The sequence below is a fragment of the Malus sylvestris genome, chromosome 12, assembly GCF_916048215.2.
Source record: "Malus sylvestris chromosome 12, drMalSylv7.2, whole genome shotgun sequence".
NCBI classification, from domain to species: Eukaryota; Viridiplantae; Streptophyta; class Magnoliopsida; order Rosales; family Rosaceae; genus Malus; species Malus sylvestris.
Genome location: NC_062271.1, coordinates 3,201,562 through 3,344,347, shown reverse-complemented (window position 1 = coordinate 3,344,347; position 142,786 = coordinate 3,201,562). Strand labels below are relative to the sequence as shown.

The following is a 142,786-nucleotide window of genomic DNA, read 5'->3' as shown; positions in this document are numbered from 1 at the left end:
AATATAGTATCAGAAAAAATCCCAGATTTTCAGGTCAAGTCTGGGACAATGCAGGAAGAAAGGGTGAGGGGGAACCAAAAGGAAGGTGCTGCAGGTAACGGGGGTGGAGAGAGAAGCTGGTAGGGTATGGTTAGAAAAAGTAGCAGGGGAGTAAAGTCATCGTTGTTTCTCCTTCCGTGGAAAATGGGAAATTTGATTGGAGGAATCTGATATGTTAATTTAGTATTTGCCAGCACTGTTGAGATTCTGCCTGAAGATTTTTGATAAATAATAATGGAAGGGAAGGAGGGTATCGGATATGGTGGTCGTGATGGAAACTGGGTGGGTGCATGGGTGGGTGGGTGGGTGGGGAAGTAAGTTCGGTGGGTGCGAGTAGACTTTGAACAGATGGATGGGTGACAGCAAAGCCCGGTGTCTTTCATTTGGTACTAGAAAGAGAGAGAGCTCTCTCCAATGGTATCGAACACTATACTCTCCTAATTTTCTAGTTTAACCTTTTTGTTACAGCTAGTTGTTTCATTTTCTGATTAATCCCATGTAGCTAGCTAATTAAGCTCTTCTTTTGGATGTTGTAAACACTCTACTTCTAGAATTTGAATAGTAATGACAAGTTTACAAATTTTTTTCCTTATTGAGATTGAGTAGGACCTAACAAACGTGTTGTGTTTGTCATGTTCGTGTTGGTTTCGTATCATACTCATTATCTTATTATGTTAAGTTGTGTCAAACTCGGTTTGATATGTTAATGGGTTTTTAACAAGTGACCTGATAATGATTTAATTCGTTAACGAGTCGTGTCATGTCGTGTCGGGTTAAGGGTCATGTTAGAAATTATCATGCTTAATGTCTAGACCTGGCAAACTATATCTTATTGGGTTCTTAACAGGTGACCCGATAAAAACCCAACTCGTTAACGGATGACCCTGATAATGAATCGACTCGTTAACAAGTTTACCCGAAGCCATTATTTTGGTGCCATTTCATGTCGGATTAACGGATTGTGCAAGAAATTAACATGTCTAAGATTGAGATCCACTTGTGTAACGTGTTAATCCGAAATGATAGTGTTTTAAAATATTGTATATTCGAGCTTATGTATCGATCCATAAATAGTATTTACACTAGAAAAATGCATGATGACTTAGAAGTTATGGCGACCGCAAGAATTGAATTGTTCTTGTTTTATTGGCAATCAACATATCATTTGGTTTGGTTGATTTGCAATTAGGTACATGGACTCCTTAATTTATTTTGATCATTAAATGGGGGTAAGGCTAGCCGACATTCACCTCTCCCAGACCCTGCGTAAAGCGGGAGCCTTGTGCACTGGGTACGACCTTTATTTGATTACATGACATGTTTCCTTGGGGGTATGAGCTCGAACTCTTTAGAGAGCCTATGCAAGGAAACGCTCCCTTATTTTCATATGGCACTTGTTGGAAAATATTAGTATTTAGGTTTATTTTAGTATTTGAGTTTTGCTTGTTAGTTTAGGATTTGGGCCTAGCTCATCTAAGTTAGGATTTCTTAAGTTTAGTTCTCTATAAATATAGTTTGTAATTTAGTTTAAGAAACAAATGAGTCACGATGTAGCCTCTTGGGGATTTGTAGCCGTTTCGACATTCTTGTTTATTTAATATTATTCTTCTTATTTTGTAGTCTTGTTCATCTCGCACTCTGATATTCAATTTGGTATCGGAAAAGGTTGGATCCTTCGGGATTTAATCTGCTGTTGATGGGTGACAATTTGTTTGTATTAGTTTTGTTTCCATCATCTTCTGCTGTTTGTGTTTCCGTTTTAGATTTGTTAGTTGATATTGATTGTTTGCAAGAAAAAAGTATGAAAAAGGCCTGTACCATCGCACCACTTTGTGCACTCTCACAGCCGCGTCTTCCTAGACGACGTTGGAGACTCCACACTTGCTTTTGTTTGAATTGAAGTCCAGATCAGTTCGTGATTTGACCTTTGATCAACCTGCACCGTTTCTGCATCTGGATTCGTCTCCACAACCCTACGCCCGCGGAATAAAAAAAAGGCTGATGTTATTGGTTTGCACAGAAGGAAAAAATAGGAAAATAGAAAGGATATGCTGCTTGTTCGCACAGAAGGAAAAAAGGAAGGAAGAAGGAAGAAGAAAAAAGGGGAAAAAAGGAAGGAAAAAAAATATGGCTGTTTTGAGGTTTTGTGGCCCACATATTGTTGCTATTGGGCTTGTGTCTCTGGCTTGTTATTGACTCCTACAATGATCTTGTTTTTTTGTTCTGAAGTTGGAATTTGCACTGACATGGAATCTTGCATTTGCATGGGAATCTTGAACTGGCATTGGCATTGGAATCTTGCACTAGCACCGGCATTGGAATATTGCACTGGCATTGGCACTGGAATTTGGAATCTTGCACTTGCACCGATGGAATTTCTTATTGAAATTGGCATCGAAAATTAGCATAACAAGCTTGCATCCACATCGTCTGTTGGCAAACTCATGTCGTGTACCACCATAAGTCTGACGGGAGGTGTTGGAAAATATTAGTATTTAGGTTTATTTTAGTATTTGGGTTTTGCTTGTTAGTTTAGGATTTGGGCCTTGCTCATCCGAGTTAGGGTTTCTTATGTTTAGTTTGCTATAAATATAATTTGTAATTTAGTTTAAGAAATAAGTGAGTCACGATGTAGTCTCTTGGGGATTTGTGGCCGTTTCGGCATTCTTGTTTATTTGATATTATTCTTCTTATTTTGTAGTCTTGTTCGTCTTGCACTCTGATATTCAACTGCACTTGTCATGTAATTAATCATATATCTGATATACACACTCAAGTATTTTCTCTACTTAGATAAGGTGCGTAAAAATACTCACAATATAGTTTTATCAATACTAAACAATATAGTTTTATCAAGTACTAAAGTTATGAGTTAACTAAACAAAGTATTGTCAAGATTTTAGGAAGACAAACTGATTGAGATAATGGTCGGGAAGAGAGGGTTTGATTATCAATATTTTCCACCAACTTACAGTTTCCGGCCTGCAGAACATGGCATGGTAGGGCAAAACAAAAATTCTTAGTCATCACTAGTACATGAGTCATATTTAATTAATTTTTCAAAAATAAAATTCTTGTTTTCTTCAACAAGTAATCTGCACAAATGGCTCATGAATTACTCGGGGAAAAAAGAAAAAAAACAGAAGCCCTTCCTTACCGCCAATGACCCGACAAAGCATGTGTCACACTCGAGAGAACACGGGCAAGACAATAATTCTAGGTCATCCATCATCAGATTTGAATTTTTCAGCAACCTCAACCTCAGTTACATAAATTTTGCACACCATCACCATCACCTGGATAATGGGTCAGGAATCCCAATGCCACTACAATACTGATTGGTACGTTTAAAACCACCATTGCAGATTGCTCAGATGTCAACTCAGACATCCCAATGCCTGCCCTAATATGACAAATTTTGAGTCACCAAACCAAATACGAAAAATAACCCATCAAATCGATTGTTTTTGATCCACTGATTACACGAACACATTGATTTCAGTGCAAAAAGACGGAACTAGGCCATCTAATCTAAATGGCATTTTCAAGAGTAAAAGTTTTGGCACATTGAGAATTCGAATTTTGAAGGTCCAAACGGTCAAGGTTAAAGGATTTTAGATCAAAATAGAGTGCAAAACACGCAAATAATAATAATAATAATTTATTCATTAAGACATTTCGTCGAACATTTGGTGGGTTTGCTATCGTCAATTGAATATCTTTTCTCACCATCCTCAGAGTGTTTGAGACAAATGTATGCATTTCGTTTAGAGTCGTATTCTATAGTTACGATTCTACTATATATGTCTTTTTCATTCCATCGAAAATCAATTCTGGCGGCAACATGCTATGGGGTGGTGGTCCCGTTTATGGGGTCAAATCAATACGTTCTAAGAAGAAATATTTGAATATCAATCTCATCAATATCATCAATTTCATAAGTATAATACCAAATCCGAACATTTGGCGATCTCATATATGTTGATATCAATGGTGACTCATTATTTTGATGAATCATTTCTTCGGACAAAAGAAGATTGTGTAAACACTTACTACTTTATTTAGATCGGAAAAATTGTACGGTTTTTTGAAACCATGTGCTATGGCTCGAATCCATAGTCAATCCTATTTCTGAGAAAATGGGTCATAATAAAAAGTTAAAAGAGTAAAAAGAAGGGATAGGATCATAAAATAATCATGAAAATTAAAGCGTTTACGTGTTGTATCAGAGAACCCAATGAGATTCATGTTGTAGACATGCCAACGCAATCTGCTGAGTTATATTGAGAGAATTTGTCAAATGTTATCGACGTAACCTGTTGAAATATGCTTAAGATGCATTACATGAAACACGTAGTGGGCACAAAAGAACCTGTACTCAGCATTCAAAGAGTCATCGAAAAACCTTTAGATGTATATTTCCCACTCCAACTGGTCATGGGACCACCTTGGTCCCAATGCACATTAGTCCGATGAAAATGTCAAATAAGTAGAGAAAACAATATTTTATACTGTTAAAGGAAGTAAATGAGCTTTTGTTCATGGTTTCTCTCAATTGAATAAAAGAGTTCACTAATATGTTCTAAGAATAATTTTGGGATCCAACTAGAACAATAGTGGCGTTCTTCTGTTTTTCTAATGGAAAATCTTAAGTTTCGTTCACATGAGTAGTAATATTATGTTAAGTTTAATACCTATATAAGCTCATTATGTGATTTAACTCAAATTTTCTATCTCCTAAAGTAGAATATCGTTGTATAAAAAGAAATGGCCTTACACTATAACAATAGTACTAGATAATTGACACTACATTTGCTAGTCCATAATAGGGGCTCGTAGCTACAATAGTTAGAAAAGAGCAATGTTAGGAAGACTAACTATTTAGACTAAATTTTGTAAACCATATAATGTAGTTGTTGATGATTGAATTATTCCCTTGGATTAACATGCTTATTTTCTATTAATGCCATATAACATGGTTTGCATTTGATCTAAAAAGTTGATCTACCAAGTATTACTCGTTAGATAACATCCTTTCTACTAATCGATGGATCGGAGCCTGTCGAGCGACTGGTCAATGCTACTTTAATTCAAATATATATAGTTTGATACTCCATATATATATAGTATCAAAAACACTTCACAACCATGTTCTAAAAGCTAGATATTGAATTCAATGGAAGAGACATATTCCACATTAAATTTTCTTTTAGAAAATTTTGAATGGTTTTCAAACCATTTTAGAAATGAAAACTTAATTAAACCTCTGTAAATAGTGGACAAATTTTGAAATTCGATTGGCTTACTTTCTTACAAAATCACATTTAGAAGTGCTAATACAAATAATTTTCTATTCCCTCCGCAATCCACGTCATTGAATTAAAACCAAAGCGCCAAGAACAAAATTCTGCAACTTTTGTTCTTAGTTTATACTTGAGTGTTCTTGTTATTCTTTGAGTATTGAAGTTTGTATTAGGAGTGAATAACTTTGACAAATTAACGTATTCTTCATCCAAACGTCTAATTCGCAACTCTCTTTTGCACATAAATTGTGAGGATGAATTAAATCTAAAAGACAACGCTATGTGCCTTGAAATAATCTTTTATCCTTCTCGGCTATCACCCGTTAGCTTTAAATATCCAACATTTTTATATAGCATCATGCAAGGGTTTAATTATCTGATATGGATTCTCAATATATCCAATACCAATATGTGATCAGAATTCAAAAGTTTGAGTACGATCTGTTCTTTTAGTCGATAGAGACCCAAATCTTATATTATATGCTACTATTCAGGACTGTCTTTTACTCATGCACGTACAAATCCAACAACCTACCGTTCAGGACACTAGAACGACCACAATCTCAGCTGATCGCAACCCCCATGTTAATCTCTTTCGACAAACCTTAATCTGATTACCTGTTAATGTCAATTAGTACGTGCTGGTCAACAACCTTAATCTAATTACCTGGTAATGCGTCTGATACAAGTTGCAAACTATGTCAGACAAATAGTGGAACCATTTAGGTTAAGAACTTTCATGTGATAATTGTGAGGGCCCATGAAGATGGAGAGTGATAACCCTAAACCATTGACCTTCTCAAACATCTCCCTTCTCCAGGAGGTGGAGGAGATGATGGAAAGAGTCCAACACATGTTGGCGTAGTAGTGGCTCACTACTAAACTCATGATCTCTCTCTCTCTCTGTGCAAGTGGTGGGGAAGCTTTAGGGTCCCCAGAATCCGGATGTATATTGTGTCTAGCTATTATGATTGAAGTTGAACTCCAAGTCAGTGCATGACCAATCGAAGGAATGAAGGGACTCTTCCTGTATATTTACTATTTAGTTTGTCCTTCCAGAGAGCCAGATCGAATATAATCATGCATTTGGTTTGAGATATTTAGATATCACCAAGTACAGTACAGAAACACCATGTGAGTCTTTTTCTTCATAATATTCCCACTGAGCATTTCCTTTATCTTAACATATATGACAACAGGCTTTCAATATCATTGCTTTTGACCCTTGGGGGCATCGAGTCAACCTCACCCTTCACCTATTTCACTTATTTTGTACCAGCCATATGAAAGAGCTTTATTTTGTGACTTCAACCCGTGTGTAATGTGAGTGTGTATGCTTACCGTTCTATTGTAGCAAAGGGTCCACGTAGATCCATGTAATTACGGTGGACCCTTGTATTCTAAAAGCAAAAAATAGAAAAAGAGTTAAACATATGCGGTCGAGCTGCTATATTGTGAATACATGATCCCTGTGATAGTCATTTACCTATCATATTTTTGCTACAGTCAAAAGGAATCCCGGCTAACAAGCTCGTCATCCTTCTATGAATCATCTTCATTGAGGGATCTATCAAATAATCTTATTTGAGGGACACCTTATGAGACCCACTCTTTAACCTTTTTCAGTGAAGTGAGATATTTTTATTTTAACTCATCATTCATAGATTATCCAAGCAAAAATTTAGACAAATCCAAAATCGTTAAGATATCCAATTGTAATGAAGAAAATAGACAAATGTTGTGTTTCAAAGAAACATTAAAACGACAACCATTAATCCAACAATCTTATGGTTTCTTATTTGGCTATTTTTAGTAGAAATGAGATTTGAGGGAAGACTTAGAAGATATATGTCATTGGATTGTTGGAAAACAATGTGGAGTAGGCCATACAAGGGTGATTTTTTTTTGTAGAGATAATATTTGAGGAATGACCTAGTAGATAAACAATTGAATTGTTGAAATGTAATATGGAGTGAGCCCTACAAAAATGTCTCTCAAATAAACTTATTTAAGTGATCCTCAACTAAAGCTCACTATACATATAGTAGATTTGGTATCCAATCGATGCCAACATATATTTAATCATTTTGGGTATAATTCATATTATTATGAGTAACAAATCAATTAAGAGTATTACCTAGTTGTAGGGGTACGAGAAGGAATAAAGACGTGATTGAGTGACTGGGATAAACAACCAACCTTATGTTTATCTCATACATTCATTTTTCAGGTATGCCGTATAACGAAAATCAATGAGACCCACCTATTTATTCATTCTCTAGATTCCTTAAAAATCCATTAATCATGCCCTAAAACAAAACCACTGCCGGTCAGGGATTGTGAATCTTGGAACTGTACTGTTTGATGATCTTCTCCATATTATATGCAGGTCATTTTCAATGCTTTAGCCATAAATCGATTATTCCAGTTCTACTGTGCTTAAAGTAGTATTGATGTCCTTCCATTTTATGTCCGAAACCCAATTAAGTTGTCCGCCATATACAAATATTTTCAAAGAAAAAAACAAGCAACAAATGCCGTTGTGTTTATCTGGTTCAGTCTTATTCAAATTTATATCAGATGGCTTTACTCGAGATTCACTTCAGCAGAGATTATATCAAGGACAATAATGGTATCATATGTGTAAGCAGAACTGGGGCCATATATATGTTGAGGAATCGTCCAGGCTGGATCAGACATTCCTGTTCAAACCAAATAATCTGATCAGATCTAGATATTTAGCACATAAACCTGCATAAGTTACTGCAAACTGTACTGCTGGGAGTACCATATAGCTGTTAGTGTTTAAGTGTTTAGCTGAAATAAATCAATTCATTTTACTTGTTTTAATTAGAGCCATTGGATTACATTCCAAAATGAATGCTCTAGATTGAATGAGAGTTAACAATGTAGAGTGAGAGATGTAGCTATCTCATAGGATAGATGAAATGAATGGCTGTGATGTATACTTTCTGTTATGAGAGAGAAAGTGTGATAATGCTCTGTATAAACTTGCAATCGGTTACATTCCGATAAGTAATGAAGAAGAAATGAAATCAGTTCACTCCTCTCTGTGAATCCTCTCTAAAATTCTCATTTTTCTTCCTGAAATTCATAACCACCACTCTTCTCTGTAATCTAACATGGCCTCAGAGCCAGGTTGCATCATCTGCAACTGGGCGTGAATCTGTGAAGCTCGCAGTGAAGAACTCGAACTGATCGTCGAGCTTCCTCAATGAAGAAAACTCAGAGAAGAAATCGCAATGATCTTGGATCTAGTCTCATATGGTTGGATCGGGTAGTGCTGATCTTCGTGCGCCGGTATTCAATGGTGACAATTTTGACTTTTGGCAGATTCGGATGAAGACAATATTCCGATCGCACGAGCTCTGGGATATTGTCGAGAAGGGTCTTGATACTCCGGCGAAGAAGGATGAAGAACTTACTGTAGCTGAGAACAAGCTATAAGGAGAATATAATCAGAGATGCAAAGGCACTTGGAATCATTCAAAGGGCGGTTTCTGATCAGATCTTTCCGAGAATCGCCATCCAAGAGACTGCAAATGCTGCTTGGAATGTGCTGAAACAAGAATTTGTGGGAGATAAACAGGTACGGGCTGTGAAACTCTAAGGCTTACGCCGTGATTTTGAATATACTAGAATGGGTGAAAATGAAGCTTTCTTTGCATATCTAGTTAGATTATTTGATTTGATTAGTCAAATGAGAAGCTATGGTGAGGATATTAGTAATCAGAGAATTGTTCAAAATTTGTTGATAAGTTTACCTAGGTCCTATGATAGTATTGCTTCTGTGATTGAAAATACTAAGAATCTAGATATTGTTGATGTTCAAGATGTGGTAGCTATTCTCAAGGGATATGAGCAAAGAATTGATAGGCATGATGAAACTCACACTGAGAAAGCATTTGTTAGTCTCAGTATTGCTCCAAAACAAAATAAGTACAATGGGAATCAAGGGTTCAAACCATAGAAGAATTGGAAGTCCAAATGGAAGAAGGGGATAATAAACCTGCAAACCAAACTGGAAAAGTTGCAGGTACTTCTGAAGGAGCTAAAAATCATTGTATACATTGTGATAAACTGCATTTTGATGAATGTTGGTTCAAAGATATGCCAAGGTGTCATAATTGTCATAAGTTGGGGCATATTGCAAGAGATTGCCGAGGCAAGAAGGAGAAGACTAACCAACATGTGAACTTTGTTAATCAAGTCAATGACACTCTTATCATGTTCTATGTCTGCAATAATGTCACTGTGAAGAAAAGTGAAGATATATGGTATGTAGACAGTGGTTGCAGTAACTATATGATTGGAAGGGAGGATTTGCTGGTTGACATTGATAGAACTATAACTGCTAAGGTAGAAATGGGTATTGGGCAACTCATTGAAGTCATAGGGAAAGGAAATTTAGTAATTGATACCAAAATGGGAAGGAGATATATCAAGGAAGTGATGTTAATTCCAGGTTTAAAAGAAAATTTGCTCAGCGTAAGGCAAATGATGGAACACAGTTACTTTCTTGTGTTTGGAGGTACAATTGCAGAAATATATGATGATGGTTCCATGTTAAATCTGATAGCTAGAGTACCAATGAAGGGCAACAAAAGTTTTCCCTTGAGACTTAAACCTGAGATGCAGGTTGCTTTAAAGGCTAGTGTGTATCAGTCTTCTACAATCTGGCATAAGAGATTAGGACATTTGCATTTAGGCAGTTTGAAGCAACTCAAAGAACATGATCTGGTGTTGGGTTTGCCTGATCTTGAAATGACCATTGAGATATGTGAAGGATGTGCTCTTGGGAAGCATTGCAGAGATGCATTTCCAAATGAACCATCATGGAGGGCCTCACTACCTCTTGAACTTATTCACTCTGACATCTGTGGACCTATGCAGACTTCTACACAGGTTGGAAATAGGTATTTTCTTACCTTTATAGATGACTGCACTCGAATGTGTTGGGTTTACTTCTTAAGGAACAAGTCAGAGGTGTTTAGTACATTTAAGAAATTTAAGCTCACAGTTGAATTGCAAAGTGGCTACAAATTGAAGAAGTTGAGAAGTGACAGAGGAGGAGAATATGTATCTGTTGAATTTAGGAAATTTTGTGAAGAAATGGGCATGGAAAGACAACTGACAGTGGCATACACACCTCAACAAAATGGTGTAGCTGAGAGGAAGAATAGAACCATAGTTGAAATGGCAAAGTGTATGATGATTGAAAAGGGTGTTCGATTTGAGCACTGGGCAGAAGCTGTTAATACAGCAGTATATATTTTGAACAAATGTCCCACCAAGTCTCTTGATAAGAAGACTTATTTCGAGGCATATGGTGGGAGAAAACCAGGGATCAAACACTTAAATATTTTTGGTTCTGTGTGTTATGCTTACATTCCAAGACCAATTAGACAGAAGTTAGATGAAACAAGTACTAAATGCATTTTCTTGGGATATGACACATGTGAGAAAGGTTATAGACTCTATGATCCTATCTCAAAGAAAATAATTGTGTCAAGGGATGTAATAGTTGATGAAAATGCTTGCTGGGATTGGAAGTCTCAATCTGAGAAAACCATCAGTGCATCTATACTTGGAAAGAAAATGTGTAAGCAAATTGTGGAAGGAAACTCAAGTGATAAAAGTGATGTAAATGATGAATCCTTAGCATCATCATCTGAAACCAATGAGTAAATTGAAAATGGCTCATGGTTGGTGCAAATGCAGAATAACACAGGTCCTCAAGACTATGATCATACTCCTTTGAAGTTCAAGAGTTTGACAAAAATATATGCAAAGTGCAATATGTGCATTATTGAGCCTAAGAACTTTGAGGAAGCAACAAAAGATGAGTCATGGCAGAAGGCAATGGAAGCAGAAATTGGCATGATAGAGAAAAATTGCACCTGGGAACTTGTTGATAGACCATTTGATAAGCCAGTTGTTGGTGTCAAATGGATCTACAAAACAAAATTGAACCTAGATAGGTCTATACAGAAGAATAAGGCAAGGTTAGTGGCTAAGGGATACTCTCAAAAGCTTGGGGTCGATTTCATTGAGACATTTGCTCCTGTGGCAAGGCTTGACACTATTAGGACTTTATTTGGGCTTGCTGCACATAAAGGATGGAAGCTGTTCCAACTTGATGTAAAGTTTGCATTTCTGAATGGAGTTCTAAATGAGGAAGTATATGTAGACCAACCACTTGGTTTTGTGAATAAAGGCAAGGAGGACAAGGTTTACAAGCTCAATAAGGCTTTGTATGGGTTGAAACAGGTGCCAAAGGCCTGGTACAAGGAGATTGACTCTCACTTTTACAGTTCTGGTTTTCACAAAAGTCCAAGTGAGGCAACTCTCTACATCAAAGCAACTGAGGCAGGAATACTCATTGTTTCTTTGTATGTTGATGACATCATATACACAGGGAGTTCCAGTGCATTAATGGATGAGTTTAAAGCAGAAATGATGGGAAGTATGAAATGTCTGACTTGGGACTATTGCATCATTTCTTGGGACTTGGAGTCATTCAAACCAAGGGTTGTATTTTTCTGCATCAAAAGAAATATGCAAGGACCTTGTTGGAGAAATTTGGATTGAAAGAGTGCAAACCTGTTGCAACTCCACTTGCAACAAATGAAAGATTAAGCAAAGAATATGGAAGTGAAATAGCTGATGAGAGTCTTTACAGGCAGATTGTTGGTATCTTGTTATACTTAACAGCTACAAGACTTGATATCATGTTTGTTGCAAGTCTACTTGCTCGGTTCATGCATAATCCAACCAGGAAACATATAGGAACTGCAAAGAGAGTGCTAAGGTATATCCAAGGTACACTGGACTATGGAATTGCATATGAAAAGGGCAAAGATGCTGTGCTTATTGGATACTATGATAGTGGCTGGGTAGGAAGTGAAGATGATATGAAGAGCACATCCGGATATGCTTTTAGCTTTGGTTCTTGAGCATTCTCTTGGGCCTCAATCAAACAAAGTAGTGTAGCCTTGTCCACTGCAGAGACTGAGTATGTTGGTGCTGTATAAGCAACTGCTCAAGCCATCTGGTTAAGGTTTATCTTATCAAATTTTGGAGAGGAATAAGTGGAGCCTACTCAGATTCTATGTGATAATGCCTCTGCTATTGCAATCTTTAAGAATATAATGGCACATCATAAGACAAGACACATAAACAGAAGGTTCCATTTTATCAGAGATGCACTGCAGAATGGTGAAGTTGATCTAATATATTGCAAAACTGAAGAACAAGTTGCTGATATTTTTACAAAAGCATTGGCAATGGATATATTTGAGTATTTGAGGAAGGCTTTGGGAGTGATTTCAGCTAAACACTTAGAAGGGGGTGTTAGTGTTTAAGTGTTTTAGCTGAAATAAATCAATTCATTTTACTTGTTTTAATTAGAGCCATTGGATTACATTCCAAAATGAATGCTCTAGATTGAATGAGAGTTAACAATGTAGAGTGAGAGCTGTAACTATCTCATAGGATAGATGAAATGAATGGCTGTGATGTATACTTTCTGTTATGAGAGAGAAAGTGTGATAGTGCTCTGTATAAACTTGCAATCGGTTACATTCCGATAAGTAATTAAGAAGAAATGAAATCAGTTCACTCCTTTCTTTGAATCCTCTCTAAAATTCTCATTTTTCTTCCTGAAATTCATAACCACCACTATTCTCTGTAATCTAACAATAGCAATCATACTATAATTTCGTACACGTACATAGATTCTTAGATTAGAGAACATCTCCAAGGACAAAGCAAATGTTTGAGGTAAATTGGTGTCATTTGATTTGAAGATCTATACATTGTACTTTGCCTTCAACATTGCACCGATTAAAAACCTGTCATGGACAAGGGATACTGAGGCAAATAGGTAGCCAAATGCCCTAGACATCGCTTTTCTAGTGAAGTGTTGTCATGTTGTTCATATTGACACTATCGATACTTTGATATTATTAGCAATATGCTCGCGATTGTTGATATGTCAATGAAAGCTTAAAAGTGCAGTTAACTTAACCAAATTAAAAATGAAATCAATATATATTGACAAATTATACATAGAATTACTGGCAAGCTCAATAATGACAACATATATAAATTATATATGCATATAGATTACTCAAATTCAAGGGTATACAAATGAACAGTGACATGACAAATTCTCTTACATTAAGCAACAACAATAAAACCTTATCCTACTAAGTGATTAGTGATATGAATGTGGTTAGTGTTTTTCCATGAGGATATGGATACAAAGATTTATATGTAAGTTCTTGAAGAATTACATTGATTGGTTCAAATAAATCTAGACCACATAACACGTTCTCAACTCCTTTGAGGGTTCACTTTACATATTGAAGCAATTTGTGTTGATGCGGTATACATGTTTAAGTGATTATTTGATCAGTCAGGGATATGAATAAACTATGCCCTTTTATGTTAAATTAAGAAGTTATACTCCAAATTGCTAAATTTACAATTTATGTCAATCATATGAATCTTACTAAGACTCTAGAAGAGCTTGAGAAAACTGCCTCACACTTGAAAATGAAATTTGAGATAAAAGATCTGGGTGTTAACTTCAAAATTTGCAAGTCAAACTGAGACTAATCTAGATGGACACTCACAGATTTTAAACTTAATAAACAAAGATATTTAACCCTTGGTGGGCTTAGGATGTGGACTAAGAATGACAAGGGCACAATGTAAGTGGTTCACCCTACAAAATATGGGCCACGTTCACCATGTTGCACAAATTCGATTGATTGTAAGATTAAAAATAGCGCTCGGCTAGTACATCAATTTCTCTATCCCTAATCATCCAACCTCGATATTGGGTTTTTTTTTACCCCTTTATATAGGCCTTCGGTGAACCCTTGTTCCTTAGGTCATTCCCAATGAGCATTTAATGTGCCACTACGTAAGCTAGCCTACTGACACTTTTTCACCTACCAACCTGACATTCGCCGATGAAGTGATGGTTGTCCAATCGAGTGCACGCCTAGCCAGTCTAAAGTAGCTTATTTCTCTCAGTCAACCTCGATTACTCAACCTAATCTGTCTGAACGCCGCCTCGACCGCTTTGTGTTCCATCCCAAGTCCCTGCTATTGACTTCGAGTCGTCAAATGGTTTAAATGACATTTGAGTAGACCTTTCCCAGAAGACTTGTGCCACAGAGCTGTCAGCCTGCCCATGTGCTCTGTTGGTTGGTATTCAATGCCCAACCTGGTTGGTCAGCATTTACACTTTGGGACATATTCGTTTCTAAGCTTCCTAGACCTTGGGCGTCATTGGTCTTTTGGGCTTCGTAGGGCCTTTTTTTCCAATCCGATACTTCCTCATGGGCTTAAAAGTGCCCAGCATTAACACTTGGAAAAACTCATTTATGTCTTGACCTAAAGTTCAAACATTATTTTGATGGTATTATGGTCCACATATCAAACTACGCCCCAAATGTGTTACCTTTTGAGTACACCTATAATCATCCATATGCTAGATGCATATGAGACCCTTGAAGAGGTTATGGAATCCGAAGTTCTATATCTAAGTTCAACTTTACGCTTTGATGTACCTAGCTCATTGCATTAGACATGACATATCATTCTCTGTTGGTAAAGAAACAACATTGTGCCTACAACCCGCTACTGAATTGGCATTAAAGACGTTTTTTGGCTACTCTGAAGGTACTACGAAGTTGGGCTTATCTATACACACCTTGAGCAGATCCAAGCCCTTGATCCTCAGAATGATGTATGCCTTGTTTATTATGCTGATGTTAGTTACTTATCAAACTCGCACAAGGAACGTTCCCAAATGGTTAAGTCTTTATTGTTAGGGATACCACGTCTTGGAGGTCCAAGATATAGACCTTAATTATGAAATCTTTGAATCATTTCAAGGCTTATTCACCTCACTATGGCACACGTGAGAGACATAGTAGAGTACTCTTGTTGAGTATATTTGAAATACTTGCTATTCTTCATCCTTCGTTGAGCCCCAACTACGATCCATGAAAACAATGCCGCATGTATCGACCAAACGAAGACATGATACATCAACAAAGCCAACATCAAGTGTATTGCGCCTCATCACATCAACAAAGCATCATTGAAGTCAAGCAATCCAATCCCATGACAACCTTGCCGACCTCTTCATGGAGTCACTGCCGAAGTCAACCTTCCAGAAGTTTGTCTTAGGAATTGGTATGCGTAATTATCTGGCCATTTGCAATGTTTGTAGTTCTCATTTGAAAGTTTAGTCAAACTCAGGAAGAGTATCCAGAAGCATACTCACTTGACCTTAATTTACTCTTTTTCCCTACGATTATGAGCATTTTTCCACTGGGTTTTTGCTACCTGATAGCTTTTAATAAGACAAGCTAAGAACAAGTCAGCTGACACTTATTCAAATATAAAAGGGAGTGGAATTAAAGATGAGGAATAAGAGGGAGTAATTGGCATAAAGGCTACCTAAAGAGTTACAATTGTTTTACCATTTCCTCTCACTTATTGTCATCACTAAATGGCTATTAGTGGGTGAGTTAAGGAGAAGAAAATGATGCAGCAAGAATTGGTTTAAAAGCAGCATTGGGGAAGGAAGGAAAGAGGAGGAGGCCTCGGTCGATTTCTTTCGGTTCTATCTTTTCAAACCCATGTCTTTCTTTTGGTTTTATTTGATAATAATGTGTAACTAAATTCTTAGTAGTTAGGGGCTGTTTTGAAGCCCCGAATATGATTGCAAGTTTGTTATGACATTTTGTTTGAATTACTTTTATGAATAGATGAAAATTGATTCACTACTTGTTTCATTGATAAATTCTTTATTTATTTTCTATGGATGCATACTTAGTAAGCATATCTAGGATTCTAATGCTATGAATATGTGTGTGCTTGCCCTTGTCGAATGAGGACCTACATATGTTCTAGAGTAGTACTTGTTAATTGCGATTAACATGTTAACCAATTTCTAGGATAAGTAATACAACGCTTGTACTTACGATGCCTTGTGATGACTCAAACTCTTTTCGTTCTTAATGACTTCTGCTTGTTAAATCTATGAACACGCCATTCTAGATTGCATGCTAGGGACTAAGTTAAGTTGAAAACACCATTCTCTTAACATACCACATAAGAAAGAGTAATAGGTTGAGTTCTAACATTGAGCCAACTTGAGCATCTTCATCCAGAAATAAAGGAATTTGATTGAAACATAACATGTTTGCATGATTATTTGGTGGTGGATAGCAATTCCCCTAACTCGTTTTTCTTAATTTGTGAACTACTTAAAATTTGTTTCTGTCCTGTTTTGTTCGATTTAATTTAAATAGTAACTCAACTCCAAAAATCCTAAATATTTGTGTGAGTGTAGCTCTGTGTGTCTAGTGTTCTCATATAAAATTTCGTAGACTTTAGATAAGCGTAAGGCAGTCTAATAATTATTTTTCGGTGGCTAGTCAGTAGGGACAGCAGCCCAGTTTTTGTAACATTTTAAGTAGTTAGATAAAACAATCTTCTGCGGGAAAGACCCTTATTTTATATGCTACAATTGACAAATCTTAGCTTTAATAAGGAAAATCAATAGGATATTTGTGTGCTACTGTTTGGTATGCTTTTAATCCTATCAGAAATGCAAAGATTTTCCCTTCTTTACCACTATAAAGAAATGCACAATGGGGTGAGAAATCACATCACATAATCTATCCAGTTCTCTCTTTTTTCTCTGCTTTCTGCGCCTCTCTATTTCTCTATAATTCTTCAATCAAATAGGCCTACAACATTTCCATGACAATCACTCTACCCATGAGGAAAATATATATGTCATTTACATTAAGAAGTCAAACTGAGAAGCTGGTGAAGAACTAGGGTAGTTCTATTTCATCAAATAGATTGGTTTTGGTCAATGCAAATTCTTTGAAGCATACACATATCCCATATTTTTTTAAGCATACTTAAATTAAGAACGAAAACTGCATCTTTAAAGGAGATGTCAAAAAATCCACACTCGACAATAACAGTAAAAAAAAATATTAATATTTTCCCACCTACATGCCAATTATTATGTGGCATGATGTGGATTGACAACATAGTGGTTGCTTTCAAATTTAACAGTGAATTCAAATCCATTTTAATTGATTAATAAATGGTTTTTTTTATCCTTTTTTCAAAACCTATTTAATGCAAATTTGAAAAGTAAATAATCTAATAAATAGTAATTTAGTTTGACATATCAGGTGGAGAACAAAACCTTAAAAAAATAATCGAAGTGCTACATAGGCTTTCAAATTTAGATTTTATATTTATAATTTGATATCTCCTTTAAAGATGCTCTGTCCTTCTCCTTAGTTTCCTTTTATTCCCATGAAGTTTTTAGACATCGCTTCCTTTTTAGAATGATGCTTTCATTCTTGATTTTTACGATTGAATTTCGGATGACTCATTTTAGCATTTCGTGGTATTAATTTTATGATGTTTTTGCTTATTTCTTTTTTAACAAAGTTTTTTTTTCTAATTTAAAAGGAAAATTTTTCAAAATGTCATATGAATTTGTACCCATTTTTCAATTTGTCATATAAACTAAAATTTTAAGCAATTTGTCATCCAAAATCATCAATTTGTTATCTCACCTTAACTTCGTTAAGTATTCCATCCAAAATAAGTCATGTGCCTCGCACATGACTTGTGTAAGGGTTATTTTTGTCATTTTAACACCCCACTTCCTTCTATTAAGTTGCATTCGATCTAGGGTGTTCAATTTAACATATCATGAAATCAAATTGTATATGGGCTATGTAATATGAGAAACGAGTTGAGGTTTGGTGGCAGAAACAAAGTTGTAGATGTATATACGCTGCTTGAACATAATGATCTGCATCAATACCCACAAACACAAAATTTAAGGGTTTTACTAAAGAAAAGTAAATAACTTGTAAAAAGATCTTAAATGATAGAAATAACTTTGAACACAAGTCATGTGCGACTTATTTTGGATAGAAAACCTAACGGAGTTAAGCTAAGATGACAAATTGATGATTTCAAAAAGTTGATATGACAAATTGCTTAAAATTTTAGTTTATATGACAAAATAAAAAAGGTGTACAAGTTCATATGACAATATAAAAAATTTCCCAATTTAAAAAGAACTTGCTCTAAGAAAAAAAACAACTTTCTGAGTGCACGTATCTAAATTTAATTGTTTGGCCTTAAGGAAGAAAAGAATCCAGAAAGATATGGTAATCTTGCAAACACGATGAGCACATTAAGGAAAGAAAAGAACGTACCAAGCTTGTTAGGTAAGTACGTACATGTATCTTGGAAATTAAACTGAATCCCAACATCAAAATAAAGTTTTTCACAAAGAAAATGACCACCCTCATTTGTTGAAAAGTAACTCGGCTAGGGTTTAGAAATATGAAGTCTGGGAATAAACTTTGAATATTTCACATAGATCTTTTACAATAGAATACAAGACTTATATAATACAAGGAAGTCTATTCTAAGAAGGAAATAAAGAAGATTTACATTGATTTATACGGATCAATTCTACTCCTAATATAAAGGGGAAACAAGTAAGTATCCGCAACGATATCGTCGCTTAATACTCCCCCTCAAGGTGGAGTGTGAATGTCAAGAACACCCATCTTGCCAAGTAGAGAACGGAATGCTGACTGTCCAAGTGGCTTGGTGAATATATCGGCAAGCTGCTGTCCAGTAGGTACATAGGTTGTCGAAATAACCCCAGAAAGTAGTCGTTCACGAACAACATGACAATCAATCTCTATGTGTTTGGTGCGTTCGTGAAAAACTGGATTGGCAGCTATGTGGAGTGCAGCTTGGTTGTCGCAGTGCAGCTTTGCTGGACCCTTGTGATCAATTTGTAGATCAGTCAATAAGTACTTCATCCACGTAAGCTCACATGTAGCTGAAGCCATGGCACGATACTCCGCTTCAGCTGAGGATCTCGAAACGGTAGATTGTTTCTTGGTTTTCCAAGACACTAGTGCACCTCCAAGAAATATACAATAGCCTGTGACAGATCTTCTCGTAAGTGAACAGCGAGCCCAATCGGCGTCGCAATATCCTTTCAACGTTAAACTCCCATTTGAAGGAAAAATAAGCCCTTGTCCAGGTGATCCCTTCAAGTATCGTAGAAGACGATGCACTGCGTCTAGATGAGGCTTCCTTGGTTGTTGCATAAATTGGCTGAGTATATGGACCGAGTATGAAATCTCTGGCCTAGTGATTGTGAGATAAATAAGTTTCCCAACAAGCCTCCTGTATTGTGAGGCATTATGGAGAAGTTGCCCTTCCGTTGGAGATAATCTCAAGTTTTCTTCCATTGGGAACTTTGCAGGCTTTGCACCAAGTAAGCCGGCTTCATCAATAATGTCAAGCGCATATTTACGTTGTGAGATGGCGATTCCTTGAGAAGATCGAGCCACCTCCACACCAAGGAAATACTTTAAGTGTCCAAGGTCCTTAATGCGAAAATGAGATTGAAGAAATTGCTTGAGGTCATGGATGGCAGCCTCATCGTTGCCTGTGATAATCATGTCGTCAACATAAAGCAAGACGGCTGTAAACGAATTTCCACGCACCTTAGTGAATAGGGAGTAGTCAGCCATTGATTGCTGGTAGCCAGCTTGACCTATGGCAGTGGAAAATTTATGGAACCAGCTGCGAGAGGCTTGCTTAAGGCCATAAAGGGACTTGTTGAGTCGGCATACATTATGCTCCCCCTGCCGATGAAGTCCAGGAGGCAGCTGCATATAAACTTCCTCAGAAAGGTCATCATGAAGGAAGGCATTATGGACATCCATTTGATGTAAGGACCAATGACGAACAGAAGCAACGGCTAACAAACAACGGACGGTGATGAGTTTGGCAACAGGAGCAAAAGTTTCCTTGTAATCAATACCTTCGCGTTGAGTAAAGCCTTTGGCCACAAGACGAGCTTTATAACGCTCGACGGTACCGTCAGAGTTGTACTTGATCTTGTAGACCCATCGGCAACCGATTGCGCGATGACCAGGAGGTAAGGTAGTGAGAGTCCATGTGTTGTTTTGTTCAAGAGCCAGAAGCTCAGAGTCCATGGCAGCACGCCATTGAGGATCACCGTTAGCCTGTGCAAATGTAGTGGGTTCGACAAGAGTCGAAATATCACAAGCAAAAGAGCGATGTGATGGTGAAAGATGAGCATAAGATACATAGTGATTTAAAGGATAGCGAGTACCTGACATGGAGGAGGACGTGGCGCTGGGAGCAAGGGATTGCACATGATATAAATGGTATCCCTGCAGCCTGACAGAGGGCTTAAGGGCGCGGCCAGATTGGTGAGGGGCAGGTGGGGCAGGTGGGGTAGGGAGTGGTGGAGGGACTAAGTGAGGTTCGGTCGGTGTGGGAGGAGAAGGTTCTATGGGAGGAGCAGTTTCCGTTGGTGTGGATAAAAAAGTGTCGGTCGGTGTGGGGGAAGGAGGTGCAGTCGGTGGCGGTGGGGGATTAGGATGAGATAGGGAGTCGGTGGGGATAGGTAGGACAGGTGTATCAGGGTGATGGTCAAGTGGTTGAGTGGAGAAAGGGAACGTGGTTTCATGGAAGATCACGTCACGAGTGGAAAAAATTTTGTGTGTGGTAAGGTCATAAACACGATAACCCTTCTGACCTAATGGGTACCCAACAAAAACACATCTTTTAGCACGTTGATCAAACTTATGGTGAGGATGAAGGTTGGTAGCATAACATAAACAACCGAAAACCCGGAGATGCGAAAAAACGGGAGTTTGACAATGCAAAAGCTCATAAGGTGTTTTATGACTAAGAAGAGGTGTAGGTAAACGATTAATTAAATAACATGCTGTTTGTATGCTTTCCCCCCAAAAGGTTTGTGGTAAATGGGCTTGAAACCGTAGAGCTCGACCAACATTTAGTAGATGACGGTGTTTCCGTTCAACAACCCCGTTTTGTTGTGGTGTGGACGGACAAGAAGTTTGGAATATGATACCCTTGTTATCAAAAAACGAACGTAAAGAGGTAAATTCACCACCATTATCAGCCCTAAGTGCTTTAATCATGCAATTAAATTGTGTTTGGACCCAAGCAATAAAAGAACGTAATAACCCTTGTGTTTCGGATTTAAAACGCATGAGATGTATCCAAGTATAGCGAGAATAATCATCAACAATCGTTAAAAAATACCGAGCCCCCGAATGGGAATTGACTCGATGAGGTCCCCAAATATCACAATGTATCAAATCAAAAGGTGCTTTAGAAGAAATAAAACTGGACGGAAAAGATAACCGAGTTTGTTTAGCAAGAGGACAAATGTCGCATGTATGACTGGAATCAAAAACTATTGATGGAACTTGTTTGGTTAAAGTTTGCAGAGGACCGGTAGAAGGGTGCCCTAATCGTTGGTGCCAGAGGGTGGAGTTGTGGCTAATGTGGTGAGCAAGGCGAAGGTTTTGTTCTGGCGCCAAGTAGTAAAGCCCATTATATCGCTTACCCAGGCCAATCGTCCTCCTCGTATCCATGTCCTGTATCACACAGAAATCAGGGAAGAAAATCACTATGCATCGTAATGCTTCAGTAAGTTTGCTAACAGATAATAAGTAAACTCGAAAGTTGGGCACATGGAGCACTCCATCAAGTTTCATGTGTGGAGTAACTTGTATAGAACCAATCGAGTCTATCAAGGCATGTCCTCCATTCGGTAATTGAACAGAATCCAGCATGGATAATGACTTCTTGTCTAGCAAATGAGGAGAAGGAGATACATGGTCTGTTGCCCCACTATCAATGATCCAATATAAAGTTTTCTCTGACAAGTCAGAAGAAGGTGTGATTGTACCTGTTGCATTTGCAAAATGCTGCGGATTACCATCAACGTTGCTCTTCTTGAGCATTGCCATAAGTTGATTATATTCTTCTGTGGTGAACTTCGGACCGTCACTGGACGTTGCCTTGTGTCGTGAGTCTACACCCTTGGTGGTCTCGGTCTCCACCGTTACTTGGTTTGCCGCAGGTTTTCTTTTGTTTGGTGGCTTGACTGATTTGCCATGATACTTATGGCCAGGCGGGAAACCATACAAGTAAAAGCATCGATCCACGGTGTGGTACTTTTGATCACAATATGAGCATTGAAGGGTGTTTCCTTTCGGTGCAGCAGTGTCCCTGTTACGGGTTATATTCATAGCATGCAGATTTATATTGTTACGATTTAGAGATACCTCTACTTGCTTCTCTTGTTGGAGAACAAGGGAATATGCCCTCCGAATGTCTGGTAGTGGCTGCATCAATAGTATCTGTCCACGTACTGCTGCATAAGAGTCGTTTAAACCCATCAGGAACTGCATCACCCTTTCTTTCTCATCTCGATCATTTATCTTCTTCAATCCCCCACAGGTACAAGTCGGAGTTTCATTGTAGGATGCCAGTTCATCCCACAACGCTTTCAGTTTCGTGTAGTAAACCGAGATCGATTGTTGTTCCTGTCTGTGTTCAACGATCTCTCTCTTGATTTGATAAATGCGTGAGTCGTTTCCTTGTGAGAAACGATCTCGCAGGTCAGCCCAAACATCGGTTGCTGTCGTGTAATAAGAAACACTGCTCGCAATGTCATCGTGAACTGAGTTGAGAATCCAGGCAAGAACCATATCATTGCATCTTTGCCATGATGCAAATTGTTTGTCAGTCTCTGATGGAGGGTCGATGGTGCCATCAACCATGCCAAGTTTATTTTTCGCGCTCAAGCTGATTCGCATAGCACGATTCCAGGTATTGTAGTTGTCTCCTTGAAGTGTTTTGGAGACCAAGATATTCCCAGGTTGATCTGAGGGATGTAGAATAAAAGGGTTCGAGACATCTGTGATTGTCTCCATAGGGTTTTGGGTGTCAGTGGACGCCTTAGGTATTGGTTCGCCCATGGTGGTTTAGGTGATGTTGTGTTTGTTAAGATTTGCGGAAGCTGTGTGGGTATTCAGAGTCACCAGAAACGGTGCTCTGATACCATGTTGAAAAGTAACTCGGCTAGGGTTTAGAAATATGAAGTCTGGGAATAAACTTTGAATATTTCACATAGATCTTTTACAATAGAATACAAGACTTATATAATACAAGGAAGTCTATTCTAAGAAGGAAATAAAGAAGATTTACATTGATTTATACGGATCAATTCTACTCCTAATATAAAGGGGAAACAAGTAAGTATCCGCAACGATATCGTCGCTTAATATCATTCGATCAAAAATAATAAATAAAAATTGACCAGCTCTATTCCCTATTTGTCACTCAATAAATCTGATCAATTAACCATGAATATAAAATTAATTAATACCATAAATATAGGGTGGTTATCCGCATACCTCTTTCTATATATCACACACTTCTTTCAATTTTTTACTATCAAATCGAATAAATTGACAAAATATAGTATGACTCTCTTTCCCCCTCTCTCCTCTAACCCCCAAGATTTGTTCAAAATACGAGTTTTTGTTTCTCCGAATCTCTTCCAATGGATCTCCAACAATCTCATCAGCCTAAGAAGCTCCAAAATTTCCCCTTTCCATTTCTAATCAGAACGGAACTTCGTTACGCAATCTCTTTCTTCCTTCTCCTAGTTTCTTCCTTGTTTATTCTCAGTCTCGTAACCCCATTCGACTCTCAGTTTCTAGCCGATCATTTGGGTTTCTTATCCCAAATCCTACCAAAAAATAATCACAAGTTGCCTCCAGGAACTTGTGATTATTCCTACGGCAGATGGGTCCGCGACGAGACTCATCCACTTCAGTCCTACACCGAGAACTGCCCGTTTCTCGACCCTGGCTTCCGGTGCAGCCAGAGTGGTCGAAAAGATGAAGGTTATCGGAGATGGCGGTGGCAACCGGCTGGCTGTGATGTTTTGAGGTGAGTTTGTAGTGTAGTTTTCAGAAAGCTTGGTTTTGCATGATACTGCACACTGCCATGCATACATTTTAGGTTAAACCCTTGAAACCATATAAACATTAGGAGTAGGATAGTCCTTAGAAATGAACATAAAAATAACTGCACTAGGACATTTTTGTGATTTAAACTTAAAAGTGTAGATTTTTTCCGAGTGCAGTTTTCTATTTCGTGTGGTAGAGCACTTACTCTTGCACTTGTAGCAAAAGTTCGATTTTTGCTCTCTACCCTAAATTAAAGAGGGAAAGATTTTGAGCTACTATAGTGCACTCATTGGTGTTACGAGATGTACAAGAAGAGCTAAGAACTTAGCAAATGATGTCCTAATCTAGTAGTTTAAGAGATTGATTTCAAAGGTTAATTAGTGTACTTAATAGAAATTAGTGATAATTTGATGGACTGAGAAAATCAAGGAACCTAATCAAAGAGATTTTATTCTTCCTCCCCATGATCTCAGATTTAACGCAAGCGACTTCTTGGAAAGAAGCAGAAACGGACGGATAGTGTTTGCCGGCGACTCCATCGGAAGGAACCAGTGGGAATCCATGCTATGCATGCTTGCAGAAGGGGCGTCCAACAAGTCTAGAATCTATGAAGTGAATGGGAACCCCATAACAAAACACAAGGGTTTTCTGTCGATGCGGTTCCAGGACTACAACCTCACAGTTGAATATTACAGGGCACCCTTCCTTGTGGTTGTAGGACACCCACCCAAAAATTCACCAAACCAGGTCAGGACCACAGTTAAGCTCGATCAATTCCATTGGTACTCCAAACACTGGGTTGGAGCAGATGTTCTAGTTTTCAGTGCAGGGCACTGGTGGAACGAAGGCAAAACAGCAAAGATGTACGACACTAGCTAGTTCCTTAAACTCGCTAACATGTTCCTAGTCTAAATATCTGACATGTTATGTTGTTAGATTCTTAATCTTCCACACATCTAAAAAGGGTTGCACCTTATCAATGATCTGGATTAACAATTTAACAACATAACAAGTCAAACCGTTAATTTACTCATTTTTCGTTATCTCTTCACAACTGGCCGTCTTGTGTTTCAGGGGCTGCTACTTTGAGGAAGACGGCAAAGTGAATTTGACAATGGGAGCGATGGAAGCATTCAGGAGGTCTATACAAACCTGGAAATCTTGGGTGCTCAAGAATTTAGACCCTCGAAGGACTCAGGTTTTCTACCGAAGCTTCTCTCCGGTGCATTACAGGCAAGTATCAACAGATTTCTGACTATGAAAACTTCCATTTACATACTTCAAACCAAAAGAATGAAAGGCAATTAGTGTAACTTGGTGACTTTACAACTTGCTGTTCCTTAATAGTTGCTGCCAAACATGGCGTAAAAGTAAGGAATTGATGGTTAATGAATCGATGAGGTTTTAACATGCGAAGTTGCAGGAACGGCACATGGAATGAAGGGGGTGGGTGTGATACCTATTCAGAGCCAGAAACAGACTACAAAAATCTTGCAGTTGACCCGGTGAATAATCTCTACATTTCTGAATCAATCAAACAGTTGGAATACGAAAAGTGGAAGGTCCAGTTCTTAAACATCACGTATCTAACAGAGTTCAGGAAGGATGGTCACCCCTCAAAGTATCGTGAGCCAGGAACTCCAGTTGATGCTCCACAAGACTGCAGCCACTGGTGCTTACCCGGAGTGCCTGACACATGGAATGAACTTATTTACGCTACTCTACTGGCAAAAGGATTCAGAACCAAGTAAAGAAAATGTGGCATACCTCAGATTTGAAAATTTATTTACAGACAACTGTACATAATCAGCATTGGCTTCTATTCAGGCTAGTTCCTCCACATTTTCGTTGGAACTGTCTTCACTGCTTTCCATTTCCTTCAGTTTCTCAACCTGCCTCAAGAGATTCAACCTTTCCGGACCATATGTTGATGGTATCTGTCAAAGAAACATTAGCACGTTCACGTTAACAAAACACAAGTTTGGTTCTCATGAAGAGTGAAGGAAATGAAACTCTTGGAACTAAAAGCCACATACCAGAGCTGGTACATATCTCTGAATAGCAGCCAACATTGCTGCATGTCCAACTGCAGTGACCTGCGAGACACAAGTTATCTCTATGCTAAGTTCCAATAGGGTTTAGAAAAAGTGTTAGGCAAAACAGCTAAATTGTTCAATTTTTATTTCAAGGTACAAATTCATTTTTATTTCTTTTCTTGGCTTGAAGATACTTAAAGCCAATTATGAACCCCCTTCCACCATGTCAAAGGAACGGTATATACGTTATTCACTTGCAATGGCACAACAATGCAACATAAACAGAATATCTGAAGCACGCCTTGTTATATGACCATAAACCCCCTCAAATGATAAACCACATCAGCTGGATGAAGAACTATGATGAGAATCCTATCATTTTATAAGTTTTTTGGCCAGAATAAAAGATACAAGGAAGAATTCTCACTGGAAGAAGCATTAAAACACCGATAGGAACAACTGATGCTAAGTCGGTCAGAGTTCTCTGTAGAACTTTTTTTTCTTTTTCTGTCAGTTCATCTCCAATCAAGACCCTTCTAAGCAACCCCATAGCAGCACCAACGTCAATAGCTAGCAATTGAGTTCCTTGCCACACATCCTGCTCATCAATTTTGAGATGAAACAAGAAAGAAAACTAATGAAAAGGAAATTACAAGCTGCGGAGAAGTCCTCCTATATTAAAAGTAAGAGTCCACATCCTGCTCATAATTAAGTACAAAAAACAATGAAGACGTCCACAGGCCATTAATAGATATCCTATATCCTAATTGGTTTGGTGGCAACTAAAATATGCGGTTAAAGGAGGCGTGGTCCTCATTCTGAATGATTTTTCTAGTCAAAGTATTAAACAATTGGAGCAAAACCAACATTAAAGTTCCTTTTCCCCCCTAATTTTCTTGGCCCAAGTGTAGGTCAACAATGTCTAACGAGTTAACAACGGTCACCATTTGCCTACTTAATCCAGAAAAAATTCATACCGTGCTAGCTTCTTTTAGCTTGTCAATCGATTTTTCAATGACATTCTCTTTCTTCTGAACCTGGAGTAGTTGAGCAGCTCCGACATCATCCTCATAGTTAGGACTATCATCAACAGACTTAAGATCCTGAATAAAAAAATCCATAGCAACATAAAAATTTCTTAAATCAGTAAGAGTTCAAATGACAGTCTCAAGTAGGAATTGTTTACTGGTCAATTTCTTTCCTTTTTGTTTTCTCCTGAATAATATGGTATCAAGTTGCATGCAGTGTGAGATATACCTCCTCATTTTCTGATTGATCAGCACTCATTTGCACCCGTTTTTCAAGTTTTATCAGCTCATTCTGTAAAAGTTCAAAACGCTGAATCTTACTTGATTCTGGCTCTTCAAATTCAATACTTGAAGCACTCTGCTCAATAAGTTCATTATCCTGTATTAAAGGATGCAAACATTAAGCAACTTGGTTTGAGATATTGCACATTTCCAATTTCCAACAACAAAATAGATATATGCTCCTGAATCAAGTGAGGCAATAGCAACAGGGAACAATCTCATAAATGAGAACGCCAAAAAGTCAGTTACAAAGGATTCTCTGCACTCAAAAGCTAAGCACATGCCTTTATGGGTTTTTTTTTTTCATGCCACAGCTATTCTATCTTCCTATTAAGGGACAACAAGATAGACTAGAAAACCACAAGTCAATAATTGAAACCTAACTTCTCAACCGCATTTTTATAAGGACAACAAAAGGAAGGAACACAAAATAATATAACACAGGGCTATTAAGAGAAGCAGCTACGAACCCAAAGTATTTATCATGCTAATGCAAAGAAACACTGCTAGTGGCAAATTCAACCTGAGTGTTCTATTAATGACCTTGCCCTAACCGAAAAAAACATGTCGGAGTAACATTAAGTGTTGTTAATTCTTGGTCAAAACAGATCTAAATTTGAGCCAGCTGCATACACAATCTTATTTTAGATACAAAAGTTCCAGTTAAAAGTTAATACATTTGGATATTAGATAGCGCAATACTATGTAAAAGTCAATGAAATCCTTGTGAAGATGGGCCATACAGATTGATCCCCAATCAACTCATGATTGGGCTTTCCAGTTGGACGGCGCATTAGGGAGCTCCACAAACTGCGAGATTTACTGACAGCTCTAGAAATAAATTTTGAAATGAGATGTGCTTATCAGAATACAACCAAAAAGAAAAAAAAGAGCTAAGTCATATGGAATAATAAAAGCTTCATAATAAATAAGAACTTAAGCTTCATACCTATTGCCCCCATTCTTTCTACTTTTCCTTTTAAAGAACTGTTGCTGCTTGTTAGTAGAAGACTGGGAGCGATTACCTTCCTGGATGACAAGAAAGAAAGTACAACTAATACAAGTCAGAATTCACAAAATCCAATGAGGGTAAAATGTCTCATAAATAAATATACAAGTGAACCTAAGAATGGAGCTTGGCATAAGAGAAATCTACAATTATAATGCATGGTCTGAACAGAGCAACTTATAAGATACAGTAGGTAAATTTGAGAGGAAGCCAAACAACATAATCTAAAAATGCAGGAAAGCCCCATCACAATTGGTGGTTTACATCCTCGAGTTATCTCTCAAATACATTCACCTATAACTATAAGATACTTTGAGGATAATTATTATAGTATATCTTCTATGCCAACATCAAGGAGCCAAGACATCTATCTGTTATAGAAAAACATGAAGAAAAAAAATGTCCAATAATGAACATGTACTTTGACATCTATACGTAGAAAATCTGAATAAATTGAAAAGAAAAAAAAAACGAAAAACCCCTGCAAAGTTCACCAACTATTAAGTAATAAATTGGTTGAATGGTGTGTTGGTGATCAAAACATTACAATCATCATATGAAACTGAAAGGGAAAAAAAAAAAAGAAAAAAAAAACCTGCTGAAGGGAAGCTGCTTTTGCTCGGAAAGATGCCTCCAGAAATTCAGCCTCTTTTTTAAGCTTCCTTATCTTCTCAAGGTCAGAACAAGCAGCTTGTATATGCTCTTTTCCTGAGTTCGAACTTGATACATGTAAATCCTGAAGCAACTTTTCTAGTCTTATCACGGCTTCTTCAACACTCTCCAAGGCCTGACACCAAATGCCAATTCCACAAAACAATCAGAGGCATTCAGCAAGTTCCTATGTGGCCCCAGTACTATCCCAAATATTGCCCAACAAAAGGACTGTTAAATAGCTTTCGTTTGAGGTGCTAAGTATTGAAGGGAAGTCTAGAGCCGATGAGACCATTTATGCATGAGTAACCGAAAAGGGTATATGGAGAAATAGTGGGGTAAAAACTGACAAAAAATTGCATAATTATACTGCACTATGCAATGAACACAACTTAAAGGGAAATAAGCGCACCTTGTCAAAAGTATCCAATTCTTTCCCAGCTGGTGGATGAGTTCTAGGTCTAGTCCTCTCAGCAATGTTATTGCTATAGCTTTTCATATTTTCATTCCTGCATTGCAGTTTAAAAGGGGGGTGTGTGTGTGTTAGAGAGAGAGAGAGAGAGAGAGAGAGATGATATTGCTACATTCATTAACTTACTTTAATATACGGCGTTCTTCCATACACTCCACCAATTTGTTGTGCCTAACCATTGAAGACAGAAAAAAAACCCTTTTTTAAAAAAAAAAATGAAGCCATTTACGGTTCAATCACTATGCACCACATGTTTTGCATACCCTCTAGACAAGAATCTCGCTGCCTTAACATTAGAAGGGTCCTCCAGCCATTTACTGTATTTGATAAAACTCTGCATCCACTGAAAACATACTTCTAAAGCTTGGGGAATTGCTTCATAATTGGGAGGTCCTTCCCGTTTACTTTTACGCCCATGTGATTGTTTTGGGGTGCCTGAAATGCCTGGAAAAAATGGAAGCCAGTCTAGCTCTTCACAGACTACCTGTGGAATTTATGCATCATTAGATATCGTATTTAAACCACAAAAGTGTATCCACAAGATGGTTATGACAACACATGCTAACCTCTACATACAATTGATAAGAACTTATTGATGAAAGCTGAGGATAGTATAAGATGCTGCCCCCAATCAAGAACCTGCACATATTGAAAATACTAAATCCACAAGGACCACAACCAAACCAAGAAAGCAATTACAAACTTATGTATCATCTGTCAAAAAAACCAGGTATACCTAACAAAGCCTCCAATCGGTTCAGCTAACACATCAAATCCATTTGCCGATAGAAAGGACTGTGTGCTTCTACCCAAGGCAATAAAGAATCCAAATATAGCCAGATCCCTCTCCAATACCTACACTAATTCAGTATTAGCCGACAATTACAGCATCATCGTAGTACAGCTTTGCAACCGTATATACATAAAGGCTCACAAGCCCCAATATATATAAGTAATCATCGATTATAAATATCGTAAAGATAAGGCCTTTCTTCTCACTTAAAAAGACTTAAGCAATTTCATTATCCGGTTCCTATATTAATTTTCTATTTCGCCACATCTTTATATTTATTCTCCTATTATTTTGACTGGCCAACCTTCATGTCTCTTAAAGGAGCTCCTGAGTGGAGTATCAAGTATGATCTACATATTCAATGGTTTGACCGTTAAGTCAAATGTTACACGTACTCAACACTAAATTATGAAAGAAATATAGTAGGAACGGCAACTCAAAACTCCACGTTCCTCTGTTACAATCTCAGATTTCCTAATTAGACAGTTCTGTCAGAAAAAGAGTACATACTGATGAGTAATATACTTTTATGCTGGCTCCATTACAGTTGATATAATATTATAAGGATGATAAGCCTGACATTCATGACTTACACTTATGCATTACACCCTCTTAACCTGCAAGTCTGTTAGCTTCAAAAGAGTTTCTATTGTGAACTTCCAATCAATAAGCAGCCTATGGGAAGGGTCACAGGCCTAAACATTGTCCCTGAGGTTACCTCAATACTTTCAGATGTTGTTAGTCTTGACCATATTCGTTCTCTATCTATAGCTCGCTGCAGCTGCCTCTGTACAAGATTCACCCAGAAAACAACTTCTTCTGAACCTTGATCAATTTTTACTCTACATGCTGCAGCTCGAGGACCAAAATGAACAAGGAACTCCCTGTGCAGACCTATATCCTTTATAGAAAGATAAGCCTGGTGTATAGGAACAAAATCAACCAGCATGTCCATGAATCTACCAGTTATATCTGGGATTGTCGAAAAGAAATGAGGGCAAGAAACTTTTGCTTGCCCAAGTTTTGTAATTGCGGCATTGCATGTCAGTGCAAGCATGAGGAGAGATATGTGACTAGCATTGCTAGACCCCAAGTGTGTTCCCTTGCTAGACCTGGAAGCAGATTGAATGCAGCATTAAATCTACATAATCTTCAAATCCATCTAGAAAAATTAAAATACACACTAAACAATAGATGATAACATACACATTGGTTGCAGCAGTATAGCGTGGGTCGCCTTCAAAATAATTAACGAAGGATGTTACCACCAACGGCACTTGCTCAGAGAAAAACCACTCATAAGCTTCAGGTTGCTTGGCTGATAGTTGATCCCGGATTAAGCTCTCAAGGGAAGCAGATTCTCTTAATATACTGCATCAACGAACTAATTAAACATATTGAAAATATTAAACCAAATAAAAGGAAATATTAGGGTTAATAAATCTATAAGCGACCAAAAGTTGAAAGAAAGAAAACATCAGTTACATTTGACTTTTGTATGAATGAAAACACATAACTGAAATTTCAAAGTCCTCAGTCTAGTTTTCCAATACTGACAAACAAATCAGAGCACGAATTTTCCACTTTCACGTTAAAAAATTAGTCCACTTAATTTTCAGTTTAAAAACATAAATTTGTTTCGTGTACACAAGCAGTAAACGCCATAAGAAAGTAAGGTGGTTGAAGCTGATATTTAAAACTCACCTAATTACAATTGTCTGTAAAAGAGATCAAAGTATGCCATTTTTATTGAAGTGAGAAACTGTCAAACGTCCTTAGATCAATACAGAGGAAGAGAAGAGACTCATACTTAGGCCCAAGTTTAAAAAATACATCCTTATTAGCAGCACTGGCAATAAAGGTAATTACAGTTTGAATGGACTAGCTAGAAAACTGATAGGACAAGCTTCTAGTCAGTCAACTCAACTTCCACACATTAACTCATAATTTCTGAAATACAAGTAATGTAATACCTCCTTTGGACAAAAACATTTATGTCTCTGTCTCTACCATCCCCTCGAGCTGCAATCTTGCTCGCTGCTTGCAATAAGGAATACACTGAAGCCTGAGAAATCAACTCCAGATATTGAGAACTATGAATCGATGCAAAATAATTAGCTAAAAAGGTTCACCAGTAATACCCGTCAAATTAGTCCCACAAAAATGACCTTGAAGAAGGTTAAACCAGTTCCATATATAATATAAGGCAAGTAGATTTCATGATATAGACTAAGATAATGGATAAGCTAATAAGACTGGTATACCTTGCAGAAACATGGAATACCAGTCTTACTTATTTACAAATGATTAAACTTCTCCTACTAAATTACTGATTCAACAAGATAAGTGTGAAAGTCATACTATGCGAGACACAATCTGGAAGTGAAGAACAAGTTCAATAACACTATGAGACTGGCATAAACCAAGTAGGAAGGACCATTGAGTTTACTCATGCATAATCTCAATTACAAAAAATTAACAACTGTTTTCCTTTTCCAAGAATAGTAGTAGCATGCAGCGAATCATAAGATGGTCCATGCATGTTGTGGCCTTAACAAAGACATTCTAAAGTTCATGACAACCTGATAAGACAGTGTTTTGAGCCAGGCGTTTCTGTCTATGCTAAGCCATGCAGTTGAAAACCAAGAAGACGTTGACAATGAACCCTGTTCCTTCATGGCTAACTCAAAAACCCTGGCTGCTTCATGTAAATATTGGACAAGTCCATCACTAGAATCTTCACCTTGAAATGATTGATTAAGCTTGACTTTTATCTCCTCAACATCCCTACTGGTGCTAGCTTGGGGACTCCCATTGACCGTAACACCATCATCAGCAGATGCAAGTGGAACCAGGCTATCCGTTCTTCTAGATTTTAGAGAATGTAGACAGTGTTTCCAATTGCCCTCTGCTCGGAGATTAAGACTATAACAATTACTGTGCTCTAACACAGAAAATCTTATAAGGCATCTTCTCTTTGGATAAGCCCAGTTACTTAATAGGTGATCCAAATCAACCACTTTGTTGCAGGAATCATGTATTCTAGCTGGTTTAAGCGAATTCCATGGATTTGAAGAGCTGCAAGTACCAATCACAACAATAAGAAACAAACAAATAAAACATAACGACACGCCAAGGTGCTAGTGCTAACAATTAATAGCAAAACAATACGCACTTCAAGGTTATCAAGCCAGTACATAAACACACAAAAATCCGAAAACCACATAATCAACTCCAATTTTTGAAAAGTATAAGGATAACATGTGAACCAAAGACCTATGGATGCTCCAGTTAGAATATGCGATTATGAGACAGAGGCTCAGGGAATAAGGGGTAGAGGAGGACCTAGACTTGGAAAGAGACTCTAAGAAAAGACATGGAGTACTTGGCACTAACGAAAGACTTGGCGCAAAATCGAGTGCAGAGGTGTTCTAGGATTCATAGAGCCGACCCCACTTACTGCAATAAGGCTTTGTTGTTGTTGTTGTTTATCAGTATAACATACTACAACACAATTTACACATGATGCAGAACGGTTCCAATTCAAAACTCATCTGCTAGAAGGAATACATTCTCACTTTTTGCAAAGACCCAACAAAACCAAATCAAAATTCTTGACTTGTTACATCATCTACTGCTCAGAAGAATTGAGCAACTAACATTAAATTGGATTAAATCAAAACAAACCAACATTCAACGACACATCAAATTCTTATCTTCCTACTGCTCAGAAGCATTGAACAACTCATTAAATTAGATTAAATCAAAATAAACCAACATTCAACGACATGCCAAATGCTTAACTTCCTACTGCTCAGAAGCATTGAACAACTCACATTAAATTAGATTAAATCAAAATAAACCAACATTCAACGACATGACAAATGCTTATCTTCCTGCTGCTCAGAAGCATTGAACAACTCACATTAAATTAGATTAAATCAAAATAAACCAACACTCAACGACATGTCAAATTCTTATCTTCTTCTCTACTTTCAGCGTATCACTACCCAATCATTGATATACCGCAATTCACACAACTAAACATCACAATTCCAGTTCGTAATCGATATCGAAACCTCAGAAACCCTAAAATCCTAGAAATTAAATTTGCCAAAATTAAAATCAGAAGAAAAAAAAAATGCCGCGCAAAGGAAATGTGAAAGAGAAGTGGAACACCTTGGAGATAGAAAACCGTTGTGGTACAATTTAGTGGCCATGTAACAGCTGAGAGATGAAAAATTGGAGGGAAAACTTGTTTGGTTGCCGAGAAAAACACCGGGGCAATGGCGAGAAAGTCAGAGAAAATTATTGGGGGAAGAATGCTTTAGGATTCTCTTCTCAGTTGGGCGGGGGCTGTCTGGGTTGTTTGCGTACACAGAAGAAGAAAAGGTGACGTGGCAAACGGGAATTATCCGCATACGTGGAGACAGGTGCGATCACATAACAGATTGTTGGCTGGCTCTCAGGATCTCTCCAAATCCTTTTTTTGTTGAAAGCACCCTAGTGCAACCATCCTTAGGCCCAATGGGCCTTTACTGGGCCTTCTTTTCTAGATGAATAAATATGGGCTTTCGCGTTGTTGTTTTTTCAACCATTGTCGTTTATGATTTGTAAACTCAAACCGTTTGGTATTCTTTCCAATCTCTACGCATTTTACTGCTCCACCGGAAATACCCTTTGCCTTTATCGTACTCCACCTTGGTAGTTTCCACTGCCTGTCCAAGGATGAGCCTTGGGATTTGACGGCAGACTTACAGACACTTTACGCCCAATCATTTCGAATAACGCTTGCATCCTCTATATTATCATGGTTGTTGGCACTGAGTTAGCCGATATTTATTCCCCAAATACCGTCATTGCTTCTTCTCCACAAAGAAAAGTTCACGACTAGTAGGCCTTCTAACTCTACGCGGCATTGCTCCGTCAAGATTTCGACTATTGCAGAAAATCCCCCACTGTTACCTCTCGTAAGAGTATGGGCTGTGTATTAGGCCCAGTATGGCTTATCATTCTCTCGGACCAGCTACTGATCATTGCATTGGTAACCTCACCAACTAGCTAATCAGATGCGAACCCCTCCTCGGGTGGATTCCTCATTTTGCTCCTCAACCTATGGGGTATTAGCAGCTATCTTCAGCTGTTGTTCCCCACCCAAGGACATGTCTTACGCGTTACTCACCCATCCAATTTTATAAGAAATGTTATAGGTGCCAACTCACATCTTGAGTTTTTAAATGGGAGTTTTAACGAAAAGCCAGCAGTACTGTTCACTTTAATGAAAAACCACATTTTTTCACTAAAAAGTCAATCCTAGTACTATTCATTTTACCCTTTATTTTGTCTTTATCGTTAAAACTCAAAGTTTTCAAGTCATTTTCATAGTTTTCCTTTTTTAAATCCTAACTGATGTGACATTATAGTTGTGTTTTTTAATTAAAGCACTTAGTTGTTGCATTATATCCAATAATTAACCAAAATCGAATATGAGATATTTGACTAATATACACAGCTTCCATGCTTGTCCATCTATATTATCTTAATCCTAACATGGAAGTCTTGCTTACATTATGCTGAGGCTTTCACCTTCCTTGCCAGAATAAACATATCCTTTATTCAAAATTAAAAATTAAAAAATTAAAAAAAAAAAACATGTCTTTATTTTGGTTTTTATTATTCTTCGAGTTTCTTAACTTACATTATCCTGCATGTGAAATTTTGTTTGTCTAGGGAAACAAAAGGAAAATATTTTTATTAAGCTCGAAATACATTAACATTTGCAACAACGATATCAAAGAAGCCAAAACGCGGCTCAAAACTATCTTATAAGAGCATTTCCAAATAAAACGTCAAAATGCCTATTTAAGCACTAACAGTAAAAAAAAAAAAAAGCAGCAATAATATTTTTTCAATTGAAAAGTCAAATCTGATGTGATATGACATAAATTGGCAGCCTTCACCCTTGTTGCCAAATTTGAAAACAGCTTCAAATGTTTTTAGTTGATTATTAAATGCATTTTATTGAATTTTTTTATTTTAAAAAACATTAATATAATAATTTAATTTGACTTATTGGCTAGAGAGCAAAATTTTAAAAGATGTCAAAGTGGCGCATAGGCTTCAAATTGAAATTGGGTAGTGCTATTCACTCCCCTTTTACCTGTAGTACACCATTGTTAATTTTTTACCATTGATCTTATACATTTCATTTAATCTGATGGTTGAAAATTGAGAGAGATGTGTGAGAAGTAAAAATAGATGTATGGATAATGGATAGCACCACCCATTTAAGTTTATGTTTAAATTTTGACATCTTATTTGACATCTTATTTGGATATGTTTTAAGAAACTCTCTCTCTCTCTCTCTCTCTCTCTCTCAGCAGTCACGACATGGGCTACTTTGTTTCCTTGTTCCAAACTTGAAAACAACGGCGAAAAATTGGGAAGCTGTTGTTATTTTATTTAGAACGCATAAAGATAAACACAACACTCCACTCTATCCATTAAGATATAGCTAAAACTCAAATGTCAATCACTTATATAATTCAATATAACTGTGATTCATTTGCATAGCAATGGTCTTCATATCGGCGCATATAAATGCATAATTAATAAGTGAACCTACACAATCCAATCCAATTGTGAATGTATATTGGAACGTCGTTTTTTTCTTCCAAGTGCTGATATTATATATTTTAATTTATTTTATTTTAATTTTGAGTCATTCGGGAGACATGAAATCTGATTTAGTAATTAATTAATCTTGCTATGTTCACTTGTTTTCTATAAGGTTCTTGGTCAGAGGAGCATCTTTCACTGAAGTAAACCCAATCTTTGGAAGACGTTGCCTTTCTCGTCACGATTAATTAGACTTTGTAACTTAATCGCATAAGAGATTAAAATGCTTCTGTGAGTCTTTTCGACTCTCAAAATGGTAGATTATCATGGAAAAGCCAACAGCTGGTCCTCTATAAAATATAAAATAAAATAAAAGAAACTTTGTAAGTTAATCGTCATAACTGCATTCTCACCTTTAAAAATAACTCGAGGTTCTGAGTTCGGTTTTATCTTTCCCAACTATCACTTGTATAAAAAGTAAAAATTAAAATTTTCAAAGAAAAATGTCAAATTCCATGCACCCTAAAGTAGTTTGAAGCATTGGCCTCGATTAGTCAAGGATCATCGACTGTGATGCATGGACACAGTAGTGTTCTCTAGTATCTCGTGTAGTGTCGTATTTCAGTGTTGTGTTATGTGCTTTTGTGATCATACAACACTTTTTCTTATTAATTTGACATATATCTTTATCGTGTTAAGTCGCATTTCCGTATCCGTGACCATGCACCGTAGCTCTTCGGACTTGCGTACGCTTTAGGCTTCAGTCCCAGCCGGCTGATGCTCAAATGCCTTAACGTTGGAATTGTTTACTTCTTGTTTGCTCTAGGGGCTTTTCCTTCTAAATGGCCAAACTCACAGCGTCCAAAAGCCATTCTCTCCTAGTCCCATACACCTACCCTTGAATTTTATCCTCTACTACTTGTCTGAGCAAAGCAATGCCAACATCAAAACCCAACGAACTAACAAATACAAGTAGAAAACCCCCACATAAAATAAGTTGAGTTCTCTCAATCAAAACTCACATCTCAACTAATCTCGAAAAATACTTGGTTTTTTACATATAAAGAGTTGTTCCTTATTGCACATATATTAGTGTTTAACCTTAGTGTGACATGAGTTACGTTTGACTGTATATCATTAACTTAAAAGAATAAAGCTCGTTACATGTAAGAGCTTAGCATATAAAAATGAACTAATAAAATAAGGTAATATTTAAGCACAGTTCTTAAACTATTATAGCCGGTGTCAATTGACATTTGTTGTCTCCTTAATCTTATGTCGCGAGTTGATTAGTAATTAAATTTAACAAATTCAGATCCTATCCAGATCTCATAGTCCAAAGTCGATGGACCGAGAAATCCAAACAATTCAAGGAGAGAGAAAGATCCGGACCTAGTTTGTGTGACATGGGCCAAATGGGCTAATGGTGACCGTAGGATTTAAAATGAGTAAGTCTGAATTTCATGATGGAGAGGAATCACAACCAAGTGCCCATTCAAATTTAACATAATTATTTTGTTCATGACGGAGAGGAATCACAGTCAAGTGATTCATAATAAAAACGGCAAATGTGGTGGGAATAGAGATGGTACCACCAACATATAACAAGGATATGTAAATCTCTATTAATTTGATAAACCACATGGATGGATATATAAATCTGCACAAGTTTATTGACATTCAACCTGCACATGGATGTATCATATATTTACCACCAACCACAGCTGCGCTTATTATTATCAGACACTTAACTGCCCGCTTAATTAATTAATCATATGGGCCATACAAGTTCAATCCCAATTAATTCATGTCAATTTCATTGGAGGCACCTCAATCCCAAGTTGATTTGCCTAAAATAATAAGAGAAATACTAAGAAGACTCTCAAAGTGGTATTTTTCGTTAAATCTCCATCATCTTATATTTTATGTAAAAAATATGAGGTGACAGAGAGTTCCTGAAGTGTCCCACTTTTAGAAGTCTCCTTAGCATTTCTTAAATAATAATACCACTTGATTTATAGAAGCAACGTTCTTTTGAAAAAATGAAAATGAAGCGTCAATGTAAACACAAAATTTTATGCGATGAATAACATAAAAATACATTTATAAGAATAATATTTATATTGATGGATTGAGGTTACAATATCTTTGGTTTATTCTTTTATACGAATATTCCTCTTATTTCGATCTCCAATATTGAGTTTGATCTAAGAGTGACGAGCACTTGATCTTGAACCAGGATATAATTTGGTAAAGCGTTATCGAGGTTTGATCTTGAACAAATTGGGACGACAAGTAGTGTCGCGTGGGGGGTGATCTTCAGCTTTGGTGGTGGATGAATCGACCCATATTTGTTACGCTTGTTGATTCTCCACGAGCTTAATGAAGAATACAATAGTGTTTGTGTGTTTGGTGTTTGTTTTGGCTAGGGAGCTTTATGGTTTCTATTGAGCTTACTTTGTTTCTCCTCCCCCCTATGAATAAGTGCCTAGTATTTATAGGCAAAAAATTGAGCTTAGTTTGGTAGACCAAAATTCGATCCCATAATTTGTAGAATTAGATTTTTTATTTGATTTAATTTGGACTAATTGATTTAATTTAGGAAATAAACCTACACGATACAGTTTGATCGAATTAGGACTAATTTGTCACGTTTTGTACTTGATTTGTCCTGATATAATTTGATCAAATTGGTTGCAAATGTTCACACGTGTCATTCCTGATCGGAAACATATTTCCACAGCCAATATGTCTCTTCATTTATATCAAGAGTTGTTGACTACTGAATAGTCTGGCTTTAGCAGGCACTCGATGTATTAACCAACTAATGCATGACGACCGATAAAATTTGAAAATTAAACAAAAAAATTGGTCTTAAAGTCCACTTTATCAAACAATCTCTAACCCTACACTGCCGTTGAAAATGACTTGTTCCTATACTTTAATGCAGAATGAATGATCAAGTTTGAACGTTATGCTGCCTCAGTTCGACAACTCCCCAAAAGCGTGCTTCTTACCTATTGTCAATTAAGTATAAATATAAAAAGTTACCATCAAAATGGAACGATTACTTATAAAAATAAAGACGTGTTACTGACAATCTAAAAAAAATGTTATTCACTCTTATTTAGTAAAAATACAAAGAAGAAAGCGAACACAAAAAAGTGTGAATTGATCATTTTGAAATGGGAAATTTGGAAAAATAACCAAATTTTAGATCTCATATAGAATTATAACCACTATTTTAATTTTATGATAATTATAACCAAAACTTGATGTAAAAGTATTAATATACCCTTAATACTAGGGTTTCTCATAACAACCACAACACAACCTTTAAACTACCTTAAAATGTTGAGGATTATTGCAGATTGAGGCCACTGAATTAGCTTTCTCTTTAATTAGCAGGACAACCTATGAGAATGTTCTTCAGAATGTATTAATTCCATGGCTAATTATTATTTTTTTAATTAGATACTTCGATTTAGTGTTTCACTGACTAAATTGCATACATTCCGATATATTTTTCCAGTGGATGAAGAAAGAATACAAAATTGCACATGCAAAGTGAATAGTGAAAACAAAAAAGTGATGAAGATTAATTTCTCATTTTAGGATAGTTTAAAGGTTTGTTTTGGTTGTTATGAGAAACCCTAATATTAAGGGTATATTAATACTTTTACATCAAGTTTTGGTTATAATTATCATAAAATTAATATAATGGCTATAATTCTATATGAGGTCTAAATTTGGTTATTTTTCTAAATTTTCCAAATGTCAATACCATCCTTTTCTTTTATTACAAACAAATAAATTAAGTACAATATTTGTGTTCACCCTATGGGTGCATCCCTTTGTTTCCCCGAGTGTGGTTCACATATTTAAACGTGCAAATGTCGCAAGCAAAACCATTTATTCATTTCTTAATCATCTTTTAAAAATAATTTGAGAAAAAAAGTTAGTTAAAATATTGTTTAGTAATCCACATATGTATGGTACAAATGTAGAATTCTTTATGAGAATTTCAATTGTTATAAAACTCGCTTTATTTGATTTACATATATAAATGAATAAACAATTGCTATTTTTTTTAACAATACTACACTAAGGAGTAGAGGAACGGCATAAGCCTCACAATAGACGAACCTTAATAATGTGGTTTAAATTGGTCTTTGGTGATAATCGAACTTAAGACCTCTCACTTACAAGTTATTACTAGATCGTATTATTAAGTGACAATAATCGTTAATTAATTTGGACAAAAAAAAATACAATCGTTAATTAATTAAATTTTTGGAGAGAATTTTAAAATGATGAAGAAAATGATAGGGTGATATCCATAACGGCATAAACTATTCGTAGCTAAAAAAAAAAAAAAAGAGGGTGTATTTATGATAGGGTGAGCCCGCCTGCCTACAATTATCAAATTATTATATTGTATTAAATATAATTGAATATACAAATCAATCAACCTCAGGAATTAAAAATCAATCTTACATGCTCCCCAACCTATCTATCCACTTAAAAGAAGGATTAAATTAGGGAACTGCTATTAAGGCTTTAAAAATTTCATTTTGAAGTGTAGAATGAAACATCTTAAAGAGGTATTGATTATGATTTATGGCATAACCACCACAAGGTGGCCCAATTGTTAGGAACAAATTCTAGACCTATATTACACACGGCACATCATGAACTTAATTTTTGGTGCTGAGAATCATACGATAGTAATCAGGAGAGGATGAAATGTCTTTGTGAATCTTCACGGGCCTAAAAAGATGATTGTTGTGGTGGAGCCATTAGTTGGTTTTTTTTTTTTTTAGAAAAAGAAAAGATTATGATTTATGACATTCATAAAAAAAATTAGAGTATAAAAAAAAGATTAGTGGGGTTCTCGGTGACGTAAGGGATGATTTATCTGATTAAAATAAGCTAAGTATGTGTCATCATCTCTATCTCATTGGCTTGGACCCTCGACCTTTTGAAAGCTACCCTAAACCTTTTCAGTTTGCGTGAGGATTTTCCATCTAAGATTCCACTTGGAACTTGTTAGTAAGCTCAATTCATATTTTTTTGTATTCAGTAAGGTTCCAACTTCCAACCATGAAATATTCACCCTACCATTAGATGCTCCATAGGATTTCAAGTATACTTTTTTCATGTTAGTTGGAACTTGGAAGGAATCTAGTTGGGGAGAAATTTTTTATTGTGCTCTGAACATTAGTGGTACATCATATGTTATTATATAAGTGACAAAGTTAAGATTTTTTGTGTGGAAAGGCCCCTCAAATACGTAAGTACTTTGAGCTCAGAACATGAGATAATGGAGTAATATGCATTAAAAATTGAAAACTAAATTCAACACGAAGAACTAAAAACATTGCACAAACTCAGAAATCTGAATATGAGGTAAAAAGTAAGCGAGAAATTTTTTTTTTTTTAAATATAAGTTAAACCCAAAGAAAATTGACAGAATAATAAGGAGGAGTGAGGATTGCATCTCAATAAGAGGGATGGAGAGAAAAATTAAGTCTCGCCTGGAATAGAAAAAGTTTAAATTGAGAACACGGTTAAATTTTAAGGATATTAGATCGATATGTTACAGTATCAAGAAGAAGAAAGAAAAAACAGAATGGATCAGGGACTATAATTCCGACCGAGCAAGGGGCGTAGAAGCGATTAATTTGGATGAAATACAGCTTTTGCATTTTACAAGTCAGGGCTAAGTGTAGTAGGAGTCAATAAGTCGATCAATTCCGACTGAGCAGTCAAGTCAAACATCAGGCAACCCAGAGAGAAAAGAAAAATGGCATTCTCGTTATTAACTCCGAAAATGAAGGGCAATAACCAACGAGCTCCTCACTTGAAAACTCGTGTCTTCGTTGCGTTCGGTTCCTATATAAACCCCAAAATACAAACCTCTTTTCTTCAGTCCTGAGTGTACCCCCAAACTAATTGGAAAAAGCAGTCGGTCCCCAAATGGCTTGCTCCTCCCACCTACCGCCGTTCGCTGCCGCCGACGAAGCCAGCTCCGCCTCAATCTCCGCCGTCCATCCGGACATAATCCAAACCCACATCCTCACCCGCCTCGACGCCCCCACGCTAGCCTCCGCCGCCTGCACCTCCTCCGAACTCCACGCGCTGGCCTCCCACCAGCTCCTCTGGGCCAACATCTGCTACTCCACATGGCCCTCCATCACAACGCCACGTGTCCGCCAGGTCATCTCCACGTTCCCCGACGGGCCCATCTCCTTCTTCTCCGACTCCTTCCCGCTCCTCGGCAATCTGAACCCCACCACCACAGCCGCAACCTCCTCTGGTCTCGCACCAAAACACCATCAGGACCATCCGTACGAATTAATCTCTGCGGTCGATATCTACCACCGCGGGAAGCTGATCCTGAGCAAGGTCATCGAGACGGAGACCGTGACCGGGTGGTTCCGGTGCTCGCCGTTCCGGATTGACCTGCTGGACCCCAAGGACGTGGTCCCCACCCATATCAAGTACCAGGAGGGGCTGGAAGCCGACACGTGTCGCGAACTCGGGGACGATCTCACGCTGAGCTGGATCCTTATCGACCCTACCGGACGTCGGGCGTTGAACCTCTCCAGTCACGCACCGCTGTCGGTGAAGCGGCACTGGCTGAGCGGTGAGTTGCACGTACAGTTCGCGTCGATTCTGGCCGGGGAGAAGGGGACGGCGTCGGAGCACGTGCTGTGCGGGATATTGGTCACGTGCGGGGGATCGGAGGGAGGGGAGATGCAGGTGAGGGAGGTGAGCTTGCAGGTGGAGGACATGGATGGAATGCATCTGAATGGGAGGGAGGGTTTGGTAATTCTGGATAGGGCGTTGGAGGGCAGAAGGGGAAGAAAGGGGAGGAGGAGGGTGGGGGAAGGAAAGAAGAGGTACGAAGAGTATTTGCAGAGGAAGAAGGAAAGGAAGGAGAGGAAGCTGAGGACTGAAGGGACATTAGATACTTTGTGTGTGGCTTTTGGGGTATTTGGATTTTTCATTTTTTGGTCATATATTTTGTGCAGATGATCATTGTTTTTTCCTCTTTTCAGCTATTTTCTTCCAATAAGTTAGGACAAAAAAATACTTCAAAAGAAAAAAAATAGAGAAACCGAAAAACGGTTTTGTTATATCGAAACGTAAATTAATCTCAAAAGAAACACGTACTGAATTATGTTTTTTTTTTTTTCATCGCAAGAAATAATGTAACTGTTCTAACTTAAACGAGAAACTTGCACGAAACGAAAATATCTTTTTGGTAACCGTCTTTCTTCAAGTATAAACATATTAGGGTCGGTTCAGAAAAAAAGAGTTATTCAACCAATTGTCTCGTAGGTAAAGTATAAAATATCGATGATATCAAAAATATCGGTAGTTCAAAAACACGGGAATTTCGATGAAAATATCGGAATATTATCTATATCGATAAAAATTAAATAAAAACCACGAAAATTGTAAGAAAAACTTAGAAATTTTTATTGAAACTTTGCATGATGTTTATTTAGTCAATTATCTATTAATTTATCATAAAACATTGGAAAGAAATGCATTGTATAATAGATATAACTTATTTAAGTTGATTGTATAGCGAACTGGCAAACATTGTGAGTGTAGAAAATATGTAGTAATTAATGAAAAAAGTTTAAACACACCATAATCATTTATATATAATGAATTAGTACAATATTTTACACTTTATACATTGCATGGTAAGATACATGAGTGACTTAGCAAGGTCTAAAATATCGATGATATCGGAAATATCGGTAGTTCAAAAACAAGGAATTTTCGATGAAAATATCGGAATATTATAGATATTTTAGATCATGCTAGGGTAGGTTAGATGAGAAAAATTAAGATTCAAATCTTATCCCATTCCCCTATATGGCTACATGATAGCCGACGACTCTATGGCTATGTAAATGCCATGCCGATTGCCATGCACATTTTGTCCAAATTAATCCAAATTATACTCTTCCAAAAAAAAAAGTCCAAATTATAACAATAGCTCAATTTTCTTACAAATAACAAAGGACATTTCTTTTTACATCTCATATACTCCTTGTTAATTTTTATTATTTGATCTTATTCAATTCATTTGATCCGACATTCGAAAATTAAAATATATGTATGAAAAGTGAAAAGGATTATGTAGATAGTATCACCTATAAGAAATGAGAAGAAAATAAAATGCGAAGGAAAAATCCGTCATTACACCGATATTTCCATGAAAATATCTGTTTTTAAAACCACCAATATTGACAAACTAATTCACTTCCCTGCAGCCCAAGTACAACTAAATGAGACGGTTCACATTACGATTAACATTTCAAGAACATGCATGCATTCGTGCGAGTGACACAAAACGTCCCATTTATAAGTTTGACATGGATATGCAACTCTACCAAACATGTATGGTTAATTTATGAATGCTTTAATCTTTTTTTTTTTTGAACAAACGATATTATATAAATTAAGGAAGATGAATGACTTAGCCTCATAAATGAGCTAGCAATAATATGATTCAAACTCGCGTTTGGCGAGAATCGAACCTAACACATCTTACTAACAAGTGAAGATGAATATTACTAGACCGTAGTACTAAGTGGCTGCTTTAATCAATTTAAATATCTATCAACACCAATATTTCCCCAAAAAACCGATATTTTTGTTATTAAATGTAGATTGCAGGGGATGAATGCAAGTAGCTGGGTTATGAAGAAAGGCATCTTAATCAAACATAAGAAGGCCAAAAAAAGAGTCATTACTTGTACGTCACCTAATTCAGCCTGCAATTAAGAATTGAGGAAATGGTTGGACTGTAGAAGGCCTTGATTTGCCCTTTTTGTGACTCGACAGAGAATGAATCGCCAACAAAGCCGGTGGGCAGTGAGGCGGTGTTAAACTTAGATTTTGTTTGTTCTTGAGCAAAACAAAAGAAAATAAAACACAACAAATTTTTAGTTAAATTCTCAAATTTTAATCTTAGAAAAAACACTAAACATGAGATAATTTTCAAGAAATAAGCAACAGTAGTTCAAGACATTATCTAAGAGTTAACCAAATTTCAATCGAATCAATTTGGAGTGTAGTGTGTGTGTGTACTAGCCATACCAATGCAATTTCAAGCTTCTTAAAATCATCATATGCAAACAAGTAAACTTCTTACAAGGCATACACTCATTCACTCATATATGTGGGTTAACGTGTTTCACTCAAATGATCTCACAAAGCATGCCATCATATGCTTGCTTGTCCACCTAACTCAGTATCAATATCAAGTAACTTCTTGGATCAAAATGACTTTTATCGGGTAATGGGGTACAAGGATGATAGGCTAATGAAAGAAAGGTTATGGAAAAACAAAGATCTAAGAAACTTGTAGAGAACTCCAACTTTTCCTTTTAGAGAGAAATTGAAAGCAATTAGAACTTAAGCACAACTTTACAATTTTTTTGTTCTTCTTTCCTTCTTGCAGCATATAGCTTTTTTTTTTTTTTTTCTCAAAGATTTTATTTTTATTTTTACGGAACTACTTTCTTTTTCAACTTTTTTTCTTTTACTTTTCACTTCACTATTTTTGCTTCATTAACCAATAACAATGAACAATGTTGAACTCTCTTTCTTTATAAAATTGCTCTACAAAATCCTTAGAAAAGGGTACGAAAATTTTACATGAGGCTAGGTAGGGAATATTTAGGTTTAAGAACAAAAAGACTTATATAAAGGCTCAACGGGGCTAACTAGGGAAAATAATAAAAAGGGTAGGCTAGAAAGGCTCAAACGAAAGAAAAAAAAATGCCTAAATCACTTCCAAGTTTGTTACGTACGTGAATTGGTGGATGTAACGAGAGGTATAAAGTAAGTTCTAGAGATACATGTAAAATGAGATCATACACACAAGAATGATGAGATTGATGCATAATGGTTCAATCATAAAATAGGCTCAAAAGGATTACATCACTAAATTTACATATGAAGCCTTATATCATGCTCTAGTTTCACATCAACAAGGCTATGTGCATTTGTTTTTCCAAGTCATGATCATATACGGTTAAAACAAAAATAATGTAAAGAACCAATGTCAAGCTTAAATTTCTTGAAAGTTATGAGAAAATAAAGACCAAATCTCATAATTGAATTGGAAAGTAGCCAATAAAAACAAGATTCAAAGAAAAAGAAAATGTTTTTGGATTTTTCAGAAATTTATATATTATTTTATGTATTTATTTATTTTATGGGTAAATTACATAGTAACCCCTCAAGTTTGAGGTCTATTACAATCTCATACAACAGCTTTAAAACATTTCACTTTCATATCTCACGTACTATTTTATTTCAAAATAATATATCTGTTAGATTTTCCATCCATTGATCCGTTAAGTGTTGACGTGGTTGCCACATTTGTGCCACGTGGTAAAAATAATAATTTTTTATTACCCTATTGAACAAAAAAAAAAAATTGAAAACCCATAATTTCATCTCGTGCCTCCCTCCCTCCCTACACCTTTCATCTCTCCCTCTCCACGCCACTTCCTCCATCCATGCACCCTTTATCCCTTCCTCGCCATGGACAAAGCATTGCAAATCCCTACAATTCCACGTGCCATGGCTTGATACAAAACTCAGCAAATCCAAATCCAAAAACCCATTTAAAAAAAAAAATTGAAACCCAGAAACCATTCCCCCGACCCTCCTCACACTCTCCTCACTCTCTCTCAAACCCCAAACCCCCCAGATCCAAAACCCACACAACTTCGCCGGGTCACCACCGCTAGTGCCTTCCTCCTCAGCGGTTCAACCCTCCTCCCAACCCTCATCACACTCTCCTCACTCTCTCTCTCAAACCCCAAACCCCCCAGATCCAAAACCCACACAACTTCGCCGGGTCACCACCGCTAGCGCCTTCCTCCTCAGCGGTTCAACCCTCATCCCACTCTCCTCACTCTCTCTCTCTCTCTCTCAAACCCCAAACTCCCCAGATCCAAAATCCACCCAACTCCGCCGGGCCACCATTGCCGGTGCCTTCCTCCTCAGCGGTTCAAACGACTTGATTGGTTGAACCAGATGCTGGAACGGCGGCTTGGGACCTTAAAGATTGGAACTTGCGGGGGCGGGGGCGGGGGTGTCGGTGGCGGGTGGATGGAGGAGGTTGTGAGGAGGGTGAAGGAGGAAGGACAGATGAAGTGGGAGGTGAGCAGTTCGGTGGTGTTGGGATTGGGGGTGGGGATGAAAATGGTGAAGGGAATGATTTTTGGGAGGTAGAATTTATGGGATTGGGTTGCAGGGAAAATGGGAGGCTCGGGTTAGGGGGTTGCAGGGATGGGGTTTTGGGTTTTCAAGGTTTTTTTTTTCAATTGGGTAATAAAAATTATTTTTTTGCCACGTGGCATTAATTTGGCAGCGACGTGGCACAAATGTGGCAGCCACGTCAGCTTTTAAAAGATCAATGGATGAAAAATGTAACGGATGTATTATATTGAAATAAAATAGTACTTGAGGTATGAAAGTGAAATGTTTTAAAGATATTGTATGAGGTTGTAATAAACCTCAAACATGAAGAGTTACTATGTAATTTGCCCTTTATTTTATTTTTCTACAACTAAAATGAAGAAGACTAAAAAAATGAAGAGAATAGTAAAGAAAATAGACAACAAAGGTACATATAGAAAAATTAATCAACAAATGGCACATCCCGGCCCCTGCCCCCACCACATCCCAAACTCGACTCCACCGTAACACGATATTGTCCGCTTTGGGCCTCGACCACGCCCTCACGGTTTTGTTTCTAGGAACTCACACGAGAACTTCCCAGTGGATCACCTATCCTGTGATTGCTCTCGCGCGAACTCGCTTAACTTCGGAGTTGTGATGGAACCCGAAGCTAGTGAGATCCCAAAAGGCCTCGTGCTAAGTAGAGATGAGAATATACATATATCCGGCCAAGGATGTTACAATCCACCCCTGGGCAATGTGGGATGTTACAATCCACCCCCCTTAGGAGTCTGACGTCCTCGTCGACACACATCCGGCCAGGGATTGGCTCTGATACCAAATTGTCACATCTCTGCCCGGGCCCCCACCACATCCTGGGCTCGACTCCGCCGTAGCACGATATTGTCCTCTTTGGGCCCCGACCACGCCCTCACGGTTTTGTTTCTAGGAATTCACATGAGAACTTCCCAGTGGATCACCCATCCTGGGATTGCTCTCGCGTGAACTCGCTTAACTTCGGAGTTCCGATGGAACCCGAAGCCGGTGAGCTCTCAAAAGGCCTCGTGCTAGATAGAGATAGAAATATACATATAAGGCTTAGATGATCCACTTCCTTAGGCGATGTGGGATGTTACAACAAAGCTCTTGGACAAAGAAACTTCCCGGGTTTAAAGGAGACATGCAAGCGAAGATGTAGAAGGCAATCTACCCCCAAACTTGAATTTTGTATTGGCAACAAGGTAAAGTGGCTCCATTTTTCTGCAAAAACAATAAAACAATGGGTAAGCTAACAAGGGACTTAGGAGAATAATTTTTTTTATTGAAAAAAAAAACTAAAAAAAAACACTAAAGCTAAACCAACTAAAAAAAATTTAACAATCCAATTAAGTAAGGAATAGAATCAAATTCAATCCCCTACAACGGCACCAGAAACTTGTTGCGTAAATTAGATAACAAAAATTAACCTTATTAAGTCTCAAATTTTAGTGCTTGCAAGTATACGAATCGAATGATTGTATAGCATATAAGCACGGATATCGTCCCACAGAGATCGAAGTGATTCTAAAAGTCTTACTAACTAAATTGGAACAAATTGTAATTGGGAAGCTTTAACATAAAAGATAGAAGATTTGAATTAAACTAAAAATGAAATATGACTTTAAAATAAAATACATGAAATAATAAAATTATAAATATAAGAAAATAAAACCTAGGGCATCCGAACTCACCGTAATCAATTCTACTTAATTCCCTTAATATGTTATGCCCAAGTAGTTCTCCAATATTGTTGATTGATTTACTCTAAATTATTCAACAGCCATGGCATCTGGTTGCATCAAAAGTTTCCTTACATGTTAACCATCTATGGCATCTAGATGAATTTAAACAAGTAAGAACTCATTAAGCTCCATGGAAATTGTTGGAAAATAACACAAACCCTAATTGTATGGCATCTACAAATAGGTGGTTATGGTATCAATTGCAAGAAGCTAAACCCAAGTTAAGTATGTCATCTAGTCTAACTTGCATCAAACCAACCTAATTTAAACCTAGATGGTGATCAAGCATCTAAATAAAAATCAAGTGCATTACGAATAACAAAAGATATTGAATAAAGATGAAAAAGCAATTAAGTATTCATGATCAGGCTACATTGTAGCCCTAGCAAAGAAAAACTTAAAAGTAGCTCTTCCTCTTGGCCTTCCTTGCCGCAGCCCCTATGTAGAATAGATGATTTTTGGTTTTGTTTTTGTGGCTGACTTTTCACAAGGAGAATGAATCTCCTTAATATAAAAGCCACAGCAAGGGTATTAAAGGCTAATTGAAATCCAATTAAAACCCCACTAAAATCCTATCACTAATGGACTTGAAGTCCTTATTAAAGAAAATGAAAAATAAACGGAAATAATAAAAACTAGAGATTAAGTTCACTCCTAAATTCCATTGAATAGCATTCCCATCTCTATTTGATTCCAAAACTGCTCGGTTTCATCTTCTTGTTGTAATGCACATGTCTTCGCGCAACTAGTTAGCCTCTTGTTCCACTGAAATTACTGTAGACACCTAAAATTTTCATTTTTCACTTCTTTTTCGCGTAACTCCCGTATTGAATGCCTATAAACTAAAACAAAATAAATTAGTGCATTTAGCCCATTCATATAAACAAAATCCAAAGGAAATCTATGATAATAATATATGAAAATATGCATCCATTGGTAAACTCGCGACGGAAGCCATTTACAAATAGCCAACAAAATCCTCTCCTGATCCTCTTTATATGATTCCGAAAATTCGTGAATCGTGTATGTTCATTGTATATTGTGTAATTAGTTTTCGTTAGGTGTTGTTTGTGTTCAATTTTAAATAAAAAATTAAAATAATTTATAACCGCACGATGTACGATAAACGAACATGTTTCACAGAGCCCCGAAATCCGGATAAAAAAAAAAGGAAGGGTGATGTGTTTTGTTTTCTTGAGAGGGTATGGAGCGGAAAGGGATCCTCTTCGGATCCCTTCCACCTAATCCTCCTCATCAAACAATACAGGCCTTTGAAATTTGATCCAACGGCTAAAAATAGGGGCCCACTTTAAAAATTATAATAACTTTAGCCGTTAGATCAAATTTCAAGAGTCCGAATTGTTTGATGAGAAGAATTAGATGAAAGAGATCTGAAGATGATACCTTTATGTATGGAGCCACTTTGCAATAGTTCTTTTCATTTGTCTTATATATTCAACGACACTTCAAATTTATCTATTAATTAGTTAGAATAGTGCAATTTTAAAATTTATGTCCGGATTCCTTTCCGTATGGAGCCACTTTCCAATAGTTCTTTTCATTTGTCTTATATTTTCAATGACACTTCAAATTATTTTTCTATTGATTAGTTAGAATAGTGCAATGTTTAAAATTTCTTTGATACGGTTGATATTTTCTTGAAAATATCCAAAAAATTAGAGAAAGATAGGGGGGTAAAGTCTAAACTTCACTTATATAGGAGAAACTCTTAAATTTAGGTTAAAATTGGCATATATCGTCAATATTTCTTATACATTTTAAATATCAGAGAAACTTTTATATTTCATGTAAACAAATGTTTGATAACCTCTGAAGTTTAATTCTAAATTTCTATTATTTTCATCGAAAGCAACAAATATCGATGTTCGATATATCCATCCATATTTTCACTAATTTGCATGTCAAAATTTCTACCGATACCGATATTTTAAACATTGGAGTAGTTACAATAATATTGTTTTAGAACATTTCCAACACCCTCAGTTGTTGCATGTTTTTTTTTTTTTTTTCCAAAAACGATAGAGATATTTCATTGATCAACCAACAAAAAAAAAAAAAAAACTACACAAATCTAGTCCGAGAAAGAATGAAACCACTAATCAGCTCCATCATCAGATTCATCACAACGAATGATAAACGGGCATCGTCACCACTCCTGGAGAGATCTGCACAAATCACATGCCAAACAAGGTGTATAATAGGAAGGCTGGACCCAAGTGAAAAACAATATGAAATCAAGGGTCTTATCTTCCCTCGGTCCAACGATACTAGTGTTCAGGGTTGAGCTAAGCCGCATAATGAGTCAATACTATTTTCTTATCAAACTCATCGTGTAGTAAAAGTTGAGCCATAGACCTCAAATAGGGGCCAATGGGGGCCAATTTGATCAATACACCCAACATTTAAATCGGTTGTCTCAAAGAAAATGACACTTCAATGTCTGGTTCACTCGGTCTCCACTTTATTAGATGAGGTTTATGAGAGATTTTTCAATGTACCAAGAACATTGAACATTGCCATACCAAAGAACTTCGCGTATATCAGTATATGCGAGAGAACGTCGCATGGAAGGTCTCTCTCCTGGTTTAGGGTAGGGCGCATTAAAACAAAACAAACCAAAAAAGTTTGTGTTGGAGTATATCAGAGGTGCCTCACACAAGTTTGAATACTACTAGTACAACCAAACCACCTAACGAACCAAAATTACTCATCCAAATTAAACATTGGAAATGTAATCAATTGAAGAAAAAAAACTCAACTAAGTGTTACAAACATCAAAGTCCAGGGGGAGATACATACGGATTAACAAACGGGCCAAGTGAGTGCCACCCTTGCAACCCTCCCGAGTAAGTAAATTCCTCATGAACGTTGACCAGCTCGGAGCGGAGAGAAGTTTTAAACGGATGTTACACCTTATGCTGCTGTGCTGCCATTATTCCTGAGGAACAAAGTAGAATAACTATATACACAACTTATTCTACACGATTTTGTACTCGATTGAATTAGCAGAGGATGACCACACTGGTTCCACTAAGTTATCATGTATGGTGCACTTTCAGCAATGCTTGGTATATCATGTCGATGAATTGATCGTCCTAGAGAACAACAATACACCGAGTCAGTCATGAGAACTTTAGATTGAGGATGCTTAAAACATCAGAGGGCAAATGCTCTACTGTCAACAACCAAGAGACAGGTACAGTCCACGGAAAACATAGTAGGATGCATCTATAGTTGATACACCGACTTCTTTTCTTTCTACATATCAATACATAAATAAGCAAGACTAATGCCGCCAACATATGTACACAAATTCATAAAAAATTAAAAAAAAAAAGATTTTTAAGAAGTAGCCGTGCTTTGGACCCAAAAATAGGTTAACTCTGCTCACTGTATGTTGGGTAATTATTTAATGAAATACAGGAGGTAAATCCAAGCATGAAAAAGAGTCAAAACATGAAAATACCTGAACAAGCATTACAAGTGCTTCTCGCACTTTTTCTCTGCTAACAAGAGGCCCGTCACTGGGAGCAGGAGGAGCAGAATTGGGTGTTAAAGATGGTGGGGGCGTTGGTGGTGGAAAGGGTTGAAGCATTGGGGTGCCATAAGGGCGTTGCAGGTTCAGGGGTGGATGAAGTGCAGCAGCAGATGGCACAGATGAAGAGGTAGGTGGTATGACCAAAGGAGGCGAGGAAGCAGGGAGAGGGAAGAAAGAAGAGGGCTTTATAAGATTAGCGACCCGATTGTTGCTGGTGGTTTGGTCAGAGGAGCCATGTAGGGGGGTTGGCGTAGATGGGACTGAATGGGAAGGTGGTGGTATTTGTGGAGTTGGTGCAGGAGGTGAAACAGCACTGGGTGCATAAGAAGGAGCAGGAACAGTTCCAGTAGACTGATAGGGCAGTCTTGAATTTGTGGCATCTGAAGCATTATTTCCAATATTCATTGCTGCCTGCAGTAAAGATGAGAGGACAATATGATTAGCCATCAGTGGAGACAAGCTACAATGAGTAAGGAGATAAGGAGTAAAGACAACACACCAGAAAAGAATGACATGCTAACATCCAGATACATCATTCTCTTGGGGTCTAAGCAAATACATCATTCAAGTTTTTCAGAATGCTCATATCCCAAAAAAATAAAATAAAATAAAATAGTTTCTTTACACCAATTTAGCCGAAACAATATGATTTGTAATAATTAGAGCATCATCACGAACCGTAAATTCTACTTCAGTAAAGACAGTTTCTTAATTTTAAAAGAAATAAGCTTTTATTCATTTCACATGGGCATTCACTATGAAACATCCCTCGATTTCAATGTCGTTCGAGTACTTAAGCTCACACCCAAACTCTTTCTGTAATCAGTATAGCTTCTGAATCAGATTTTCGTTATTCAGGAATCCGACAGACAAAAACAACTGCCTTTGTTATCCCAAAATTTCCTCAACTAACATCTCTGAGGAATAGGATTGAAATAAAGTCCACTCAACTTCAGCACCTCCAAATACATTAGAGAGAGGAAAACGCTTAGGAACCGGGTGCAATTCATTCAAACAACCCAAACAGTGAGTTCTTCAGGTATGCCTATGACTTAAAGAATTTGCACCACAAAAGATTAGAGGGAGGGATTTAAAATGACTGGATGCAATAAATTGAGAGGGATTTGCAAATGACAACTTGAAAGGATTCATTTCTAGATTCAAATCCCTTTATCTAATAGGGGTGTGCTATCCACACACCCCTTGTTAATTTATGTCCGTTGATCTTCTTCATTTCATCTGATCTGACGGCCGAAAATTAGAGGGGTGTGTGAGAAGTAAAAAGGAGTGTGTGGATATCACACCCCTATCTAATATTCTGTAGTTTATACCTAACTAATTTATCCTACATCACTAGGTACTTTCAAATCCCTCATCCATAGGGAACATTTCCTACAGAACAAAGTAAGCAGATCGGAAAACCACCATGCATGAAATCATACCAGGTAGTTTATAAAGGAAGAATCTTCAGGTGCATCAGTGACAGCAGGGGCATTCAATGATGGCTCCAACGGCCCTTCCATGACCAACATGGATGGGACTGCTTCAAGTTCTTCAAACTCACTACAATTTAATAAGCAGAAAGTAAACCAGATGCAACAATGAAGACACAATTTACTCAATAAAAAAACCCAAGATAATGATGTGACTCATGATATGCAGAAAAAAATGGTATTATATATTGATAAAAGAGAAGATGAAATACAGAAATATTAGAAATTACTTGAACTTGAGAAGACGAATCATACCAACGATAGTATCAAACTTAAGAGGCCCTTGCCACCAATTATTTATTTTTTGCAGAAATATATTATATAAGTTATCTAACATTGCAACAATCCATGATGAAGTTAATTTTATGTGGCTAAGATTGAAGAACAAATTCTAAATCTGAATACAGAAAGTAATATAATATAACACAATTGGAGCAACAAAGGAGAAAGGGGGTAAAAACCTTTTGGTTGAAGATATTTTGGACTTGGGAGGAGCCTTTGAGTATGCATTCAGGATCCTGTAAAAAGGAAAGGCATTAGAATACAAATGCGTAAATGTCACATATCTACATCCACATAGCTTAATGTAGACACGAAACTAAGGTATCCAGTAATTCCAAATCACCATTTTACTGCTTTAGATCCCATGCTATGTTCTCTGTTTGCATGCATATCCATATGTATCTTATGCATGCATCTGGGTCACACTGCTATTGATAACTTCAACATTTAACATCATATACTGTCCTTTTGTGTTACACATATATGTATTGCATTTGCATAACTCATAAAATTTTCTAAAGTCAAACTCTTCTAAGTGAAAATCTATTGTGCAACCATATAATCATAAAAAAATCTGTAATGTGATATTACCATCCTGCAAATATGTGCTATGCAATTAAATGTCTATAACTCTTTATTAGAAACTAATAAACAATTTGTGCACAAATGGGAAGCATAAGAATTATAAGAAAAATATTGTACCTAGTAAAGAGATTCGCAACTTCCTCACATTCACGAGCATTATAAAACCAAATGCCATTAACTTCTTGGGCAGCATTTCTATACAATAAATATGGAACTTGAACTTCATACTCAAAATCTCCCAAGAGATTCTCCACTAGGTTATCTGTATTATAAAAGCATAAAATTAAAAATATAAGAAAAACCTAGAGGGACATATGCATTGTTGTATGTAAACATATGTACAACATATATTACCACATAATTAGAGGAGTTCATTTTTATAGATGATCAAATCAGATATTCTAGGAAGACTGTGTACACGACTTCCTAATAAGAATTCTATGCAAAAAAGAATAAAGGTTGTACCCAGTGCACAAGGCTCCCACTTTACGCAGGGTCTGGGAGAGGTGAATGTCGGCTAGCCTTACCCCCATTTATGGAGAGGCTGCTCCCAAGTCTCGAACTCGAGACCTACCGCTCATGGGCGAAGGCACTTGCCATCGCACCAAGTGCGACCTCTTCTATGCAAAAAAGAATGACCTTATACAAAAGTACGACAAAATAACACACTTTTACAATTCCAAGATCCTCTTTTCCTGAGAAAGGAAACAAATTTTACGTTGTGTTCTCAGATCATGTGGGTCACGCAAATTTTATGAGTAATTAGGGAAACAAGTTCCATTTTGATCAACTTTATGACACTTTAGAGTTTAGACTTTAGATTTATCTATTTCTCAACTTTGCACGAACATGAATATTATGTCACTCTGAAAGGATCAAATATTCCAAGCTTCTCATCAATAGATATAAGCAAATCTTGAGAATAATTTGCATATCAGTGGCATGCTTGAATGATAAGTTTAGATGTCTTATTTATTTTTGTGGAAGACCAGTAAATCATTTATGTTTATCTTTGCTTACAAGCTGTCCAAACAATTATTTAAACACTGCAGATAGATGGTAATGTAGATTGATACAAACAGTAGCAAACCATTAAGTCAAAAAACAAGAATTTAATTTAGTGGTAAAACGAGCAGCAATCTATACCATCATACCAAATGGAAACCAATTGCCCTAATCAGCATTAAAAGAGCGTGTCTTTCAGCATAAAATTACATTGACAATAAAGAATTCGTACCTGTATTGCGCCGATTCATAACGATGAACTGGAACCGCGGTTGAGTATTTCTTAACAATACAACAGTAATACGATTAGGCAACCCAACTGTCAGTATAACTAACCCAACAAAAAGTAACAAGTAAAAAAATTTACCTTTTAACAACAAAGAGAGACCCTTCAACATCCTTGCGACTCTGCAAAAACCCAGAACGTAATTAATTAAAAAAGTCAACATTAATTTGGATTAATTATAAAAACTCTTGAATCTTCATATAATTTTCTGGGCAACCAAACAGGGAAGTGGAAAATACGGTTTGGGAAACGAACCCATTGATTGCTCTCGATGTTGAATTCGTAGAAGGTAACGTGGGCAGCCGTAATCAGAATCTCTTCGATGAAGGGGTCGATTCTCTGCAGCACCGTGAGATTGAGCATTTTGGTGCTCTGCTGATCGAGATTCGGCATCAATTTCCCCGTCTGAGACATTTCTGATTGGCTCTGGAGAAACTTAAACCCTAGCTCCGGTGATTTTCCTTTGAATTTTCCCGGGAAAGTTACAGCAGCTAGGAGAGCGGAGGGAGAGGGGAGAGAGAGAGAGAAGAGGTGAGCGTGTGATGGAAGAAGAGCACTGTTTGTTGCACAGGTTTTGCTTTGCTTGCTTAATTCTGTGAATTTACAATTATGGCCTCGCCTCCTCCTTTGGTTGTTTTATGGGCTCTAGGCCCATTTTGTCAAGTTCATGCGGATCATAATCTAGTTTCTCAAAAACAATAAAAAATTAGCTGAAAAAATAATAATTAATCTAGTGTTGTAGAGTGACGAAGAATTTGTCGTGTTTGTGTTGTGTTAGTTTTTGTTCGTTTTAGATGTTCAGTCGATTTTTGCAAGATTTATTCTTGGTATAAATGATATTATTGGAGATGGAAGATTCCAATACGAGATCTCAGATGAAAAGATAAACACTCTTAATTACTTGAGCTATAAACTATTAAACACTCTTAATTATTTGAGTTATAAACTATTATACATTTGGATCTTTATTTTGATTGGGGAAGATAAAGGCTTACTCCCTTGATACCAAAGAAATAGGCTGCCTTGTATAAATCAAAGTTACAAGAAAGAATGAAATAAACGAGAGCAATGGAAATCTGCAACTTTTTTCTTGATAAATTTCTTGTGATTTTATTTTATGTTCACTGGTTGTTTACATTTATGAAACTTTTGATTCTCTATTTACCATTCATTGCTTACAAGTACCACGTGATTGTCTTCCGGTATTAAGCAATGCATCAATCTGATGTTTACTGGTTTCTTCTTGTGAGTTGTGAGTAATTGAGGTTAAGATTATTGCTTTCAACTTGAGATGTTATAGGGTAAAGGGGGGAAGAAGTTGCATAATTTCTTAATTATCGAAGAAATTAACAAACTAAAAATGCCTTTCGATGCACAGAGGAAACAACCATCCATTTATTGGCAACGTAGTCTACTCGATCGAACCTGTGGACTTCTATCTACAAACCTCGTCAACTGTTGTCCATGGAGAGAGAAGGGAGGTGGAGCTGAGGGGGGAGAGGGAAGAGAGGGGGCACGGCCGCACGGGGAGGAGAGGGGTATGTGAGTTTTTAACTCTCGACAACATATTCAAGAAGTCTAAAGTAAGTAAAGAAACCTCTAACATATTCAAGAAGGCTGTATCTTCTTCGGCTGACTGTCGACGGCCATAGACATAAGCATAGTCATCAGCATCACTGCATGAATGCATACAAGTCTGAAGTAAGTAATAACCATTTATTAAATTCTCCATATTACAGTAATACATAATCTAAGTACTTAGTAGTTCATGTTACTTATGGGTACGTATGAGTCAAGTACATATGGTTATCAACTTACCTAATCTATTAATTAAATCAAGTTTTGGTTGAGTTTTATTTTGGTGCTGTCTTAAATCTTGTCATCTAAAAAGGTGAAGAAACTCGGGAATTATTATTGACAGTTCAAAGATGTCACTATGCACACATCCGTGATCAATGGTAAGAAAAACTAAGAGAGAGAGAGAGAGAGACTACGGGCTGGTTTGGTATTGTTGTGCTTTGAAAAAAAGCTGCTGTGAGAATAAGTTGTTGTGAAATAAATCAGCAGAGTGTTTGGTAAACTTTTTTGTAAAAGTGCTTTTGGAAAAAAAAAAAACAGTTTGATAGTGGGTCTTTTCATTAAAAGAGCATTGTAGCTCCATGTGCTTTGAAAAAAAGCCAGTTTTCCAAAGCTGCAAATAGCAGCTTCAACTTTTTCCTTTGATTTCAGCTTATTCTCACAGCAGCTTCCAAAATAAGCTTTTTTTTTTCAGTTTACCAAACACCTAAAACCCTCACAGCTTTTTTTCATGAATGCTTTTTTTTTTAGCACCCCACTCCCAAACCACCCCTACGTCAAACTCAAAAGGCGACTATTTCAGAATCCTAGTAATCCCAAAATTAGAGTAAGAGATGACTGAATAATGTACATAGAGAATAACAATAACTTCAATTACGATATTTCTCCATTGGACAAAGTAAATTACATGAACTAAAACCAAATTCACAAAACAAATAACAAGTACAGTTTGTAGAAAAAAAACACCAAAACAGAATCACAACAACGTTTGCAATTAATTGTTTGAAGAGCTTTAATTATTCTCTTCCATCTTCTTCTTCTTGTCAGTGATGCTTTCGGAGAGCCAAAGCAGAGAGCAGAATCAAGAACATGAAGGTGACGACAGTAACGAAGGAAGCCACCACAGCCCCACTCACGTTCCGGCAGAAATCACCAAACTGGTTGCAGATGGCTAGCCAGTTGGAGCTTGCATTGCCATTGTGGGCTAGGTAGACTATGGATGTTGCAGCCCCAGCAGCAGAAGTGGCTAGAGTCAGTGCCACCTGTCGTGATCATATATACAAGTATTATGCGCGGATTAGGAAAGCCACTTTTGTGAGTTTTCAAAAAAAAAAAATAATAATAATAATAAAACGAAATGGTTACCATATAAGCTTTAAATTAATGAAGTTAGAGAGGGTAGAATTATAATTACAACGTCAAGGATGAGGAGCAAGAGCCTTGGTCCACTTGCATGGGGGCGAACAATGGAGACTATGGCAAAGGGAATTGAGAGCACCAAGTATCCCGCTACAAGTGACATTGCTATCAGGAAAAACCTGCATGCATGGATATTTGTATCAACGTTTCGTACAATATACAAGGGTAGTGTCGTCTTTCTCAGACATTTGGAATTTTTACGTAATTAAATTGTTAATCTGGCTTCATCTCTTCTGATCAATTATTCAAATTGACAGTTTGACAACATAATATGTCAAATTGCCAGTCTTACACTATATACAATAGTTCAGTTATTCGATGATCTAGAGACATTCTAACAATGTAACATACCAAATATTGAAAGGAGGATTGAAACATACTGAAAACTAGGCATGTCATCATAGCTAGCTTCAAACTGGAAGAACTGGGTGAAGAAGGGAAGGTTTTGATCACTGGTTCCCATGGTCGCAGCAGCAGCAAGAGCAGACACTATAGCACCACTCCTCAAAACCAAGTCAATTATGGCCATCCCTCTCTTCATTCCACCTTTTCCTTCCTTTACAGGAACCATCAGAATGGGCCCTTTCCCTTTGGATGTACCACTTCCCTCGTGAGCAACAACATCAATGGTGGTCGAGTCGCCGCTGCTCTTCATTTTCGTACAGAGAGAGAGAGAGAATTAAAGAGGAATGAGGAGGAAAACTAAAGCTTTGTAGCTAGGTGAGTAGAAATTGCTGAAGAGAAGAGATTCAAAAGCTTGTGATGAAAATGGTTAAATATGAGAACCTTTATATAGTGCAGCAAATAAGAAGATAGTTTATTTAAACTTGTCATGGAACAAATTTTAATTGTAAATTAATCGGTTAATGGGAAGCAAGAAGAGTTGCTAATGTTAGACTTTTTCTATAGAGCAAATGACGAGGTTTTATCTGGCAAATGGATCAAGTAGTAACCACTTCAATATTATATGCAAACTACGTACACATAAAGTTCTAAATAATATGGTTTTAATTAAGGAGGACGGATTATAGGAAACTTTGTGGCATTCCATGAAAGATCAAATGGGTGTAATGGAGTGGTTTACTTGGTCGTTTTTATTATATCATAGGGCACTTTAGCTTTTCAAGATATAATGCAGAAGAGAGAAGTTGGATTTTATCAAAGATTATTATAATTCAGGTCAAAGGTTTAATTGCACCAATGGCTAGATTTTTCGATGTGATCGAAACACAGGGTGGTATACCACGTGTCATTATACAATGATAGGATATGTGTGTTAAAAAATTAATAACTTAAATAATAAAGTTTCCTATCACTTACATAAAAACACGTGGTGTATCCCCTTGCACCACCAATGGTCTTTGAATTCTACTTCGAGTGTAATTTTAGTCCTGAACTCCTATATTAATTGCTTTATTAGTTAATTTAATTATGTCTTATACTCAGGGTCGGAACCAAGATCTCACCTGTGGGTGGACCAATATACAAAGCCTGAAAAATGTATGATAAAACGTAAAAGGCCGAAATTAAGTATATATTTAAGCTGATAATTTCTTACGCGATCCGTTAACACGACATATAAACAACACGAAAATATCGGGTTTTGGATCAACATGATAACTAATCGGACCGTTATCAGGTCACACAATAAGAACCCATTAATAACGCGTCATTAACAGGTATACACAAAGATAACACGCGGAAACCCGTTACGACACGATATGAAAAAAATTATTTTGATTATTTTAATTTTTTAAACTACTAAAAAAACTGACTATATGTATTATTGTATTATTATTTTGTACATATTTAAAAAATTAAAGTTTTGTTTATTTATTTTTATAGTATGCTATAAGCAAAGAGTGTAATTAAAAAAAACTATAAAACACATTAAAAATAAAAATATCAAGTAATTTAAAAATACAAAGCACATTAAAAAAATTATAATAATTATTTTACAAGTGCAAAAAATGTGAAAAAATATGCAAAGGCTCATGAATAGTGTTTTTAAGGGAGTTCAAAATAAATAAAATTAATAATCATTAATGTACAAGTTTAATATGAAAGCATATATAAACGTGCAAGGTTCCTCAACCTTGAAACACAACTCTCTTCATTTTGTATATCCTTAACATTTGGTGTTTTGTAGTAATATACTAATATTTTTTCATTAGACTCTTATTTTGGAGTACGTAATACTTGACAAATAAATGTTTTTTTTTTATGTTTTGGAATAATATTTATGTGACAATTTGGTATGCATATATTAATTTAGTATTATCTTTTCTATTATTTTTTTTTTGCCAAATTATGTTTTTCATTTTCATTATTTATTGATTTAAAATTTATTTTCTTTAACAAGTAACGGGTTGAGTCATATTACCTGATAATGTTAATGGGTCGATTTCGGGTTGGATCATATTACCCGTTTACTTTAACGGGTATTATACGATACAACCCGTTAAGATATCGGGTATGTCACAAAAACAACACGAACATAAAAAATACGACACGAATGTCAGGTCTCCCTGTATGAAAATTAGAATTTCATCTCAACCCCTACAAAAAATGTGTACGGAACATCTTTCACAAACTTATATTTTATGCAAAGAAAAAAAAAATTCATATTGTTGGACAAAACACAACGAAATTTTTTTTCTATAAACCATGAAATAAACATATTATGTTGTTAATCTAGGAGTTTGTTAGTTGCTAAACCCTAAACACTAAAGATTAGATTGTGGTTTGTTAGTTGCTAAAGTCTAACCTCAATTCGATCTCATACCAACTTCAAAGTTCGTTGCATAGTATTTTAATGTTGCAAAAGTCCAACCATTTTATTTTGTTTTCTTAGAGCAACTCTAGTGGGGGAGGTTGCTCGGGGGCCAGGCTTTCAAATAGGAGCAAATTGCTAGGGGGATAGGCTCCAGCGTTGGGAAGCTCGAGTGACAGGCGAGGCTCGAGGAGCAGGCCCGGCGTGGATTGCCAGCCTACAGGCTCTCGGGCTGCGTCAGGCGCGTGTCTTCCGACAAAAAAACAACGCTGGGGCCCACAACGCCTGTTTTGAAAAGTTACCGTTGGGGAAGCCACGTGGCTTCCCCATGTCCATTCGATTGCAACGGCCTTATTTTATGGACCGTTGGATTTCCAACGGTAAAAAACATTTAAAAATTGTCATTTAATTTCATCCGTTTGATCTAAGATCAACGGTCCACGTTATTAGGCTTTGTAAATTAAAAAAAAAAGTTAAAAATTCTAAAATGTTACCGTTGTGCCACATGGCACAATTTGGAGTGTTGAAATTCAATTTTTTTTTATAAATCCAATGGCAGAGATTAATTAGGTGAATAATTTTTTTTTTAAAATGTAAAAAATTCTTTAAAATCCGAAAAAACAATTATGAAAAATTATAAAAAAAATTGATTTTACTTTTCTATAAATACCTTCTCATTATCTTCTACCTTACACCACAATTTCATATTTTCTCAATTACTTTCAACCACATTCCTATCTTTCTCTCAAAGTTTGAATCCAATTTTTTTTTCCAACAAAATGACTACTCAAGCAGGTACGAATTGGACGCTTCTTGAAGATGTTGCGTTGTGTACTAGCTGGGTTCAAGTTACTCATGATTCGCTTACGGGTAACGAGATGCAGTTGTGAGAAATGTGGAGTCTTATTCATACCAATTGTCTTGAGAAAATGGGTGGGCTAAGAACTAAAAAATCGATGTCCGGTCGTTGGAAATTACTTAGCCAAGCGTTTAGTACGTGGAGAGACGCCTTGGCACAAGCTAGTGGTAATCTTTGAAGTGGGGAAAATTTAGCGAATCAGGTAACAATATATTATTTATTTGTTTGTATTATTTAATTGTTAGCTACTTTCATTATAATTATTTGTTTGTATTATTTATTTGTTAGCTACTTTCATTATAATTATAATTATTTGTTTGTATTATTTATTTGTTAGCTACTTTCATTATAATTATTTGTTTGTATTATTTATTTGTTACCTATTATCATTATAATTATTTATCCTCCGCATTGTGTAGGAACTTCAAGCACAAGCTTAGTATGGTGCCAAAACCAAAAGCAAAAACAAAACATTCACCCGGTTTGAATGTTGGAATATTGTCAAAGATTGTCTTAAATTCAGAATTGTGTCTGTCGGTCCATAAGTTTTCATGAACAGTACACTCTACACCCGATCATGCCTCGCATGATCATGATGAAGATGATGCAGAAGAAGTGCCTGAAACGCCCCCCGTTGAACAAGCATCGGGGTTGACCCGTTTTCCAATTAGGCCTCAAGGTAAGAAGGCTTAAAAAAGAAAAGGTAATGGTTCCAAGAAAGATTATGCAAAGTATATGGAAGACCTTGCCCACCAAGGTGAATTGACTTTGGCCCGGGAAATGGCAAAATTTGAGGTTGATAAGGCTAGAGAGGATGCAAAAGCTACAGCTTTTAAGAAAAAATTTGAAGCTGATGAGAGAGAAAGAGAACTATTTCAGCAGAAAGGGAACATAGAAGAGAAAAAAGAATGGCTGAACAAGATCGTAACATTATGAAGGAGCCTTTAGAAGGGAAGTTTCCAAACTCTAAATATTTTTGGAAGTCGGAGAAAGCGGACGTGATGCGAATGAGGCGTGCAAGAGAAGTGAGATTAAGAGGAGATGGTCCTAGCACGACAAAAGAAGATCATCCTAGCACGACAAAAGAAGATCTTCCTAGCACGACAAATTGGTTAGGTGATGATTATCCATTCACGAACCCATAATTTTCCAATCAATTCGGGTTGTAATTTCTTATTCGGGTTGTAATTTCTTATTCATTGAATAGAGTACTTTATGTTGTTTCCAATTTATTGAATTTAGTACTTTATTTAAACTAAGAGTATATTTATTTAATTTGGTTATTTATTGAATTTAGTACTTTATGTTGTTTCCAATTTATTTAATTTAGTACTTTATTCAAAACACATTTAAACACTGCAAATAAAATAACATCAACACACCAAAAAAACACACCAAATAAAAACAAACACCAAATAAAATTACATCAAGACACCAAATAAATTACATCAAGACACCAAAAAAACACACCAAATAAAATTACATCAACATACCAAAATTACATTTCAACTCACTAAATGAACTAAAAAAACACACCACATAAAATAAAATAAACACATCAAATAAAAACAACACACTAATGAACTTAAGTATCTTCAGCACTCTTTAATTCCCACTGGTGCTCTATCAAGTCAATTTGGCAGGCATTGTGCATATATGGCCTTTGAAGAGCAGTATATCGTTGAATGACCCTATCATTGTAACATCTATCCCTTTGTAATGGCTCGTGTTGCGCGGGTTCTTCGGTGGCATCATGAGCACAATATATTTGTGTTCTAGAATTGTTCATCGTGTCTGACTCATATTTATCAACGGCATCATAATCGTACTCATCTTCCACAATCATGTTGTGAAGAATGATGCACATCATCATGATGGATCGAAGCGACTCTATATCAAACATTCTGGCAGCACCCCTAACAATAGCCCAGCGAGCTTGGAGTATACCAAAACAACGCTCCACATCTTTCCTGCATCCTTCTTGACAGCTTGCAAAGTATTTTTCCTTTGCACTTCTTGGACGTGGCACTATTTTGACAAACGATTCCCACCTTGGGTAAATGCCGTCTGCTAGGTAGTATGGCCCGTCGTACTTATGTCCGTTGACCCAGTATGTGACTTTTTGTGCCTTTCCTTGTAGGACTTCGTTGAACACTGGGGATTGGGTAAGGACATTGAGATCATTTTGAGCTCCCGAAACCCCGAAAAAGGCGTGCCAAATCCATGTATCAAAAGATGCCACCGCCTCCAAAATGATACTTTTTTATCATTTTCTATCCCCATAAGCGCCTTGCCATACACTTGGACAGTTTTTCCAAGTCCAGTGTATACAATCAATGCTTCCAATCATCCCTGGAAAACCTCGCATCTCGCCCTTCTTCAGAAGCCTTTCCAAGTCCATATGAGTAGGTCTCCGGAGGTACTCTGTGGTGTAGATAGATTCAATTGCCGAGCAAAACCTCATCAGGGACTCAAGAATGGTTATTTTTCCCATCCTCATTATCTCATCCACTTGGTCTGCAGATGCTCTATATGCAAGTATCCTCAAGGCATCAGTAATTTTTTGCTCAGGCAGAAGACCCATAGCACCAAAAGCATCCAGCTTTTGCACAAAGTAAGAATCATGGTTGCAAACAACGCCCATGATTTTGTTGAACAAATGTCGTTCCATTCTAAAACGACGTCGGAAGTACGTATCAGGGAATGCACTTTTACGGACAAAATAATCGTCCAAGAGCTCCTCACCTCGTCGTCGCTTGTTTCTATCAATGTTTACAGCACGGTTGGGCCTGCAGATATGAGCCGCAGCTTGGATGACTCGACAGGAGTGTGAGGCTCCTGCCATTCTTGATTCGTCATCTCTCCGTCTATGCTCGTCATCCTCTTCCATCTCATTTTGGGCCCAATCATCGGCATTGAACATTCCATCTGATTGGTTAAACAATTCTTCCTCTTCTTGATCAATTTCCCACATCATCTTTGTAGAAGAAGAAGACATTGTAAGAAGGAAGCAAAAACTATGAATAATGATAGAGCTCTTGAGAAATTGGTGTGAGATTTCTGAGGATGGATGGTGGATTATATGGAGGATTCAGAAAGGATTAGGTTGTAGATAATGCCACGTGGCATGCTGTCATTCGTTAAAAATCTGGTGGAAATCTAGCCTCAAGATTGTAATCGGATTATAACACGTGGCAAGACGTGATTGGTTAAAAATATTATCGGAAATCCATCACCAATAATTGTCTTTTCAGATAATGACACGTGGCGCAACGACAACGATTAAAAATCTTATCGGAAATCCATCACCAATAATTGTCTTTGCAGATAATGACACATGGCGCAACGAGAACGATTAAAAATCTTATCTGAAATTACAAATAAAATTATTTTGAATTATTTTATAAATAAAAAAATACAAATATTTTATTGCTATGGGCTTTTTAGAAAATGACACGTGACGCAACGAGAACGATTAAAAATCTTATCTGAAATTACAAATAAAATTATTATGTATTATTTTATAAATAAAAATAATAATAATAATATTTTATTACCAATTTCCAAGGCTATTCAGTGCAGGGGTGGAGATGCAAAAGGCAATTGTCACGGAAATTACTGTTTATTAAGGGCAGTTACTATTCATTGGATGGATTAACTAGTGAATAGTCTGGGAGGAGGGCTCCTACACTGAAGTTGCTCTTATGGTCCATTTTTCATGTTGTTTTAATTTTCATTTTGTTTGTTAATGTTCTAGAGTCCTCTTCTGTTGAGGGATCCTCAAATAATATTTATTTGAGCGACATTTTGCGGTCCTTGTTCCGTAATTTTTTTCAACAATTCAAATCGTCTGTATTTTTATACATTATTCATATATCATCATTGAAAAAATAGACAATTCAGAACCATTAATACATTTAGTTTTAGTGAAAAAAAATAAACGAATACAGTTGTTTAAAGAAACCCTAATATGACTATCATTTAATCCAACGGTAAAATGATTTCGGATTTGAATGATTTTGTAGAAAAAAATCTATAAGGGAAGATATGGGGCGGGCCCTACCCATGATCTCTCAAATATTCCTCAGAAATGGGACTGTTACTTTTATATTGTTTTATTTATTTTTTTAAACTCCTAAGTTGAAATTCCTAATTGAACTCTAGATTTATGGAAAAATAGACGGTGTTAGTGAAAATAACTACTGGCGCAATAGATGGTTAATTTGGAGGATTGAAACAACTAATATAGAAGTTCATGGACTAAACTAAAAATTACGATAAAGTTTAGAGACCATTGGTACAATTAAGCCTAAGTAAAAAGATAAATGTTCTTCAAATGCATGAGTGCTCTTTGGCCCATTTTAAAATTACTTTTAAAATAATTAAAAGCGTTTCCGATCATGTTTGGTGACAAAAACTTAAAAGTGATTTAATTTTTTATATGTTTCTTATAGAGGAATAAAAATGCTTCTAAGCCTAAGTTGTTTTTAATAAAACATTTGGAAACGGGCCTTTGTCACTTGAGCTATAAGCTTATGTTTCCCGTAGTATGTTTTAGTTAATTAAGAACTTATGACAAGTTGTCATTATATTTCTAAATCAAATTAACAGTCATAACAAAAAAGGTGGTTAAATGGGTCATGTCAAAATCGAATAATTCATGTATTAGTATTTATAGGTCATGTTACTTATGGGTATGAGTCTAAGTACCGTATCTAATCAACTTTCCTAATCCACTCGTTCATGTTAAGTTCGAGTTTTATTTCATGTTGTGTAAAGATTGTCATCCAAAAAAATGAAAAAACTTTGAAAATTGTTATCGACACTTTTCAAAAAAAGTCATTCTGCATACATGTGTTCCGAGGAGAGGAAGGTTAAGGTAAACTAGAGTAAGAAATTATAATAGCAATAAATTTCATTACGAAATTTTCCATGGGTTACATGAACTATAACCAAATTCGCGCAACAATTAAAGGAGTAGTTTTGCAGAAAACACCAAAACAAAATCACAAACAGCGTTAACAATAACAAATTGGAAGATATCTTTAATTAATCCCTTCCATCTTCTTCTTCTTGTCAGTGATGCTTTCGGAGAGCCAAAGCAGAGAGCAGAATCAAGAACATGAAGGTGACGACAGTAACGAAGGAAGCCACCACAGCCCCACTCACGTTCCGGCAGAAATCACCAAACTGGTTGCAGATGGCTAGCCAGTTGGAGCTTGCATTGCCATTGTGGGCTAGGTAGACTATGGATGTTGCAGCCCCAGCAGCAGAAGTGGCTAGAGTCAGTGCCACCTGTCATGATATATATCACAATTTCAATCAAGTTAATTATAATCAGATTAACAATGTATGACTATTACGAGCTAATCATGAATCATAGAGAGGTTAGGAATGTAATTACAAGGTCAAGGATGAGGAGCAAGAGCCTTGGTCCACTTGCATGGGGGCGAACGATGGAGACGATGGAGAAGGGAAGTGAGAGCACCAAGTAGCCAGCTACAATTGACATTGCTATTAGGAAAAACCTGCATGCATGCATGGATATTAGATCAATGTACCGTACAGTACGCAAGGGTAATGTTGTCCTTTTCAAACATCCAAAATGTTACGTTGTTAAATTATCATTCTGTTACCATCATCTTATTAACGATTCAGATTGACAGTCTGACAACGTAACATGTTAGACTATTAACCAAAAACAAGACATAATAGTTCATTTGTTCGATAATCTAGATTAATGATTTGACAATGTAACATACCAGAATATCATAATATCATAAAACATTTTCTTTTGTGAAATTATCACCAAATGGAAAAAGAAGCGGAAGGAAAATGGGAACATACTGAAAGCTAGGCATGTCATCATAGCTAGCTTCAAATTGGAAGAACTGGGTGAAGAAAGGAAGGTTTTGATCACTGGTTCCCATGGTGGCAGCAGCAGCAAGAGCAGCCACTATAGCACCAATCCTCAATACCAAGTCGATTATGGCCATCCCTCTCTTCATTCCTCCCTTTTCTTCCTTCACATGATGAACTGCCAGAACAGGCCCTTTTCCTTTGGAAGGACTTCTTGCCTCAACATCAATGGTGGTCGAGTCGCCGCCACTCTTCATTTTCACAGAGAGAGAGATAGAGATGATAAAACAGAACACTGAAGCTTTGGAAATGGGAATTGTTGAGGAGAAGAGACTCAAAAGCTTGTGATGAAAATGGTTCACACATGATAAGCTTTATATAGTGCACCAAATAATAAGAGTTTAATTAGTTTATTAATTAAAATTAGTCAATTTCAATTTTCAATTACAATTTTATTTTTTATTTTTTTTTGATAGAAGAGCAGGGGAAGAGATTTTACCTGCCAAATGGATCAAGGTGTAACCACTTCAAGGAATATAATATTATATAAATAATACGTTGTTCAGGAGGAGTGGATAGGAGACTTTATGCACTTTTATCCTTTGATGAATATTATGCAGAAGAAGGAAGTTGGATTTTATTTAAGATTAGTATAATTATAGTCAAAAGGGCAATCAGCTAACTAAGCAAGTTTTATTCTCTTTATTCACTCAACTAAACCACAGCTAGCCCTCCCTAACCCAACAATGTAACGTACGGTTTCTGCAATTGTTCAGTGTAAGACCACATTATTATTTGCATCACTTTAAGGTTGACTTTAATGGCTAGGATAATGGAGAGAAATTTCTGTAAAAGCGATATGTGGATTGGCATGTAGAGTAAGTTACTAAAAAATTGTCACATTGACATGAATAGTGTTGAAATAACTGTATCAAACTTTAATATCTTGGTAATGCAAGTGTCCATGATCTTTCTTCTTTCAATTTTTTCATTCTACATTGAAGGAGATGAAGCGATACGAAGGGAAGTGCCTTCCCTTAACAACTCGGGTGTCACTAGGGAATGAAACAGCCAAATATAATAAGAAATGTGTACAATTCTTTAGTTGGTAAAGATAAATTACGCAAAATTGGATAGAGTGCAGACGAAAAACTTCTATAAACATGGAAATCTGGCAGTAGACCAAGTCAATCACACGCTGCTATATGTTGTAACTAAAAACTAAATTACTCCATTTCAATGGGTTTGACATTTGGCAAAGCTCTTTTTTATGTTAATACATTCAATGTTATCTACACTAAGGAGTGGGGGGAGTGAGCTAAATCTTGAATTCTTCTTTGGCGATAATCGTATCTAAGACCTCTCACTTACAAATGAAGAAGAATATCATTGGACCGTAGTATTAAGTGGCTTGGCAAAGCTCATTTAGGTTAGTTTAGTTGTATACTCCATCCACGCTCAGCAAGTGTCTTGTTCACCCGCCTAGCAGCATCGGCAGTGTCATTGAGTGGTGTATATCTCCAACGCTGGGACATCTACTCAAAAAAAAAGAAGAGGAAGTTCGAAAACCTCATATTAGACAGCTGCTTAGATCCCTTCTTTTCTCATTTACTAAATGAAAAAAGTAAGGAACTGATGTTTGGTGACTTACATCTTCTTTACCGGTGAATGGTCGAACAGCTCCTCGTTCCTGCAGAGAGTTCTGGAAGTCTGCGAATTTCCATGTACAGTGTTCCCCACCAATCACATAAACAGGTTTGCTGAAGCGAACATGACAAACTCTTAGAACACATGAATTGACTACAGGAATTATTTATTACACAGCTATGAACAATTAAGTTGGCCCTCGTCATTCATTATACTCAGAACATACCGGTAATACAAGCCTCCCTCAACATACTGACTGAATCAGCGGTAATGACAAAAGCATCGGTGCAGGCTAGATGGCCCATATGTGGATTGCGACCTAGCAGTATTACATATAACATAACGTTTCACTTTCGAGCATTTATAGGTGCATAATATCCAAAGAATACGATAACTAACTACCTTCACCATCCCAAATGTAGACTTTGGGATTAGTACTGAATTCTTTCCTAAAAACTCTGGACACCTGTTCGGTAGTTCTCCCAGAGAAAGATATTCTCACACTTCCACAGCTCCAAAGAACATTCTGCAGCATAGCTACTAAATGTTTAGCAAGATCTGCATCATATGAACAGTTTCCTATGAAAAGAGTATGGATGCAGGACTATTTGATTATCTCCTCAATGCAAAACATGAAGGGAAAAACAACTTTGAACAATGCAAAAGAAGAGGGGACCAATATGTAATTCCAACAAACAAATTAACTCTGGCATGTAATAGAACACAGTAAAGGATAATGACATAGCAAAACCAGCATCTTATAAGTCTACAATGTCAGGATTTATGATTATCGATTCCTGCATCAACAATAATGAAAATGACAGAAATCCATCGAAAGCATTTCATCATAAAAACGACAATATTAAATCATAACAGTTTTTTAGCTGGAAAAACGTAGTTTAAGGGCCTCCGGTATTAACCACAAGCAAAGTTTGGGAAGTGGTGCCAATTCAGCATGCCAGACAGAAGCAGCACTCATAAGTGCAGCAAAATCAGCCTGATGAAGAGCTCCAACAGTGAGAAGCTGAAACTCATAATAGAGAACCTGTCAACAAAATTATTCTATAAACACATTTGTACACCAGCACAAGTATTAATCCACCCAGATGGCAGATACTCACAACACTTTTGCCCGGTGGTTCACGTGGAGTGATCCACCTCCGAAGAAATCAAGGATTTGCTTCTGTGCATGGGGGGTCAATGGGTAATAATCATGGCGAGGAGCTATCACCAAATCAAACCTATCCACATGCGACCTTGGATGTTGAATCTGGAACAAGTCATCAAAGAGAGACAAATAGAATCAGATGCAACCTTGGACTGTAGTATTGCATGCGTCATTTCATTAGAACCATGTTACAAAGTGAGCTAAACAAAAATTTAAATAGAAGAAAAAAATTGTCATTAACATTAATGGCGCGTTTACTAATCCGTAATCAAATTGAGAGGAATTGGATTGAGGAGGAATTGAAATAAAGTGGAATCAGAATCAGATTCTTGTTGAAGTTGTTTACTAAAACTGTCTGGAATCGAAATAGAATTCTATAAAGCTGTTTACTAATTCATCAGAATCGGAATATAAACCAGTATGATTACTAAAATACCCTTGTCCCAAATCAAATATTTTATTCTATATTTATGTTTAAATGCATTTTAATTAGTTACTTTTATTTATTTAGTCAAAGTAAAGAGTTAAAATGTCCATTATTAATTAATTGTGTATAAATTAAATTATAATCTAATTAAAAGCCGTAAACAAAGCGGCAAAGCCACATCCATCTTCTTATCCCGTAGAAGAAAAAACCCAGAACGGCTCCCAGCCGTCAAGACCACACGAGCATCGACATCGCCAAGGTCGCAATCGTCAAAGCGACGTCGCACAACGATGAGCCATCGCCTCCTGAACGACGGTGTGTGTTGGCGGTGTCAAAGCCTCTGGTTCATCGCCTCCTGAACGACGACAATCCAGAACGACGAAGACGAGATCTCGTATGCGATCTCTTGATGGCAGATTGATAAGAGGGCATACTAGGAATGCAAAATGCATTCCTGATTCCCTCACCCTCCGGGAATTCAATTACCTCATCCATGGAGGGAGTCCAATTCCTCCGTTTTCAGGAATTGAATTCCATTTTTCGTGTAAGTCCCACACACTATTGATTCCTCTCAATTTCAGTAAACAGAAGAGTGATCCATAATCGGAACCGGACTCCTTATTTTCATTCTGATTACGGATTCGTAAACCCGCCATAAGAGTGAACATTTGAAGAAACTATGACATACCCCAAAACATAAAATAAAAAAAGAAAAGATATGTTATTAAGTAGAAGATAGGTTACCGCGTGGCTAGTAAAATTTATGCAATACCCTAATGTACCATTTTATTGAAGAAAAAAGTTAATTGCATTTCTCCAAAGTACATGTATTTCCAGAATAATTTAAATCCAAATAAATAAGAGGCTAATCTTCATGTTCTGATCAGAAGTATAACATGTTGCAAACATAGACATCCAAAGTAAAAGAGGATTTTTCCTTTTGGAAGGAACAAAGAGAAGGGTGATTAGGCAATAATGATACCAGAACATCGCGAAGGGTTCACTAGTCCGTGAAGGAAAATAAAACCAAATGTTGAACTGGTGCAGTGCCTCACTTTGTTTTTTACCAGTCATATTATCATATGCATCTCTTTCTTAAGGGAGATTGAACCTTAACCTGTACAAGAAACATATTTTCTGGAGCTAACTGTTTTATGGCGCTTGAAACAGGAATGGTATTCCCACCAGATGCAACCACCAGCAACGGGCCATCTCTGGACAGACAATAAAGCAGGCATATAAATCTTTTACTAATAAAGAAATTACTGAACAAAACTAAAAATTACCCTACATTTGAAATAATATCATACATGTTGTATGAGCTTGTGAGGATGATGAAGCACAAGCAACGTACCACCTATCCAACTAATAGAACTTGACAAAAAGTTCAAATTTCTAGATTCAATTACGAAAACCCGGAAAAGAAGTAGCCACACACATACTTGTCGAATGTTCGACGAGCCGTTTCAGCAATCTACTTTGCATCAGCTTCCGGAATATCAGATGAGAGGCCTGAGTTAGCACCATTTTCAGAAGAAACAGCCAGCAGTTCAACCATTTTTCCTTCAACTGATCAATGCATGTGGGGCTTACATGAAATCCACTAGTACCCCACCATGCATGACAGAAATTACAGTAGAAATGAAATTGGGAACTGCTATCAGTACCCGAAAAATGTAATCCTGCACTCCTCAAGACACAAATTATTCCTTATAAAAGTTAATAACAACTCTTGCGAAATTTACAGGAAGAATTGATTAGCAGAATTAACATTGCAGGTGCAGCATGAAGGAGAATAATCAAGTACCTATTTTTCCAGCAGAAAGAAGCAAAGGCATCAACTTTTTATGGAGAGGAAGTGGAAGCCGGTGAAGCCACTCGTTAATTCCTCTTTTTGGCCGACTAACACGCTGCATAATCATCATTAATCAACCATTAAATTAAAAACCAACCAAAAAATCCTCAATTAATATGCTCAAAACCAGATTTAAATTAAACAAGAACAGTGTTGGGAACCAGAACAAAAATACCAAGAGCAATACTGCAACTGACTCAAGCAAACTGGGAGAATAACTTGTTTATTGAATAGAAACGTTGGCTATTATATAGCCTTACATAGTTAACGAAACCCTAAAAAACAGCCCACGTTCCACACTAATGGAAAGTGGTAACGTGCATGAGGAAACAGTCTACGTAGAACAAGTCTTCCTACATAATAGGAACTTATTGAAAACAAAACAATCCTAAGTAATAGAGTCCTACAATGAAAAGGACAATCAAACTTATCAATCCCTCCCTTAAACTTACTCTCATCAAAGAGTTAGTTTATACTAACAATCTCACAAACCCCCAGCATATTTCGAAGTCTTTGGAAAACATCAACCTTTAACGGCTTGGTCATTATGTCTGCCACCTGATCCTCGCTCCCATAGTGAATTAAAGCAATCGAACCCTCCTTGGTGAGATTCCTCAAAAAGTGATATCTCACGTCAATATGTTTACTGCGACCATGCATCACCAAATTCTTTGACAGCTTAATGGTTGAACTGTTATCACATCTAATTAGAGTACACGCCTCATTGTTGTACTCAAGCTCCTTCAGCACCCTCTCCATCCATATTGCTTGACATGCACACACTGCAGCTGCTACAAATTCTGCTTCTGTAGTAGACAGTGTAACAATAGGCTGCTTCTTTGAACTCCATGTCACAGCACCCGAACTTAGCAAGAACACATAACCACTGGTGCTCTTCCTATCCTCCACATCTCCTGCATAATCACTATCTGTGAAAGCAAACAGTCCATCATCTCCACCTTTCTTGTACTGAATACCATAATTCACCGTCCCCTTTAAATATCGAAGAGCTCTCTTTGCAGCTTGTAGATAAAGCTCAGTTGGTCTTGCCATAAATCTACTTAAGAGACTGATGACAAACATCATGTCTGGTCTTATGGCAGTGAGATACATTAAGCTTCCCACCAATTGCTTGAAGTATGTCTCATCCACAGTAATTCCATTCTCATCCTTACTGATCTTAAAACCTGGGACAATCGAGTTGCTTACTTCATTACTTTCCAACATTCCAAATCTCTTTAGGACCTCCAGGGCATATTTTTTTTTATATATGAAAATACCATCTGTTCTTTGAAGTACTTCAATGCCAAGAAAAAATCTCATGCTTCCCAAATCAGTCATATCAAATTCTCTCAACATGGACTTTTTGAATTCACACATCATGTCTTTGTCATTACCAGTAAAAATTAAATCATCAACGTAAATACTTACAATGATGATCTTTCTTGCTTCATTCTTCTTTGTGAACAAAGTTTGCTCACTGTCACACTTCTGAAAACCTTCCTTGATAAAGTGCGCCTCGATCCGACTAAACCAAGCTCGTGGAGCTTGTTTTAATCCATACAATGCTTTGTGTAGTTTGTAGACCAAGTGCTCCCTTCCTTCCTTCTCGTAACCCTTTGGTTGCTCAATATAGACCTCTTCACTCAGCTCTCCATGAAGAAATGCTGACTTGACATCTAGCTGGAAAATCCTCCAACCCTTTTGTGCTGCTAAGGCGATAATCATCCTCACCGTGTCCATTCTTGCCACTGGTGCGAAGACCTCTGTGTAGTCTATGCCATGCTTCTGTGAGTAGCCTTTGGCTACTAGACGTGCTTTGTGCTTGTCAATCTTTCCATGTTCGTTGTACTTGGTCTTGTAGACCCATTTGATGCCAATCTTATTTGCTCCAGTCGGCAACTCGCTTAAAGACCATGTTTTATTCTTCTCTATGGCGCTGATCTCACTGTCCATAGCTTGCTTCCATTTCTTTTCTTTCACTGCTTCTTCAAAATAGAGAGGATCTTCGGTTGGCACGATTTGAACCATGTGTACCTCGTCGTCACTTAGCCCTTCTCCAATGACATAATCACTTAAGTGAGAAGGAGGACGTCTAACTCTTCCTTCATAAACCCTCCCTTCATCCTCGCCAAGTTCATTAGAACTTCTCTCTTCACAACCCTGTGTGTCTTCACTGCTCTCACCCACATTTCTTTCTTCTCTAGCCCCACTGCCATTTTCATCTTCATTTTCACTCACCCTTTCTTCTCCCTCAATGTTTTCTTCATTTTCTCCCCATTCTAAATCTAACATGATATGTCCCTCATAACTAACATCCCAATCCCACTGTTTTTCTTCCTAAAAAATAACATCCATGCTCACAACAATTTTCTTGGCTATAGGATCAAACAATCTATATCCTTTGGACTCCTCACTAACTCCCAATAAAATACAAGGAAAACTTTTATCATCTAATTTACCTTGCTTGACATCTGGAACATGGACATGTGCTAGGCTTCCAAAGACACGGAAGTGCTCGACTGAGGGTTTTACTCCACTCCAAGCCTCTTGTGGAGTGATATCCTTCACTGATAATATGGGACATCTATTCAGAACATAGATAGTCCAGTTCACCGCCTCTGGCCAGAACATTTTTGGGAGCTTCTTATCAGACAACATAGAACGAACCATATTCATGACAGTTCGATTTTTCCTTTCAGCCACCCCGTTTTGTTGCGGCGTGTAGGCAGTGGTTAACTGCCTCTTGATTCCATTTTCTTTGCAAAAATTAGTGAATTCAATTGAGGTGAATTCACCCCCTCTATCTGTCCGTAGACACTTGACACTTAGCCCTTTCTCCTTTTCCACCATTCTTTTGAAAAACTAGAAGCAATGCAGTGCCTCACTCTTTGTTGTCAACAAGTACACCCATGTTTTACGACTAAAATCATTAATAAAGCATAAAGTATACCTCCTTCCACTATTTGATATGGGAGAGATGGGCCCACATATGTCTGCATGAATGAGCTCCAAAGGCTGACTTGCTCTCCACGTACTTCTTGTTGGCATGTCATTACGATGTTGTTTACCTTGAATGCAGTCTGTGCATGTGATATTTGAGGTTTGAAGCCGAGGAAGTCCACAAACCATCCTCTTCTGTTGCAACGTTCTCAATCCCTTGTAGCTTAGGTGACCATATCTTTGATGCCAAAGATAAAAAAGATCCTGCGAGCTTGTGTGAAGACACCTTTCTGGTGGAGCACTTGTAGAGACTGGAGTCTGAGCTAGCAGTATAAACATCCTGTTCTTACTCATCTTAGTCTGAATAATCAGACCCTTAGTCGGATGATATATTTTGCATGCTCCTTCTTTAATTAATATAGCCAAGCCCTTTTCTTGAAGTTGTCTTATGCTCAAGAGATTGTTTTTGAGCTCTGTAACATAGTACACCTCATTGACAACATGATTGATTCCATTTAAAAACAGCATGCCCTTGCCAACCACATTCATCCTACTGTTGTTCCCCAATTTAACTGAATGAACAAAGCTTTCATCTAGGTTTGTGAAGATATCCTGATTGCCACACATATGGTTGGAACATCCAGAGTCAAGAAACCAAGCATCAGTCCGTTCATGTACCTCCACATATGACATCAACAACATATCTTCTTCATTCACTTCTGCATAATTAGCCTCCTTATCCCATTTAGGACATTCATACTGGAAGTGCCCAAGATTATGACACTTGTAGCATTCCACCGTATCTTTGTTGAACACCTCTTGGCCTCCTCTTCCACGTCCTCGTCCTCTATAGTTACTTCTTCCACACCCTCGTCCTCTATGATTGCTGAAACCTCCCTCAGTTTTGGCATCAGTTGTTGCCTTCAGAGCTTGCTCCACACCGCTGCTTCTGTGAAATTTTTGCTCATGTACAGTGAGCGAGCTTTGAAGCTCATCAACGGTAATTGCATCCAAGTCCCTAGATTCCTCAATCGAACAAACTATATAATTAAATTTGTCCGTGAGAGATCGCAGGATTTTTTCACAGATCGTGACGTCAGTCATAGGCTCCCCATACACTCTCATCTTGTTTGCTACTGTCATCACTCTAGCAAAATAGTTAGTGATTGTTTCACTAACCTTCATCTCAAGTGTCTCAAAGTCTCTCTGTAGGGCTTGAAGAGTTGAGCGCTTCACTCGTGCATTCCCTTCATATTTCGTCTTCATGGAATCCTAGATCTTCTTGGAGGTGTCCTTTTCCAACATCGTCTTTAGGATGCTCCTATCGATTGCCTGGAAAAGATAGTTTTTTGGTTTAAGATCCTTGAGTTTCACTGCATCAACCTCTTTCTGTCGTGCTTCTGATATAGGTTGCGCCCCCTTTGCTGGTTCTTCATAACCAGTTTCAATCAAACTCCAATACTCCTTGCTGCGAAGGAAAATTTCCATGAGCATGCTCCAATGGTCATAATGACCATCAAAACGTGGAATGGAAGGTTGTACGAAGCTTCCTTCAGAAGTCATTTTTCCTCTCTTTCTCTCTTGTGTTTGAAGTCACTCAAAAGCTGCAGCTTTCCGGTTCTCAGGCCCCAGTAAGGGGCTCAGATACCAGTTTGTTGGGAACCAGAACAAAAATACCAAGAGCAATACTGCAACTGACTCAAGCAAACTGGGAGAATAACTTGTTTATTGAATAGAAACGTTGGCTATTATATAGCCTTACATAGTTAACGAAACCCTAAAAAACAGCCAACGATCCACACTAACGGAAAGTGGTAACGTGCACGAGGAAATAGTCTACATAGAACAAGTCTTCCTACATAATAGGAACTTATTGAAAACAAAACAATCCTAAGTAATAGAGTCCTACAACGAAAAGGACAATCAAACTTATCAAACAGAAACCCAGTACCAATATCAACAGCTTTTTCAAATTTTCATGAAAAGATTGAAACTTTGATTAAAATTAAACAAGAACAGAAACCCAAGGCATAAACCACAAATTCGAAAAGTACGACGCCGTGTATGTAAAAGGGCAAAATGGGCAATTTAATGTAGAAATGTGGCAGAATCTGAACCATTGATGTTTTTGAACGGTGACGGTCAAAAGTTTTGCATAGGAAATATCTGGCAGAGGATCTAATCCGCTTGATTTCCCAATGGGGTTTAGGTCTTTAAACCGTTTTACTAGTTGAAGCCTTCCGCTCTGAGTCCCTGAGAATCTTCGAGTAAGAAAGATGTGGGCAAGCAAAGAAGGAGGGCCGCCGGAGGTCACTCTAGAAACCACCATTGGCAACTTCACCGTCGAGGTAAATTCTCTTTCTTCCCAAACTTTCCCTTCAACTTTCTTTCACTTTCTCAGTAACCAAACAGATAATTCAATCCATAAAGTTTGCATCTTTGACATTAATTTTGTTTTCTAATCGTTGAAAATCGTAGCTTTACTACAAGCACGCGCCGAGGACTTGCAGGAACTTCATCGAGCTCGCTCGCAGGGGGTATTACGACAATGTCAAATTCCACAGAATCATCAAGGTTTCATATTTTCTGCTTTGTATTTTATATAAATATTGTTTATATATATTTATAGATTTTAGTGATGGTTGAATTGGAATTGGTGTAGGATTTCATAGTGCAAGGTGGTGATCCCACTGGGACAGGAAGGGGTGGAGAATCCATTTATGGGTAAAAAAATTTCCCCTTAAAAACCTCCCAATTTTAATTATATTTGAGAAACATAGTGAAGAACCTGTTTTGTATGATGGGTTTCAGGGGAAAGTTTGAGGATGAGATAAAACAAGAGTTGAAGCATACTGGAGCTGGCATCTTATCGATGGCGAATGCTGGTCCAAATACAAATGGAAGCCAGTTCTTTATCACATTGGCACCGTGCCCGTCACTGGACGGTAATATAATTTTTACTCATAATGTTTAGACTGTTTTATGATTTATCAAACTAGTTGGAATCCTTTTTTCTTAATATGTACTATCTATGCAGTATTTGGCCTTTCATTTTACTTAATCTGCATAAAACTGATCCTTAGCAGTAAACGTTTTTGGCGTTCTCATGGGTACATATCTTTGCATACAATGTCATTAGGTGCACATGTAAGTGGGATAAGAAACAAGATTTCAGTTCATTGCTCTGTGACCTATGGAAATGTCTGGAGACTGAAAACAGTTCTTGCCATAATATTATTTCTTTGTGATTTTTCTATGAGCATTTTACGATCTGACATGCACACGCAATCTGGAGATAGTTATGTGTATTGGGCTGTTTTTGTGTACAGGAACCTTTAAGCTATAGATGACCTTGATAATCTATACCATCACTGTTAGGATTCTGTTGGAGCTATAAATTGACCTCTTTATGACAGTATTCCATCCTTTTAGCCTAAATGCTGTTTACTTGGATTTATTTGTTTGTTCCCGTTGAGTTATCTTTAACAAAACTTAATGACCAGTGTGAGAGCAGGGAAGGTTCTCTTTCATCAGTACAATTTCATGCAGTGAAAATTTGCCTTCCACTGATAGTAATTTGCCTGACGTTTCTGCTTTTATTCAGGAAAGCACACAATATTTGGAAGGATCTGCACAGGAATGGAGTTCATCAAAAGACTTGGCAGTGTCCAAACTGATAATACTGATAGGTATGCCTTCTCTCAGTTGTATTTCTTGATATTTGACACAGATAAATGGCCTTCTACTGTTTGCAGTTTTCCTGCAAATGGTTGGTCACACTGCCGGATCCTCTTAAGTTTCTCAGTCTGTTGTGGTTCACTGCACCAAACCGAAAAAATTAAGATTCTGAGTTTGAAACTTCAGAATGTAACTTGGTAACTATTTTGGTCTTGGAGGAGCAAATTATCATGATGACGTCCTAAGATTATCTTCTGATGTGAATTTCAATATTTTTTTTATAAATGTTTCCGGCTCATGTGACATAGTAAGCTAAGCTACAATGTCTCATAAAATCTGCGAGAGGAATCTCTTATGGTATGAGTTAAACTTCTTTTAGAACTGAAGGAAGAAAAAGAGATGTCAAGCAATGATGTCTTATGTTTGAGCAAGTTAAGCCGTTGACTATTTTCTTTTTCGGATACATAAATGTGGACTCAAATTTGTTATACTATGTTTTCAGTCATAGGAGCAAGTGGTAAATCTGGTTGTGATTTTGGATATAGGCAATCATAGGAAGATATGTCCAACAGTTTTAATTGATTGTCTCAATTCTCCAAATAGTTTGGAAATGATGATAAATTATTGAATATTGTCAATTTTTAACAGTACCAATTGTAAGAGTCTGTCGTTTTCACTTAGAAAAATGTTGTGGAGAAGTGGTAAATAAGTGATTAGTTAGAAACTTAACTGTCTTCCCGAATGTGATCTAATATATTAAGAGATTTTAGGTTTAGTTTTGTAAGTGATTATAGCACCTTGTCATACTTAGATTTGTAACTTTTGCAATTAATCGCCTATGATCACCGGCCTGTAAGTTTTATTTCTAATCATTGTGCCTTTGTAATACACTTCTTTAGAAGACTTTAGTTTGCATGATTTGTTCAAAACTCGATCTGACATGATTTTGTTCTTAATACAGGCCGGTGCATGATGTGAAGATACTACGAACATCTGTCAAAGATTAGACATCTTCTTTGTTCGAGAGCTTGATGAAGACGTGCCTTGATCCACCAGAGTGATCAAATTGCAAAGCTTCTGTTAACGATAAAGCGATAGAGCTTCAACAAGTTAATTGGATAAAGCTTCAACAAGTTGGATATTTTGTATCGACGGATAACAATGTTGGCTGGTGGGTGTATTTCAGTCATACAGGGATACTAATGGTGAAAAGGGGGAGTGATTGTTCACTAGACTGAACCTTTATATTTGGCACCTAACACAATTTGATTAATAGTTCTACACTTTTAAGAATTCTCTCCCCCGACTTGTACGAGGCGGGAACGCTCAAATAAACATCGTCTTTACCAACTAGCATTTTTCTCTTCTCAATGTTGAAAGATGTTCCAAAATTTCGTGTCTTCGATTCCCGCACTGATGAAAATGAATCACCTTCTTCCAACCCATGCTCGAAATGTAATTACCAATCCTTACGGCAATTGCATTGATTTGGAGAAGTGATTTTCTCGCTTCCCTTTTCAGCCTTGCAGTCCTTTTTTTCTAGCCTTCGAACGGAATAATAAAATGAGAATCAAGGAACATAAACAAGAGGATGAATGGAGAAGGAGAAAGCAGAAATGCAAGCGTTAACATCCTTCATTTGTGACACACACAGGCAGTGCAGGCCTTTCAGAAGATTATACTAGTATCGGAAGAGCGGGTAAATCTTATTACACGAAGAACAAACATTCCGCGAATCATAGCGTCGAGACACGCTAAACTTTACACACAAAATCCATCTGCAAACAGGTTGATTAAATCGTAGAACTATGAGAGAGAAGGCAGGATTTAACTGTTAACCAAACCAGGAAATGAGTAGGTAATCTGACATACCAACTATGCTGTTTAAAAATCATACAAGCAACACCTACAAAATTAGAAAAAAAAGGCTCTCTTACAATTTACAAACCACAATTATATAGTCGGGAAAAATTGCAGACAGCTAACTAAGATAATAGCTCATAGCATCACCTCTTTCTTTCATGGGTCAAGCATAGAAAGACGTATTTCTTGCGCAGAATAATATCCACTCCGAGTGCTGCCAGCAGTTGTTTCCCAAAAAAATGTGATCCTGGGCAGGTAAACATAGTGCTTCCATCGTTACAACCAGACTCAATTCCACTATAGGCAGATCAAATCACCCAGAACAGCAATATGGCTTTGTACTCCGTACCAACGCCTCAGGTATGTACCCATCAGACTCCATTCTCTTCACAAGTAGAGGGGTTAAGCACAGGCTGTGGAAGAGGACCAAATCCATTAGTCTTAATAGATCCAGGAGGGCCTTCTCTTGGTGTTGTAATACTTGTTGGATCAGAGACTCCAGCAGCTGGATCTTCAGCGATTACTTCCTCTTGTAGCATTTCCATTTGCCGTTGTGATGGCACATCACCTTTGCAGTAACTGTGCCACATGCTCCTGTATGCAGACTCCAGCCCAAAGGTAAACTTTGGTCCATCACAGACAGGCGACCTGGCCATAAGGTCCCGGAGACCCATTCTCAAATTCGAAAGCGCTGTGATGTCAGAGGCCAGCTGCACTGCCAACTGGACATATTCATCCTCACTTTTAGCAATCAGATTTCCCAACCCTGTATTTAGTTCACTTTAATCGGTTAGGTTCTATCAGCGGTAAAACAATGATCAATCATTAACAAGAACACACATGCAGAATGACAGTAAGACGTGCACATCCAGGAAATATTATTGGGAGTCAGCAAGAATAGCGAACAGCGTGCAAATTTTTTTGAACTGAATAGCATGCAAATTGGCATTTCATCGAGCTTTAGTAGGCCTAACGTCATTTGCCTCATATTGCATGCCTGTCAATAGATGCCAACAACTTCCGAGCATGTTGACTGATGTCGATAGCTTTTGAGCGAGCATGCCGATAGATGCCGACAAGTGCCAACAAATGCCAAGAGCTTGTCGACTAATGTCAATAGCTTTTGAGCGAGCATGCCGACATATGCCAACAAGTGCCAACAAATGCGAAGTTAGCCTATTGACAGATGCCCATAGCAACGCATACAAAAGGCACGACGATAGCAGCTACCCTGCCCAAGGCCCATAAAGACAATTCGAAGCGCAGTTGGAGGGCAGCTTTCAAGGTTCAAAGGGCAGCGCCCAGCTCTTCCATAGAGGATTTCTGAGCTTGTGGGGGTCAGCTGACCCACCTTGCCCCAAGGTGGATCCGCCCATGTGCACATCCATCAAAAGTTCAATATTGAAGGAATTTATTTTTAAACTGGTGCGTCTCTTTACCTAGTCAAGTTTGGAGAATGTTTACGAAGTTTGTGCCTGTCACAGTGAGAATTGATCTCAGGTGTCCTAGAGCTTGTGACACATATTCTCTCTTCTTAGCCATATGGGAGATATAAACCAAAATATGCAACCAACAATAAGGCAAATAAAGAAATAGGTCTCTTCAGAGCAACCATGCATGGTACTTGGTACACCAGAAAGACATTGATTAAAAAAGGAGGAAAAGAAACACTTACCAACTTTGCTGAGAATACTAACACCAACGTTGTGTGCATGTACTGAACCAGCCATAGTAACACACGGGACTCCCATGTATAAGGATTCACATGTTGTGGTTGTTCCAGCATATGGAAAAGTATCCAAACTACATATAGAGAAGATAAATTCGGTTAGAACCTCCAAACAAGATCCAACAGTAACAAGTGAAACCCTTCCTAAAATGTGCCGCCAGCAGGTCAGAATCCAGTAAAACTTTATTGCATGCACATCAGAAGTTCTGGAATGGTGCTCTAATTTCTACAAAGCATCGCAAGTTGCTCTATTCACATTATTGTCAGGTCAACTTAATTGTTTTTTGTTCCTTCTTTAACTTATTTTCAGAGTGACTCTAAAAACTAGATTAATTGATCTTTACTAGTCAAGATCAAGTCTCCTGTTTGCCTGAGTAAAAATTACTTCATACGCTCATTTTTGTTTGACTACACAATAATTAAAGAATCCAGAGGAAATGAGCCCACACATGGGAAAATTGCTCCCCTTGACCATCCAAGCGAGATAAATAGACAAGAAATATAAACAAACTTTGACACTAGTAACACTATTGTCCTTCCAAATGTAAGAAAAAATATCTCCAATTTACCTAATGTCCATGAGAGAATAGGCTTGCATATGATCGTAGTTGAGTAAAATTAGAGGCAGAAGATCAACACGTAGAGGTTCCAACCCCAGCTGCTCCAATGTTGAAAGAAATCTCTCTCTCACACTATCACAACTAAAAGGCTTACACTTCACCACAAGGCGAGAATTCGGAATTGCAGAAAGAATTCTTGCCCAAACTTGTAGCACTTTTGGAGTGATCTAATAAGAGGGGAGAAAAGAGTAGTGAGAAAAAAACATTATACAAATGTAATCCTTTTTCCGGTAAGAAACAAGAGTTTTATAATATGATACGTGATAAGATTGCTTATGGCTGCAGCTATATGCTTGATTACCAAGAGAAAAAAAGAAACCTAAATAATACCTTCGCCAGATTATTAAAGCTACCAAAAGTAACAAAGCCATTGGAAAGAGCAGGAGTGGGCATAACAGGCCCTGCTTCAGGGGAAGGTGTGTAACAAAGAAAGCAATCGGGTAATCGAACCAACTCCTCAACATGCCTGACCAAAAAAACAGACGGTTACTAAAAATGTACCAGTACTACCTACTCTCTATCAGATACTCATCCTTGAATCCAGAAGAAAAAGAGTAATTATCATAGGAGTAAATGGTACTAGACTTACTTCTGCTTTGAATCAGGAGGATCGGCCAGAGAATCTGTGATTCTATAATCAATTGCCGGCAAACCAGTTGTGTTTGGGTAGCCAATCCAGGTCACCTGTAAATCCAGCAATAGAAGGTTAGCTACTTAAAGAAAACAATCCCGTAAACTGAGTGAGGCACATGAAAATGAAAGGAACAAATTTAACGGGAGGCGTCATTTTCGGACTGAAAAGGAATATATTAGGCTTCAATATATAAAGCATCTCACAATGCTTTGAAAGTTGCCCAATAAAAAGGAAAACCACAACCGCCTGTTCTAGGATAAAGATTTATCTTGAACTTCCTCAACTTTCAGATTTGCTGAGGCCAAAAGGAAAAAAAAATCTAGATTTGCAACAATTATAAAATACGTTGTATATTATACTGTAAGTCTATAAGATAAAAGTCAACAAAGAAAGATACACAGAAAACAAGAACACGTTTAAAGCCAACTGCCTGAGAACGGATAGAACACCTTTCAACATACCTGAACAGGTGAGGGCCTGCATGCCATTGTTCCCAATTTATTGTTTGCTGTATGGCCAGTAAGTTCCACCAGGATATCAACCTTATCTTCTCTAATAATGCTTGCAACCTTCTTTTCATCAATCCCATATATATCTCTCCAAATCCCACCCTTTTTCAAGACTTTCTCCCGAAACCTAATAGTCTTGGCGTCTGCCTGTGACATTATATAAAAGTCAATTCCGAATTGTGTGTGGGATAAAATATCTCATACAGTATTTGATCTTATAGACAACTAAAAGTTATTAACTTTATAACAGCATGAAATTAAATATATAAAAAAATTAAATGATACTTTCAAGAGAACATGTGACTTACGACCAACTGAGAATTAACTAAGCAATTTTTGACAAATCCTAGGATAGTAGGTCTATTTGGTTAGGGGACAGCCGGACAGGGAAGAAATGAAGACAGGAGATGAGGAAAACAAAAATAAGTATATGGTATGATGACAAGTTCTCATTAAACATATGGTTTTAGAAAATGTGTTATAACGAGAACTGAAAGCACAGAGTATAATTCTGGCAAAAGCTGCAAATGAAAAAGTTAAGACACGGTCTACAGGAAGCTCAACTTTAAACATAAAATGGACAACTAACATGGATGAATGTAAAAATAAAATGAAGAAGATCAATACCTTCACTACTGCAGAATACACAACCACCTTGTACTTTGTGTATTCATGGTGGGCAAGCGGAGCTTCTATGAAATATGAAACAGAATGCGTAAAATAATCAGGAGACACGTATCCAATCACAAGGGGTCGTTCTGGATCTTTTGGATTGTCCCATGAAGTGTACTGTGGATATAACCTCATAAAGCGCCTACCCCAGTCCCTGCATGTAAATAAATTCAACTGAGCATCAACAAATCTACAACTCGCGATTTAAAGGTTAAACACTGCTGTGAAATTGGCAAGAACATAAAAAAGAATATATAAACACCAATAAGAAGACTACAATTGTCCTAACACTAGACAAAACATTTATAAAGTAACTTTATTATAAAGGTAATGTTAATTTTTTTTTTTTTAAAATAGCTATATAACTATGAGACTAGGCTATAGCTTCAAAATGTACCAATGTTTTTATTTATAGTCAATTTCTTTTCTTTTTATATGAAGCTTATTACATTCACTGAATAAGAGAGGAGGGAAAGTAATCATGTAAAGTTAAAGAGGGATTAGTTGAGACCTGTGAGCGACAAAAAGTTTATCATCAAGTCCTTCATTTATGTAGTTCATTGCAAGCAATCGATTCTGCAAAAAAATGGTCAGGCATGTAGAGATTAAAACCAATACTTGCAAAGACCTTCTTCAGTAGGAGACATCAGGAAGCAGCTACAATTAAAAAATAAACACTCATTTAGCTGCTTCCTCAAACTACAACCAAGATATCTTAGAATTTCATTGATGATCACTCTAAAAAGAAAGTTCTTGGAAGAAACCATGGAAGAAGAAATGAAGGTGCAGGAGCTCAGGGGAAAATCAATATACCATAACCTTCAAGGAATTGGCAAGAAAAAGTAACATGTTCAATGAAAATCTTAAGATAAGAACAACTTTCCACACGTGGTACTCATGCAAGTTCTAATAAATTAATAATCATAAAAGATATGTCAAATATCAAGTGATGAACAAGAGCTAAGGTTTCAAATTCACCAACTAGCAGCTCTAACAAATACAAACCCAACTTAGCTACAGGAAATATATTAGCCAAGCTATCAAGTTAAGGCACCACCAGTCGTTATAAAGAAAAAAAAAATCAACATGCTAGATGTTACAGGTATAACCTACAACAGCATGATAAAAAAAAAACTTTGCACTCTTGTGAGTAAATCCCATGAGAGTCTAGAGTATTAATACCTGGCCTGCGTTTCGGGAATCAGGATCTATTTTGAGGCATTCCTCATATGCACCAATAGCGAGAGTAATATTTCCAGCATCTCGGTAGAGTACCCCTGTACTTAAATGATAAAGAAAAATTAATATAGAAAAAAATTCAAATAAAAAATAATTATAGCAAAATGAAACATAATCCACCACAAGGGAACAAGTATAGAAGTTCTAGATGCTGTTTATGAAATATCACTCGCAGTCACAGGACCTTTCCCCATTTCCTTAAATTAGGCGAGTAGGAAACATTGATTTCAATATGGGGCTCTCTCAAAATAGGAATTTGGCATTATCATAAGAATTCTTACTTTAATAGACTGCACCTTTTGAAAGATCTCGTGCTCTTTAACAAAATAAATAAATATAGTATTTATTCGAATTTTATATTAAGATGTACTTGAATTCCATCAATCACTTCAAAACATAAGGTCCAAAGACAACAGTAAGAAAGAAAAAGAGAGCGACCTAAGTTGTTGTATGCTTCTGCATATGTGGGATTTGCAATTATAGCTTTGTCAATCATGTTTGCAGCAGCATCCATTTTACCCTGCCAATAGCAAAAAGGGCAGTCAGCAACTGTTTGATGTATAGACATTCTAGAGTCTGACACATTAAAGGGTTTAAAATTCAACCTGAACAGTGTAGACAACACCAAGATTGTTCAACGATTGTGAGAAGTTTGGTTTGATTGACAAAGCCAACTGCAAATTGATAACAAATGGGATGATGGTAATGTCATTCATTCAGTATTTTAGAAGGGATAAAAGAAAGAATGTTTTTGTACAAGTATCAAAAATTGCCTGATAACACTCTACTGCTTTATCAAGGTTGTCTCGATCTTTGTATATTACTCCCAAATTATTGCATGCTTCTGCACAATGGGGATTGAAGTGGAAAGCAAGTTCATAGAACACAATTGCCTGCATAAACAGAAATTGATTACCCAAACGATGTAGAACTGACTAAACCATAAAGAAAACACATCCAAATAAGAGTTCCCCCTTACAGAAAAACATTTACCATGTCAAATTTAAGCATTTCACCATAAGCAACCCCAAGATTGTACATAGCATCAGCATAATGCCAGTTATAATACAAAGCCTTCTTGTAATAGGATATGCCTTGATCAATGTCTCCTTCCAATTTAACCTAAATAGACATGTTGCTGAATCCAAAATCAGATGTAGAAAATTGGAAATTCATAATGAGAAAATAGAAATATAAAAATTTCAAGAAAATAAGCTAGTGGTGTTATCATCTTCACAAAACAAAAATAGATAGACCGAACAGATGACGAAAGATTCTAGAGAACAAAAACATTTGGGTTCATTGCAGCTAATACTTAGCACATCATGTTTATCTCACACAAAGTAAATCCAACTCAGGTTTGACCACTAATATTTCTTCATGGATGTTACTGATTAAGTTAATTTAGTAAAAAAATAGTCAATTAAAAATGTTTAAGGAATTATATAATGAGATCACCAGAGTCTAGCCACCCTTTTCAGTTGTGGAAATTTAAGCAACCACAAATATGGATAAATGAAATTTATGAGCAACAAATAAAGCATTTCTGCATTTTAAACAGTATTCTCTTTAAATAGAAACACTAAAAAGTTAGGACTATACACTCTGTACAAAATGCTTCAATGATTTTCACCATTTAATATCTCTTTTATCTATGTCAAATACGGATAATTAGTGCTCATCGAGAAAACAATATGCATAGTTAAAAGTTTACAACCTATGTCCATGGTGTGAGCATATCTTGGGATTGGCAAACCTAATTTGTCTTACCGAACGGATTTATCATTGAGGATTGATTAAATTCATTTCAGTGCACATTTCTTTTGGTGTAATCTTAGCACAAAAATGTCAGGGAGCACCTAGTGACATGGAAAGTGCAATGAATTCGACACTGCCTCTAGGACACAAATTCTCTTCGGACCAAAGCACAATAAACAAAATCGTCCACTTCTTCACCAAACCAATCATTAGTCAATAAACCCGACAAAACAATGATGAACAGAGAGTAAAAATTAGGTAGCAAAACCAAAATGTAAGTTTTATAGGAAAACACGTAAGAGTAATGTAGTCGATTACAACAAACCAAAATATCAATAAGGGAAGAATCCAAAATGAAAAAAAATAACGAAATATCACCTTTGTTCCTAAATCTGTCAATGCTATTGCCATATTATTCTTTGCAATCTCAAAGTTTGGCGAAACAGCAAGACACCTGGTAAAGCATAGCAACCAACCAAGAAACGCATCAGCATAGATCATCAAACAGATTTACAGTTATATATATGCAAGCCCCAACTTAGAATGACAAGAGGAACGCAAACAGTAGACTACCTCTCGTAGCAAGCAATAGCAGACTCCAAGTCACCACGATTCTTGTAAATGACACCCATGTTGCAATATGCTTCAGCATACATCGGCCTCTCCAATGCAGCCTTCTCATAGCAAGTAAGGGCCATGTCAAATTGCATCATTTCGGAGTAGACAACACCAAGGTTATAATATGCAGGCTGCATTTCCAGAGTGAGGTAAGAATACAAATTTGTAAGAACAGTAAACAAGAAAAATAAAGGTTAAAAGGGGGAAGGAGAATATTAAATTACAGCATAGTGCGGATCTGTCTTCAAAGCTTCATAATACTTCTGCAGTCCCTCTTGAGTATTTCCGGCAAGCTTTAAGCTTGTTCCAAGATCGGTTAATACAATGGCTAGGCATTCCGCAGCAGGTTTGTAGGATTGATCTGCTTTTAGAGCTTTTTGATAAGACTGTTCCAAGAAAAATTGAATAGTAACTGGTAAAATTTCATAACTTCAATCATAAATAATCAATCATCAAAGCACAAAAAATCAGATCAAGAGAAATACTGTTTCTTTTCTTTTCCATAAAAATAGAAAGTTAAGTAACAGGATCATGCCTCGGCAGCTTCCCTTAGACGACCCTCGTCTTTGTACAAAATTCCACAATGTGTGCGAGCGCACGCATTCTGTGGGTCCAACCTGATGGCTTCTGCGAAACTGTCAAAAGCAAGCCTTCCCATATTCTTCATCTGCAAGCATATTCCTTTTCCAATATGAGCCTCCACGTTTCCGGGATCTTTCTCCAACAGAGTCTCGTAAAGACTTAGAGCATCAGAAAACTTGTTCCTCGAACGAAGAATGTTGGCATAAGAAAGAGCATCTTTCACTTCAAACACCTTCCCTGCCGGAACTCCAACAACTATAGAACCACTGGTACTAGGAGAAGGCTGCGAACCATCCAAGAATCCATTCTCTCCGGCCGGCTCTCCATTTCTCACATTACCAACATCTTTCTCCGTCCATGCCATTTGCGTATCGATAAAAGCTCCCTCTTTTTTGGAACAAAACCAACCTACATACAAATTCGACATAAACATTCGGTTCTAACAGCGAACTTGAAATTCAAAATTTCACATAAGCCAATCAAAAACCCAAGACATTGAAAATTCAGTACAATCCTGACTTGGACAAAGGCTCGAGAAATCGACTCTCAAACTAAGTTAGGTAGCCATGTAGCAGCATTACTATCAAAACAAGTCCCTGCAAAACCTAATTACCTATTCTAAACACCCCCATTAACCACAATTCCAAACCCTAATTGAATTAGGGCGATCACAGTCAGCCACTCCACTGAAACCAACCGATCATTGAGTAAGCAACCAAACCCCAATACACCGGGATCACGTACCGATAAAAAGACATGGTCTTTTAGAACATAAACACGATATTAAACTGAAAAGACGGCATTAAGGAAGAAGTAAAACGAGAGGGAAAAATAAACAAATGGAAAACTGGGAAATTTGAAGCGTACAGTTGGAGCCGGAGGTGCTCCCTGCTGTGCCGAAATAGAGCGGGAAATGGCGAGGGATCAACGGCTGAGATTAGGCCACGGCTATGGCGTCCGCCGGAGCCAACTCAGAGCTCCTTGGTAAATGGCCACTTGTAGCTAGAGAGAGAGAGAGAGAGAGATGAGAGAGAGAAAGAGAGTGGGGTTTTACCGTTTTACGGTAAAAAGTAGAGAAACCCTGCGCCGGCCTCTCGGGCTCTCTTCAGACACAGAGGTCGAATTGACTGTGTCTCAGAAAACCCAGGAGGAGGCGGAGGGAGAGGGGGGAGAGAGAGTGTGTCCCGTTAATCACGACGTTTGTGAGTGTCTTTGTCTTTAACCCTGTTTGTGATCGGTATTTGCATTTATGCCACTGCGCTAAAAGTGAGTCTTGAGACCGCGCAAAACGCAAGGCGACTCGGCGACTCGGCGTGTGAATTACGGGCAGTGTCATTGTTGGCGAGCCCCAAAAAGCCCTAGACGGAATGACATCTTTGCCTTTCTACCATTGTGGCCAATGTGATCTGGCTCTACACGGGATATTTGGTGTTTGACACATTAATTCTGATAAAGTATTTATAAAGAAAAAGGAAACATGAGCGGATAAATAAAACAAAAAAAAGTTACGTTACGAGATATATCTGTTTTAAAAATAAGTAAAATTCATTTAAACAATGTATCAAACAATCGACACTCGCATGTATTAGCAACGTGATTAGTAACGTAATGCACAAATCAGGATCATAATGGTTTTGTTTGAAAAAAAAAATCAAAAAATTCTTCAAAATCTTATTAAGGTAAGATTGGGTGAGCTTGAGTGCTTGACTACTCTAGTCCATTGTGGGCAATGTGCTCCGGGTGTAGGGGTATAATTGCCAATTGGTATTTTCCCCTTTACTCCACCAAATATTATCATAAAGAAAGAAAGAAAGAAATCAATCTAAGTGAATAAAGAAGACAAGCGTTATGTGTGCTTGAAAGAAACGGTAAGTGACGTAGATTGTTAAACATATATTTATCTTTAAATAAACGAAATCAGATGAAATGAAACAGTAACGTATGCATATCATGTTTGTGTACGAGACATTAAATCATTTTAACAGAAGCGTGGTATGCGTGCATACTAGTAACTTGATTCATAATGTGATGTACGAGTAAACGTTGAAGGGAAATTTGGAAAAATAACTAAATTTTAGATCCCATATAGAATTATAGCCACCATATTAATTTTATGATAATTATAACCAAAACTTGATGTAAAAGTACTAATATACCCTTATTATTAGAGTTTCTCACAACAACCAAAACAAACCTTTAAACTATCCTAAAATGAGAAATTAATCTTCATCACTTTTTTGTTTTCACTATTCACTTTGCATATGCAATTTCATATTTTTTCTTCATCCACTGGAAAAATATATTGGAATGTATGCAATTTAGTCAGTGAAACACTAAATCGAAGTATCTAATTACAAAAATAATAATTAGCTATGGAATTAGTACCTTCTGAAGAACATTCTCATAGGTTGTCTTGCTAATTAAAGAGAAAGTTAATTCAGTGGCCTCAATCTGCAATAATCCTCAACATTTTAAGGTAGTTTAAAGGTTGTGTTGTGGTTGTTATGAGAAACCCTAGTATTAAGGGTATATTAATACTTTTACATCAAGTTTTGGTTATAATTATCATTAACTAAAACCCCCAATTGTAAAATTTTCTGATAAAAACCCAATGACTAGGCTCCAACTAAGCAATATCCATAATTAAGTATCACTTGGCAAAATTGGTATTTTTGAATGTCTAAATTACCCCTAATATTATTGACTTTGGGTTTATTACTTATTATCTACATTTATTTTATATTATTTCATTCAATTAAACGTTTTGAAATGTTTATGCAGATTTGGAAAAGAAAATTTTGAGTGTCATGATTTCAATGCATATTAATAACAAAAATTACATGACATTAAAGTTTTGTTTCCTTATATAGTTGTGTTCATATTTATGTAAAAATGAGCATTTTTTTCCTTTTCAAATAATTGTAACAAGTAAATTAGCATTTTTTTACAAATATAAAAATTTTATTTTATTCAAAATTACCAATATATTACATATATAAAATAACAATATAAGTTCCAGGTAAAATAATACATGCAAAATAATTTACCTACGTAATAAATAAATAAATACTATTTGATTCAAAAGTTATTTAAGCTATTTGCATACACATATATATAATAATATCAAAATGTGCCTAACTTATGTAATAATGCATGCAAAATAATTTACCTACAAAATAAATGAATGTTGATTGATTGCAAACAACACATAATAACAACAAATGTGCCTAGTATATGTAATAATACATGCAAAATTATTTACCTACAAAATAAAATAATGTTTTTAGCCAATTGATTCAAAGTTAATTAATTACCCTTATTCTACTTAAAAATATAGGTAATTTATTTCACACAGATATAATAACAACAAAATGTGCCTAACGTATACATGCAAAATAATTTACCTACAATGATTGTCAAACAAATAAAAGAAACGGAACAGATGATGGTAATACAAGTATAAAGTAGATAATTTTGTAATAATAAAGCACTTATTTGCTATAATTATGGTGGTAATTAAATTCATCAACATAATTAGGGTGTTGTGGCACAATTGTATATATTTTGAAAATAATAGGTATTTATTTGTTTACATGGCAATTTATTTCAAATTTGGGTTTTATTTGAATGTTTAAAACGAGATGGGTTTTTGTTAAGAAAATAAGTGTTGCATGAGTTTATATCTAAAGAACCCTAAAATTAAAATAGTGGTTATAATTCTATATGAGATCTAAAATTTGGTTATTTTTCCAAATTTCCCAACGTTGAATGGTATTATTGGTAAACAAAATGAAAGAAACAAATCTTCTAAATGTTTCACATGAAACTATACTGTTCAGTCGCTATGTTTCTCCTGATCAATATCCTTTGCGGTGATAGAATTGATAGCGGAGGAAGTGACCTTTGGTAAAATGGAAATCATGTGATGATGTTATCTACAAATTACATACCTTTCGACTAGACTCAAGCCTAATATATCGATATTGTCATCTCGATGGATTGTGACCACTACAGGTTTAGAAATGTTAAACGTGTGTTGGCGGCTATCACTAGTACAACTCTTCAAAATTTTGTCATTTAATGTAAGCATGTGCCTAATTCGTTGTGTATGTGTTTGATTTCACATTTAAAACTTCGTCAAAATCATTGAATTGTTAGATCGTTATTAGATATTTTACAAACGCTTCGGAATATAAAACATTGAAAATCAGATCAAGGTGGATGATTGCCAATATGTTGTAGGGTCGTGCAATGTCAATGTGTGTCTCAATATCAAACAGTGGTCATCAGCAAGCAAATTCAATCAATCTTAATGTTGAAAGTTGGGTGCTGAGGAAAAGAAAACATGCATGAATGTCCTTCTCGGGACCCACCAGGTTCTCCTCACCATTGTGTTTTCACATCATTGGGCATGTTGTATGGAACCATTTGATTTGAGGAGTAGGAAAATGATATAATAGAGACACACCCCAAAAAGAAGAGAGAGAAGAAAAGGATGCCATTCAACGGGAAGATGAGAGATTAAATAATAAGAGTTGTGTTAGGATTGTTTTTTATCATTTCTCAAAATAGTGGGCAACTCCCAGCCAGTGATGCAAGTGTTGTGAATGCAAATTTTCTTCCTCCTTGATCTTGGACAAAATTGCACCTACAAAACAATTAACACCTTCGGTCAAGACCAAGAGCCTCACGCGCCCACGATGAATTGGGGGGGTTTTGGCCGAAGAACCTCCGATGCCAAAGTTAGAATTTAGAGAGAAAAATATTTGGAGAGTTTTTTGGAGTTTTGCAAGAGTATGGAACTTAGTATTTCAAAGAAAATGGAGTCCTATTTATAGAGCATTGGGGTGTAATGATGATTAATTTGGTGATTAATGGATTAATCCATTAATTAGCCTAATTAATTTAATTTATATGGAAAGTTTTGAAGGTTATGGAATGATTTCCTTGTAGAGGATATGAAGTAAGGATGGATGAGATAAATTTGAACTTGTTACCTATTTTGGGCACTTTTGACTCGGTTGATGGATGATTCTCCACTACTCACGTGTAGGAAACCCGGTGTGTCTCCAGGGTAATTTTGTCCTCTTCACCTAAAAATCCACATGTCGCATCTTGATTATTTTTTGGCTCCATAAATGCCCCCACACTTGCTGGGCTGCTCGTATGAAAGGGCAGCAGGTGTAGAGATCTTCTTGCTGTAGGAAACTTAGGATTGCTTCCTATTTTGATGTAAATTCCCTCTTTAATATGAAATTAGATCATTCTAGGAAAGGGAAATAAATTTCTCCCAAAGCCTATTTAAGTCCACCTTAAGTGGGTTGTTAAATCAACTTTCGAGAGCGATTTATTCTACCCTACAAGAGAGAAAGCTTAGAGGATATTTGTTCCCCCTCCCCTAGCAATCTTCTACACTTGCTTGTGCAAATGACCATTTTTCATTGCTTTCTTCGTCTTCTCCGCGCCGCACCAATGTAAGGAAAACTTAATTCTCCTTGTTTTCTTCTTGGGAGGTGCTACCACAGGGCAGCCGTCAGGGTGCGGCATGTCAGCTGGCAGGGGCCAGGAGTCGGCTTGTTATGGGCCAAGGAGGTGATGTGGCAGGGGCCATTGCTTGTGCTGCTCGGCTTAATTGAAGCCAAGGATTATCTCGGCATTGGACGAGGAAGTGGTGTGGCATGGGCAACAGTTTAGGCTGCCATGTCTGGGCTGCTTGCCAAAAATGAGGAAACTACTTGAGTTTGATTTCTCAGCTGCCATAGATGGAGCAGTCAAGGATAAAGCTGCCACGATTGAAGCTGCTGAAGATAAAGTGTCGGATGAGTGAACTGTTAAGTGCAAAAGTGGCTGCTGCCCATGACCATTTGCTGCCTAGTTGATCTTCAAGCATTCGATCTTTTAAGCTATGTGGCATTCTCACACTGGAGAGCTTACCTAGATGGGTGTCGAGGAATTAGTTTACCATCTTACACTGGAGAGCAATTAGTTTACCTTCTCGCCCTGGAGAGCAATTAGTTTACACTCTCGTGCTAGAGAGCAATTAGTTTATCCTCTCACACTGGAGAGCAAACCCATATAGGTGTCGGGGAATTGGTTTACCCTCTCGCACTAGAGAACAATTAGTTTATCCTCTCGCATTGGATAGCAGACCCAAAAAGGGTTTTGAGTAGTTGTTGTGGACAGCAGTTGAGCCAAGCTTATGAGTAACTTCTTGAATATTCATTGAGAATAAAGAAATAAATCAATTGTGTTGGAAGGTAGAAACTGCATAACAAACTGGATAATCTTTGGCCTGCGAGGCCTTATTCGTCGAGCTGCTTGAGACTTCGAACTTATTTGGAAAAGCCCAAACAGGGTTCATGGGGTGACGAAGACTTCCCCTGCTTATGTAGGCCGTTTCGTTAACCTGTGAAGATACTTATCGCATCGGCCCTCATTTGTCAACTTATTAAGGCACTGCTTTCACTTCAGGCAGCCGTTGGTAATGTGGCCTGGTCCTTGATGGAATGCGCAATACTTTGTATGATCCAGTCTGGTAAGATCGCCTTTCATGGGTGGCGGCAGTTCGAACCAAGGTTCGTTCTTGAGCTTGCGGAGAATTTGACCAATTGGAACTGCAAACTTGGTGAACACTTCAGGCGCTGAGTCTTCTTTGGTCGGGACACGTTCCATGTGCTTCTTTTCCGACTCGTTTGTATTAGACTGCTTGGCCTCGTCCCATAATGCATGCTTTTCTGCCAAAGCATACGAAGCAGCTAGGGTCAGTTATTCTCCCATGATCAGTTTTCCGAATAAAGGATATTCGGTGGGAAGCCCATTTCTGAATGCTGCCATTGCTATGTCCTCGTTGCAGCCAACAATCTTGGCCTTCTCCGCTTTGAACCTCTTAACATAGTCGCGAATTGTCTCCCAAAGGTCTTTTGCGATGCTGAATAGGTGGTCGAATGTCCTTTTGATTGAGCGGTTAGATGAATACTCCTTAATGAAAACAAAGGAAAGTTCGTTGAAACTCCGGATCGATTATGGCGGTAGAGTGTGAAACCAATCTTGCGCTTCGCCTTGTAGAGTTGTGGCAAAAATTTTGTACATAAGCGCGTCGTTGTTCCTGTAAAGGACCATAGTACTGCAGTAGTGCTTGAGATGTCGATCCGGATCTTCGTCTCCCTTGTACGGAGTGAAGTGAGGCATAGTGAACCCGCGAAGTGGATATGTTTGCTCGATCTCATTCATGAATGGTGACACGCTTATGTTGGTCATGTATCGTCAAAGCGTATCATCAGCAAGCTGGTTACATTGTAAATTGCATAATCGTTCAGTTATGAGCCTCTCAACTTTTTCTTGAATTTACCTCTGCTAGGGCAGTGGAATTTTCGGCTACCCCTGGTCGTGACTTATAGGTTTGGGCCACTCTTCCCTATGATCGACTCGTCTATGTCACAGCTGCGATGCATGTGGCATGTTCCTAACAGGCAAATAGGCTGCTCGCAGGCTGTCGGTTGAACTTGAGTCGGATTGAGTGATTGCTTCTCTCCATCTACCGTGCTGTCTATTCCAATGTGAGGTGAAAAATACTTCTTATGAGCCTAGTTGTGAATGAACATTTTGCCTAGAAGGTTGTCCATATTGATAATCGGAGTGTGACTTCAACTGTGATCGTATGCTCGTCTATGGGCTTGATTGGGAATGCACGCTCATTCGCACTCTGAGACAAGAGTATACGCTATCCTAAGGATCCAGGCGGGAGCGTAAACTGCCAGAACGCTCGGATCGTGGCTGGTTGATGAGCTGCTTGTCGGGACACTAGTAGAGAGGTTCTTCTGCCCTTGTCCTGCTTCGAGACACCTCATCCGAGGCACGCTGGATCTCGGTGCGTTGCAAGAGTTGATTCATTAAGGTTGTCTGTTGTACAAGGACGCTCGTCAACTCTATAACTTGTCGAGACAAGTGTTGTTCGCCATTTAGATTGGAAGAGCTTGGAATGAATGTACCTCATTAAGCAGTGGAAGTGTGGTAGGCTCTGAGTGCAAGATTTGAGTTGGGAAATGTCAAATCCGCGAAGAAATGTGGTGAAAATGCCCCCAGCTTGATGGTAGGTCCGGATGGTTGAGATAGTCTTGGACCGACTTGGGCTGCTTGGGAGGCCACGGGGGCAGGCTGGGTCGTAGGAATAGGCTGGGCCGCATGAGTAAGCTGGATCACGAGAGCATGTTGGGCCACGGGAGTAAGCTGCTCGACGGGGGCAGGTTGGGCCGCGGGAATAGGCAGGGCCGCAGGAGCTAGCTGGGCTATGAGAGCAAGCTAGGTCAAAGGAACATGCTGGGTGGCGGAAGCAGGCTGCTCAATGCGCGGTGCATGCGAATGCGAGGCTTGGGCTTGAGCCCATGCAAGCTTGGATGGCATGGCTTGGGCCATGATGGAACGTTGTAGTGGTGGTGCCACTCTGCTTACAACCGCATTTTGCCTCATGGATCTCCGCGATCCCATTTCTTGAGTATTAGAATTTTCACTTATGGAATTTTCTAAATTTCTAGCCATTATATTTTTCTTATAGGTTTTATCAAAGAACCTTTGCAAATAAAAAATTCTAATAATAAGAATGTATGAAAAATATTCAAATTGACTAGAAAATAGAGAAAAACTTTTTTATGCGAGAGTCTTCTACGAGTATGAATTTCAACTCTCAATGAAAGTACCAATTTGTGGATGCAAATTTCTTCCTCTTTGATCTTGGACAAAATTGCACCTACAAAACAATTAACACCTTAGGTCAAGGCCAAGAGCCTCACACGTCCACGATGAATTGGGGGGGCTTTGGCCGAAGAACCTCCGATGCCAAAGTTAGAATTTAGAGAGAAAAGTATTTGGAGAGTTTTTGGGAGTTTTGCAAGAGTATGGAACTTAGTCTTTCAAAGAAAATGGAGTCCTATTTATAGAGCATTGGGGTGTAATGGTGATTAATTAGCCTAATTAATTTAATTTATATGGAAGGTTTTGAAGGTTATGGAATGATTTCCTTGTAGAGGATATGAAGTAGGGATGGATGAGATAAATTTGAACTTGTTACCTATTTTGGGCACTTTTGACTCGATTGATGGATAATTCTCTGCTGCTCGCGTGTAGGAAACCCGGTGTGTCTCGAGGGTAATTTTGTCCTATTCACCTAAAAATCCACGTGTCGCCTCTTGATTTTTTTTTTTTGGCTCCACAAGTGTGATTTGAATTAGTCTTTTTTTTTTTTAACTTTCATCGTTCACTAAATTATGACAACTCTCACCCCTTGTTTATATTTGCCTTTTGATCATCTTCAATTCGTTTGATCTAACGATCAAAATTTGTAAGGTGTGCGTGAATAACATCACCCTAACAAAAAATAGGGCATCATTTTGCAAAAGAACTGTTTAATTCTTTTGATTTGTAAAAAGAATAATGATTTATGCACATTACGAGGCTTCCTTAAAACTAAAAAACTTGAGGTTTCGGGTTCGAAACCTGCTACTGGTGTGTAAGCTAGACTTATGTCAGGGGAGGCTGAAATGTCTCTGTGAGTCTTTCTGGAATTGGTGAATAACCGTGGTTTGCCACCAGTTGTCCCATTTTTAAAGAAATTTTTTTATGCACATTAATTTTTCATTTCCGGCACATTTTCTCTTAGTTTTATTCTTTAATTCTCCTTTAATTTGATTAATCCAATGACTGGAAAAAATGTTATTAATAGCTTTTTTTTTTGGACTAATATTAATAGCTATTTTAGCCCAATACGGAACAAAGAGATTCTTCATGAGTAGCTAACAAAAAATAGTCACTGGCTAATCTAGCACAGAGGGGAGAGTATTTAATATAAAACACAAAAAAATAGCTCTTACTATTATTGATTTTTATAATTCTTTCCTTAAAATTAATAAAATATTCAAAATTTATTAAAATAGTCAATGTTCTTGGAGATACTAAATTAAACTCATTAACCAAAATAATTTTCAAAGTCAATTCACTAGCTAAGTTATAAAATAAAAAATAAAAAAAATGAAAGGGTCACTTAGAAATACTAGTTTGGAAGTGCCGTTAAATGATAAAAGTGTTTTTGAAATTAATCGTTAATAAAAATGAAAGCGAATCTTGGAAAAACATGAAGTATTTCCAGCAAGAAACACATTGTTAAATAAATAGCACTTTCAAACAAACAAGTGGTGTTTCTTCCAAAATGAACATTAAGTGCTTTTAGAACCCAAAAATATTTTCACTAAAAACGCTTTTAGTCATTTTAAAAACAATTATAAATAAGTGTACTTCTCCGTATGTTCCAAGCATTTGAAATTTGTGGATTCATAGAAGAACCAATAGGCTCACATTATGCCATGATGGGTGAAGAGGGGGTCAAAAAGCCCAAACAAAATAGACTACCAAATTGGGTCTGAGAGGCATACAGACTGTTATTTTATGTCGTCATAACCTTGCATCCTATGTTCCTTGGATACTTTGCATGAGCAAAAAGAACTTGTATATAGGATGGTGCCTGTGTCCTTTTGGGGGAACTTACTTGTCTATCTACTTACAATTAACAAATCTTTATTGTCTGAATAAGGAATTGTTCATTCTCTTTATCATGAGCTACATATCATGTAAGCAAAAAATAATTCAATTTGGAGATTGTTTAGTCATCTATACGTGTTAAATCAAATTAACCAATCGATAACAAATAACATCCCATGATGAACCGTCCATTTGTTTTATGCATATGAATGGCTAAAAGATATCCAAATTGAATAATTTTTTGCACATATGATATTCAGATGATGATAAAAAGAATGAACGGTTATAATTATAATGTTCGGATGGTAAAAGTTCATTAATCGTAAGTGGGGTGACAAGTAAGTCCAGGGTGGATACAAGCATTATCCATGTATATATTGTCTAAGACCATCACCAATGGTTGGGATAAATCTCAAAATTAAGCTTTAGACATCCCTAAACCATCTCTAATTGGGCTAAAATAAGCTTTGGATTGAAAATAATTTTTTGGACTAGATTCCCTAAAGAATTAAGCAAGGGTTAATTCCGTATGAACACACCAAACCATCCGTAATGCATGCGCGACTGAAGCCTAGCCTAAGGCCCCAAACAGTTCACCACAAGCCAGATAGAAGCACGGCGGGTCCTATGCGAATAGGCTCGTCGGCCACATGCCAACGGCTCTTTGTGAGCTGGGGTTGGGGGGTTTATCCAACGGTTGAAATAATATGATTGTTGGTTGATCCAATGATCATGTTTTAACTTCTCTTTTTATTTTTACTTATAATCCAAGGTTGTGATCAAATGAAATCAAATTTAACAGCAAAAGTAGATCTGACAGTCCAAAATTAAGTCTAATTGATAAATAATTTTCAAATTTCAACCAAAAACTTTATAAATGTCTACGTATTTGCTCAAACATCTAAAAAAAATCAGTTTACCAACTTAACCACTTTTACAATCTAATAGGTGCTGTAAAGAATTTTGTTTGTAGTGAATTTATCAGATTATTCAATAACGAATGATTACATGAGTATACTATTCATATTACATGAACACACTACTAAGATAAGAAGCATTAGTGGCAATTAAATTTGCCCTTAAAACTTCAATTAGTGGTGGAAAATTAGCTATAAGAACCTCTAGAAGCATGAGGGGCGGATGATATTTTTGCCCCTTCAAATTGCGTCATAAATGCTGATTAGGGATGGAGAAAGGGGATTTTAACGAAAAGTCTGTGGTATTGTTAACTTTAACCAAAAACCACATTTTTACACTAAGAAGTTAATCATGGTGTTATTCACTTTACCCATTATTTGTCTTTATCGTAAAAATCAAAGTTTTCAAGCCATTTTCATTAGTTTTCCTATAGAATAAACCTTACACCGCCCTAAAATTACTCAAGGCATGTCAGCTTGCTGATTGACAATTAATTAAGGGAATTGTTATTGGCATTCCAAAAATCTCATTCTACACTCCAAACTTTCTGTATTTGGAAAGAAAAATACACTTGTGAGGAGTGTAGAATGAAATTTTTGGAGTGCCAATAACACTTCCCTTAATTAATTCTTAATGCGTAATGCTAAGTAGATCAATTTTTTTAAACTAATTTGTTAATTCATATAATGTGTCATCAATAAAAAATAAACATGTTAATACATATTTAAATAATAATTCAATCATCAACAATCACGTCTTATGATCTATAAAATTTAATCTAAATAGTTGGTTTCACTATCATTATCCATTCTTAATTTTGTTCTGCCCTTCCTATAAGTCAAACAATAAGGTTGTTACTTTCGTGCCTTGTTTTCAGTGATAAAACAAATAAGAATGAATATTCGTACCTGCCTGAGCCTCTAAGATGAAACAGAAGCAAGGAAAAAAATATCGGAAATATCGGTAGTCCGAAAACACGGAAATATCGATGGAAATATTGGAATAATATCGATATCGATAAAAATTACATGGAAACCACGGAAATTGTAAAAAAACTTGGAAATTTTTAATGAAACTTTGCATGATGTTTATTTAGTCAATTATCTATTAGTTTATCACAAAAAATTGGAAGGAAATGCATTGCATGATGGATTTAACTGATTTAAGTTGATTATATAGCGAGCTGGCAAACATTATGAGTGTAGAAAATATGTAGTAATTAATGAAAGAAGTTTAAACACACCATAATCATTTATATATAATTAATTAGTACAATATTGGGAGGTTTTATTTAGGATATTAAAAAAAAAAGGAATTGAATAAAATGATGAAGAATAATGTGCCGAATTTGACACTTTAAATTTCTTACACATAAGCATGCGTCTAGGCGTTGAAGTTCCAAATTATAGTATATCAATTAACGATTGAAAATCAATACGTTGAATAAGACTAAACTTTAATTTGGATGCCGATTATGTTTTTTCAAGTTTATTTAGTCAATTATCTATTAGTTTATCACAAAAAATTGGAAGGAAATGCATTGCATGATGGATTTAACTGATTTAAGTTGATTATATAGCGAGCTGGCAAATTTTTCACTCTTTCCCTGAAATTATATATTTTCACTTTTTCCCTGAAATTGAGTCCTTTATCCTAATCTAATCTGGACCCCCAGATTAATTTATATTTTCACTCATTTTCTGAAATTATATAAATTGTGCAAATGAGTCTTTTATCCTAATATAATCTGGACCCTCCATCTTGATTCTCACTCTCTGTCACGCTGCCACGTGGCAGCCCACTAACCCTCACCCTATATCTCTCTCTTTTCCCGAGTCCCTCTCGGACCCCTCACTCTCTCTCAGTTCTCAACTCTATCTCTCTCTCGAACTCTCATTCTCTCACTCCATTTCCCCGATCGCACCCACACCCAGGCACACCCAAATCCATCCACCACGATGCCAGCGCAGCATCTCCACCATCCTCCTGAACTCTCCCTCCTTCTCCTCCTTCTCCTCCGTCTCTGGGAAGCACGGCGACACGCAGAGGAAGCTCGGCTTCCCCGATCGCACCCACACCCAGGCACACCCAAATTCGTCCACCCCGATGCCAGCGCAGCATCTCCATCACCCTCCTGAACTCTCCCTCCCTCTCCTCCGTCTCTGGGAAGCACGGCGACGCGCAGAGGAAGCTCGGCTTCCCCGATCGCACCCACACCCAGGCACACCCAAGTTTTCAGGTGAGATTCCATTGAAATTCAGCACTCTGACCGACTAAACCCTATGTTGATTACCTCTTGCATGCGTGAAATTTGAACCTAATATGTGAAATTGAAGTTAAAAACCGTGTTTTTGCAAGGTTTTTGGGACGAAATCAGCTCGGGAATAGGCACACCATCTCCGACGTTCGGCTCGGAGTCCGATTGCACTGTTCAAAAAAAATATCGCGATATTTTGAAAATATCGCGATATTATTGATATTATCGATAATATCGCAATATTTGGACGAAAACCATTCGGATACCAATTAAAATATCCATTCCCCGAAAAACCGATAATATCGGCGATATTTCGCCGATATTATTTTCGCCGATATTATCGGCATTTTCTTCCATGAATAGAAGGATGAAGAAAGCATGGAGGAAGAAATGGAAGAAAAGAAGTGAGAGAGAAGCTGTGAGAAGTGGTGTTGGCAGTGAGAACGGGAAGGAGAGTTGTTGTCGACTTTGGTGGGTGGTTGCCGGTGTTACATGGGTTGGGATTTTAGTACATTTAAAGACTAGTTTGATATTGTTGTACTTTTTAAAAAACTATTTATGTTGTGTTCTAGGAATAAACAGCGATAAAATAAAGCAGAATTATTTTGTAAATGTGTTTTCAACAAAAAAAACAGTGTTCGGTAAATTTTTATATTAAACTGTAATTGTGTTAAATGACTAAAAAGCGTAATAATATTTAATGTAATATAATGTAATATAATTTTTTATTTTTAACCTTTTTTTATTTATAATCCTTCTAGAATTTCTAGTGTCGATAGGACTCTTATTTTCTTTCCGTCTAACATATCTTTTCCCTCGTTTTCAGTGAAGGAGAGAAAAAGGAGCAACCTGCAGTTTGAAAGGTTGGGAATTCTGGAAGACTGGTTCAGTAAGAAGAAAAGGACAAGGATCGGATTAGTGACCTAAGCTCTTAAAATTTGTACAATACGAAGAAGCAGAGCACTTTAAGAGGACCCAGATGGTCGAAGCTTCGAATTTGGGGGCGGAATTGGATGTATAGAAGACCGTCTGTTGGCAGTTGTGCAATTGCACGATACAAAATTGAATCTGAATCCTAATCTGGTCCCACAGGAAAAGATGATGGTGTTTCTCGGTGTGGTTTTGTTGGCGTGGGAGTTAGAGAGGATGGATGAGAGATGGGAGGAAGGACAGAGGCAGAAACAACGGCGTATGGTATGGAATCAAGGGCCAACAACGGTGATCGTTGAAGCTGGGGATACTGAACGACGTCGCGGCGGGGTCAGCGACGACGTCTTCTCGTTGGTATGATGTGTAAATTATTTGCAGTCATTTTGGCTATTTGAAAATTCATTAAAGACCCCAGCACCTCTTGGAAATTAAGTTTGCGTAGGAGTTATAGAAGCACCAAAAGCCGGTTTTTCAAGCTAGCTTTTGGTACTTTGGTTTTTTGGCTTTTTTCACCTACACGTGAAAAAGCTGATTTTGAAGTTACAAAAAAAAAAAAAAAGGAAGCTTTTTTTGATAACCATTTCTTTTTAAATTTAAGCAAATACCTTCTAATACCAGTTTCTTTTTAAATTTAAGCAATACCAAACTGGTACTAATAGAGGAGATCCCACTATTTCTCCCCTACTGCTCACTATTTTGGTAGTGATATGTGTAACAGAGATAGAAATATCTCACTAACCAACCAGCAGTACCATAACAATATGCCTAACTAACTTCATCTTTGAAAACATAAAACTGCATCTGTTGATTCCGAAAATGGTAAATAATCATCCTGGCAAAGCTTCAAACAAAGAGGTTGGGCTGTTCACTTCATTGATTTTACTTAACTTTACTTAAGATTAAAGATAGGGGCCGGGCGGGCAGTGAAGGCTCGTTTAGTAGACAGCAAGCTACGGCTTTGACGAGCAGCAAGCACCTACTCCTAACAAAATGAAAAGCAGCAAGCGTAGCTTGAAGAAGCGAGCCCCTTTCAGAGAAAGCCATTGCGCGCTAGCCCCCTGTATAGGGTTGGCTTGCCACTCGTTGCCGCCTTAAGAAAAAAAAAAAAACTTTCATACGTTGACTTGTGAGTAGGAAAATCTAACGGCTTAGATTACTTAGCACAATCTCATGGAATAATTATAGGGTGGTGCTATTCACATATATATTTTTATCTCTTACACACTTTTTTCATTTTTAGCCATCAGATTAAATGAATGGAAGAATATCAACGAAAAAAATATTAATAAGAGTGTGTGAGAAATAAAAAAAAAATGTGTGAATACCACCACCTTAATTTTATCACAAAAAACTTCAACACTTGAAGGTGAAACAATTTAATATAGGTCGTCATCTAGTTGATAAGAGAATCGATGTGGAACTTTTCACATTATTATGCACCATAATCGTGAAAAAAATTACTTCATATAGCAAATGCTTTATTTCAGTTTTTTTTTTCTTTACCAACAAATTGTTGTTCATGCGATAATTTTAAACTCATTTTTTTATATATATAAAAAACTGGTGCCAGACTCACTACTCCATGTGTGGACTAAAATGATCATGGAGCATTTGCAAATTGCAATAAACAGTGGAAAAGGATCCTCGTGGAATCCTTTTTCTATGGATATTAAGGATTTTATGATTGTGATTTTTCATCGTATATCTTACGGTCAATTTTCGTTAGGTATTATTTATATTTAATTTTAAATTTTGGAATAATTTATGACCGCATGATATACAATGAACAATTACAAACACGGAATTCTTAAGAAAATGATCCGATGAGGAACCTTTTCTATAAAGGCCGGATCCTTTTTCATAAACATTGGTGTATCTGGCATTCTGTCACCTCAAAACAAATCTAAGCATTAGTCCTTTTCCTTTTTGTGCGTCTAGTACTAAGGATTCCAAAGAAAAAACCGTTAGTGAAACACAAAACACTAGCTTCAAACAACTTGGCTCTCTAAAAGTCTAAGCATATACAAACAATTAGGGCAACCTAAAAGTGTCTTCTTCAAAATTTTTATATGACTTTTGACTGAAGCATATGACTATCGTCGTTCTATGCACCTAACAAAAGTGATTTATTGTATTAATAGGCAATGGGGGTAAAGCAACAATAGTCTTTTATTATTACAAGCTACTAAATTTTAAAGGATCACATATAAGGAGTTATTACTTCTTACATGAAGACGTGATACCATAATTTTACTTTATAAATGTCATAGTTTGAATTGTTCATTCTTTTTTTCATCATCTAATGATAATTTCTAAAAAAAATCTTTTTAATTTGAAGAATGTTTAATCTTACATATATCTCAAACAAATAAACAATTATGGTACCAAATAGTATTTTTATGATTAGCCACAAACTTGTTTGATTTATATGAATGACGAAACGGTCGCCATATTGAATAAAGTTTTCTAGAGGTGATCTTTAGAAGGTGGAAAAGAGAATCTACGGGTTAGAATATATATATATATATATATATAACGAACGTGCTTGAAAGAGTCAGAATTAAGTAGTTGGGGCAGTACACACACACACATATATATTAAACATATGCTATATTAAAAGGTTAATTAGAAAGAGTAAATGAAAACCAACCTTCTATTCTTATGTAGTCGTGCAGACTGACTATTAGCTTTACCTTCACGCTCTCACCTTCCCTTCTTCTGTTTTGTCTACTGCGTGCTATCTATCTATCTCCCCGGACTTAAGGAACTGTTTCCCATATTTGTAAATATATATATAAAAACCCCGTACAGCTCTATCCCCCGTCTAACTTCCTCTCTTATATGTACATATCTTGCTCTGGACATTAAGCAGCTCCCCATAACCGCCACTGAAACTTGTCTCGATCGAGCAATGTAAGTCTCTCTCTCTCTCCCCCCCCCCCCCCCCAATTATGAAGAGGAAGAATTAATTCTCATGCATGGTACGTAAGGGATTTCATTTGGAGTCAAAGAGAGCTTATACGACTCCGCATGTTTTGGTACAATATTGTTGCTAAGTGTTGTAGTTAATGATTAATTAGTTCATCCAAGATTCTAAAATACGCTAGGCGCTAGTCGGGCGGCGGGTTGGGGCCTAGCACCTAGGTGATGGGGTTTAGGCGGACTAGACGAATTTAATTAAATCTATTATATTTCGTGTAAATAAGTGTCTATTTATACTTAAAATATATATAATTTCATCATAAATTACAAAATAAAATGACATATATTATGAGCTATTGGAATATAATGAAAACATGGGAAACAAGCATATAATGTGTGTTCATTTAAGTATTCAACAAGTCTCTTACAATTTATTAAAAAAATAAAATGCAAAATGAAAGTTATCTATTTTTTGTCTGAGTCTCAACATAGGCAAGTGCCTAGGTGGGTCTTAGTGGCCTAGGCGGGTGCCTAGACGCTAGCGCGTCTAGGCGTCATTTCTTAATTTTGAAACACCAAGACATTAATCGAGGAGGTGACCAGCTGCCTAACGCCTAGATGGGGCCTAGGCTGCGCTAAATGAAGATTTTTAGAACAGTGAGTTCATCCAGTAAGTACATTAAGCTACCAAGAAAAGAAAGGTTAGTTGAAGCCAGCAAATTAGCTTAATATATATTTTAGGATTTAGAAATTTTTATACTCAACTTGTTGATTAGGTAGAGAGAATATGTTGATTTACGCTTAACCTTCCATTTTTGTTTTAGGGAGAGAAGCCCACCCTCTGGTTATACTAGACATAAGACTTAGCAACAGTTTATTTTTTTGCTAGTTCATGTCTACCAATATGTATGTGTGTTTATTTTTTTATGACTAGTTCATGTATCTACAAGTAATACTAGTTATTCAACAAAAATTCAGACTCACTCATGAGCGAGCATATATATATAGTTAGTTGTAATCGAAGTCCATACGCCCCCCGCATCATGTCAAATTTTATTAAGTAGTATTAACTCTTTGGTTATAGAAAAAAAAAATTTAGTAAGATTTATCTTAGGGAAAAATTAGATTAAATATTAAGTTTGACGCCTATCAAAATAAAAGTTTTGATACCTTTTTGACTAAATATTAGTTGATTTATGTTTGGATTTATTACCAAGCAAATGCCCATTTGTTTAGAATATACCACCAATCATGCTTTTATGCGGAACCAAGTTGTTCAAGTAAAATAATTTTATACCAAATTATCTTATTTTTCCACCATAATCTTATTTTTTCACCCGTTTTCTATTGAAAATTTTAATACTAAATTTAACATTATATAAAATAACTTCAAAAGCACTGTTAAAATGTAATATTTTTATATATTCTTTGTAGTCAAAGGAAAAATGTTAAACAACTTAAAATGAGAAACGAATCGAACCTCCCCTTTTGTCTCTTTATCCCTCAATCCTTTCTAACTCTTCCGTCCACCTCACCCACTCCAAATTCTATCTCTTCTTTTTTCCCTACTTTTTTTCAACCCTTAATTCTGAATTTAAATTCGGGAATAAATATGAGTATGAATCTTAAATTCAGCTCTAGTAGGGGGAGAAAGAAGGAGACAGAGAGGAAAAGAGAAAGGAGAAGAAAAACAAAGGAAGGTAACTTTTTCAGCGACAAAGAGAAAAGGAGATGCATCCGTCATAGGTGGTGCCTGGTTGTGGTTGCTTTCAGTTGGGTTGGGCAGGAATGTTGCTATTCCATTTTCCTAAAAATTTGAAGATTCAATCATTCTTTATATTTATTTTAGTTAGAACTTAAAGTTATTAAGGATATTTTAGGAATATAAGTGGGTGGGGAAGAGAGTGTTTGATTTTTTTTAACTTTTTATGTGGGTGAAAATATAAAATGCGTACATAAATAAGACTATGGGGTGAACATAATAACACTTTAATAGAAAGTAGTATTAAATCTAAAAGCATTGAGAATATTAATTTAGTCTACTTCTACTATACTAGGTTAAAGTTGGATCATTTAGAAGTAAAACTAGACATGGGCAAATTGGCAGCTTTCTTGGCTTTGTCAAGCAAGAGCGTGACAATAATCCAAAACTTTAAAATGCATTGAGGGCTTCAAATAAATTACAAAGTTGTTCAATATTCGACTTTAATTGACCCTCTAAAATTTAGATTTACTTCCCATGCAGCTATAGAGAAATAAAAAAACAAATTTCAATTCCAAGCATGCAAAGACCAGCAGAGAAAAAAGCAGGCGTCCACACCTACATAAGCCAATGGCCAATCTACTCCTTAGCATGGTCAGTCCGCCATGACAAGCCTTCACGCCTAGCCATAGGCAGCTTCATTGAGGACTACGGCAACAAGGTTGAATTAGTCCAGTTCAACCAAGACACATCCGATTTCGCCACCGATAACCGCCTCACTTTCGACCACCCTTACGCACCAACCAACCTCATGTTCTTCCCATCCGAGGACACCACGAATCCTGATCTAATCGCCACGTCCGGCGACTACTTAAGGTTGTGGGAGATCCATGATGATAGGATTGAGCTCAAGTCTTTGCTGAATAGCAACAGGAGTAGTGAGTTTAATTCGGCTATAACGTCTTTTGATTGGGTAGAGTGTGACACTAGGCGTGTGGCTACGTCTAGTGTGGACACTACCTGCACAATTTGGGACATTGAGAGGGAAGCTGTGGATAGTCAACTGGTGGCTCATGATAAAGAAGTGTATGACATTTCTTGGGGTGGCTTCAATGTGTTTGCTTCAGCTTCTGGTGATGGCACTATCAGGGTGTTTGATTTGAGAAACAAAGAGAGGTATGGGTTAATTCACTTTTTATTTTTTATTTTTTTTTAATGCAACTTCTTATTAGAGCTGCAATTGACACTTCAAAAGCGTACAATCATCCATAATTACTAGCTAGCCATCATACAATCCTCTAGCATTTGGTAACATACTTGTGCTTCATGTGTCTTGTGACCTAAGGCATATTTTCTTAATTTATATTTGCATTAAACTTAGTTGTATTAATTATTTTTTAAAGATTAATATAGATCACAAATTTTTCAACAGGTCTACCATAGTTTATGAAAACCCTACTCAAGACAGATCTTTGTTGAGGGTAGAATGGAACAAGCATGACCCAAGATTCATTGCCACAGTTGGAATGGACAGCAACAAAGTGGTAATAGTGGACATCAGATTTCCCACATCACCTCTAATGGAGCTCAAAAAACATGGTGCCAGTGTGAATGCAATTTCATGGTCTCCAGGGAAGGGACACCAGATTTGTTCAGTAAGTGATGATTCAAGGGCTATGATTTGGGATGTGGTGAGGCCTGGATTTCAATCGGACAGTGGCGGCGATATCGAGCCGGAGATGTGGTATGGAACGACGGCTCAGATTAATCAAGTGCGTTGGTCTGCTGTAGAGAACGGGATCGGTATTGGCTTTTTGAACAAGTTGCAGCTCTTGAAGGTTTAATTAGAATATTTATGGAAATTAATATTTAGGGTATCACTTGCAATTCCATGTGCTAAATGTAGAGTTTTGTAATTAAGAGAAAAGGGATTAAGGAGTTGACTGGACGATGAATCCCAAATGCAAGTGTCATGACTACGAGTATATTTATCGTGTTACCGGCATATATACGTGATCATGTCATTCTGAGATGAGTGTTGTAGGAATAAAAATATATTTTCTCATATTGTATGATATACATTTTTTTGTTTAAACAAACGATATTATTTACACTAAAAGGTGGGGGGAGTAGGCTAAGTCCCACAATGGGTTAGTAATAATATGGTTCAAATTCGTATTAGGCAATAATCGAACCTAAAATTTCTCACTTATCAGTGAAAAAGAATATCATTAAATCATAGTACTGCATATGATATATGTTGATGCACAAAACCGGATGTCTTGGAACAACGTAAATCTGACCGTGAATCTGCAAGAAATGTAAATAACACAAGATGTATCGTGGTTCACCCTAATGTTTGGGCTACGTCCACACTGATATTGTATTTCTGAGGGAGAGAGAGCTCTGAATATGAGAGTGAGAGCTTTGAGAGGATGAGGGGGCTTAGGAAAATGGCCTCTGGAAGTGAGGAGGCTCCTGAGCCTTCGAGTTTGTGAGGGTGAGGAGGTCTTTTTATAGAATTAGGGCTCCTCCCCTTTTTACATATTTCCCCCTTCCTTTATTACATAATTATATTTGAGTCCCCCGACTATTTATACAGAGGTCTAAATACGGAGGCCCTAAGTATGGTACAAACAGTAGTCCCCCCAAGTCTTCAGTTAAGAGAGTCTTTTGGCTGAAGACTTGAAATTCAGTCTATGTGTGGGCTGAAGTAACTAGATGTCGTCTTGAACTGATACTGAATATGAGGCGGTGCTCAAAGTGAAATGATGCTCAACTAGAAGTAGCACATATTGCGAGGCTGCTCTGCTTGTGGCTTATGTTGCCTTGGTTGGCTCGGCTTATGACGTTGAAGGTGAATGAGTCATTTTTATAGAATAAGGGCTCGCTCCTCAATACATAAGTGATGGGTTAGGAGTGATGCTCGCAGCGAGGCGGTTGCTCAGCTGGCTGCGATGCTCTCTAATGAAAGTGAGAGAATCCCTTTTATAGAATAAGGGCTCGCTCCTCAATACATAAGTGATGGGCTATAGTTGATGCTTTCTAATGATGGTGAGGGAGTCCCTTTTATAAAATAAGGGCTCGTTCCTCAGTATATGAATAATAGGTGCTCTTTAATGAAAGTGAGGGAGTCCCTTTTATAGAATAAGGGTTCGCTCCTCAGTACATAAATAATGGGTGCTCTCTAATGAAAGTGAGGGAGTCCCTTTTATAGAATAAGAGTTCGCTCCTCAATACATAAATAATGGGTGCTCTCTAATGAAAGTGAGGGAGTCATTTTTATAGAATAAGGGTTCGCTCCTCAGTACATAAATAATGGACTAAGTCCCTCAAGTATTTTTCATGAGGCCCATTTGAGGCCCAATATATGGTGTATAGTGTAGTCCCCCAAGTCTTAGGTCAATAGAGTCTGTTGGCTGGAGACTTCAAATTGAATCCATGTATGGGCCGAAGTGACGGTTGTTCGGAGACGGTATTTGTATACCCTGTACTGAAACTTTGTATGTGAAACTTTGCAAGTGAAGCTTTTGAAGCTGGAGCTTTGTAAATGAAGTTTTTGAAGTTGGAGCTTTTGTAAATGAAGCTTTTGAAGCTGAAGCTTTTGTAAATAAAGTTTTTGAAGCTAGAGCTTTTGTAAATGAAGTTTTTGAAGCTAGATTGACATGAGTGATGCTCATGAATGTTTATGTGGATTGACATGAGTGATGCTCATAGATGTTGGCATGAATGATGGTCATGAATGTTTATGTATTATTGTCATGAGTGATGCTCATGAATGTTTATGTATGAATAACATGAGTGATGCTCATATATAATTTTGGAGTACTGAACGTACTTTTGATCACCTGATTGGTGATAATAGCGGCAGGTTGCCGAATAATTTTGGAGTACTGGGCGTACTTTTGATCACCTAGTTGGTGATAGTAGTGGCAAGGTGCCGAATAATTTTGGAGTACTAGACGTACTTTTGATCACCTGGTTGGTGGTAATAGAGGCCTTGGCTTTTTTGGGCCTATGGGCCTTCGCCTTCCACATAACACTCCAGCCCATTATTTTGGGCTTGATGTTTTTTTTTTAATTTTTTTTTATTACTCTCTGATGGGGTTTATACAGATGTCTCCGAAAGATAAGAAAAATAAATCACATCATTCAAAAACAAGAAAAGTAAATCACATCATTCTGGTGGGGTGTTTATTCCTTGCTTTTGCTTTTCTCTTTTCCACCGCACCTTTCTTTTGCTTTTGTGTTTTTTTTTTCCATCGCACCTCTCTCTTTTACTGCATTTATTATTCTGTTGCTAAGGTCCAGGTGCATTAGCCTTTGCAGATGGCAGACAAAAGTAAAGTAAAGTTCTCTTTACTTTGCTTTACTTTGCAGATTGCAGATGGCGGGGGCATGGACTTGTCTTTCTTCTCTTTTCCTCTTTACACACAATCACAGTCAGCACCCTTTTCTCCATCGCTACCTTCACCTGATCAATCTTCACGTTCTCTGGCAGCATGAGCCTCCTTATGAACTTGCCGCTGCTCCTCTCCACCCTGTGCCACTTGTCGTTCTTATCCTTCTGCTCCCTACTCCTCTCGCCGCTGATCTGCATGACCCTCCCATCCTCAAACTCCACTTTCACCTCCTCATTTTTGATCCCCGGGAGGTATGCCTTGAAAGACATAACATAGATGCAAAAGACACATTAGAGCAATTTCTCCCGGGGCAAGTTAGAAAACTCACGTGCCATGACCATCTCCGTCAAATGGAGAAGCGTAGTCCTGAGATGAATTGAAAACGACTCTAGTTATAGCAGATTATGCAAAATGGCGAGCTGCAATAAGCTTCCTATTGCAAGACCTAGATGGGAAATCCGAAGTAACCTCACAGATGCCAGAAAAATGGGCTGGAACTGGATATGGACGTTCAGATGTATTGTCATCAAAATTACTGTGAGTTGGATCAATGCTAGTATCAATAAACCCAATAACAACCCCTTCTCCAGCTGATTCATATTCGCCTGATTCCCCAACTTTGGAAGTGACATGTGGCGATTTGGAGGTTCTAGATGTGTCTCGGTGGTGAAGGAAAGTTGCTGTTTGGTGACAGGTGCTGTGGAAGTTCTTGGGTTTTTGCATATTCACGGCGGAGGTGAAAAAATGAAAGAGAAACGACATAGCTTTTCGTGTCGTTTCCCACATACGGCGCCAAATGTTGATGCACAAAACCAGAGGTCTTGGAACAACGTAAATCCGACCGTGAATCTGCAAGAAATGTAAATAACATAAGATGTATCGTGGTTCACCCCAATGTTTGGGTTACGTCCACACTGATATTGTATTTCTAAGGGAGAGAGAGCTCTGAATATAAGAGTGAGAGCTTTGAGAGGATGAGGAGGCTTAGGAAAATGGCCTCTGGAAGTGAGGAAGCTCCTGAGCCTTCGGGTTTGTGAAGGTAAGGAGGCATTTTTATAGAATAAGGGCTCCTCCCCTTTTTACATATTTGCCTATTCCTTTATTACATAATTATATTTGAGTCCCCCGAGTATTTATATGGAGGTCTAAATACGGAGGCCCTAAGTATGGTACAAACAACATATAATTGAACCTCTACAAATTAATAGCATTGAGACAAGAAAAATTAATTTAGCGAATATTAAATAGTCGATAAAATAATAATTTATTAACAATTATTAATTTATGATTAATTTATCATGGTATTCCTTATTTTCTTAATATTGTACATTGTATTTAATTTTTCATTTTACGAACTTGCAATTTCATGTATCTATTTAACTTAATAATATTCTTGAATCCACCTATTTTTTTTTCCAAAAATAGATTGTACGTTGTTGAATGTACTATCATTTAATCAAACAAAAACACTATTTAAATAAATAAAAAAGCCATAGTAATAGGAAATTATTAATTTATATATTACGTGAGATTTATATGAATTTTTTGTAATGTATTATCTTATAATTTTACGAATTGTTAATTTCAAATCAGGACTGATGAAAAAAGATTAGTTAATTGAGATTATTAATTCATCAGGTATTACAAAAAAGGAACTTTAACGAAAAGCTCTTGGTACTGTTCATTTTAACGAAAAACCATACTTTTACACTAAAAAGTCAATCATGGTAATATTTACTTTACTTTGTCTTTATCGTTAAAACTTAAAATTTTCAAACTCTTTTCATTAGTTTTCCTTAAAAAAAAAAAAACTCAAGGCACTAAGCGATATTCACCTGGACTTTGGATCAGCTTGACATTGATAAACAATTTTTAGTTTAATAAATTATAAACCCCTCATTGATGTCAAATAGACAACATATGAGCACAAACTTTGTATTAATTTTTTCTAAGATTTTAGGTTATTCAACTTGAAACACAAACATCCCAAGTAATCACTTGAGCTTATAAGGACAAAATCATCATAAAGTTGTACTTGACCAAAACAAAGACCACTAACACATATTATTAAATTTATCATCTCATGCATACTTTGCATATATATACTATGTTCAACACTTAAAAACAATAATAATTACAAGACTCAAATCCCCCAAAATAGTTATATAAAAAAAATTGAATGGTATTTAGGAAACAAAATTGAATGATATTGCATCATATGCAATAGTAATTCACAAGTGTAACTCTCGTGTGTGATATTTGATCATTATTTATCAAAATTTAATATTGTTGATAAATTATTTAAGTGTGTTAAATTATGTAGTATGTATTATGATATAAAAGTGTTAAGAGTTTACAATTATAATAAATGTTTATGGAGATATATAAGTGCAATTGTAATATATGATTGTAGTAACATTTATATGTAGGAACACTTGAGTTCAGCAACACAATCAGGAAATTAATGGACATCATAGCCGATCACTAGATGATATTGTTGATCGTTCAAGAATGTTCTAGGTAGACTTGTAAACAGGTAGGGTTTATTGGGTTTGTGTCTAATTTTACCCAACTCATTAAGTTAACGGGTCATCTGAACCCAACCTGTTAAGCTCATTGATCATCCGTTTCATCCGTTAACACCCATTAACAATTTTTTTATTTATATTTTTCTGTTTAATTTTGCATTCCAATTCAAAAATCTATCAATTTCAAAAATTCAACACACAATGCCAATATGCAAAACCAATGGGATCAATCCATTTTGACAGTTACCTCCATTATTCATCCTTTTTGTTGTTTGACAAAGGCGTGCCATGACCTTCTTCTTCAAATCCGAGACAGAGAAGCACTTGAAGGAAGAATCCTAATCCGGCAAGCTAGAGGACGAGTTGTTGCTGTTGGAGGAGAGAAGCTTGACTCGCTCTCGAGAAAGTAGCTGAGACGAAGTGTCAGAACCACCGGAGGAGTAGGAAGAGTCATCTGTTGCCATTTTGAGCCGGGAATGTAGTCCTGGAGCATATCGACGATCTCCTTGAAGTGGCAGAGATAGGCTTTGAATTTGAGGGCTTCTTATTATAACTATTGAAATTACACAAAAGCCCTCAATAAGGGTGTTAACGGGTTTCGCAGGTTAACCCAAAATGACATGTTATTTAACGGGTTGACCCGTTAACAACCCGATCTGTTAAATACTCACCCGAATACTAATTTTAACAGGTCGGGTGTAAAATGCTAGGTCTAGTTCTAGGTGTATGCAACAAAATGATGCTTGAAGTATATTGAATTAAAATATATTTCTTAAATTATATATAAACTAGAATGATGTCACATGTTATTTATGTGTTAAAATTAAAAAAGTTGAGTAAAGAATTAAGAGATGTGTAATGAGAAGGTATAAAATATCGATGATATCGGAAATATCGGTAGTCCAAAAAATCGGAAATTTCGATGGAAATATTGAGATATTATCGATATCGATAAAAATTGAATAAAAACAACGGAAATTGTAAGAAAAACTTGGAAATTTTTATTGAAACTTTGCAGGATGTTTATTTAATCAATTATCTATTAGTTTATCACAAAAAATTGGAAGGAAATGCATTGCATGATAGATATAATTGATTTAAGTTGATTATATAGCGATCTGACAAACATTGTGAGTGTAGAAAATATGTAGTAATTAATGAAAGAAGTTTAAACACACCATAATCATTTATATATAATGAATTAGTACAATACTTTACACTTTATACATTGCATGGTAAGATACATGAGTGACTTAGCAAAGTCTAAAATATCGATGATATCGGAAATATCGGTAGTCCAAAAACACGGAAATTTCGATAGAAATATCGGGATATTATGAATATTTTAGATCATGGTACTAATGAGATGAATGATTGAAAAAAAAATTGAAATAAAAGTGAAAACTATTCAAAAGTGAGATCATGGGAACAAAAAAAACAAAAAATAAAAAGTAAAATTTCACAAACCATACCATCCACCAATATTAAAATTATTAACCAAGTTGTAAATGAGATAAATGATATTTATACGACATTTTATTTTAAGCCTTGTAATATTTAATCAGACAACATATTTTTAATTAAGACGAAATTTTAATCCTTGATATTTACGTTTGGCATTTGAATAACTATCGATCCTATCCATCCTTTTTGTGCTATTCTACATTGTCAATGGATCTTACTGCCGCTAAACTTTACCCGGCAAAAGGTACAAAGATTCCACTTCTTTAATTTTTATTGTATTTTTGGGCCTGAAACCGAAGACCAATTGAAGACCGAGCCTTCAACTCTGCAAATTGTCGAGCTCATCGTTTTGCTTCTTTGGTTGCGATTCACGAACACGAAGCTTCTTCCGTCACTAACCCCTCATCTCTTCGATGGCGATGACCATTGAGGGTACGGTTCTTAGCCCACTCTGTTAAATTCTTTTTCCACGATTATTTACAATAATTTTGCTTTTGGCTGGACGACGACAGTTATGCACAATTTCGTTGAATAATGTTGAAATTTTACGTCTTTATTTCTTTTTATTGGTCCAATCCAATTCCCCCTAAAATTTTGAGAACTGTAATCGAGTGGGCTGGAGCCGAGCATTCTGGAATTGTGCTCGAATTAATTAGGGTTTCATATATTTGATCACATTTTATGATCCGAAAACACCAAAATTTGAGTTCCTCTCTTTTTAATTAGAAGTTTTATGATTGTTAAGATTCTTCAATTCTCTGAATTTTTCTCACTTGAATATTTGATATCGTATCAGAAGTGGTTACTAGTATCGATTAGAATTTAGCTTTAACTTATTAATGTGGAAGCGTTAACTGGGGAGCTTGGATTTCGATCATGATCACCATATGAAAATTAGGGGATTTAGTTCACAAAATTTGAAGCGGTGCGTTGCTCGACTTCTCATATGCTACGAGCATGATGTCCTTCGAGTATATGTGTCGTGCAATTGTGTTTTTGGTTCAGTTTTCAGTCATGCTTTGATGGGATTGAGTCCTAACACTTTTCTGTTTTGGGCATTGTTCCTCCCCGTATTGCTGATGGTTCGTGTTCTTTGCAGTGTAAGTAGGAATCTAGTTATGTGAATTTATCTATGTTAATGAAGCTAGTAAACACATTTCTGAAGTAAATTTCTTGGTGTACAGGCTTGCAGGACTTGCTTTTATGTTTTCAGCAAGCATCTTGTTACAAATCCTGGTATTTTTCTTTTATTTATATTTTTATTTATTTTTTAATGGCTTGACTGGTTGTGAGCTTGTGGTTGTTAAATGCTCTAAATTATCTTGAGAGGTGTTTGCCTTGTACTCCAAGGCCTACAGGTATATGTGTCTGTCCAATTGCAGTTATAACTAGTATTCTATTATGTCATGCATACTCTTCCTTAAAAATATGCTGTTTGTATCAAGAATAAGGCCCACGCTCACACACGCACGCTTTTATCTTCATCAATCATCATACTTTTTGAATTCAGAAGCGGTGTGCTTTTTCTTAGCTCAACTTCTCTTCTAATGTGGGTCATTAAGCAGTTGGCATATCACTGTTCACATTTTTTAGTAACCCTCTTTCGAAGAAAAGTTAAGCTAGAATCTGGTATAATTCCCTGGAAGAAAGTTAGGAACAGAAAGCAGATTGATGAGTATTCTTCATGTTACCTGCTCACATTGGAGTTGGAAGGATTTTGTCGATTGGTTCCTCGGTTTGTTTACTGATGTTGAAGTAGTAAGAGGCCATTTGTGCATTGATGTTTTATTACAGCAATCAATAATTCTTGTGTGGATTAGATTTTCTTTCTCTTCTTTTGTTGATATAGATGGCCATGTAGTTTGTTACCAAGAAAAAGTTATAGAACCCTAGTGGCACGGTGTTGTTGAAGTTGCCCTTCCTTCTGAAAAGGGCTATTGTATCACTTGCTCTACTGACAAAAATGGTGATATATCACCAGATTAAGGGAGGGAAAGGTTTTGAATTTAACTGCCAATTGGATCTCAAGTGTATTATATGCTTACTCATTTACTGTTTGTTATTATGATTATTTCCTTTAATGTGTGGCAGGCTTGTGCATTGTACAACAATTGGTGGCCTATGTTATCTGGTGAGAGTAATATAAGTAATATAAGCTGTTTATTCTACTTGGTAGTTATGTTTCTATGAGTATTAAGTGATGTGAATTTTGATTATTTTTGTAGCTCTGATGTACGTCGTGGTACCCATGCCTTGCTTATTCTTTGGTGGCGGTTCTACTCAGTTTTTGCTTACGAGGGAAAGCGATGGGTGAGTCTTTTTGAGATCTTACGTAACAAAAGTTTCTTCCTTAATGTAACCCTCATATCTAATATACCCTGTACTTATAACATTGTTTAGCTTATAGATAGTGCACGGTATTTTTATAATGCCATGATACTTGTGTGCCATTATACTAGTTGTGCCATGATACTTGTGTGCCATGATACTAGTGTGTCGTGGACCAATTTATTTGTGTGCCTGTGTGGTGGAACTCACAACTAGATCGAACCAGGTTTTGTTCGCTCATTGCCATGTGTGGATGATTCATGAAGATAAAGGCAAGGATAACTCATTCTAGAAATCTGAGGGAAATATAGTTCATTCTAGAAATCGGGTTTATAGATAGAGTAGAACAAAGCATAAAAGTACACATTGAAATATTGCTGAAAGGGAGGGCCAATTTAAAAAGATCAATCCTTTTAACACACCACCACCACAACAACAAAGCCTTATCCCACTAAGTGTGGTCGGCTGCATGAGTCCTAGAATGCCGTTGTGCTTAGTTTTGCGCCAAGTCTTCTGTTAGCTCTAAGTACTCCGTGTCTTTTCTTAAAGTCTCTATCCATGTCTTCCTAGGTCTTCCTTTACCTTTTTCCCCCGTGCCTTTGTCTCATAATCACATTTTCTAACCAGAGCATTTGTAAGTTCATAATCACATTTTCTAATCGGAGCATTTGTAGGTCTTCATTTCACATGTCCAAACCACCTTAACTGTCCTTTTAACACAGCAGAAAGTAATTATTAATGTAAGTAGTGATGTTTACCCTCCAAGTAAGCTATAACCAATAGCCCATGTAACTTGTGTCACTGGTAAACTGCCCTTAGAAAGAATCTCTACCCTCCTTGTTTTTCTCTTTATTTTTGGGTGATAATCTTAAGTTATTTATCATATTTGTTTGTTTCTTGTATTCTTTGTATTGCAGGTGGATAAATGCTGCTAAATTCTTGACTGGGGCATCAACTGTTGGGAGCATAGCCATTCCTATCATTCTTAGGCACGCTCATATGATTGAGACACCTGCAATGTGGATTGAATTCTTTTCATTCTTCATATTTATCTGTACTGTCATGTGTTTCCACCGTGCTAGTCTCGAAGATGAGTGGTGATTAGCACTCGAAAAGCCTAGGTTCTTATCTACTGACTGGTAATTGTTGCGGTCACCATTGATGTAATATAAGTTAAACAATTGCAAGAAGTGTGATAATGCATGCGAACGGGAAAGGAACGTAGCCTTTCCCACTTTGTAGATGTGATCACTATATATATGTATGTTCAAAGACCCTTTCTTCAATCAATCTGTATACGTTGTTGGAAGGTATCTTGATCGGTTTTGCCTTTTACTTGATTTGGCAAGGACGTTAGTTTCTTTGTTAATGTGGGATTGTTTGTGTATGTGATCGTCTAATCTTGGAAATTGCATTTGCAATTCAATATTATTTACCTGTGATATTGATCTTTAGTAAGTGATTTCACGCTCGTTTCTCCTTCTGCACTCTTACCTCTTGTTTGTGTCATTTGGTTCATCTTTGATTTATACAATTTTGAAGTCGAGAAACAATGAGGCCACGAACACCACAATGTGGTGGTATTCCTCTTTTTTTGTAAGTGAGAGGTATCTTTATGAAGGACGAGTTTAGTATCAAGTTATTAATAGGTCATTTTGAAGCGTAGCTCCATTTTCACATGTATCGTTGTATAAAAAAGTTGAAAACAAATCGAGCAATAGATGTGAAACCAATTAGGGCTTGTCTGGAACTATTTTTAAAATGACTAAAATTGCTTTTAGAGAAAAGGTTTTTGCGTTCCAAAAATACTTAAAAGTGTATTATGCAAGAAGCATTAATTATGCGCTTCTTGCATGAAGCAATAAGGTGTTTTTCCATGATTCACGTCATTTTACTAAAGATTGATTTCACAAACATTTTAACCAAAAACATTGTCAACCATTTTATGAGTTCTTCCAAATAAATTGGGAATAATGTTCCACTTCAATTGCCAAAACAAACAAAAATGGAAAGACCAATTTATAATTTGACTTTTCACTTAAGTCTTTGGGCTGGCGTGGATTGGGGCGTTAGTAGATTGACATCATGGGCCCTTTTGTTGGTCTTCCCACTTGCAAAGGACCGAGAAGACCAAAGTCCTCGTGTCTCTGCCACCAACGCGATTTATTGCACGTTTTGAGTCTTGACCAGTGTGAAGATTGATTCATGGGCACATGGCCGCAGAAAAACAAAAGTAAAAACAAAAACTTCAGACTTTCCTTTTTTGTTTTTTTCTACTACTTTGTCAATTTAATTTCTTTTTCTTTTTCTTTTTTTTGTTTCCCACGGTGTCCCCAGGCAAAGCCCAGCACTCATCATTCGAGGTACGGTCGGGCGCATGTGCGGGGACCTTTCCTAAGAAAGTTTTCCAAGGTGTCAATTTAATTTCTTCTTATTTGGTATAGAGTTTAAAATGGGAGAGAGACTTTATATTAGAGGCGGCTAGGATCAATACCGTAATGCATTTTTCAAGACAAATCAAAATTGTATATTATCGATTTGGAATGCCACTGATATGCATATAGAACGGATTTGTAACTTTGAAAATCGAAAGAAATCAAATTTTATCTCCCCTCTAACTCTTTTTTTTTTATAAAGAAAGTAAACTTCAATTAAATATCTCTCTCTCTCTCACATTCTAATCCATCTCTTTCGGTCTTTTCCATAACACGGTGTGTTTCTCTGCAATTTTCCCACCCTTCACTCTCTCTCACTCTTTCACTGTCAACAAGAAAAAAGGGTTTCTCTGTTTGAAACTTTTGATCTAGTCACTAGAAAGCCTTGAATTTATCATTTTCCAATTTTCCTTCATGTTTCTAACATCAACTTTTTACTATGGGATTAAATTAGGGTGTGTTGGTCTATGTGTTTAAGTAGTTTATTCACTATTCTTTTGTACAGTTGAATCCCATGAGTTGCTATGAGACTCGAACAATGTCCAATTTTTTGCTCCTTCTATATATGCAAGTCCTTCACTTCAAATAGATTACTTAGAGCATATCTAATAGGAGATGCAAAATGCCTTAAGTGTATTTTATTTTTGGGAAGTGTTATTGGCACTTCAAAAATCTCATTTTACACTTCTCATAAGTGTATTTTTCTTTCTAAATATAGAAAGTTTGGAGTGTAGAATGAAGAATTTGGAGTGCCAATAACAATTCTCTTATTGTTTTTGCTGACCGAAAAATGGTAAATGAAAATTGAAAGTTTTGCAGTTTTTTACATCTTTTGGTGGTAGGTAGGTCCCGCCAATCATTGAGAGAATTAAATAGAATTTCAAATTTATATCTCTCACATTGAAGTAAAATTCTCATTTACATCTACCAAAAACGAAATATGCGATGTAAATATAGTTTTTGCATCTTAGCATTGAAAATACTTTGAAAGTAGTTATAATTATAAGGATTTGCAGTTTGCAATTGAAATTATTAAGGGCATTCATCTACATACACAAAAGTTGTGTCTCATTTAGCATTCTCTCAAGAGAAATGTTAAGGAGACTCACAAAAATGGGACTCTCTATGGGCTCTCTGTATCCTCATATTTTTTACATAACATTATATATTGTTAGTACGATAATTGATGTTAAACTCTAATATGTTAGATAGTTTATAAAAAATCTCACTTCTAAAAAAGTTCCTTAACATTCTCTTTCCTGGAATACCACTATTTTTTTTTTTTCAAAAAGTAGAAATATCATGGGGATTGCTTCTATATTTTTTTTTCTTTCAAAAAGTGGAGTATCATGGGATTGTTTTTAGGGTTTATCACTTCAAAAGTTTAAAACCGTTCATTCCATCAACATTGTTTGCGTTTCGTGCTTAATCTTTCTTGATTATTGCGAAGCGACAAAACCGTGGATGACAGAATCATGCTTTAAAGTTTAAAGTCATACACCTTAATCACTTTTCCGCTGCTTAATGCCTCTTTTGTCAATTCCATGACCGACCTGGAAAAACCAAGTATAAGTTTAGAGAGAAAAAGTATAAACTAGAAAAATCATAGCTAGTACTTAATTTCCTACCTATATGATGTGGTTTGGTATGATCTGATTTGGTTTGGTATGATCTGATTTGACTATCGTGACATATGTTTATTTCTATTTTATAACTGTCTAATGTTTTAAAAAAATTTGTCTACAGCTAGACGGTAGGTCACCATTACAATTAATTTTTAGGGCTTAAAAGAAAAGGATGCTTGAACCTGCCTAGGCTGGCCTGACCCGTCTAGACATCCCCAAGGTTGCAACTTTAACTTAAAAGAGAAAATATATAACTTTTATTTTTTGTTTTTTATTTTTTATTTTCTTAATAAATAATAAGAGACTTGTTAGATAAATACTCATTATATACATGTTCCTCATATTTTCTAGTACTTTAAAATTTATAAATAATTATATTTTGCAACTTTCGTATACGATTATATTTTTTTTAAGGATAAGCAAACATGAATCTAGATGTTATATAATAAACTTAACCAGAATTAAAAAAATGCCTAAGCGCTAGGCTCTTGTTTACCACTTAACTAGCCTTTTAAGACCTTGTAACTGTACATGTTCAAAGAATTTAACGTGTTTATTGAGAAAAAACTTCTTGTTGACTTTTATCACATACTCTACTCAATGTTTGTTAGTTGTTTTGAAATTTTATAAAGTCATACGTTTTGTGAAGAAAAGTAGTTATACTCATGCTATGCAAATTTCTTCAAGGGGCGGTGGATGTTAGATAGATGGTGTACATGCGTTTCTGCGGTTGCAAATGCGAACTTCTGACCTTGGCACCAATAATTGCATGCATGTTCACACTATTTCCTTGACATTTCTTTGATCACAAACTTCATTTTATTTACCTCTACTTTTAATTGTGAAAAACATGCTCAATGAACTACGATTACATTTCTGTTCGACACATCTTTTATGGTAAACAAACAAAGGACAAAGATTATTGCCACAAAGACTACTAACGCGGTTGTTTGACTTGCAAGTCATTTTCTTCTCTTTTAATATATTTGCAAAGAGTAATGAAACACTAAATTTTTAAATCAAATTTTGTAAACTAAATTATACTATTTTAATATATTTGAAAGTCATTTTCTTCTGTTCGACACATCTTTTATGGTAAACAAACAAGGGACACAGATTATTGCCACAAAGACTACTAACGCGGTTGTTTGAAAATTTTGATCTCCATACATTATCCATTTGCAAGTGTGTGTAGAAAATTGAGATTTTACTGTAAAATAAAAAATTCTTTAATTTACACAGCCGATACAAATTACCATTTGGAGGCCATGTAAGCAAAACTAGGCCTATATTTTTCTAGAAAATTGCATGGACACCCATTAATAGAAACTATACAACATTCTAAACATTTTAGTGTTATTTTTTATGGAAGATTTTATTTGAATTCATATAACGTCTTTTACATCTATTTTAAACTCAAATTTGCTACCTAAGTTGCCCCTCCAATTCAATATATAAATTTGATCTTTACACTCATGTAGAAAAGAAAAACTCAAAATCAATTACTACATTATTCAGCTTTCCTTGTTCAAGGATCCAACCAATCAACGCATATTGTCCTTTGAATATCTCCACATAACACCTATTTTATTTAGAATTAAAGTTCCAAAATTAACTAATACGTCAATTGTCACATCCTGTCCCGGGCCCCCACCACATCCCGGGCTCGACTCCATCGTAGCACGATATTGTCTGCTTTGGACCCTGAACACGCCCTCATGGTTTTGTTTCTGGGAACTCACATGAGAAATTCCCAGTGGGTCGCTTAACTTCGGATTTCCGATGGAACCCGAAACCAGTGAGCTCCCAAAAGGCCTCGTGCTAGGCAAAGATGGGAATATATATATATACGGCTTATAAGATCCACTCCCCTGGGCGACGTGGGATGTTACAATCCACCCCCTTAAGGGCCTGACGTCCTCGTCGGCACACTTTCGGCTAGGGATTGACTCTGATACTGAATTGTCACATCCTAGCCCGGGCCCCCACCACATCCCAGGCTCGACTCTGCCGTAGCACGATATTGTCCGCTTTGGGCCCCGACCACGCCCTCACGGTTTTGTTTCTGGGAACTCACATGAGAACTTCCCAGTTGGTCACTCATCATGAGATTGCTCTTGCGCGAACTCGCTTAACTTTGGAGTTCCGATGGAACTCGAAGCCAGTGAGCTCCCAAAATGCCTTGTGTTAGGTAGAGATGAGAATATACATATAAGGCTTACATGATCCACTCCCCTGGGTTATGTGGGATGTTACATCAATAACATTATAAATAAATGATTACCTCGTAAATTTAATTTGATCAGTATAATTTGTTACACATTCTTGTCTAACCTCATTGCCTCGATCAGAGGCATCACCGAATTCTTGTTCTACAAATAAATAAATAAAGACAAAAGACATAATTATATTCAATGGCAAACGATACATAGGCAGAAAATATGCATTCTTTAGAAAATAGGCATCACTGAATTCTTGACCCAATGATTTTGTTTCTAAACCCTTAAAAAAATTGAAATCAAATGAAAAATAACTTGCATAAATCGACATATCTTAATTGGAGGATTTTAAACTTCAAATTCACCATCCATCGGTCAAAAAGAGTTTGCTTTTTTTCTCTTTCTATGAGAGTGTTTTAGGATTTTAGATAAAATGAATGTAGGCTAAAGATTGCATGATGGTAGGTATGATGTGATGATAGGGTTTGATTATTGGGTGGGTTTATTGATAAATTTTAATTTTATTGTTAATTTTATCTTGTACTTGATGGTAATTATGCAATAGGTAATAAAGACAATTCATATATAAAGTTTAAGTTGGATGTAGAGAGTTTATGAGTGCAATAAAATTTTGCATTTTGTATTATGCAAGGTTGTTGTAATCACAGCAATGACAGTCATCTTATGCTAATATTTCTAGGTAACTTAGTTTTTTTGTTTTTGTTTTTTAATTTTAATTTTTTTAACAAGCTATATTATCTACACTAACATGGTGGGAGAGTGGGTTAAGCCTCATAATGGGTTAGCAATAATGTGGTTCAAATTTCCATTTGGCGAGAACCGAACTTACCTCCCACTTACAAATGAAGAGGAATGTCACTAGACCGTAGTATTAAGAGACTATAGGTTATTTGGTTTTGAAATCTACCTATCATTTAGAATGAAAAATTAGGAGAGGAAAAATAAAAGGGAACTTTAACGAAAAGCACCTGGTATTGTTCACTTTAACGAAAAACCATATTTTTACACTACAAAGTCAATCCTGATACTATTCACTTTACCCTTTATTTTGTCCTTATCATTAAAACTCAAAGTTTTCAAGCTCTTTTCATTAGTTTTCCTATAGCTCCATATCCAAGGACATTCATGTAATTTACCTTTTAAAAAAAAAAAACGGTATTGTTTAAACTAAGGGGAAGAGAGTCGGTTTAGCCTCATAATGGGCTAACAATAATGCTGTTTAAATTCACCATTGGCAAAACTAAGACATCTCACAGTGAAAAGAAATACAACTAAATTGCAGTACTAAGTGACAATTTACGTATGATTTAGCTATGCTAATTTCTGAAGGTGTTTAATGTACGATACCTCAACTATACAATCATGTCGGTTGCTAATTTTTGAGCTGAGATAATCCACCTCTTGGAGGGGAAATAATCCACCTGTCGGAGAGATACAATATTGCAGGTTAACACATGTTCAAGATTGTCAGATTGATGGTGATATTTTTAGGTGAATGTTTTAGGACAATCGTCTTTAGGCACCGGAAATGATAAGAAACCATCATTTTTCATCTACCCGTATATACTAATTCCAGTTGAATTTCTCTGCAAGTTACAGATGAATCATGGCATGAAAGATCTCGATCTTTCCATGTGTTTGACAAAAAACAGATTTAAAATTGGCTAATTATATTAACACTCCACAAATTGTTGAATAAATCCCACAAAGTTAATACACCCCACATTTGCTTTTTCACTTAAAAATTATCTTAATACACCCCACTTACTTTTCCATAATACCCCCACACCCCACATTCTCAATATACATCTTATATTTTGTACATACACCCCACATTTCTCAAATCTTATAACACTCATTTTTAATTTTCAGGGATTGAATCTAATCATATGAACACTAAAAGATGAATATGAATATAGAAGTTTAAATAATGTAGCAAACGCAAGATTAAATAATTATCGATGTCATCGAAATCACTAAAACAATGAAAACTATGAAGTCTTACCTCATGTGAAGCTTTTGAAACATCGATTTCGTGTTCCATTCGTCAAAAACAATTTTTCTTAATCAACATGTTTGATAATTGAGCAGATAAATAATACGCTAAAAGTGATTTTGGGTGTATTTATAAATCTTTATTTTTTTTAAAACCTAGTAAGGTCAAAATTATCATTGCATAATAGAGTAAATAAGTCATTTAATATTAAATTTTAATGTGTGGTGCATTCAACATTTTGTGGGGTGTTAAATCCAAAATGGAAATAATGTCTACAATAATGACAAATGAACGTCGTCGTCGTGCATTTCTTACAAGGGGTTAAATGATGTAAACTGTTACATACAAAAATGTTGAAGAAAAACGTACACAAACCATAAAAAACAAAGAAATTAAAATTCAGAATTTGACTACAATACTATCATGTATGTAATATATTTATTATTTTCATGGTCAGTAATGATTGTATAAAATACATATATTGACATGAATTATACTTGACTGTTAGATGATTGTATTAAACACCTGTAAGTATCGTAGTCAGTTTCAAAATTCATTCAAATATGCTGAATTGGGCTAAAAACAAATTTTCTATAAAAGTAGTTGGTAATTGGTGTCACTTAGTACTACGGTCTACATGTATTCCTCTTCGCTTATAAGTGAGAGTCTTAAATTCGATTCTCGACAAATGCGAGTTTGAACCACATTATTGCTAGTCCATTGTGAGGCTAAGCCCACCCCTCCCCCTTAGTGTAGATATTATCGTTTGTTAAAAAAAAAAAAGTAATTAGTAATTTGTAATATGGGAAATAATCTAATTATTTATAAGCACATGTAATATTTTTTTTCCCGCCATGTAATTCACTCTCAACACGCTCTCACGTGTGCGAATTTTTAAGCCTAACACGTGGACAATACAAATTTAGTGACATGAAACACGTGTGGCCGTTGGATTTCATACATGAGTCAACCTGCTCTGATAACATGAAAGAGATTGAGGTTCCACCATAAAATCATGAAAATATGTGGAGTAGTCAATTATTTATAACACATGTAATATTATTTTTTTCCATTATTTTTTCCCAATATAGAATTCATACTCTCAACAGTGTGTTATATGAAATAAGGAACAAATAAAAAAAATTGACACTTATTTGATAACTCAAATGTATTTCATTCTATTCAACGAGAAACAAGAAAGAAATAACGCTTGATTTGTTGTCATACCAGTGACAACCGCAAGCAATTATATGATGTACATATCTTTTTTTGGTGGTACTGTTAGGTGGTTTATGGAAGATTATCCATTCAATTCATGTCAAACATTCATATTAATTGATGGATAATGCTTGTGTTTCTAATAAAATCTTGTCCCCCACTTGCGATTAATGAATATCTTTACCATATGAATATTATAATTAGAATCGTTCGTTTTTTTATTTATCATAATTTAAAGGTTGTACATGCAAAAAAACTATTCAATGTGGAGATCTTATATCCATTCATATGCATATAACAAATAGATGATTCATCATGAAAATGCTACTTGTTACCAAAATTGTTGACTGGCTTAACACATATGGATGACTAACGATCTCCAAATTGAAAGATTTTTTGCATCTTTAGGTGATAAAGAGAATGACCGGTTTCGATAATTATGTTCGAATGGTAAAAGTTCGTTAATCGTAAGTAAAAGAACAAGTAAGTTTTTTCATGATGAAAACACAAGCATTATCCTTAACTAATCTTATAATTGATAAACATGCATACATTCATTCTATATTAGGGTTTTACTTTTAAATAAAATATCGACTACATATTGACAAAAATAGATTATAGGTATCAACAATCAACAACATATTCACATTTAAAAATCGCACTTAACCTCCTCAACATACAAAAACTTAACATGCATAATCTCAAACAAGTGATAAATTCTGATATCACTTCTGCAAACTTTCAAGGTTATACAGAATAGTAGTCCAAGAAATTAACATACATACATATGAAAGCACAATAGATAAAGAACCCAATTGTTTATTACAAAGGAAGCAAAACGGATCAAGATAGGTTACAATAGCCTTTGAATTTGGCTTTTCTTCCCCAATTCCAGTACAATTAATCTACCTTAGAGTGATAAAACCCTACATAAGTACATATGAGTGATTATGATCACACGCACACTAGTTTATTTTCTTAGTAGCTAGACATTCTATTTAAGGATTTTGGATAACGTGGTAATACCGTACTACTTAGTATTTCTTCCTATCCACCCCTTAAAGCAAAAGATTTATCAATTGATCCAAATCCCAAATAGCTTCATTATCAACGGCCATTGGCAAAGTCCCACTTTGTTCTGGTTGAGAGGATTGAGAGCCATGGCCTCCTGAGGGTGAACTCTCCGGTGAGCTTGAGTTTGTTCTCCCTTCCATATTCTGAGGGTTCCTATTCGACGTTGTCAAATCTGCAGCCTGAGCAGGAGCTGCTTGAATGTTTAAGTTAGGGTTTCTTGTGATCTCAATCCCTGGAGGTCGCCTGTCAAATGCCCTAAGGCATTTCGATTTCTTGTATACTCGGCATAAGCTGAATTCTTGCCTTAACTGCATGCATACATGCCAACATATATCAACATAATAATTAATATGAATGATGAAGTATTGTTAATTAAATTGGTTTAGATGCTAATTAACTGCACTGAAAACTCAATGCCGTAAGCCATCAAAGAAGTCGCTTAAAAACTGTGTGGCCTTGTGGTACCACTGACATGTTCAGTCCTTGTTGGTGTCGTTCTACAAACTAACTAAATGTCCTCTTGTGTGCCCAATCTAGAACATATACATATTTTGAATATATATGGTGCAACTTGCAGCTGATGGACTAAATCATTCACTTGTAATCTCTCGAATATTATACATATACACAAACACATAAACGTCAGACAATAAATGTAGATCTTCGTCAAACATGTCGTTAGAAAACCTAGATCATTCTGTTGCAAATAATTGAAATTGTGAATTAAAAAAAAAAAGGCCTAATTGGATAAATGGTCCCCGTGGTCATAAGGTATTCGGATGATAGCCCCTGTGGTAAAAAAATTCGGATTTAAACCCCTGTGGTCTAAGTCTGTTAGGATTTAAACCCCTGTGGTATAAGTCTGTTAGGATTTATGCCCTTCTGTTAAATAATACTGATGTGGCTGCCACATATATGCCACGTGGCTGCCAAATGTCTGCCACGTGGCAAAATAATAATTTTTAATTTTTTTTTTTAAAACCTGAATTTTTACAAAAAAAAAAAAAAAAAAAAAACCCAGATCTGCAAGAAGAAGAAGAAGGAAGAGGGAGAGGGAGAGGGAGGAGGGCGCGGGGAGAGGGCTCCGGCGAGGGGGGAGCTGGTCTCCGGCGGGAAGAAGAAGAAGAAGAAGAAGAAGAAGAAGAAGAAGAAGAAGGAAGAGGGAGAGGGAGGAGTCGCGCGGGGAGACCGGCGGGAAGAAGAAGAAGAAGGAAGAAGGAGAGGGAGGAGGGTCGCGCGGCGGGGGGGGGGGGGACGGGCGGAGGGCGGGAGGAGTTTCTGGGTTTTTTTTTTTTTTTTTTTTTGTAAAAATTCAGGTTTTAAAAAAAAATTTAAAAATTATTATTTTTACCACGTGGCAGCCACGTCAGCATTATTTAACAGAATGACATAAATCCTAATAGACTTAGACCACATGGGTTTAAATCCGAATTTTTTTACCACAGGGGCTATCATCCGAATACCTTATCACCACGGGGACCATTTATCCGATTAGGCCAAAAAAAAATGATGTTAAGTTTGAGCTAAGAAATTAATTAGTACGTACGTACCGTGGGAGTAGAAGGAGTACTAGGGTTTGATGAGGAGGCGGCCATTGATGGTTGATTATTATCATCTGCATGAATTTCAATGGCTTTGTATTCATTCATCTTCCACTCCGTTTTCGTTCCATGGGGAGCTCTGCCAGTATAGAAAACCATGGTTCTTTTGAGGCCGATGGCACGATAGTGATTGGAATTGGAAGAGTAAACAGTGCTTGGAGATCCTGTTGCTTTCCAATACCCAGTTGTTGTGAGTCGTCTCGGTCTCCCTCCTCGAGCTTCACTTTCTTGTCTTGGGATGAAAAAGAACCACTGCTCTGGATCTCCATGGATCACCTCTCCGGCAGCCTCTGTTTAATTAGTAACCATAATTAATTGAAGTACATGTAAAGTATAGTACCAACTATAAAATACAATAGTTGAAGCACTGCATATGCATGTATAAATAAATGCTTTCATAAAATTGCATCTTAAGCTTAGCTAGCTTCATATATCACGTTTTTCTTGGTCTATCAATTGTCCCAAAAGAGGGAAAATCTGATTGAGACTTGCATATTGGCCTCGTAATGTTAAGTATGCATCATATGGAATTTTCATGTTAAAATTATCAAATGTATATTCAGTACACTAAAACCAACATTTTCCTTGAGTTAAGCAAGCCAGAAGCTAGCATAAATCCAACAATTAAAGCGGGAGGGAAGGGAGGGAGGGAGGGAGAGGGAGGGGGGGAGGGAGGGAGGGAGGGGGAAGAGGGAGGGAGGGAGAGAGAGAGAGAGAGAGAGAGAGAGAGAGAGAGAGAGAGAGAGAGAGAAAGAGAGAGAGAGAGAGAGATGTTAAATTACGTGGGAGTTCCCATGGATTAAACTCATAAATGTAGACAACGGGTATGATTCGATCCACAACTCGGTTCAAGTCCTCACTCCTCCCATCTAGTTTGTTCTGCAGGTAAAACGAAATCAGCTCTTCCTCTGTTGGAGAGAATCTAAATCCAGGTGGTAAATCCTCCATTGCATCTGTCTCTCGATCTCCCTGCCTCTACCCTAACCCTAATAACACTAGCTACTACCAGCTACCCAAATAAATAGGAATAGCTCAAAGCTGGTAGCTAGTTCAAGTTTCTATGTGGTACTAATTTGATGTTTTGCAGTTACGTAGGTTTCAAACATTATATATATAGCAGATGATTATGGAATGGCCTGTGTTAGCCAAATGATCAAGCAAAAAGGAGGCCGAGTGAAAGGAGAAAGGAAAGACAAATTTTTTAGTTGCTTGGAAATTTCCACGCTCTTGTGAACGAAGAAAACCTTTGTCCCTCATCGTGACTTCTTGGAATCAGTCAATATGCGTGTATATGGTATGTCCCTGTGCGACTGTCTTTGGGGTTTTTACGCTGGACACGGCTTTTCTGCCTTCCCACTTTCTATACACACTCATTTCCTCCTATTTTGTGCGGTCACAGTTAAATTACATTAATATTTTATATTAATTTTTTGGAGTAATTAGGTTTTCATCCTTATTTTTACTACTCTATTGATTAAAACCTTATTACTTTTCAATTTTTGATCAAGGTCCTTTGTATTAATAATATCATTAATTATTTCAATAATAAAATATTTTTTATTTCTAAATATATTCATTTAATATTAAAAATGTTAAAATTAGTATATTTATATTTATGGCTAAATTTTTTATCATATATTTTTATTTTTAGTTTGTACCCATTTTTAATTTGCAACCCTTTTTTAATTTGTACCAATTTTCCTTTCAATTTTAATTTGTACCCATATATTAATTTCTTTTTGTGCCCATATTTTTTAAAGTTTTATTTGTATTGTACCCATATTTTTTTATTTATTTGTACCCATTTTTAGTTTTGCTAAATGTACCCATTTTGAAGAATGTACCCATGTTTTGATACAATAATTTTTTGGTTATTTTTTATGAATGTACCCATGTTTACACACACACACACAATAGTATATTTATATTTTAATATTTTTAATCCCACAAATTATGTTTTTTATTTAAAATCTCATTACTATGACACACCCCGTCCCGAAGGAGGGCATGCTGGCCGTCACGTGAGAGTGACGTAACCATTTGCACAGTACGGAAGCTTTAATTATACAATTTATAAGTTGATACACCCGAAGGTGAGTCCTAATTTTGTCCAATCTGTCAGAACACCGTCGAATTCCTCGTAGTCACCACACCTTTGTGATTCCTGAACCTGGAGGGGCGCAAAACCAAAATTGAGTGGGTCAGTAAAACAATTCTTTTCCAAATCCAAACATTTCTCAAAACGTTGTAACCCCTCTCCGTAAAACCTGTATACTTTCCCAGAAATGTAAAATATAAATATACATATATATTCTCAAAACTTCATTTTTACTATCTCAACATTATCTCTTTATCAATCATGCCATGCCATGTCATCTCAACATTTCTCATATTAATTATGCCATGCCACATCATCTCAACAGTAATAAGGTATGAATGCATCAACATAATCATATCAGGTGCAAGAAAGTAATCAACCGTAGGCCCTCTAATAGCCCTATACGGTTGAACCTAGAGCTCAAAATCTATCATTATCACTCTACCGGAGTCACCTCTGTGACCCGTCCGGCCTTCTGCACGCAAGTTACGCTCTAGTGCTTCTCATAAATCATCTGTGCACATAATCTAAGGTCACCCACCAGTCGGAATCTCACTAACACTCTCGCGACTGGTCTGTCGTACCCACTCCGCGTGGACTGTACGACTAGCATCTACTTGGATCCAAGGCGAGCGTGCGATGCGGTGAATACTATAAGCACTAAACCATGGTGCAGGATTTGAGCTCAATATATATCATCATCATCATAACAGTAATTAAATACTCATCTGTGCGTCCACCGCACCATTTCATACGTATGCATCATAAATCAATTCTTACCTGTGCGTCCACCGCACCAATTCATACATATGCATCATAAATCAATTCTTACATGGCATTTCAACTCACATTTCTATATACTTTTCATATCAATTCTATGCATGGTATTTCACTTCCCGTTTTTCCACATAACTCATATGCATTTCATTTTAAACATAATTTCATGCATTTTCAATTTCTGGGAAAACGTTAAGTATATATATATATACGGAAAACAAAACTGCCCACTCACCTGGAGTTCGTCCAACAACTCCCTAGCACCACACATCAAGGCGTCATGACGATCGCCGCCTAGAATAGTAATCAAATCCAGGCTCAGAATTCATATCGATAGAATATATAACTTATATAAAATACGTCACTACGTTGATCGATCCGGAAGATCTGCCACTCAGATTTTAAATCCATAACTTCCAGAGGTCCACATTATACCTCTAGGACAACATCCTAAAATTTCATTACCATCCAACGGTCGGATCTCCGTCAATTTCCAAAACTAAGTGACGGTTAACATTTTATATTATGGACTTACAATTCCAATTCCGGAAGATCCGTAACTCGGATTCCCAATCCGTAAGTTCCAATAATCCTCAAATATTACGTATTACAACGTATCAAAGTTTGGTGATGATCCAACGGTCGGATCATCAATTCACATTTTCACCTAAATGTGAAAACTATAAAACGTTATTTGAACACCTAACCAACAATCTTCAATAACTTTCTCATACGGTGTTCAATTTAGGTATATGAATATACCACAGTGATCTACTCGACGTCACGGACGTCGACATATTTTTAAAATAATTTTATTTTTATTTTTTATTTTTACTGTAGCACCTTCTTCTTCCTTGGGTCGCCGGACTGTTTTTTTCCGGCGGCCGTTTTCCGGGCAGTTTTTCAAATTGCCATAACTTTGTCATTTCTCAACGAAATCAAGTGATTCAAAAACGAAAGTTGTAGCCCTTGAAGATACAAAGAGAATGGTACCTTGCAAAACACCTAGTTCGCCGTGGTTTGGCCGGAAACTGCCTCGAAAGCCTCGGAGGTCGCCGGAAACTGGGTATTTTTCAAATGAGTATAACTTCTTCAATACTCAACGAAATTGAGTGAAACAAAAAGGAAAGTTGTAGTACTTGACGAGACGAAGAGATTGATACCTACCTTGACTCCTAACTCGCCAGGGATTCGCCGGAAAACGCCTCGAAAGCTCCGGCCAAACTTTGAACTTGTCGATCTCCGTGTTCTTACGTCCAAAAACTTCCAACGAAGCACTCCGAGCTTCCTTGGGACCTCACCAAGCTTGCTATGAGCTTGGATTGTCCTAAAAATCAACCAATTCAAAGCTCATGAACAGTACACTTTCATGGGGAGTTTAGAATCTAGGTTTTCCAAAGTAAAACTTACCTGAAATGGATACCAACGTGATCGTGAAGTCCTCAGGATTCCAATGGTGGTCTCAAACTTGACGTTGGTTTAGATTTAGGGTGGTTTTGGTGGTGGTCCGTGTGAGTTCGAAGGAGAGAGACAGAGAGAGTGAGAAATCGTGAAGGAGGAGAGAGAAAGACAGTGAACGGGAAATGAGGAGGGTTTTGAGGGATGTGGGGATCCCACGTGGTCCTTATTCCAATCTCCAAACACCAAACTTTAACATTTTAACCTAAAAATCTAAGTTCCATCCTTATTAAATTCCATTTTATTTTCAAATTTAGGAACCTAGATAATTAGCAACCTGAGCTTCACAAATTTAGTATTTCTTAAGGGCAATTTCGTCCATTCACAGCCACGAATATAATAATTTGGAACGGGCTGTGACAACTATAAACAACTATAAATTTTAATTTTTAATTTAAAAAATATAGTAACGTACATAGAAATAAATTATCAATTAATTTTAGGGACTTGGATCAAAAATTGAAAACCAACAAAGTTTCAGTCAAAGATTATTCATAACTAGGGACCGCATCCAAAGTCTCCCTAATTTTTTTTATAGAGATAATAAGATAAAAAGTAATAGTAATATAAAATGTTGACGTGACTTAACCGTGACCACACAAATAGGAGGGGATGGAAGTGTATGGGAAGTGGGAGGGTAGAGAAGGCAGATCCTTTTACACTGCACCCGTTGTTATTGTGGAGCAAAAAATAATCACAAAGCGACACGAGAATTTTTGGACAAAAGAAGACAAAAATACCCTTGAGGCATAACGGGATTCCTACGCACGAGAAGCGGGTAATCATCCCTCAACCAAGTCAAAAGTGCCCAAAATAGGTAAATTCAAAACCTATCATATCAAATCCCTTCTCCAAGGTAACTCCCAAAACCTATTTCATTCCATGTATTTCTTACCTCATTTTCCCTTTTTTAGCTAATCAATTAGCTAATTATCTTAATCATTCCATAACTCCCCAAATAATTTCTTTCAAAATATGTTAATTAGTCAATTAATAGATTTATTACCTAATTAATCTATTAATGGCTAATTAACCACAATTTACACCCAAAAAATACCTAAATGGTCGATCCCTATTCTCCTAATAGGGCCGGCCATATCCCTATATATAGCTCACCATTCTCTCCCAAAAACTACTTCCAACTCTTGCTAAAATTCTCTAGAATTCTCAAACACTTTTTTCTCTCTAAATTCTAACTTTGGCATCGGAGGTTCTTTGGCCAAAGCTCCCCCGTCATCGTGGGCGCGTGAGACTCTTGGCCTTGACTAGACCTGGCATTTGTGTCGTGTTTTCTGTGTTCGTGTCGTTTTCGTGTCATACCCGATATCTTAACGGGTCGTGTCGTGTAACACCCGTTAAAATAAACGGGTAAAATGACCCGACCCGAAACCCGATAATATTAACAGGTAATATGACTTGACTCGTTACCCGTTAAGGAAAATATATTTTAAACCAATAAATAATCAAATGAAAAACATAATACTAAATAAGTATATACATATCATATTGTCACATCCAAAACATAAAACACAATTTTCTTTTAAGTATATTTTCACTTACCTAAAGTCTTTAATAGTTTTTTAATTAATGTAGAAGTGTAAAAAAATATAGAAAAAATACATAAACGCTCGTAATGACAAGCTTTATAACTTTCATGAGCTTAACTTCAAAATTCGCACTATAATCATATAAATCATAGATCAAAATTTAACCGTTGATTGTTGTTTACATTTATGCTTCATTGTTCTCATCAAATTTTGTATTTTCAGATTTTCTTTTTTGAAAACTTGATCTATTAGAGGATGCAGGAAGATGAACGGTTTGGATCGTTGATATTATATTTAGAGTTTTACGGTTAGTGAAAATATTGCTTGATGTTTATAAAGTTTCTACAAATTATATGACATCGACTCATATTTCAGTTAACCGTAAATATCGTAATGTGATATCAAAGATCTGAACCGTTCATCTTCTTACATCCGCCATATGATCATGTTTTCAAAAAAGAAAATTTTAAAAATGAAATTCAGTAAGAAAAATAAAGCGTAAATGACAATCGACGGTTAAATATAAATTTAAGGTTTACGAATTATAGTGTTGGATTTCGAAGTTGACCCCTTCATGAAAGTTGTAAAGTTTGTCACTATGAGTGATTGTATATTTTTTTTACATTTTTTACGCTTTTACAATAATTATTATTAATTTTTCCCTCAAATAAAAAACATTATTCATGAAGGTTTGGAGGATTTTAAAAATCTAAACGATAATGTAAGCGTAAATCACGAGTGTTTATATATTCTTTTTCATTTTTCATACTTGTATGTATGTCTTCTTAGTTCTTTCCTATACAAATACTATATTAGTTTATTTTAATTTTGGACAACAACATGTTAAGTAAAATTTATCCTAGTAATGGTAATAAGGAACTCTCATAATAAAAATAAATAATGACTAAAACTTTTTTTTTAAAACTTATATAGAATAATAATACAAAACTATATATTTAGTATAGAATATATTGTATATATTAATATGGCTATTGTATTTTATAAGAAATCTTTTAGTAATTAAACTTTAAAATTATCAAAATAAATATTTTCTTAACGGGTCGAAACAGGTTACCCACGTGTTACCCGCGTGTATACCCATTAAGAACCCGTTATTAACGGGTTCTTAACGGGTCACCAGATAATGACCCGATAAGTTATTGTGTTGATCCGAAACCCGTTATTTTCGTGTCATGTCACCGTGTCGTGTCAGAAACTGCTTGGTCTAGCCTTGACTCAAGGTGTTAATTGTTTTGTAGGTGCAATTATGTCCAAGATCAAGGAGGAAGAAATTTGCATCCACAAATTGGTGCTTTCATTGAGGGAAGAAATCCACACTCATAGAAGACTCTCACATAAAAAAGGTTTTTCTCTATTTTCTAGTGTACGTGTATTTTTTTGTATGTTTTTATTATTAGAACTTTTTATTTGCAAAGATTCTTTGATAAAACGTAAAAGAAGAATACAATGGTTAGAAATTTAGAAAATTCCACGAGTGAAAATTCCAATATCCAAGGAATGGGACCAGCAGCGTCCCCGGCAAGCAGCCACTCGACCATCCACGAACCGAGCGTTCAGGCAGTGTACACTCTCGATTGGGCCCCCGAGATAACGTATACTCCCGTCTTAGAACGTGCATTCTCGACTAGGCCCATAGACGAGCATACATTCATAGTTGGGGTCATACTCTGATAGTTAACATGAGCAACCTTCTAGGCAAAGTGTTCATTTGTGGCTAAGCCTGCAAGAAGCATCCTCCACCTTACATCGGAGTAGGCAGCACGACGGACAGAGAGAAGCAGTCACTCAATCCAGCTCAAATTCAACCGGTAGCTTGCGAAGAACTTGCTCGCCTGCTAGGAATGTGTTACACGTACCATATCCGCAGCATAGACGAGCCAAACACATGAAAGAACAGCTTAGACCAGCAAGTCACGGTTGGGGGCAGTCGAGAGCTCCACTACCTCAACAAAGGAAAATTTAGGAAGAAGTAGAGAGACTTTTGACCAAGCGATTGTGTAATTTCCAACTCAATGAGGTCACTAACGAGGCACTACGACGGAACATGACCAACATAAGCAGGTCACCCTTCAAGGACGAGATCGAGTAGGCAGAGCCTCCACTCGAGTTCAGCATCCCACATTTCACATTTTTCAAAGGGGATGAGGACCCGGAGAGACATTTAAAGCACTACCGAAGTGCAATGATCCTCTATCGAAATAACGATGATCTCATGTGCAAAATATTCGCCACCACTCTACAAGGCGAGGCACAAGATTGGTTCTACACCCTGCACCACAATCCATCTGGAATTTCGATGAACTTTCTTTGGTTTTCAGCAAAAAATATTCATCCTATCACTTGATCAAAAAGAAGTCCGACCATTTGTTCAATGTTAAGAAGAATCCAAAGGAGTCGCTTCGTGACTATGTGAGGATGTTTAAAGCAGAGAAGGTAAGGATAGTCGGATGCAACGACTCGATAGCTAGAGCAGCTTTCCAAAAAGGACTTCCAGCAGACCACCTGTTATTCAGAAAATTGATCATGAAAGAAGATATAACTCTGGCAGACTTTTTCGCTCTGGCAGAGAAGCATGTACTTTGGGACGAAGTTCACCAATGCACATTCAAGGACTTGAAGAAGTACCCGACATCACTTCCTTACTATCTAAATCAGAAGCAGCGGATGACTTATTCGTATGTTTGACAGTATCTAAAGTAGCAATAAGCTTTACCATCATGCGAGAAGAGCTAGGGGCCAAACTACCTGTATTTTACAGTTCAAAAGCTCTCATCGATGCTATTAAAAATTCAAAAGCTAACTTTGACGATAGTTGTTATAACCTAGAAACTCAAGTTTTACCTTCAAACGCATGCAATCATCCTCATGACGCATTATTTCGCCCAATCC

General features: G+C 36.7%; 12 protein-coding genes and 1 long non-coding RNA gene across 19 annotated transcripts in view; 6 read left to right on the top strand and 7 right to left on the bottom strand.

Annotated features, from left to right (window-relative positions):
• Window positions 1-631, top strand: part of LOC126591965 (B3 domain-containing protein At2g36080-like) — a 4,773-nt gene extending 4,142 nt beyond the window's left edge. For both annotated transcript variants that reach the window (XM_050257702.1, XM_050257701.1), the window contains exon 3: window positions 1-631. This exon is cut by the window's left edge and continues 218 nt beyond it. The gene's annotated coding sequence lies outside the window, so the exon portion shown is untranslated.
• A 23,198-nt stretch (window positions 632-23,829) lies between these two features.
• On the top strand, window positions 23,830-26,065 carry LOC126591967 (protein trichome birefringence-like 8). The gene is made up of 4 exons (XM_050257709.1): window positions 23,830-24,272; window positions 24,766-25,155; window positions 25,367-25,525; window positions 25,716-26,065. The coding sequence occupies exons 1-4, from the start codon at window positions 23,881-23,883 to the stop codon at window positions 26,041-26,043; spliced, it is 1,269 nt and encodes a 422-aa protein (XP_050113666.1). The 5' UTR covers window positions 23,830-23,880; the 3' UTR covers window positions 26,044-26,065.
• On the bottom strand, window positions 25,541-34,969 carry LOC126591961 (uncharacterized). 2 transcript variants are annotated; one of them, XM_050257695.1, is made up of 19 exons: window positions 34,743-34,963; window positions 33,146-33,641; window positions 32,537-32,628; window positions 31,770-31,934; window positions 31,282-31,675; window positions 30,507-30,625; window positions 30,337-30,409; window positions 30,034-30,254; window positions 29,897-29,941; window positions 29,711-29,807; window positions 29,243-29,434; window positions 28,588-28,667; window positions 28,382-28,469; window positions 27,586-27,735; window positions 27,306-27,431; window positions 26,756-26,926; window positions 26,329-26,388; window positions 26,060-26,229; window positions 25,541-25,981 (listed from the first exon to the last, which is right to left on the bottom strand). In XM_050257695.1, exons 1-18 carry the CDS (start codon window positions 34,781-34,783, stop codon window positions 26,116-26,118), a joined length of 2,724 nt encoding a protein of 907 aa, XP_050113652.1. In that variant the 5' UTR covers window positions 34,784-34,963; the 3' UTR covers window positions 25,541-25,981; window positions 26,060-26,115. The 2 variants fall into 2 exon arrangements, with proteins under 2 accessions (XP_050113652.1, XP_050113653.1); XM_050257696.1 differs by lacking the exons at window positions 25,541-25,981; window positions 26,060-26,229; window positions 26,329-26,388; window positions 26,756-26,926; window positions 28,382-28,469 and having other exon boundaries at window positions 34,743-34,969.
• An 8,123-nt stretch (window positions 34,970-43,092) lies between these two features.
• On the top strand, window positions 43,093-44,384 carry LOC126594605 (probable F-box protein At2g36090). Its single transcript, XM_050260984.1, has one exon. It carries the CDS (start codon window positions 43,161-43,163, stop codon window positions 44,220-44,222), a length of 1,062 nt encoding a protein of 353 aa, XP_050116941.1. The 5' UTR covers window positions 43,093-43,160; the 3' UTR covers window positions 44,223-44,384.
• Window positions 44,385-52,822: 8,438 nt separating this feature from the next.
• Window positions 52,823-57,985, bottom strand: LOC126594165 (mRNA-decapping enzyme-like protein). Its single transcript, XM_050260379.1, has 8 exons — window positions 57,654-57,985; window positions 57,480-57,520; window positions 57,345-57,394; window positions 56,225-56,369; window positions 55,702-55,758; window positions 55,190-55,310; window positions 53,676-54,158; window positions 52,823-53,304 (listed from the first exon to the last, which is right to left on the bottom strand). The coding sequence occupies exons 1-8, from the start codon at window positions 57,810-57,812 to the stop codon at window positions 53,248-53,250; spliced, it is 1,113 nt and encodes a 370-aa protein (XP_050116336.1). The 5' UTR covers window positions 57,813-57,985; the 3' UTR covers window positions 52,823-53,247.
• A 1,833-nt stretch (window positions 57,986-59,818) lies between these two features.
• Window positions 59,819-61,153, bottom strand: LOC126592632 (casparian strip membrane protein 2-like). Of its 2 annotated transcripts, none has more exons than XM_050258387.1 (3): window positions 60,776-61,153; window positions 60,391-60,514; window positions 59,819-60,238 (listed from the first exon to the last, which is right to left on the bottom strand). In XM_050258387.1, the coding sequence occupies exons 1-3, from the start codon at window positions 61,048-61,050 to the stop codon at window positions 60,020-60,022; spliced, it is 618 nt and encodes a 205-aa protein (XP_050114344.1). In that variant the 5' UTR covers window positions 61,051-61,153; the 3' UTR covers window positions 59,819-60,019. The 2 variants fall into 2 exon arrangements, with proteins under 2 accessions (XP_050114344.1, XP_050114345.1); XM_050258388.1 differs by having other exon boundaries at window positions 60,394-60,514.
• A 7,768-nt stretch (window positions 61,154-68,921) lies between these two features.
• Window positions 68,922-70,247, bottom strand: LOC126592633 (casparian strip membrane protein 1-like). The gene is made up of 3 exons (XM_050258389.1): window positions 69,875-70,247; window positions 69,432-69,555; window positions 68,922-69,322 (listed from the first exon to the last, which is right to left on the bottom strand). The coding sequence occupies exons 1-3, from the start codon at window positions 70,141-70,143 to the stop codon at window positions 69,104-69,106; spliced, it is 612 nt and encodes a 203-aa protein (XP_050114346.1). The 5' UTR covers window positions 70,144-70,247; the 3' UTR covers window positions 68,922-69,103.
• A 9,859-nt stretch (window positions 70,248-80,106) lies between these two features.
• Window positions 80,107-82,995, top strand: LOC126592946 (peptidyl-prolyl cis-trans isomerase CYP18-2). Of its 2 annotated transcripts, XM_050258763.1 has the most exons (7): window positions 80,107-80,274; window positions 80,405-80,500; window positions 80,589-80,650; window positions 80,738-80,871; window positions 81,531-81,615; window positions 81,682-81,801; window positions 82,566-82,995. In XM_050258763.1, exons 1-7 carry the CDS (start codon window positions 80,203-80,205, stop codon window positions 82,609-82,611), a joined length of 615 nt encoding a protein of 204 aa, XP_050114720.1. In that variant the 5' UTR covers window positions 80,107-80,202; the 3' UTR covers window positions 82,612-82,995. The 2 variants fall into 2 exon arrangements, with proteins under 2 accessions (XP_050114720.1, XP_050114721.1); XM_050258764.1 differs by lacking the exon at window positions 81,682-81,801.
• A 435-nt stretch (window positions 82,996-83,430) lies between these two features.
• Window positions 83,431-93,063, bottom strand: LOC126592945 (probable UDP-N-acetylglucosamine--peptide N-acetylglucosaminyltransferase SPINDLY). Its single transcript, XM_050258761.1, has 18 exons — window positions 92,696-93,063; window positions 91,782-92,236; window positions 91,471-91,632; window positions 91,202-91,377; window positions 91,007-91,082; window positions 89,864-89,992; window positions 89,644-89,763; window positions 89,476-89,544; window positions 89,309-89,390; window positions 88,814-88,908; window positions 88,143-88,207; window positions 87,587-87,785; window positions 86,912-87,106; window positions 86,406-86,500; window positions 86,147-86,282; window positions 85,766-85,983; window positions 85,143-85,270; window positions 83,431-84,233 (listed from the first exon to the last, which is right to left on the bottom strand). Exons 2-18 carry the CDS (start codon window positions 92,190-92,192, stop codon window positions 83,839-83,841), a joined length of 2,751 nt encoding a protein of 916 aa, XP_050114718.1. The 5' UTR covers window positions 92,193-92,236; window positions 92,696-93,063; the 3' UTR covers window positions 83,431-83,838.
• A 16,194-nt stretch (window positions 93,064-109,257) lies between these two features.
• LOC126591988 (WD repeat-containing protein LWD1-like) lies at window positions 109,258-113,183 on the top strand. Its single transcript, XM_050257739.1, has 3 exons — window positions 109,258-109,373; window positions 111,628-112,260; window positions 112,517-113,183. Exons 2-3 carry the CDS (start codon window positions 111,665-111,667, stop codon window positions 112,926-112,928), a joined length of 1,008 nt encoding a protein of 335 aa, XP_050113696.1. The 5' UTR covers window positions 109,258-109,373; window positions 111,628-111,664; the 3' UTR covers window positions 112,929-113,183.
• Window positions 113,184-119,664: 6,481 nt separating this feature from the next.
• On the top strand, window positions 119,665-123,120 carry LOC126594406 (vacuolar protein sorting-associated protein 55 homolog). 2 transcript variants are annotated; one of them, XM_050260713.1, is made up of 5 exons: window positions 119,665-119,911; window positions 120,664-120,715; window positions 121,571-121,610; window positions 121,705-121,789; window positions 122,725-123,120. In XM_050260713.1, exons 2-5 carry the CDS (start codon window positions 120,683-120,685, stop codon window positions 122,906-122,908), a joined length of 342 nt encoding a protein of 113 aa, XP_050116670.1. In that variant the 5' UTR covers window positions 119,665-119,911; window positions 120,664-120,682; the 3' UTR covers window positions 122,909-123,120. The 2 variants fall into 2 exon arrangements, with proteins under 2 accessions (XP_050116670.1, XP_050116671.1); XM_050260714.1 differs by lacking the exon at window positions 119,665-119,911 and adding an exon at window positions 119,940-120,579.
• A 9,004-nt stretch (window positions 123,121-132,124) lies between these two features.
• On the bottom strand, window positions 132,125-135,091 carry LOC126592450 (NAC domain-containing protein 90-like). Its single transcript, XM_050258128.1, has 3 exons — window positions 134,779-135,091; window positions 133,946-134,286; window positions 132,125-132,703 (listed from the first exon to the last, which is right to left on the bottom strand). Exons 1-3 carry the CDS (start codon window positions 134,942-134,944, stop codon window positions 132,380-132,382), a joined length of 831 nt encoding a protein of 276 aa, XP_050114085.1. The 5' UTR covers window positions 134,945-135,091; the 3' UTR covers window positions 132,125-132,379.
• Window positions 135,092-136,048: 957 nt separating this feature from the next.
• LOC126592458 (uncharacterized) lies at window positions 136,049-138,688 on the bottom strand. Of its 2 annotated transcripts, none has more exons than XR_007612648.1 (4): window positions 138,282-138,688; window positions 137,865-138,198; window positions 137,107-137,165; window positions 136,049-136,166 (listed from the first exon to the last, which is right to left on the bottom strand). It is a non-coding gene; the product is annotated as an uncharacterized LOC126592458 (long non-coding RNA). The 2 variants fall into 2 exon arrangements; XR_007612649.1 differs by lacking the exon at window positions 136,049-136,166 and having other exon boundaries at window positions 136,175-137,165; window positions 137,865-137,933; window positions 138,039-138,198.
• Window positions 138,689-142,786: the final 4,098 nt, after the last annotated feature.

What these genes read in the sequence shown, in the direction of transcription:
- LOC126594406 (XM_050260713.1), top strand. Translation starts at nt 120,683, where the DNA reads ATGTTTTCAGCAAGCATCTTGTTACAAATCCTG. An exon ending in TTGGTGGCCTATGTTATCTG is followed by an intron (nt 121,611 to 121,704) that starts GTGAGAGTAATA and finishes TTATTTTTGTAG; the next exon opens with CTCTGATGTACGTCGTGGTA. An exon ending in CTTACGAGGGAAAGCGATGG is followed by an intron (nt 121,790 to 122,724) that starts GTGAGTCTTTTT and finishes TTTGTATTGCAG; the next exon opens with GTGGATAAATGCTGCTAAAT.
- LOC126591961 (XM_050257695.1), bottom strand. Translation starts at nt 34,783, where the DNA reads ATGGCCACTAAATTGTACCACAACGGTTTTCTATCTCCAAG. An exon ending in AACGGTTTTCTATCTCCAAG is followed by an intron (nt 33,642 to 34,742) that starts GTGTTCCACTTC and finishes TGGTACTTGCAG; the next exon opens with CTCTTCAAATCCATGGAATT. An exon ending in ATCAATCAGAAAATGAGGAG is followed by an intron (nt 27,432 to 27,585) that starts GTATATCTCACA and finishes TTTTTTATTCAG; the next exon opens with GATCTTAAGTCTGTTGATGA.
- LOC126592946 (XM_050258763.1), top strand. Translation starts at nt 80,203, where the DNA reads ATGTGGGCAAGCAAAGAAGGAGGGCCGCCGGAGGTCACTCTAGAAACC. An exon ending in TTGGCAACTTCACCGTCGAG is followed by an intron (nt 80,275 to 80,404) that starts GTAAATTCTCTT and finishes TGAAAATCGTAG; the next exon opens with CTTTACTACAAGCACGCGCC. An exon ending in ACCGTGCCCGTCACTGGACG is followed by an intron (nt 80,872 to 81,530) that starts GTAATATAATTT and finishes GCTTTTATTCAG; the next exon opens with GAAAGCACACAATATTTGGA.
- LOC126592450 (XM_050258128.1), bottom strand. Translation starts at nt 134,944, where the DNA reads ATGGAGGATTTACCACCTGGATTTAGATTCTCTCCAACAGAGGAAGAG. An exon ending in TAATCCATGGGAACTCCCAC is followed by an intron (nt 134,287 to 134,778) that starts GTAATTTAACAT and finishes CTAATTAAACAG; the next exon opens with AGGCTGCCGGAGAGGTGATC. An exon ending in GTACTCCTTCTACTCCCACG is followed by an intron (nt 132,704 to 133,945) that starts GTACGTACGTAC and finishes GTATGCATGCAG; the next exon opens with TTAAGGCAAGAATTCAGCTT.
- LOC126591988 (XM_050257739.1), top strand. Translation starts at nt 111,665, where the DNA reads ATGCAAAGACCAGCAGAGAAAAAAGCAGGCGTCCACACCTACATAAGC. An exon ending in GATTTGAGAAACAAAGAGAG is followed by an intron (nt 112,261 to 112,516) that starts GTATGGGTTAAT and finishes ATTTTTCAACAG; the next exon opens with GTCTACCATAGTTTATGAAA.
- LOC126594605 (XM_050260984.1), top strand. Translation starts at nt 43,161, where the DNA reads ATGGCTTGCTCCTCCCACCTACCGCCGTTCGCTGCCGCCGACGAAGCC.
- LOC126591967 (XM_050257709.1), top strand. Translation starts at nt 23,881, where the DNA reads ATGGATCTCCAACAATCTCATCAGCCTAAGAAGCTCCAAAATTTCCCC. An exon ending in GCTGGCTGTGATGTTTTGAG is followed by an intron (nt 24,273 to 24,765) that starts GTGAGTTTGTAG and finishes CCATGATCTCAG; the next exon opens with ATTTAACGCAAGCGACTTCT. An exon ending in GAAGGCAAAACAGCAAAGAT is followed by an intron (nt 25,156 to 25,366) that starts GTACGACACTAG and finishes CTTGTGTTTCAG; the next exon opens with GGGCTGCTACTTTGAGGAAG.
- LOC126594165 (XM_050260379.1), bottom strand. Translation starts at nt 57,812, where the DNA reads ATGTCTCAGACGGGGAAATTGATGCCGAATCTCGATCAGCAGAGCACC. An exon ending in TCTCTCTTTGTTGTTAAAAG is followed by an intron (nt 57,395 to 57,479) that starts GTAAATTTTTTT and finishes TGTATTGTTAAG; the next exon opens with AAATACTCAACCGCGGTTCC. An exon ending in GTTGCGAATCTCTTTACTAG is followed by an intron (nt 55,759 to 56,224) that starts GTACAATATTTT and finishes TCCTTTTTACAG; the next exon opens with GATCCTGAATGCATACTCAA.
- LOC126592945 (XM_050258761.1), bottom strand. Translation starts at nt 92,192, where the DNA reads ATGGCATGGACGGAGAAAGATGTTGGTAATGTGAGAAATGGAGAGCCG. An exon ending in GTGTTGTCTACACTGTTCAG is followed by an intron (nt 89,391 to 89,475) that starts GTTGAATTTTAA and finishes TGCTATTGGCAG; the next exon opens with GGTAAAATGGATGCTGCTGC. An exon ending in TGTATTCTGCAGTAGTGAAG is followed by an intron (nt 87,107 to 87,586) that starts GTATTGATCTTC and finishes ATAATGTCACAG; the next exon opens with GCAGACGCCAAGACTATTAG.
- LOC126592633 (XM_050258389.1), bottom strand. Translation starts at nt 70,143, where the DNA reads ATGAAGAGTGGCGGCGACTCGACCACCATTGATGTTGAGGCAAGAAGT. An exon ending in GATGACATGCCTAGCTTTCA is followed by an intron (nt 69,556 to 69,874) that starts GTATGTTCCCAT and finishes GCATGCATGCAG; the next exon opens with GTTTTTCCTAATAGCAATGT. An exon ending in TGCTCCTCATCCTTGACCTT is followed by an intron (nt 69,323 to 69,431) that starts GTAATTACATTC and finishes ATATCATGACAG; the next exon opens with GTGGCACTGACTCTAGCCAC.
- LOC126592632 (XM_050258387.1), bottom strand. Translation starts at nt 61,050, where the DNA reads ATGAAGAGCAGCGGCGACTCGACCACCATTGATGTTGTTGCTCACGAG. An exon ending in GATGACATGCCTAGTTTTCA is followed by an intron (nt 60,515 to 60,775) that starts GTATGTTTCAAT and finishes CCATGCATGCAG; the next exon opens with GTTTTTCCTGATAGCAATGT. An exon ending in TGCTCCTCATCCTTGACGTT is followed by an intron (nt 60,239 to 60,390) that starts GTAATTATAATT and finishes TGATCACGACAG; the next exon opens with GTGGCACTGACTCTAGCCAC.